Source organism: Carassius carassius, chromosome 47, assembly GCF_963082965.1.
Source record: "Carassius carassius chromosome 47, fCarCar2.1, whole genome shotgun sequence".
NCBI classification, from domain to species: domain Eukaryota; kingdom Metazoa; phylum Chordata; class Actinopteri; order Cypriniformes; family Cyprinidae; genus Carassius; species Carassius carassius.
Window position 1 is genome coordinate 21,397,469 of NC_081801.1, and position 144,179 is coordinate 21,541,647.

Below are 144,179 nucleotides of genomic sequence, written 5' to 3' on the forward strand. Positions count from 1 at the left end.
TCATGGCAGGTAAACTGCACTCAGAGCATCAGTTTACATCAGAGTTTCAGGCCAAAATCGGTTTGTATCAGGGACAGATGATGTGAAGCTCAATAATGCAGTGTGGATGATGGTATCAATAATGAACTAAAATACATCTTCAATAAAATATTTAACACCAGCAACCATGATATATTTATAGCGTACATTTGAATGTGATGACACAAAACAGAAGTTATGCCAAATAAAAAAGACAGACAGCATACAAATAGACATCTCAAATACAAGGTTTGAAGATTTGAAGTAGCAACCTCTTGCCAAAATAAGAGTCATCTGAATAACTCTAGAATATACCGTATGATAGGCACCATGCTAAACTGAATACATTTAAAAAAAATAAAAACATGTAAAAAAAAGTAAATACATTAACACCTTACTGTAACAAAATAAATCATGCATATTGTAATGTGTGAAAATGCAAAAGAAAGGCACACAAAATGTATAAAAAAGGGTTGATGAACATAACAGGGTTTTGAGACACATTTGCCCACTTTTTGGATTCCATATGCTCAGTGATTGTGGAGAAATGAACAAGCGTCTCTAAAGGGGTTATTCTTCAGAGGGTGGGGTCGTTTTCGACAGTGCCTGCTGGGTAACACTGTCCATCTCTGCGGGTTCAGAGCTCTCTGTCGATGGACTCTTCTCATGGGAGGCACCTTCTTCCTCTGCCTGGCTTTTATCTGCTTCTGAATTAGTACTCTCGTCAAAGCCGGGCCCTTCGGCCTGCGGACCATCGCCGTCATAGATAATGTCCTCTGGGTTGGGCGCGGGCGGACAGAACTCTTCATCAGGGAGGATATGATGAAACACGGATTCAGCCTGGAAATAAACACAGAAACTATATTTTGCCTAAACCAACAAGAAAAATACTAACACATCCCATAATTGAGGCAGCAAGCAATATCTGATCCAAGTGAACACAGTGTCTGCCTCCCTCTGCTGGACTCACCAGTTTAATGGAGTAGTCACTGCACAGACTGCTGTCGGGACCGGTGCACACGTGAAAGTTGCTCGGCAGGCTGTAGCTGCTGCTGTCCAGGGCTGATGTGTCCCTCATGTTGAAGTACATGACCCACAGCACTGCAGGCTTGCTTCTCTCCTCCGCACCTACATGTGATGTTTAAACAATCATTTCTTTTCTTTCTTTAATGTCTTGACATTAGAAGGCTTTGCATTTCAGATGTCTTACTCTTGACAAGTCCTACAAATATTAAGCCAGCTGTCTACATTAAAGGTCATGACCGTTTTCCCACTTTTCTACTGCTTTTGCTGAAGGTTTAATTTTGAGGAAAATCTATCAGAGTTTTATAGTGGTAATGTATTTTTATTATTTCATTACTAATATAAACCAGCCAAATGTTGGGTAATTACTATGATTTTTTTTAATGATGACAATTTAATGTTTTCTAATCACCAAGGCTGCACCAAATAATGTTGTGAAATATTATTACAATTAAAAAAGCTGATTTCTATTTGAATACATTTTAAAATTTAATTTATTCCTGTGGTTCAAAGCTGAATTTTCAGCATTATTACTCCAGTCTTCAGTGTCACGTGATCCTTCAGACATCATTCTAATATGCTGACTGAAACACTGAAATACAACATCAAATACTGAACTTTATATTCAGCAAAGACTGTTGTTCAGAACCATGATTGATGAATGAGAAAATTAAATTAAATTAAAATTAAATTCATGCATTTAGCAGACGCTTTTATCCAAAGCGACTTACAGTAGATTCAGGCTATCAATTTTTACCTATCATGTGTTCCCGGGGAATCGAACCCCCAACTTTGCGCTTGATATTGCTGTGCTCTACCAATTGAGCTACAGGAACACAGAACCAAAAGTAATGATAATAACGCAGCAAATCATCTTACTACAATGATTTCTGAAGGATCATGTGACACTGAAGACTGGAGTAATAATGCTGAAAATTCAGCTTTGCTCACAGGAATAAATAAAAAAAAGAACCTATTTTAAACGGCAATAATAAATCATAATAGTTTTTTTTTTTAATATAGAGTTTTTTCGATCAAATAAATGCACCTATGGTGAGTAGAAGAGACTTCAGCACCAAGGACAGCAGAGAGCATGAGTTGATTCAAAGACCATAGACTGACTTTTTGATTTATGGCATACAATCTTGACCACTTTGCAGATTATTCTGGCTAAAAAACGTGCACTTAACAGACCGACTGTAGAATGGCTGTTTATTTCTGCTTTAGTTAGGCCATCCAGACAAAAGAGGAATTAACACTTAAACTACACTTTTCTTATAAACACCACGGTAAAACTTAAGGTTAGGCTATTCACTATTAACTAGCTTCTTATTAGCGTGCATATTACTAGTATGTTGGCTGTTTATGAGTACTTACTACCAGTACTTGAGCACATAATAATGCCTTATTCTGCATGACCATATTCTGTCCCTTGACCCAATACTAAAACAAAACTACTACAAAAACGACCTTTCTTACTATCAGTAAAGCAGCAAATTAGGACTTTATTGGGGCAAAACTCTTGGTTAACAGTAAATGTGTCCTAATCTAAAGTGTTACCAACCCCACTTATGAACGTTTCAATAGATCTATGTTGATTTATCATGAGATAAGTCACTGTTAACATTTTGTTAGCAGCTGCATGGTCATCTAATCTCTTTTTCTCCTTTGATGACATCTTAGGCGAGAAGGGCTCTATAGTCCAACAGCAGAGAAGAATCTCAAGTGTGTGTGTGTGTGTGTGTGTGTGTGTCACTGGTTCGTTTAAAGCGTAAAGCTGTCAGTCTGTATCATTACCCTTTAAATACATGAGCCTCTGCTGCAAAAAGGTGGGAAAAGAAAGGCTAGAAAAAGCGAGAGGGAGAAGGTGTCAGTCTGAAATGTCAGAACGGTCATTACCCAAATGTCACACAATTATGACGCGTGTTCCTTTTTCTGCCCGGAGTGGCCCGGTGATTTGCTTAATTTAGAGAGGGGGAGAGGTGTGGCGGCATCAATGTTTAACGCCGCTTTAAATACACCACCCATCCTTCCCTCCGAAAGCAGCCAGGTCACTGATTAACAAAACACTCAAGCCTTTAACTGAACACACACCGCCAAAGAATCTCTTCTCTTATAAGAAAGCCATGAACATACATGACTAGATAATAAATGGACACAGAGAAACACCGTTTTGGGGGAACAAATATTGTTATTTTCTGTATAATACGTTTATGTTATTTAATTAATAGTGTTATATATTTATATAATGTTAATTATATTTATGCTGAAAATTCAACTTTAATGTATACAGTATATACAGTACAGACCAAAAGTTTGGACACACCTTCTCATTCAAAGAGTTGTCTTTATTTTCATGACTATGAAAATTGTAGAGTCACACTGAAGGCATCAAGGGCTATTTGACCAAGAAGGAGAGTGATGGGGTGCTGCGCCAGATGACCTGGCCTCCAAAGTCACCGGACCTGAACCCAATCGAGATGGTTTAGGGGTGAGCTGGACCGCAGACAGAAGGCAAAAGGGCCAACAAGTGCTAAGCATCTCTCGGGGAACTCCTTCAAGACTGTTGGAAGACCATTTCAGGTGACTACCTCTTGAAGCTCATCAAGAGAATGCCAAGAGTGTGCAAAGCAGTAATCAAAGCAAAAGGTGGCTACTTTGAAGAACCTACAATATGACATATTTTCAGTTGTTTCACACTTTTCTGTTATGTATATAATTCCATATGTAATTCCACATGTGTTAATTCATAGTTTTGATGCCTTCAGTGTGAATCTACAGTTTTCATAGTCATGAAAATAAAGAAAACTCTTTGAATGAGAAGGTGTGTCCAAACTTTTGGTCTGTACTGTAAAAGAAAACCGTTAAAATAACTGCATATTTGTAATACTATTGTAGCAATGTTTATATTACAATACTTTCAGAACAATAATATACTTTCAGAATATTAATGTTTCTACTGTATTTTTGGTCAAATAAATGCAGCCTTGGTGAGCAGAATTATTTAAAAATTCTTACGGACGTCAATGTTTGAATGGAAGTGTATACATTATAATACAATAAAAGATGATATAATACTTCCTCTGTTTTTGTGCTGCTAGCAAAAATAATTCTAAATTAGGCCAAATCAGAACCAAGCGTTGCATGTCTCCAAGCAACACACAGTGGTGTTTTGTTTCTTGGCTTAATGCATCATATGATTCAATGTCTCAAAGTGTGTGAAATTCAAAGACTACTATACTACTTTTATATTTCATCTTATATCTTAAGTGTGAAAGAAAATTCTATTGAAGTATGTGTAAGTTTTCATGTGTTTGGGTTCGGTCACACACACACACCAACCCTACACCTAACCCTAACCCTCACAGGAAACTTTGTGCATTTTTACTTTCTCAAAAAAACTCATTCTGTATGATTTATAAGCGTTTTGAAAAATGGGGACATTGGTTATGTCCTCAAAAGTCACCCTCTCCTTGTAATACCTGTGTCATACCCATGTCATTATACAAAGTTGTGTCCTGATATGTCACAAAAACAAGAGCACACACACACACGCTCCCAGATGTGACAAATGTCAGATTAGCATACAGCAGCACTCCTTATGGCAGCTAACACATGCCTGCAGCTGCAAACCTCCCAAACCACAATCACCCTCTAACACACACTGGCACACTGCCTCAGCGCACACACACACACACACACACACACACACACACACACACACACACACACACACACACACACACACACACACACAGTTTTATATTCAGATATAGATTTTAAAAGCATATCCTAACCCTACCCCTCACAAAAAACGTTCTGCAGTTTTACAATTACTTTGTTTACTTTATTTTTATACCTTAAATAAATAATATAATTAGGCTTGAGGGCTAATTTACATTTTTGGGTGAACTATCACCAATGTTACAGTGAGCAAAGCATGCCCAAAAGAGCTCCGCCGTGTGTCACTAAGGGGTTCTGAGATGTGTTCTGAGAGTTATGGGTTGTTCAAGTCACTAACACTGAATATGAGCAGTAATAGTAATGGCAATCCATTTCCTTTAATACAGTCTACATGCGATCATAACTTTTTGAAGGGTTTAAAATCCTCTAGGAAATCTGCACTAGTTGTTTTTTATTTGCTCCATTTGGATCAATCATGATCAAAACAGACGCTCTCTCTCACACACACATACACACACACACTGCTTTGACCATGGGGATGAATGAAGATCTACCCAGGTGACTTTGTCTCTCTGACCTGTTCTGGCCCACTGCTCTTCTTATCTAGCGATTCATCCTCAAGACCTCTGCCAGTATTTGTTCTGACATTTTAATTAAAATAGTACTAGCTCATTCCTGTGATAAAAAGGCTGTGTGTCGCCCAGCGGGGCCCTGCATCCCACACCCTCCACTGAGAAAAAAAACAAAAAAAAACCCCTCAGCTTTAAAATGTTATCAAAACCTAAAAAATGTACAATTTCACCATGTGTTGGGGTTTCCTAGAACACATCCCATATTAATATGATTTAGAAACTAGAGATTTTTGGCCATTTGCTATTCTGGCCATTTAAATCAGAAAAAAAACACTTGTTTTTTACTAATATTTTAAATCTGTTTTTATTTTTATATTATTATATTAATTATATTTTTGTAATTTTTCAAAATTTAAGTGCCTACAGATTTTTTTATTAATTTTGATTTTAGTTTAAGTTGTATTAGGACATTAAATTAAAGTAAATGAAAACGAGAAATTACCTTTGCAACAAACTGAAATTAGTTTTTTTATGTTTATTTAATTTAATTTAATATATGCATATACATATACATACATACACAAACAATACAAATCCTGGAAAACCTACTGCTTTGCTGATACTGAGTTACTACACTGACATTTTACCAGCAAGTACAACTAAAATCAAATTTGAAATTGAATCTCTGAAATCCAAACTCACTATGTGATTCCACCCTTATGATCTGAAGAGAAGGTGAGGTCATATGTGACAGGTCGTGCTCAGATTCACGCTGAAGGAGCCAAGCAGACCCTGACAGAGCATAATGGGAATCAATGGGAGCAGCTCCTGGCCCCTGCCTGCCACACCACCATCAATATCAATCACTGTTATCGTCAGTAACGTCTCTGTGTAAGCCCTTCGCTGAATGTCACAGCAATACCAGATCTTTCTTCTTTAAAGAGAGGAAGAGATGATCTCTCTTTGACACGAGTGGCAAGGATAGTTAAGTAGTGTTAGCAGGATGTATAGTGGATCTGGATGTGCTATCGGAGGTCGATGCACAGAAGGCCTGAAGATGTTAATGGGTTTTAAATGATGGGGAGTTTAAATCAGAAGTGAAGGAGCTGGGTCAGGTTTTACCTTCTGAAGGTTCCTCTCCAGGAATGGTGGAAACGTGAAACAACTGAGATACAACTGGAGCAAGATCTTCCTGGGCTGTGCCAGATGATGAACAGGTCAAGTGGACCAGATCTGATAAAAAAAAAAAGATCACAACAGATCATTTAGAGCAAATAAAGGTTTGTTTTTTTGTGCCATATGGTAATTTTTTATTATTAATTATTTATTAAAAAATTAATAATTATACCATTTCTAAAAAAAAAAAAAGTTGAAAATCTTTAAAATGTCTAATAATGCTTTGTGGTAAAAAGCAATGACAACACTGTAATCATGATTAATTAAATAAATGTACAAATAAAGAAATAGTATACACAAATAAACTAATACAAAATTGAAAATAAATATCATGGATTATAAATAAAAATAAAAAGATTATAGTTTTTACAACCTAGGAGTCTCCAGGGTTTCTCTGTATGATATAATTTTCAGTGTGTTTTTTTTTCTTTCTCTGCATGTTAGCTGAACCACATGACTTGAAAGAACAAATGTTTTCGAATACTAATAAAGCTGTTTTGTTACAATATTATTTTGTTTCTAAGAAATAATAATATTGGATTATAGCAAGCTACTTTTTTCTTTTCAAGAATTTCATTATTTTTTTCTGCATTGTAGTATCAGTAATAATATTTTTTGTATTCATGTTCATCATAAAAAATGTGTATGCAAGTCAGTAAAAGGATCATATGGAAGCCCATTTCCACCAAGGAATTAAAAAGGTATATGTAACTTTTTATCTCACAATTCAGACCTTTTGTCTCTTAAGTACACATCTCACAATTTTCCTTCAGAATTGTGAGAAAAAAAAGGTCTGAATTACGAGATATTTTTTTTTATTTCTTTATTCCAGAAACAAGCTTCCATATGATCTTGTGTACCTGAATAAATACTAGATATAAACTTGTGATTCAAGTACAAAATGTTTACATCTCGTAATTAAGTTGAGAGAGTTTTCTTCTCAACTTAAAAAAAAAAAAAGTCAGTATTGTGAGGGGGAAAAATCTGAATTTTGAAAAGTCACAATAACCTTCTTAAAAAAAAGTTATCCCATGGTGGAAACTATCTTCCATAGGATCAGAACTCAAGCTGCTTTCTATAAGCTGCACCAGGGAACATGTCAGAGCATGCTTTACTAGCAAAACCTTCACAAGTATAACAAACTTGGCTAACAATCTGACAAGAACTACTACTAAAGGCTCTGGCTTTCTATAAAAGTAGCCCTAAGAGTGATGGAGAGGAGCAAAGAACAATCAGGCACCAGAAATCAAACAAACAAATCTCAATCCTCATAAAGGTCTGAGAAGTTCTGAGAAATGGGCTCCGTGGAAATGTCCCAAGTGTTTACACACCACTTCCAGGCTTATCATTACTTCTCCATTGTTTCTTCCTCTGGTCTGTGGTACAACATTGTGTGCGTGAGGATCAAAGAGAACAATTCCAGTGAAGGAATCTCAGGGAGGTGCAGCTTCACTAAAGGCTCTGAAGACACAAGAGACACTGCAGAGATTCTCACCACAGCCAGAGACACATCGGGGGCTGATATTAAAAGTCCTGGATAGTTAAAGTGAACACTGTGGCACTACAGGTGGATTCGTATTATAGCCAGTTATGGACATAAAATGCTCTGTACAGAATCTTGAGGAAAAAATATATTTTTTCTGTTCTATTTGAGGGGACACTTTTATAGGAATATACATCCCCCTACAGAATACATGAAATTCATGGAAGAACTCAAAACTTATGAAAATGCATAATTTGAAGTGGCACAAACAAGTAGTACAAAGAATAAAATAATAATAAAAATGATATTTAATTTGCATAATCAGCTGAAAAATTCATAATCCATTTTACTTCCATAACGTGATATATTTTAAAGTGAAGTTAATGGGCATTATGGCTGAAAATATAATGACTAGGAGTCCCACTTAAAAATATTATAAAATCAATTAATCAATCAAAATAAATCAATTATTAAAGTATTCACCCAGAAATCAAAATGGAAATAACTTACTTTCCAAATTGACAAATAAATACAGATATTTAAAAAATGCATTTACATTCAAGCTTTAAAGTGTAGTAAAATGTAACATTGCACTTTTATAATGCATTTTAAATTTGCTTTACATCATTAAACAATCATAACTTTTGGAATAATACACTTCTCACAATACCAACTACATTTTAATTTGATTATTGCCCTTTATTATGTTAAATTATTATGTTAATATTTAACTACATTAAGAATAAATTCTATATACAGTTGTAAATGTCTATGCTCAATTTGAAAAGTGATTTCTTGTTTAGCAGATACATAGTTAAACTTTTAGGGTTAGGGTTAGGGTTAGGATTACTTTAATAACTTTAATTTCTTTCATTTTTAAATCATTTTCAAGGATTATTATCACTAGATATCAATAAATTGATTCTTTATATTTTAAGTAAAACTCCAAGCCCTCCATATATCCATTGGTTCAAACTTAGTAATGTCAGGAGAAATGCTTTGTGATATAAGTATATAAATTCTGAAAGTAATGAATACTGATTTCATATAGATTTTAAAGGTGAAATATGCATTTTTTCCCTAATACTTTAAATACTTCAAACGTGCTCCCAGTGTAATGAGATTAGTTCAAATCTGAGGCAGAGTTTGGAGCATGACGACCAATAGCGGATATAATTTTGGCAATTCTGTTTGGTCCTGCTAGTAACCCAAAATCACACACTTTACCTTCAAAATCTATAATCAATAGTTGTGGTGTTGCTTGGAGCCCTTGAGAGCACATCTAACATCCCCAGCAGCATAACTAAAAGAGTCTTGTCATAAGTGGTTAATGATAAATAAAGAGCATCTTCTCCTGTGAACGCATGTCTGTCACGGTCATCATCATCCTCTGATTGCGAGGGATGCTCTCAGGTAGAAGTGCATTACTTAAAGAGGAACGACTACGATCCATCTCCCTGTGGGACCGGGCTATAGCAAAGCAAAGCTTCCTATCATTTCCCCTGAACTCAATTCCCAGAGAGAGGAAGAGGAGTTCCGCTGATTAAGCTTTTCATTCCCCGTGAGGACGGAGTCAGTCACTGGGACCTGCGCCAAAACCACTCCACCATCCCCACCTGATCTACCCCTTCACGATGATTGATAGCAAAATAGGGCCAGTGTAACAAACAGAATAACTTTCATAAATAACAATGGAGTTAATGATGGAGTCATAGCTGAGGTGGGCGATGAACTGAGTGTTTTGAAGGACAGTTTGAACACTTGGCTGTGTTCTAAGACTATCAGTGTGTATCAGTGTTGTTATTTTTGAAAGATCATGGATAGTTCAAACTCTACATTTTGGAAATTAATACACAACAGTAATATTTATACACACTACTGGTCAAAAGTGTGTCAATGTTTTGAAAGAAGTCTTTTATGGTCACCAAGGCTGCATTTACTTGATCAAAATACAGTAAGAACAGTAATATTGTGAAACATTACTGCAATTTTAAATAATTGTTTTCTGTTGCAATATGTATTTAAAATGTAATTAATTCCTGTGATGCGAAGCTGAATTTTCAGCATCATTACTCCAGTCTTCAGTGTCTCATGATATTTTAATAAGCTGATTTACTACTCAAGAAACATTTCTGATTATTAGCAACATTGAAACATCTTTGATGAACAGAAAAAAAGAACAGCATTTATTTGAAATAGAAACCTTTGTATCATTATAAATGCTCTCTGTCACTTTTGTTCAATTTAATGCGCCCCTGCTGAATAAAAGTATTAATTACTTTTTTTTTTTATCTTACCCAAACTTTTGAAAGGTAGTGTATCAAGGTTTTCAAAAAATAATAATTAGCGATAAACGGAACGATAAACAAACACAGACCAGAAGTTAACTTCAGGCCAGGCGTAAAGGTCTATATATCTTGTCTATCTATATTGGCCTTGTAGACTTTGATTTACTACAAAAATGGTAGTGATTGTATCTCTTAACTGGGTTGTTGGTACATTTTGGAACTGGCAACAGGAAGAATTGCAAATTGTTTGGAAATCATTGTAATGCTTGGCAAAGCGTGGTGCAACATGCACTTACCATATGATTATGGTAACTGTATAACTGATGTGTGATCATGGGATGTATACATTGTGTGATTGTGGTGCATGTGTTACTCACAGGTGCCAGGCATGCAGGTCATGGAGGAGGAACAGAGCTCAACCATCCTCACAGCTGGGGCAGAAGATTCCAGAGGAGGAATCGTCACCAATGAGATCTGCCATTAGAACAGGAAACATACTTGCATCTTATAGTTTACATAAAACATAATACATAAAACATATGACTGACAAGCCAATTCTCCCTGACACTACAAACACAGTGCAGAATCTATGGCGAAATGACAAACACATTTAATTTTACCCATGATGTGAGTTTAAATAAATACTGCCATAGATGATAATGGAAACAAGACGTATCTAAAATATATTACCTGAATTTTGTAACTATAACAGTATCTATATAATCTGGTTATTTCAATCCAGACAACATTTTCATTTTTTTAAGTCTTTTGGATAAAGTATGTTAAAACTGCTCTTTAATCAAGTCCAAGTATGCCAACAATAAAAGTGTGGTAGAGTAAGAGAGAGCATTGACCGAATGCTCGTTTGGCGAGTGTCATTCCAAAGGACGAACGGCTAATTAAAACCAGCCTAAATATTTAATTACGTTTTGTCAAACACATTCATGTAATATTCCATTTCCACACCGTGTCAAGACACTGATATTAATTTCTGTTCGCTGAGGCTAATGAGCATAAATTACACCCACTTTTCCTTCCTCTCCTGATCTGCTTTGAATATTCAAGCATGAAATCCTGATGGAGAGCAAATTGGGCTGGAATTCAGAAGGCATGCTGACTACTTCACTTCTTTTCCTGTACTCTGGTGGACAGCACTCAAATTAGCCTAAGAGGATGCTTGCGTGTCACCATCCACTCTCGCATCAGAAAGATTTATTTATCCAATTCTAAATCCGTAACAGCAAACAGAATTACTGTCCTTTCATTGAACTGGTTATTTTTTCCTCTCATAATTCACTTTGGAATGTTACGCTCAAGAACGGGACGTCAAAACTATTGTAACGATCCCACAAATCGGCTCTGATGTTTTGTTGCATCTATACCTGCTGAATATTGGACGTGTCCCAAGAATCCATCCAAATGTAATATGCAGCATAAAAAAAGATGTAATGCAATTCAAGTTGAAAAGCAAAAGTGCAAGGCAGGCAAGAAACACGCTACACGAACACACACACACACACACACACACGCACGCACGCACGCACGCACGCACGCACAGCAGAGATGGGTCAATGCCCTTTAAATGTGCATGTGAATATGCAAAAATTAAAAAAATTTAAAATAAAAGAAAGAAATATGAGGCCATATATACAAACAAAAGAAAGGAAGAACAAATGAACAAGCAAAAGGAACAAACAAAAGAATGAGCACAAAATTAAAATTACTGGAGATTTACATTTACATTTAGCAGACGATTTTATCCAAAGCGATTTTATGTTCCTGTAGCTCAATTGGTAGAGCATTGCACTATCAACATCATCGATGGAATTGCACTACAAGGTTGGGGGTTCGATTCCCCGGGAACACATAGGTAAAAATGTATAGCCTGAATGCACTGTAAGTCGCTTTGGATAAAAGCGTCTGCAAAATGCATACATTTAATTTAATTTAATTTAAATGAGGACAATGGAAGCAATCAAAAACAACAAAAGAGCAATGAACAAACAGAAGAACAAACAGAAGAAAGGAGAAAAACAGAATAACAAATGAAAGTATGAATGAATGAATAAACAAATGAATAAAAAGAAACAAAAACAAAACCCAAAGAAAAATAAAATAAATAAAGAACAAAAAGAAGAACAAAGAAAAGTATAAACTGGAAGAATAAACAAAAAACACCAACAAATGAATACATCGGAAAAATAAAAAAAGAACATACAAAAATAACAAATGCAGTACAAACAACTGAAAAAAAAAAAAAAATTCAAGAGAGTAAGCTTTATACCTGCTGATCAGATTCGGAAGGCAGCACAGATCTGTCAGTGATGAGCACTGCTCGAGATATCTGCCTGAGAAGATGGAGAAAGAAAATTAAAATCCTTAAGGTGAATAGGAAAAAGAATCATTAGAGACAAAGAACATTTTATGGAGGTTATCCAAAAAGAAAAAAATTAAATATGACCCTAAACCACATTTTGCTTTCTCAATTTAGAGTAATTGCAATGAATAGTTCACCCTAAAAAATGACAAATCTGTCATCATTTACTCAGCTTTATGTCATTTACAAACACATACTACTTTCCTTCTTTTGTGTAACAATTAAAGATGTTTTGAGAAATGGTGTCACTGCTCTTTCAATAAAATGAATGCACAGAATGACCAGGGGATATTAAGCTCTTAAATCTCGTTTTTTTGCTTCAGTATATACAAACTTGGCACAATTTGGATGGTATGGGAAACTTACAACCCAGTGGGGATTGGCATCACTAAGTTTTATTGTAGTAGTATAATAATATATAAGTTTTATAAACTTTTATATTTGGGTGAAATGCAAGTAAAATCTCAACACTGTAGAGCCCCGCTCTTCATTATAACAGCACTACGTGCAGTTGGATGGGATTATCAATACCTGTTTTTCATGATGGTAGGAGTGGCAGTTCATCATAAATTACAGAATACTAATTTCAGACAATTTTATGGGGTATTATGTGCTTACCTGTAAGCTGTGCTCTGTCTTTGTTCATCTCTGATGTACGAATCTTCAACCACAAAATGACTGCAGCTGATCCTCTGACCACGTGTATCAATCACAGCTTTAACTCTATATGAAGTATAAATACAGAAAATGCATCAGGACGTGAAAAAAAAATTTCTTTACCAAAAAAAAAAAAGGGTCAAAAGATGGTCAGGTTATGATTTGAAGATAAAATATTAAATGACTAGACTAGAGCATCATATATTAGCCGTCTCATCCTTCATGGGTCAAGTGGTTACTTCCCAAAGCTCTTATAAAGAGAAGTGGTCTGTCTTTTCACATATATGACTATAGTAATAGGATTTATTTTTGCAAAAAGTCAAAATGAGATGTCAAACATTCCATCTTAGATTTTACGCTATTTTCATTCATGTTTGAATATCAAATAATTCGGGTACTATGTCAGTTTGCCACTTGAAATTTGGGTCTAGAAACAAAACCAGTCGTGAACCACTGATTTAGGGCACAGGTTTGATCTTTTGTCCTTTAATCTCTGCAGCGGAGAAGGAAAAGAGAGATTGAGAGAGAAAGGGGAGGAATAGAGGAGAATCTGTAGGCTTGTTATGTCAAGAGTTATAAATGTGCTTTATAGGGCTCATTATCCAAACTAATGGGCTAGGGGTGACATCCTTGAAATGGACTTTCACAACACAATAAAGTGGAAAGAGAGCGTCTCCCTCCCCTGACAAAAAGTCAGCTCTCAGAATACACCCCCCCAAGCCCAGATTGACTGCAGGACAGATCTGTTTATGTAAATGAAGATTTATTTACTCAGAGGAACTAGCAGAGGAAGCGGAGGGCTTCCAATCAATCATCAGCCAATGGGGTGAAAGAACGCAATATGGGATACAAAGTTTAGCCAGTCTAAGAGTGTTGTAGGCCAACTGACAAAACAGTCAGGTCAATCTTACATTGTATGACGTACATATATTTTTGTGCTTTAACCGGAATATTCGTTTTAGTGTGTATTGAAAATTGATAGTTAATTTAGTGATTTCAGCTTTAACTATATAATTTTCATTTATTAAAGCAAATTAAAAACCTAATGGAATTTTTTATATAACTACTAGCATATCAAAACACGGCACGGGTGTTTTTATATGAATGTATATTTTTTGAAGGGAAATAATTGTCTTCAGAAAAGTTTTGATGTCATTTTCATTTTATGTTTCCTATGATTACAACCGTTACCAGGGAAATTCTGCCTCAAAAGCGCCTCCTGCTGGCAGAGAATTATTTTGCATTTTCAATAAGCTAACCTGCCGTTTCATATTTACATTATTTACATATATATTTCCCCCAGGGGACGTGCCGCCACACATAGAAAGTCTTAGCGAAACACTGCAAGTGCATAAGTTTCTTCTATCAGGGTGCATAAAACACTGAAATAGTGCTAATGATTCCATTTCACTTGCAACCAAGGCCAGCGTTGGCTTTGTAGATAATAAGCATTCTTAAATTGCCTTCATAAACCACGTCAGTGGTTTCTGAACCAATCAGTGTGATAACCTTGCACCCAATGATGTATGCGTTCAAACTCATTTGAATTTTATATACTTATCTGCAAATGTGGCCATTCTGAAATGCGTTGATTTCTACAAAGAACATTGTTCTAAAAACCTAGGTGTATGCTGATTGGCCAGCTATCCAGTGTGTTGTGATTGGCTTAATACCTTAAGCGTGTTAACCATACTGTGATGCCCGTCCCGGCGCGACAAGACAAAAACAATAAAACCCATTATAAACGAGGCATGTGTTGCATCTAGTGGGGACATAATTAGTGATTATAATGACTTGTACTGTTTTTTTGACACGTTGTGTTTCGTATCCCGCCGCGTAAACATAAAACCAAGTCTGCATTTGTGATCAGAGAAACGACAAACAACAAGCGCTATTCTACACTGTTCAAAACTCGCGTTTGAATCATCAGTGGAATATTTGGTTTGAACTGTTCTGGAACAGTGTTGTAAATACAACTTAACCACTGATTTCTAGTTGTGTCCTCTTTTGGAAGGCCAAACAAAGTAGTTTCGCTTTCACAATGAAACACACAGAGTCTCCACATCATGGCCGCAGGGACAATGAACATTTTCCCACGTTGTGATGTAGACATGTCGGGGCATGTTAGAATGCGCCATTTTAGGAGGGCGTGGTTGACTCTTAACTTTTATAAAGAATATCTCTTTGAATTTGAGACTTTAGCCTTTGCAACTTCTTAATGCACCAAGAGCTTGTAACATTCCAAAGAGAAAGGAAATTTTTCAATCGCATCATATGACCCCTTTAAATAACTGAAAATAAATCTGTGTACACATTAAATCATGTATGGACAAAAGAGAATATACTAATTATTAAATATAAATATTTTAATCAATTTTTTTATACATTTTGCATGCTTCAAATGGAAACAATTTTTTTTTTTCCTTTTAGTACTGGTTGCTCATGCAAAACAAAGTTATTCAAAAATAGCTTATGCAATATCTTTTGCATAGAATTTCCAACTTGGATAGTCAACATAGCATAAGGGTTGGGTGGTCTCTTCAGTGTAACCCCGAAAAAGGTATTTTATTTCTAAGCAGAAGAAAGCACAAGTGACAGAAGAGATCATCACAGGCCACTCAACATGTTTTGTTGACGTGTGAAATTAATTTGGACAAATTAATACGGACATGTGATTGAGTTGCCTGTCAAGGTGGCAACAAAGCAGACAGCGCTGGACCGTTCAGGTGGGATTTGAGGGTCTGTAATCCTCTGCTGCATTATTAATCTGGCTCTACCCTTTTCAGCTTTATGTATGTAATAAGAGCAGACATAGGGCGGTAATTTATGATGCCAGGGAAATTAAAATCATTGTTCAGCCTGCCAGACACCTTGCCAGCTTTTTTTCTTCACCTTCATGAAACTTTTTCCATCGATGATGTATGGCGCTAACCTCCAGCGCAGAGCTGACTCCACACGGGGCATTGATGGTCCACACTACACTTTAGGCGATGCTTTATAGACTGAGCTCAGGGTCTGACGGACACATTGGTTTGGAGCCGAGTCTGGCTCCAATCCAATATGGATGAATGAATTTGCCTTGAAACCTCTAAGTGCTCCAGTTATATTGGGGTTCTTTTATTCCATGGCATTGGTGGCGATCAGAAAGAACTTACAGTAAATTATCAATTAAGGTCATCTTGGTTGTTTTTTTGTATGCTACGTTAAGTTTTGAGGAACACTTTTTTGCTGGGCTGCTCAAGTAGAACTGACCGTAGGGATGTCTGTGCCTGGATGCCATCAGCTGTTACATATCAAATCTGACCTCTGTCAAATGACCTACTAAAATAATGAATAAAGTATGTTGGGAGAACAGTCTTTTTATGTTTTCTTCTTGGTTCAAGAATAAATATGTTACATTTTAATATGTTAATATGTCAACTACCTGATTTTTTTAGAAAAGTTAGATGTTGGTAAGTGCTAGTCATAGAAGGATTGCTATTTACAATATTTTTTTTTGTGCACAGCAGCAAACAACCTCTTAAAATATTTATTTCTCAAAAAGTTGGTAGAGTTTATGAATCGGTATGAATACACTTTTTTGCGAATATATTTTATTCTGATTCACAAACTTTAGTTTTGATTCAATTCCGTTTGATTCATTTTTTATTTGGTTTTATGTGATTTTCATACGGTCTTATTTCAATTATAATGTTGAAATATGAAACAAATCTATCAGGGGTACTTCTGTAAATTAAACAGTGACTCTTCTAGAAAATACCATTCAATATTAACTATAATATACGTATAATTACTATTAGATTATAATAGTATATTAAACATTAACAACAGGGCCCACACTATACAGTTCAGTTGCTATTTATTTACCAGATATAATAAAAAACCAAAATCCAAAATTTTAAATAGGTTTTAAATAGCATTTTATGTAAAACTGTTATTATAATATTATTTAATAATTTTTAATTATTATACATTGTTCTTTGGTTCAGTCTATACTGGGGGCGCTATAGGGCTGTCATTTTTGAGAAAAATCTAATTCGAACGATTATCGAATATCATGCAATGTATTCAAATATATTCGAATATCTAGGTGCCCGCCCCCGCACATAAAAAAAATAAAATAAAAAAACACCGTAGCCTAATGGAGATTCAATCACAAATGTATTAACAGTGAGTCATAAACAGGACTATCAGGATTTTTTTTTTTTTACTTAATGTTTGAAACAGCAGGTTATCCACTTAGAATATCAACTTATATGAAGTGCCACTATGCATATCCCACAACATTAAGCTAAATGAAAAAAGAAAAAAAAAAAACGATTCAGAACAGGCACAAACAATAATGTGACAACTTAAACAGCAGCAGGAGTAAGGCATATAGCCTAGCCTAATTCATTTCTTAATACTGTTTGCAAGAAACACCAGTCTATCAACTTGATCTGGATTAAGTGCGGCTCTCTTTTTATTTACAATGTTCCCCGCGGTGGAGAACACACGTTCGGAGCGCACAGACGTGCCTGGCTCTACTTGCTCTTATTCGCTTGATTTGGTCATGGGCCTACACTACAATACGTCTAGAGTGCCCTCTATTGGATAAGATGGCAAAGAATAAAATAAAAAACAAACAGTCTAATCATAGACCTTAAAAAATGCGCTACACATGGCATTTTAAAAACCGGATATTTTATTTATCGTTCGATTACAGATATTTCACCTCATGTTCGAATGCATATTCGAATATCGAATAAAAAGTGACAGCCCTAGTGTGCCATGATTTTTTTTTTTCCACTAAAAAGAATTGGTTCGTGAGAGTTGCTTGTTCATGAATCGAAATACACGGTTTACTCTTTATGTTATAACTCAATAGAAATTCACACAATACCATTAAAATTCAATTTGGACTCAATTTGGAAAAATACATATTTTGTCATGGTGCTGTAGATTCAGCTAACAGATGTGCTGCTGATGAGTATAAGAGTGATTTTGTTACTTCAAGAATTGATATTGCTATCGCAATTAATCAGAGAAGCAATATTTTTACCCAGCCCTAATGAGTTTGACAAGCCCGATTAATAGCTTAAGAGCAATTTATGATTTTCTGATAAACAACAGGGAAAATACATCTAATTTGAACGTTACTGCACCGCCATGATCTTTAACACTAGTAAGCTAATGCTATCTCATGTGTAAGTGTTCATGGGCTACATCCAGAGGAATCAGAGCCCCCTGGGTCATTCACCAGCAAGATGAAAGAAACTCAATATATTGCCAAAGAGAAGGACAAAGAATGAGAGAGGAATAAAGAGAGGGGATAAACCCCAATCTAACCTAGTTTATGACAACAATCCACCTTTGAAACTCATTAAAGGCCTTTCTGGTGAGGCCTGACGCACATTATCAGCACAGATTAATCAAGGGAGACGGGAGATGAACTCTCATTTTTTAAGAGGCAGCAACAGAGGGCTTTTTTGTCTTCAGATAAAAATCAATTAGTGGAGGTAAGGCCACGAGGAAAAAGCGGCATCACTCATCGCCGGCCCAAGTGGCAGAGTCTGTGATTTGTCTTCCGAGCTTGGCTGCTTAAGGGGGGCTGGTACCACTGTCTCCCTGAAAATTAATTTCATATCTATATTCCAAATATCCCCCCCATTCACTCACGTGCGCCATCTTTTGGCCTTGTTTTTGAGTGACCTGTACACAAACGAGCTCTGATCAGCCTTGGGATACTGAAGTGGCATGAATCAACCAGAGGAGATAGTAAATCTACTTACCTAAATGAATTGCAGTGTCTTATGAGTTTTTTTTAAATGTGTCTTAATGTGTGAGAACTGCATCAGTGGTGAGCTACTTACTTGTTAGACGCCTTGTCCACAACCAGGCACTCCACTGAGTGTCGCAGACAATAAATTCCTCCGAATACGGCACACATTCTGCAGGAAGACAAAAAAGTAGCACCTTACAAACTTCAATTCATTTATATGACATCCAATCTGAATGGATCCGCTAAACAGCTGTAATTGCAGCTGATGGCATGACATTAAAAGGGCTGATCACACCTTGTCCACACAAAAAGGACAAAATCCAATTCATTTGACAAGGCAAAAATGTCACCAAGATTTTAAAATGTGTTAACTTCACAAGTAAAGCTTTTTGTCATATAGATTTTTGTCTTGCAGATTTGTGGTGATAAAGCCTAGCAGGTTAATTAAACTATAAACAAGGACAAAGTTATTCAAATGTTCTTAAAAATCTTGGAGACAAACTTAGACAGACGAAGAGGAACAGACCGACAGAAGCTGTGATGTAATAAACAACATACTTTTTGTGAGTGCACATTCGTTAAATTATTTATAATGATAAGAATAACACTTTTATAATAAAAGTAACGGTTTAGATATTGGTGTCCTTTAACATACTGACATTTCTGCAGTTTTACAAAGGCAACAAGCCATTAGTGGCTGTGAGCTAGTGACAGTTTACATGATTACAATCTAAAACCATAGTAAAAAATTAGTGTAATGCATATTCTCTCATGGGTTATTCCAGAAAAATATATCTAATTAAAATAATTTTTAAGTAAAAGGCCATATGATTTTTAAAGGTTTTTAAAAGAAGTCGTCTCTTTTGCTCACCAAGGTTGCGTTTATTTGATAAAAAAGAAAAAGTAAAAACATACAGTAAAAATTTGTGTAAAATATTATTACAATTATAAATAAATATTTTATGTTTTGATACATTTGAAGTATATTTTAAAGAAATATTTCTTATTATTACCAATGTTGAAAACAATTATGCTGCTTAATATTTTTGTGTAAAAATATATATTGTCATTCAAGATTCTTTGATGAATTGAAATGTCAGAAACACCATATATTTAAAGTAGAAATCTTTTGTCAAACTGTAAATGTCTTTATTATCTCTTTTGATCAGTTCATTCATTGCTGAATTATTTACTTATTTCAAAAAAATACTAAAAATCATACTGATCCCAATATTTTGAGTACCACAACTACTGTATATCAGCTGATTAGAATGGTTTCTGAAGTGTCATGAAGACCAGATTAAAGGCTGCTGAAAATTTGCCATTACAAGGATAAATTATATTTTTTTATTAATAGAAATAATTCTATAATTGTTTGCTACTGTAATATTATTTCACAATATTACTGTTTTACTGTATTTCTGACTAAATATAAACAGCCTCCACCTTGTTAGCCTCCACCTAAATATTACACAGCCACCACCTTGTATGTAATGGGCAAGAAGGCCAGAGGTTAGTTATTAGGCCGCGTAAGCATGTCTACAAACACAGATGGTGAAACTTTGCAGTTCACTACAAGCTAAAGAAACAGAAAAAAAAAAAAAAACACTTCTGGCCTTGTCTGCCCGGATTAATATAGAGACATGGTATCTTAATAAAGTGCAAAGATAATAAAAAAACAGAGAGGCTAAATCTGCCAGCAATCGTCTGGGCCTGTCTCCTGTCCTCCACAGAACCCCACAGAGGCAGCGGGGAAGCCCTTTGATGTCATTAACCCTAACTGACAGACGTTTAAGCTGATATTACTCTAATTAACTGCCCACTGTCAGCCGCAATGATGCAGTCGGGCAGAGAGCGTGGGCACTGCCTTTCCCTCTCCAGGCCCCAGCACTCGCCCTAGCAACATCACTCGCCATCACGGCTAAATTAACAGTTGTGAAAATCCCCTGCTCTTTATAGCCTCTAAATGGCATTTCAGTTCCTATCAAGACGGGAATCAGGGGACGTGATTTTTTAATACGGTACCAAAACAATGGAGGCCATTAATAGCTCAACGCCATGACAGCGCGCTCACCGATGATTTATGAGTTTGTGTATAATTTGATTATGCTATTAATTCCACTGATTACAGCTGCAGCGAGTGTAGAGAAGGTCACATCCAAAATAAATCTTCAACAACTCCCTCTTTCTCGTCACCTAACACCCTGCCCCCCCTTCACCCCACCGACATCCCCACAAAACAACTGCCTCCAACTAGTTATTTCTGTAATTAAAAAGTAATGTAACAAGAAGCACAAACAAGCTTCGGGCTCTGATGGCAACATCATGGCGGAGCTTCAAATAAATTGAACAGAGCCTTGTATGGACGGAGGCTTTTTTCATGCTGCAGGAAACGCAATGGTATGATATCCTTGTGTGTTCAGAGATAACAGGTTGAGATAGCTGAAGGCTGCAATCAATAACACATTTCACTTGGTGAGTTAAGATGCTCTACTTTGTGTTATTGATATTGACCTATAAAAAGGAAATTAAGGTAAATAAAAAAGGACATTCTTAAAGCTACCTAGTACTCTCAATTTGTGCAAAAATATTGAACGTATACTAGTGTTCAAAAGTTTGGAGACACTAATATTTAATATTTTTGTAAGTAAAAATTCAGTTTTTAGTGTCACATAATCCTTCAGAAATCAAATCAAACATGCTTATATGGTGCACAAAAAAACATTATAACTGTTGAAAACAGCTAGGTGCCTTATATTTTTGTGGAAACAATGATACATTTTTTTCCCAGGATTCCTTGAGAAAAAGAAATGAATGGAATTCATTTGAAACATATCTTTTTGTAACAATGTAAAAGTCTTTACTTTTACTTTTTGATCGATTTTTAATTCAAACTTGCAGAATAAAAATGTTTTCAAAGATATTATAAGTATATAAATATAGAAGAAAAATATTACATTTAAAAATTTAATTAAAGATAAATTAATCACTGATGAATTTAATTCCATTTTAAGCACAATGCACACACCAGCTAACTCCTTCAGGTTAATTAGCCTAAGCCTTTAAATTAGTACTATGTCTAAATCTTAAAATAGGCAGAAACTATTCAATTATTCAATGTATTCACACTATGTGTTGTGTACGATTCCCTCACTAGTTCACAGTGTGAAAAAATGGATCTCAAAGATAGATATAGGTTTAGATATGAAGAATATGCTGGAAAACCAAAGCATGCACAGGACCTGGAGGAATTTTCTGAAGAACAGTGCACTGCTCTGTTTAACTGTTTAACTGCTCAGGATAAACAAGGGACTCGTGAACAACTTGTGAAACTCATTATAAAACAAAACATTTTGTGGATCAGTAACAGCAACAAGATTAAGTTCACTTACTGTTCCCATAGCATTTTGAATGTCTGATGAGATGAATGATTATAATTGTTGTTTGTCTATACATGATAAAAGTATGACATGACGGGAAGTCGTGGCCTAATGGTTAGAGAGTCGGGCTCCCAATCGAAAGGTTGTGAGTTCGAGTCCCGGGCTGGCAGGAATTGTGGGTGGGGGGAGTGCATGTACAGTTCTCTCTCCCCCTTCAATACCACGACTTAGGTGCCCTTGAGCAAGGCATCGAACCCCCAACTGCTCCCCGGGCGCCGCAGCATAAATGGCTGCCCACTGCTCCGGGTGTGTGCTCACAGTGTGTGTGTGTGTTCACTGCTCTGTGTGTGTGCATTTCGGATGGGTTAAATGCAGAGCACAAATTCTGAGTATGGGTCACCATACTTGGCTGAATGTCACTTCACTCACTCACTCACTCACATTTTATGACCAATTATTGCAAAAATAAAATAAAAATAAATTCCAATGGGTTCACACATACAGTACATGCCATTGTTAAAAAAAATAAAAAGTCATTAAAATGACCTTTAAAAAAACTAAAACAAATAAAAGGACCTTTTTATTATTTTTGTTTGTTTGATAAGAACCCAAAAATTACAGCTCACCCTCTTTAAACAAAGGAGCAAAGCATTTTGCACAATTTCCCAGCAGATAGTCAATAATGGGCGGGATTGAAACCATTAATCTAAAAAATCTTGAATGCATCCCTTGTGACTTGTTAGATTTCAGTCTATTAAACAAAAGGAAGAAAAGCGTGACTCATTTGATTAAAGCAACACAACACAACAACAACAACAACAACAACAACAACAACAAAAAAACAGATGCCACGTTTGGACAACCAGGTTTGCGTAGACAAAAAAAAAAAAAAAAAAGGAAAAGTGTCCATGGGAGGCCCCCGAACATTTTATAAGCGTTCTGTGTGCGTCAACAATAAATCCCCTTACCGTGCAGGAGATGCTAAACAAACAAAATTACCCCACACAGCAAAGACCACTTACCTGTCAGGTTCATTGGCTGCAAATTCGCTTGTAATCTAGGGTGCTGGAAGCTGAGTGGGGGACTAATGGTTGGCCAATAATTAAAAGAAAACAAAGCGCCATGCTGACTGGCAGGCCTTTCTCTGCGAAAATTAAATCCTGTTTGGATCGGAATAAATTAAATGTTTATGGCTCCCCGAGAACACACGGTAAAGGGGGAGGAAAACGAATGACAGAGAGGAAACGCGACGTATGAGGGAATGCTGTGAAGACAATCATCGGCTCTAATTAATGCATTTCCCAGTCCTCTCAATCTGTTTGTGTTTGACTGTTGTCTGATTGGAGCTCCGAGATCGCAGGTGCAAATCATAACCTGTCATGGCCAAATGTGTTTCCCGGGCTGAATGGATCACGCTGGCTCCAAAAAACAACTCTGCAACTGCGATGGGGGAACCAGAACGGAGCACAGAAGACGGAAGATGGCAGTCAGAGTGCCAAAGGTTATTTAGAAATTAAAAAGTCTCTGCTGTCAAAACTTGAGGGATAATGCGGGTGAGGCCGGTTAAGCATTTCATCACTATATTAGCGGAGCTGCTCGCTGATCTGTGAATAACTGAGAGAGTGAGCATTATTGAGTTGCACCTCCATCTATCCATCTATCACCTGCAAGCAGGTATCAACGTGATGAATGAACCCGCCTCCCTCACTTGCTCTCGCCTTCTGACTTTTGTCTCTCAATCCCTCGCTTTTGTCTTCTCTGAGGTCCATCTCTTTCCTCTTCTCCCCCACGCACTGATCTCTTTTTCCTCCTGTCACTTCTCTCTGAAGTGCTTCATTTAAGCCTTTTAATTGTGTAGTAGTCTCACATGTCTGCTCTGATATTCTGTAACTGTGTTACTCACGTTGGCAAATGGCACGGTGTATAGGTCGGTACAAATTTGTGAAATTTCTGAGTGAAAATTGTTTGTACACCAATTTCTTTTCTTTTTTTCAGCATACTTCAGTTTCGTAGTGACTTTAAAGGAATAGTTCACACAAAAACTAATTTTGTCAATATTTATTCATCCTATTCTTGTTCCAAACCCGCTGGACTTTCCTTCTTCTGTGGAACATAAATGGAGATATTTTGAAGAATTCCAAGCTACTCTTTTCCATTTAAAGAAGCTTTTTTTTTTAATGTAATTATTTATTTTTAAAAGAGGTCCCAGAGTTTTTGAAATCAAATGTAAAACTTAACTCCTACAGTAATAAAACCAATGCTGTAAATCCATACAGAACCTATATAAATCTCAAAATAAATCATGTAACTCAGTTTAAACAGGCAGCAAAACAGGGTAACTGCAAATTTAAAATACTCATTTCTTGTTTTATTCAGTATATACATAAATAATGAAACTGGTTTGTGTACTATATACAAGTATATTTGAATTAGAGGTAAACTAATATTGGATTTTGGTGATAATGTGTTTAAAGAAAAGCAATAACTATATTATTGTGCCAGTACTAGTAAAATCTATTTCCTGAGCTGAATTAAAAGCCAAACAGTATATTGTGTGACAAATATACCAAAAAATGAAAAGATGAATCTGTAACACATTTATAAGGTATTTTAACGATCACATTAGACCACATCATGATTTCTGTATATCCCTCCCCATATTTAAGCCGTCTTAAGACGTTAATTAACATTTGATCAAACTGAATTTAAGATATTTTAAGACTTTTAAGACCCACGGGGTCAATATAGCACACTGTAAGTCTTCTGAAGACATGCAAATAGCTTTGTAGTTATTTGTTATGTTTTCTAGGCTACTTTTATGTTTTCATGTCCTTTGAGCTTGATGACCTGAATAACATTTTTCTATATGGAAAAGAGCAACCAGGACAATCTTCAAAATATCTCCTTTTGTGTTATATGCAAGAAAGTCATACAGGTTTAGAATGACATGAGGACGATTACATTGGCATCTGTGGGTGAACTATTTTGTTCTTTATTTAGCAAACAATGATCTTTCCCTTTTTTTTGAGATGCATTTAAAAAAAATCAATTTTGTAAACCATCACTGACGATTAAAAATAAATTCTCAGAGCTCAAATTTAAAATGAAGTTAGAGAGAAAAATAAAGTCAGCTGCAACAATTGTTTCTTGCGTTCTCTCCACAGATGATGGAGAGCTTGCAGGTGGGTTCATGCCTCAGTGCGCAAGCATGCTTATCTGAATGTCAGCAAGGGTGATTAGTGGAAAACTATGGAAATCAAAAATGATAGTTAATCTGCCTCACAGACGTGGAAGCACATTAAAATTCGCAGATCTCTCAGAAATTGTCTTTATGTGGAATTATGATAAAATCGTATCACAGAACATGATTACATAACAGCAAAAACTGTTCAGAAACTTAAGACGACACAGTCAAATGCAAATTTAATAGACTAATATAAAATATTGATGTCCTATCTGAAACGTTTATATTTTAAGCGACATTTGGCAATTGCTCTGATATTACTGGCCTGATCTATTTCAGCACATCAGCCATACAACCTTACTGACGTAAACAGACTTTTCTCTAAGAGCAGAGCTCAGAGCCATATGTGCATTTTAGATAAACACTTGACTGCTCTGCACGTCTTTGGGGAGATGTTCTTTGTAACCTGGCCTGATGCTAGCTCATGGTTTCTGTTATGATGATTCCTCTCAGCGGCACATGGCTGAAGACTGCTCATCTCCAAGTGCCACCGTTTCACAGCACTGCTCCCAGCAGACTCGTAGTGCTAAAAGCAAACACTCACAGTCCTGCAGAGCTCTGACCCTCCTCCTAATGGCCTGCTTCCTCACTTCCCCCTCAAAGCTGAGAGTGTGCCAGTTGTAAAGACCATAGAGTTGAATATTAAGCAGTATATATATCATATTTTCTGTCTGTGTTCCACATTTGTTTTTGCCCAAATATCATTATTTTTTGTTATCACCATCAGAATTAACAGCCATGTTTTGTTGCTTGACCATTAACTCTTTCCCTGCCCGTGTTTAAAAACAGAAATATTCCAAGAATATGTAGTTGCATGAATTTCTGAACATGCAAAATGTCAAAAGAAAGAACAGTGGCAGGGTAAGAGTTTAAATGACCTGACTGAATGTGAAATGGTGAGATACCATTACATTTTACTGATATTTAGAATGTTTTTATTTTATATATTTATATATAAAGTTTTTATTTTAAATCATTTTGTTGATTTGTGTGATTGTCTTTAAAAATACATTTAAAAGAGAATTTTTTTTAATATATATTTTATTGAATTTCAAGTAAAAAGTAGTTATATAGTTATAATATCCCTAATGTGAAATGACCTGACAAAGTCATTGCTCTATTCTGTCAGTATCCTGTATAGTTTACCTGCAAAAGCATTGTGGGATTTCTCCCAGGCCGTACAGAGTGAACAGGAAGGGAGTGTTGCCGTAGCGACCCAAGCATCGCAGGAAGTGCTGCGTGGCCTTCAGTCCTTCCTCTGTAAGGGTGAGCTGCGTCACCAGAGCGATGGAGTGCAGGATGAAGTCTTGCAGGTTCTCTGTAAGCTTCTTGTTTTTCAGGAACTCTCTAAATGGTTTCTCGGTATAGTCTACAATAAGGACAATTTCAAATCTGTTAGTGTGTAAAAGGATAATGAGACCTCCCACTAGGCATGTCATTACTGAATGAAAGGCTTGTTTATTTTCAAAATGGTTATTATTGCATATTGAATTAAAATTAAATTAAATTCATGCATTTAGCAGACGCTTTTATCCAAAGTGACTTAAAGCGCATTCAGGCTATCAATTTTTACATATCATGTGTTCCCGGGGAATCGAACCCCCAACCTTGCGCTTGATAACGCAGTGCTCTACCAATTGAGCTAAAGGAACACTACACTGTAATAACATAAAAGCAGCAATTTGCTTTACGTCATTGTGTCCTAAATTCAACAGAGCTACAGTTTTAAAGGCAACATGAAAGCAATCAATTCAATGGGCAATATCCACCTAATTTTGCAATTCGGAAGTCAGCTGTTTTCTTTGAATATGCAAAACTTCTGATTCATTTACTGAATTAGGTAAAGAACTATAAGAATAACAAAGAGCAGTAAACGGTATAATTACTTGTGCTATAAAGCAATGTGTTCATGATTACCATAATAAATCAAAATAATATAAGAATTACCAGTTTACAATATCAAGCATAGCACACTGTTTTTGTACAATTAAAATAATGAAGCGAATGAGACCAGAGCCCTCACACATTCAAGTTACAAATGTCTGCACCTGCTCGTAACGTTAAAAATAGAGTTAACATGGATTGAAAAACTAGACATTTTCATTTACTGTTTCTGTTGTGGTTGTGAAAAACAATCGAATGGGAATTGGCTTTTTTTTTAGATTTATTGATGATTATACATACTAGGCAAAAAGAATAAGCCATGATAGGCCACCCAAAATAGATCAGAGAAAACTCTTATTTACACAACCTAATGTTTACTTGGATTAAAAATTATTTTTTTATTATTTAGTTTCAATTTATATGTCATTTAAATCCTTTTATTTTATTAAAATGTTTAGGTGAAAAGGGACTTTCAGTGTTTCTTTTTTTTTTTAAGTAGTTTTCTAAATCTTTTTGAAAATGTGGATGTATATTAGCTTAAATTTTTCATTCAAATTTGTCTGACATTGTAATGAATATTTGTAAGGAAATAATGTAAGATGGGGCTTGATTTAATGCACTGCCATTTGATTGGATCATGGATGTTAGGCTATGATATTATTGGTTAGTAATATTTCCCTTGCACACACAGCCTTGCTTGGGTAGAAGGCAGATAAAGTTATTACATTTTGCTGAAAATATTTGAAATAGTTTTGTAAATAGCATGTACTGATTAATTGTACATAATAAGGCAAAGAACATTCATTAAGAAAGTGAAAAATGTTCCATTTTGATTTCATGTTGACTTTAAGAACAAAATTCTCTACTTGGCAGAGATTTCTTATCTGACCTGAAAACTACAGTAAATGTCTGTGATAGATCTCTGAAGTTCCATGTACATCAGAGAGCTGCAGGGAAACAAACACATGGGGTCATACCCTGGTACTCCTCTGGGTGCTGCTCAAAGTCCAGACAGAAGGTAAGAAACTTCATCAGCATGCGTTTCTCCACCACAGACAGCTGCTTACTGGCAAACACATCCGCCCGTGAACACGGTACCTTCAGGGGAGAAAGAAACAGGACAGAGCAGGTTAAAGTAGTGACATGCATGCACAAATACACGTATTACACACAATCAGTAAAGAGGAAGATGTAACAAATGTGAGAAAACAGCTTAGCTTTAGCCCTGAATTACTCACACAGATGGATTGTGCATTACAATACTGCATTTAATATTTTTAGTGAAATGAGAAACACCTTTTGCGTCAATGCTCTTATCAAGTACATTAGCAAATAGAAATGGATAAATCAAGCAGCAAACCTGTTTAATCATTTTATCTTAGCTGAACTGCTCTTATAATTTTAAATCAGGATGCTTCATATTAGACCTAAAATATAATGCAGTCATGAGGAAAACGTGAAGTACTCAGAATTTTGGATTGGGAAGGAAAAATCTAATAAAATATAATAATCATTGCAACCCTAAATATGACAAGCAGTTTGGAAAAAACAGTTGCATGCCAAAAATGTCAGTTAATGCTAAATATCAATTGTCCTTTTGAGCATTCTTACATTTCTTTGATTCTTTTTTAATTTGATTCATTGAAAAAGATCAGCTCCATACCTGCTCCACTTTTCCATTTCTATAGGTGAGGATGCGGCCGATGTTCTTGAACTCGGCGTAACGGCTCACATTAGATTTGATGAGCAGATCCACCAGTGCACCACGTGAATACATCAACTTTGAAGGGGGTCAAAGAGAACACTATAAATTTCATTTCATTGCCTTCTAAGTTCATTTAAAGCTAGAAGCCAGACTGCAATCGCTACGGGATGGTGTTTTAGAAAGTGTTTGAAGCTAGGGATGCAACGGTGAGGAAGTTTTCCCACCGATTAATAAACTTGTGACAACATCGATATTACAGATTACACCACACATTTTACAAGAGAACATATCTTTCCCTTTCTTTAAGCAAAACAAATGCTTGGAAATGGAGGATTCATTATTATTCTTAAAAACACAAAAACAATACAATAGTACACTGTAAACCCTAATACTCACAATAATTAATAAGTTTGAGTAGGGCAAACTTAAATTAAACAAATTAACATTATTTATAAAACTACATGATTATTTCGGACTTTTTCTTCATGAATCAACCCAAACTGGGCTAGGGATTTGAGCAAGATTAAAAGTGAGAGATTTTAGTTCTTGCTATGATAATTTAGAAGCATGAGCTTAGTTTGACAACAGGTATACAGGTGCTGGTCATACAATTAGAATATCATCAAGAAGTTGATTTATTTCACTAATTCCAAAAAGTGAAACTTGTATATTATATTCATTCATTACACACAGACTGATATATTTCAAATGTTTATTTTAATTTTGATGATTATAACTGACAGCAAAATCCCAAATTCAGTATCTCAGAAAATCCCAAATTCAGTGTCTCAGAAAATTAGAATATAACTTAAGACCAAATACAAAGAAAGGATTTTTAGAAATCTTGGCCAACTAAAAAGTATGAAAATGAAAAGTATGAGCATGTACAACACTCAATACTTAGTTGGGGCTCCTTTTGGAATCGATCAGTCTGTGGCACTGCTCAGGTGTTATGAGAGCCCAGGTAACTCTGATAGTGGCCTTTAGCTCTTCTGTATTCTTGGGTCTGGCATATCGCATCTTCCTCTTCCCAGTATCCCATAGATTTTCTATGGGGTTAAGGTCAGGCGAGTTTGCCAATTAAGAACAGGAATACCATGGTCCTTAAACTAGGTACTGGTAGCTTTGGCACTGTGTGCAGGTGCCAAGTCCTGTTAGAAAAATGAAATCTGCATCTCCATAAAGTTGGTCAGCAGCAGGAAGCATGAAGTGCTCTAAAACTTCCTGGTACACGGCTGTGTGACCTTGGACCTCAGAAAACGCAGTGGACCAACACCAGCAGATGACATGGCACCGCAAGTCATCACTGGACCTCAAGCAACATGGATTGTGTGCCTCTCCTCTCTTCCTCCAGACTCTGGGAATCTGACTTCCAAAGGAAATGCAAAATTTACTTTCATCAGAGAACATAACTGTGGACCACTCAGCTGCAGTCCAGTCCTTTTTGAAGCGAGACGCTTCTGACGCTGTCTGTTGTTCAAGAATGGCTTGACACAAGGAATCCGACAGCTGAAACCCATGTCTTGCATACGTCTGTGCGTAGTGGTTCTTGAAGCACTGACTCCAGCTGCAGTCCACTCTTTGTGAATCTCCCCCACATTTTTGAATGGTTTTTGTTTCACAATCCTCTCCAGGGTGCAGTTATCCCTATTACTTGTACACTTTTTTTCTACCACATATTTTCCTTCCCTTCGCCTCTTTATTAATGTGCTCGGACACAGAGCTCTGTAAACAGCCAGCCTCTTTTGCAATGACCTTTTGTGTCTTGCCCTCCTTGTGCAAGGTGTCAATGGTCGTCTTATGGACAACTGTCAAGTCAGCAGTCTTCCCCATGATTGTGTAGCCTACAGAACTAGACTGAGAGACCATTTAAAGGCTTTGCAGTTGTTTTGAGTTAATTAGCTGATTAGAGTGTGGCACCAGGTTTCTTCAATATTGAACCTTTTCACAATATTCTAATTTTCTGAGATACTGAATTTGGGATTTTCCTTAGTTGTTAGTTATAAACATCAAAATTAAAAGTAATAAACATTTGAAATATATCAGTCTGTGTGTAATGAATGAATATAATATACAAGTTTCACTCTTTTTTAATGGAATTCGTGAAATAAAACTTTTTGATGATATTCTAATTATATGACCGGCACCTGTAAAATTTTCTATGTTGCCTTATTCATTCAGCAATTGCTACGCTAATTAAAACATTGTTACCAAGTAGCATGTAACTTCGGCAAGCAATTATTCACACACACAGGTGTAAACGTGAAGGTAATGACAAAGCTTTTACTATTTCTATACCTTTAGGCATCAGAATGCTTGATTTTTGGTAAATAAAGCAGTTATTGGTTTCCTATTATTTTATTTTGATCTAATATTCTGATTATCATATTTATTTAGGTAATACAAACCTTGGAGACAAGGTCGATGTTGAATCTGCGTCCCTCTTTTACTAACTTTTGATACGTTATCTTCTTTTCCACCTCTACAGGCGGATCTGCTGGGCTGCTGATCAGCTGCGACTCTTTCTCTTCCTGTGATTGGCTGGGTTCTGAAATGTCAGATGTATGCTGCTCCTCCTTTGGCTCAGAGACTTCGTGCTCCTCGTTCGGTGTCTGAGCATCGGATGCTGTGGTGTCATCACCTGTAACCGTGTCTTGAGCTTCTGTAGAGTCACTGTTGGTCTCTTCTGATACAGTCTCAGCATTCACTGACTGAAAGCTTGTTAACGGGGCCTTTGTTTCCTCTTCTTTCTCTTCTTCCTCACTTTAAAGGACACACAATAAATAGCATTTTGACGCTCTCTGATGTTGTGTGACAGATCACTTTAGCCACCTCAGTACAAGCAGCACATAAACCATTCTTCTCCTCCTCTTTACTACTTGTTATAGCACCAAATAAGCATAAATGAACACTAGAAGCTATGTTGAAGAAAATGAAAGAATTACTGAAATGTATCATGTGTCTCAATTAATCTCTCAGTTGATGTTTTAACCGCAACAAAACAGCTTGGAAAAATCATGCCACAATACGTTGCATTTACCTCATGAAAGACATTCAAAGCCCTTAGCAGAGTGGTTGGCCAGAAAAAGGACCTCAAGAGAGGAGCGATTTCCTAAATGAATGATATTACATATACATAATATTTTTACTTAACCTGTTCTTCCATATTTAATGCATGTCTGAATAATCTGTCAAGACAACAAGTTTTTTATTACAGCCATGATTTAAATGGTTAGATTTCCTGAAAACAGCTGGAGTAGAAAGACAATTGAATCATGAAAAAGTTATTATTATTATAAAAAGAGCAGTATGTGCAAATTAAATGTTTGTATACAAATCATTTGTTAATTTTGACATTTAATATTATAGTAATGTTCCAACTTATAGAGATCTTATAGTTTACAGCATTAACAGTGATATTTCTTGTCCTTGAGAATAATTATGAATGTACTGTACATGATTCATATCTAAATGAATCAAACTGAATCAAGTTCGGAATCATCTGAATCAAATCGTAAGCTTGCAAAAATAATCGAATCATTGCACATTGTGTCAATAACCATGTCTAATTTTTAATCCTCAATTGTATTGCATGTCACATTAAGGGAACAAATGTATTTTTCTCTTGGTCTATGTCCTGACAGTCATTTAAAAATGTATTTCTGGCACTGTACACCTTGTTGAGGACTTACATTTTTTATCTTAAAGTTCTGCCACATTAATATTATTATTATTATATTCAGTCATCAAAAATATAATTCACAATTGTTAGTGAGAAAACCTCATATTAAAACATCTAGAATTTAAATGATTAGGATTTTATGAAGAATTGCATAGATGTGCAACATTGGGTTTATTATTGATTCTATTTATTATTATTATTAACTATCTGTCTTTTTAGTGGTCTTTGCTTTAATATTGAAGTGAAATTTAAATTATCCAAGAAGTCCATTCAGGTTGTTTGTTATGCAGCATGTTTATTATTCTGGCATGTCGCACAATATATCAAATATCCCCCAAACTTTATTTTAAAATGCAATGAAATTAAAAGCAAATGTGCATTTAAGAGATGAAACACACAAGATCTGCCATCATAAATTTGTATAGGACCAATTTTAGATTGTGTGAGTTGTAAGTGAAGAACAATTGATACTAACCTGGCATAACAGAAAACTTCCAAGTTGGAAACAGAGGAATCCAGGGCGCTGAGAGGCACCGCATCCTCTCCCTCATCAATCAGGCTCCTCCAAACTTGCTCCGACTCTGTGATCTGTACCTCCTGCTGATTCTGAGAACACACATTAAAAACCAAAATCAACCACTGGCTTCAAAACCACAAGGTGACCCACTACGTAAAACTGCAAAAAAACCAGTATCACTTAAAAAAAAAATTATTCGGTTGATACAATTTAAATAAACTTGTAACTGAGTGAAAATAATAAAATAAATGACCTTATATTCCTCGATCAATGACAGCAGGCCATTGAATGTGAAGCTTGCCCAGTTTCCAGCGTAGTAGTTCCTCCTGTAAAAAAATCATCATTTAACATTTCATTGTTGTTGCTCCTCTTTTGTACTGTAAGTCACTTTGGATAAAAGCATCTGCTAAATGCATAAACTTAAATGTTTACGTAAATCATATTTTATAGACACTGAGCATCAAACTACACTTCACTTGAAGGTACAAAAACACAAAAATGCAAAACTGCCAAGCAATACTTTTGAGTTTTAAGGAATCTTCCGGTCTAATTATGTAGTACCTGTCCAAATGCAGAACGCTCTGTCCAACTCTGGAGCAAGCTGCTGCAATGACAGACTCCGTGAGGCCTGGGAAATGAACACAGACAGAAAGCATCGTCACCGACCACCATTGTGATCTCTCTCTGAATTGAAAGTTTCCTTCAATTTGCAAAATGCGTGCCATTTTCAAGCACACATCGCTGAAATAGAAAAGCAATCTGACTGCTTTTACAATTACAGTGATGCAAAAAGTATTAAAGCTCACTGAAGGCTTATTCACTTTAACTGCTGTGGATACTTCCAGTGATAAACAGCAACTCAGCACAAGGACAACAACACAGCTAACGATATTGTATTTAATTCAATCTTTCATCTCCCAATTCTTATAAAGTCACTAGATTTTAACATTGCACTGCAAAGTCAATTATGTTGGCACAAGTATGCTGTCGGTAAACCAATGGTGCAGTTTATATAAGGACACGAATGACACTCAAAAATTATTTCAGAAATATATATATATATATATATATATATATATATATATATACACACACACACACACACACACACACACACGCACGCACACACACACACACACACACACACACACACATATATATTTATATATAAAAAAACTGTATTTTTCACACAATTCACCTATCTGTTTTCACTGTAATAAAAACCTGCTGATGCCTTCCTTGTTCTATAAAGTCCCTCCTTCAGAAATATGTAACGAGTTCTGATTGTGCCAGCGGTTTCTGCGTTGTGATTCGACACCAGCTTAGCGCACGCTGCCCTACTGGAAACGCCATTGGGCTAGTTTTAGACAAGTTTTGAGAAGCAAGTGGCCAGGATTTGTTTTGAAAACCTGGCAATCCTGATCTGAACGCACGTGCTGGAGATGTACTTATAATCACAGGAGCGTTTTTTTTTACAAGATGCGCATGAAAATCGCATTCGATTTAACATCATCTAATTAACAAAGCTAAACAGCATTACCCTTTGTGTAATAAGTTACAGAAACTGTTAAACGCACCAACTTAAATAATAAAATACACTTACCGGGTGTGGTCCATAAACAACGCCTTCTACAGACAAAGAGGGAACTGCTCCATCTTTCAAGAATAATCTTTGTGCGAATCCGGCATCAAACTGATTGAGATTGAGGAAGCTGTCCTCAGCAAAATGTGCTGCACATAGTTTTACATGTGGATTATAATTTTCGGGAACCGAGTTAAACATAAATTGTAACCATTAATCTCCAAGTACAGCGTCCCTGGGAAGCCCAAACAAAGGTGATTGGACTCCGAGATGAAAATAACAGCGTTTCGACAACATGGCGACAAACACAAACGCAACTCTTCCTCTTCTCCGTCGGAGCGCAACAAGACCACGTCCCCCTTTTTGTGTGTTCATGTGGGCGGAGGTTAGTCAAAAAACTGTTTTAGTGACGTCATTACTGCAGGAAGTAGAGGGATGTAGTCCAAATGGGTCATTTTTGTAGGCGAATTCTGTTAAATAAAATATCTCGCTTGGCATTGAACTTTGAGCTTTAGAATTTTACAGATTACAGATTAAGATACATTACACACTAACTAAAGTTTAAAACATGGGATCACGAAGAACGGGAGCTTTAAAACACTTATGACCAACACTACAAAATTAACTTTACCAATTACTATTATATAAATAATGATATATCAATGAAAATATATTAAAAAAAAATTATATATTTTAAAGCTTTAAAGTTATGTTAGACTACACAACCAAAAAAGGTAACTAACATAGAATAACAAAATACAATTACACAAAATTATTTTAATTTCTGATTTAAAAAAAATATATATTTGTATATTAATATATGCTAAATTGTATTTTCAGTTTGTTTATCTATCTTCTTTACATTTGATTATTTTAGATGATTGAATTCCATTTATTTATCCACATTTATCCAACAATCAGTGGTTGATTTGATAGATTTTTCAAAACATTGATTGATTTACATTGAAACTAAAACAATATTTAAGTTACTTGAAATAAAGCTGCTAACTGAAATACATCTGTTGATTGAAATAACGCTGAAATAAAAATAAACGTTAAAATATAAAAAGAAACAATGTTGCCTTATATTTATTTTTATCCAAGTTTAAGTAATAAACATTAAATGTAAATCAAAAACTGAAATCAATATAAATCAAAAACCTAGGTAATATAAAAATTCAAATAAAAAAGATCAATGCCAAATGGATAAATGACTAAAAAACCTAAACACTTACAACAAATCTGATTTGATTTATGGTTTTATTTAGCAATTTCTCATTTGGACAATAAATCTGGAGCATTCACATACAAACCAAATAACTTGAGTACCGCCAAGAAAAACAAGAACATGTGGTATAAGCAAGTGGCATATGACGGCTTTTGCACAGTTTATGAAACTGCAAGCAACATGAATCTGGCAATTGTAAAGGCTGCTGATGCTTCACAGCATTTGGACAGTCATTTACATAAGGTAAACACAACTTGCTGACTATTAAAATTAAGTGATCGTACAAGCTCTAGCTCAAGCCAAAGTTCCAATGGATCCAACTGGTATATTTACTAGCATACACACTGCTTGAGCTGAGCTTTACATACTTCTGAAAGCTGCACGCGTGGGGTCCCTGAGAGCAAGATTGAGCAGCACCGGGGCTGAAAACAACTCCATTAAGCCGCTCAAGCGTTCCTGTCCCTCCATCTTTCTTCTTCTTCATCTGGCCTTGCACAGCCCCATCTCACACACAATGGAAAAGTGATTTATTCTGAACATGCCCGTCGTATCTTTCCTAACACTGGCTATTTCACTGATGGAGAATCCTGGGAATCCAACACCCACATGTTCTCCTACAATGTGACCAAAAACCTTTGTTCAAATTTAACATCAACTCTGTTGACTTTCATAATTCCTGATTTATCATTGCATGTTATTGTAAAATAATAATAATAATAATAAGTTTATCTTCATAATCTTTTATTAAAATTTCCCTGTCTCAATTTCACTTCGCAGATTCAATGTTGCATATTGTGAAATATAACAAATGTTAGAATGTCCTCTGAAATCTTTTATCAAAATCTTTTATCATTCCTGATCGATAAAAGAGAAGCCCACAATCCTGTTCTAAACAAAATGTCAAATTAGAGCCTGAAACATTTACTATGTAATTACTAGTGAAAGTGCCTCTTATAATGCATCCTTATGTGAAATTCAGTGACATCATTTCAAAACGTCACCTGAACTGAAAAAATCTAATTATATTTATGGAAAAGTATTACATTAATTCATTTCGTTGATTATAACAGATGCATTTCAATTACACTCCTACCAGATCAGCGACGGTGCGAGGAGCCTCAATATATCTGTCTAAATAAAACTGAAGATGTTTTTTTAAAAGTGTAAATAACCTCTGGCCGCCATCTTTTAACGCCATTTATCCTATCCAGTATTGATTTTTCCACATCATGTTTGCTAAAGACAAACATTACCTGCCATAAAGTTCTCATGCCACATAGACATGCTGGGCGATAAATAATAGATTTGAGCTGGCAGGACTTTGATGACCAGGCAAAGCCCGAAATGCTTTCAGCAGGAATTGTATGAAATCATAAATCACTCGTCATTTTAGTGAACATTCCAAATGGATTCTATCTCTGCACCTTGAAAGTCATTTTTCGGTTATTTATAGTCGAGGCTGAGGGAGTGAGGGAAGGACTGTGGAAGGAGAGAGAGAGACAGAAAGGGAGAGGCCAGGTTAATTCTCTTACACTCCAACCATTTTTGTCACCCATCCCTCTATCTATCTCTCTCTCTCACACACACAAACCATGCTATTGTGTATTTTCCTTCACATCTGTGGGAAATGTTCTGCCATCATTTACTCACCCTCCTCGTTCTGAATCTGTATGACTTTCTTCCGAGAGAAAAACACAAAAGGAGAAACTCGGAACTGCCTTTCCTTTTAATAAATAAGGGAACAAGCATCATAAAAGTGCATACAGCTATTGCTCTATATTATATATATTCAAGTCTTCTGAAGTCGTATGATGCTCTGTGTGAGGAATAAAGCAAAATGTAAGATGTCACTAACTGAAAATCACTTCGTATGCAATACATCTCAAATCTCATTGGTATTTCAGCATATTCAAACTCAGTATAACATGACTGGTTATAAGACCCACAGCAAACCAGAGGTGTTTGGCATCGCTGATGTATCTGGACTACATGGAGGTTTTATGTTTACACCATGTTGACAACGTCATGTGTGCTTTAACCAGATGGTTAACAAAGAGAATGTTACTATAATCAAGTTGTTGTTACATTTGAAGACTAAAACATAAAAAAAGACTAGAAAAAAAGAAAGAAAAAAAAGTAAACATTAATCTGTCAAATGTTCAGAAAAAATAAAAATAAAAAATGTATTAGATTTTTTTGCCACATCACCCAGCCCTAACTATATCGCTTCAAAAAGTTTTTTAAAATACTACTTTTTATGGTTCTTTTCTGTCCTTTTGAAGCTTAAAGGGGATCATGCACTCTGACATTAGTCTGAGTCAAATTAAACATGGCCAAAGTGTCAAAAAATTAGTATGACACATTCCTTCAGGGTTCGTGTAAGTGTTGGAACATTTTGTTGGAGCATGGCCCTGCATGATGTCATAAAGACGGTATCGGGACGTAGTAACATTGCTGGGTTCAGTCCCGGAATGAGCTCTGTGTGAACAAAAACCAGAACTAATGCCGTAAAGGGTGTTGTAGTGATGACGCACGTTATCATGTGACTCTTTTAGTTTTGAAGGCAGATCAGCGGTCGCGACAAAAAAAATATGTGCAAACTGTAATGAAGCAGAGATCAGTTAGTTCCTCACTATCTGCACTGAAGCTGAGATCGTTCGCCAGCTTCAGTGAAAGTTGATGTGCCTAGCGTTTTCGACTCATACATTACATGTAACATCCTGATGTCACATGTCTTTACGGGACCTTTACGGGTTGTGTGTGAAAGGGTATTCTGGGTAATTACTGGCAGTGTGAAAGGGGCAAAATCTAGCGACCCGGGAACAATTGTCAGGACACATTACCCGTGATGTTGCTTCAATGGTCGAACTGGTGTTAAAGGGACCCATTAAAGATCAATATAATAATAATAATAATAAAAATTATTATTATTATTATTATTGTTATTATGGGTAACTAGGTGAACATTACTTTCCCAAATGCTTGTTAAAAATCACAGCACATGTAGAAATGACATTCACAGTCTTTACTCTGAACCATTTTCAATTTTGTCTGACTAAACCAAATCCATATCAAAACCATATAGAAAAGAAAAAGAAAACAAATAAAATTATATTAATACATAAATATCATGACCTTTTTGGAGGGGTTGTATTATATAAAACTTTACAATCTAAAGTAGCAATGCCATTTGTTAGATAATCTTATTAATTGAATCTTTTATGATTTTTTTTTTCAACATTTTCAACAGATTTTAATTCAGAAATTAAAAACCATGTTAATCATAGAAGAGGTATATTCAAGTCATTCTATATACTTCGAATTGCATTTTTTTTATGAATTATTTAATATGAGTGTCATGTCAATGAACCACAAACATATCTGCAAAATTAAGCAGCAATGAAAAAATCAGTATAAACTCACACCTCCTTAAAATGAAGCAAGTTTCAGCACTGGCCTAAATGAAATCTAGAGACAGATGTCTAACAGATAAACATCAAGTTTCAAAGTCATAAACCCAGTTACAACCATCACTGACAATCTACAAGCAGTCTGTGACTATGATGCCCATCGGAGGTCCTACTAACAATCAATTCCACACTAATGCTCAAGGGTCAAGAGAAATCAATCACCTGAAAAGAGCACAGGGATATCTGTGAAGGTGTTCTGTAATCACATGACTGCTAATAGAGGCTATTTAAGCTAAAGGCACACAGGGTCCAACCAAGATGAATAGTTACATTAACCCAGGCTCAAAGAGCGGGCCGGTGAAATGGCTGGCTTGTTTTCTTCATTGCTACTCCATTAGTGGCAGGTGAGGGAACAGCTCTGATTTGAGATGAACTGAATGTGCATCTCAGTCAGTCCTGTCAGCCAATGATTGCTGAGCCTGTGATGTTCTTCAGTAAAGAGTCTTGTACCTTCTCACTGTCTGCATCCTTTAACCTCTACAGCTGCTGTGCTTCAGTATACATTCATACTGTTATATACAGTTAGCGTTTGAACTATTACCAGTTGGCAGAATAGCTGTCAGTGCATTAGTGCAGCAGCTCCAGACGGAACTTATATCTTTTTGGTTGGTGTTTCATTGTGGTGTGAAGTAAAACCTTTTTAACACACTCACTGAAACATGCGTTTCGAAAAAGTCTGTGTGAATAACTTCATAGGAATATATTGTTTTGATTCATTATGTTATGATTCATTTAACAAATGATGCTTGGTGTGTGAACTAAATATATATGTGATATATGTGTGAACTAAATCAAAGAGATAATTAAACCTCATAAATGTAATATATTTTGTTTATAATTTATTGTTTATTGTTAATATTTTTAAAAGCATTATATAATTTAAACATTTTTTATTTTATTTTAAAATATGTTACCATGCATTTTTTTTTTTATTGCAGTACAAATAATTTTTGTATTACAATAATACAAATTACAGGAGGAAAATGTGCTTATTGTAATGTCATCACAGTGCAAAAAAATCAGAATGATCCTAAACAGGCTTTATTTTCTTTGTGCAAATTATCATTTCATTTAAGAAATTGTGGAGAAATATGATGAGAGGTTCTGCATTTGTTTCATGAGATTTACTAAAAAAAAAAAAAAAGGTTTATGGCTAGGAAGAAATATTTACAAATGGTAAATTCTCATCTCAAACCATTGCTACATGTGGAAAAAAGTTCATTTTAGACCCAAGAGTAAGAGACAGGTATGGCCCTTTTTGGGCTGCAGCAGGTCTTTTGCATTATAGCTGAGAACTCGAATGTCCCAAAATGTGCTTTCCAAAATTCCAAAAATATTCTTCATTTTGGCAGAAAAACTAAAATTTGGAAATACTGTAGGAAACTATAAATCATAAGCCAAAAACCAGCTTAACTAGTTACCAACAGTCAAACAATTTCAGACAGCCACATATATTTTTTCTGATAATGATTCCTACAAGCTCAGCAATGCAATACTGGTTTTCCATTTCAGAGGAAGCCAGACGTGATACAAGGTTCACACCTGTGCTCCTTCCCTATAAAATTACAATTGTACACATAGGGCCCTATGATTTTCGCGATGCAGAAAACGCGTAAAACTAGCGTCATATCATATACACAGAACTGTGAAGGTATTCACAGCAACCCATCAAAATAAAAGTCTGGTTTAATTTAAAGACAAGTATTAGCCAGGAATGTATTACTATTCTTCAGCAGAATGTACATACCCTACAACTACTACTACTAAAAAGAAACATAATTTTTTTTAAGGAATAATCACACAACATATTTTCTCTGTTTTATTTCTATTAGTAAATCCCCTTTGTTTACCAAAAGATAAAGTTTGCTTAATTTTCAATAATTAAAAGATAAATTAAATGAATGTTTATGTAGGGATGGGCGTTTTCTGCAAATATCACATTCGAATATTTGAGCTCACAAAAAACGAATATTCGAATATTCGTTTATTTAAATTTATTTATTTAAATAAGTTTAATGAGACACACGTTATTTTTTCAGCAACATTTATTGTTTCCGTCATTTTGAACAAGCTTACACACAATAAGCTTGAACATCACACATCGTGTTTTGTAGCTGAAAACCTTTAACAATGTGTGCAAACAAACAAAAGTACAGATTAAAAGCAAAATAAAATAAAAAAAGTGAACAAAGAAAAAAAGTAAAGCAGCGAATACGTTTTGTGAAGCGCTTCGTGTTTTCGTTTCACCACTGAATGGGATCCTCATCTGGTGGAATACATGGCTCCAGCAAGAACTGTTCCCACTCGTCTCGGCTGGACTCTCTGTAATCATCGCTGAAGAACTGGCATTGAGTGAGTGAGCATTGCATACTCTTCATCGTTGGTGACAACGGCTGCATCCGCACCACTCGCATCAAGGAAAATGTTCTGATAATATTCAAAAAAGTGTTTTTTTCTTACTTCTCTCATGTTTTCATCGAGGAAACTGAGATGTTTGTGCCAAGTGTCTAGGGCAGACGTGAGAAGAGGAGTTTTCACTGTATTCTCCAAGTTAGCAGTGTTTATTCGTGGCTTGAGAGATGCCGCAACAATGTTCCTGAATTCGGTCACTTTCTTTCTTTTCGCGGTCGCGATGCGCATGCGCATTTTTTTAGTTTACTTGCCAGCCTGATAGATACTGACAAAAATACTGATAAGATAATAATGATACGAATTCTACTAATAAGAACAATATAAAACACACTAAGGATTAATTCATGAATATTAATCATGTTGTGTGCATTCGCTCGAACTGATTTGCTGAAATCAATACAGGGATGATAATAGGTGAGCGCCAGCCAATGAGATTGCCGTTTGCGCATTAGTTCTGTCTCTCTTCTATCTCTCTCTCTCTGCGTGTGTGTGTGAGACAAAGCAACGGCGAGTTGTGCGCCTTTACAGTAGAGTTTACGGTACGTCAAATACAGGCGTGTTGCACATCCATTCATAAAAAAACTGAATATCACAGATCGCTTGACGGAGAGTGAAACTCTGAAGCGCTCAGTCAGACAGTGTTTGGTGAGTGAAAATATATCTGTGCTAAACTTTCACTTAGCCTCCAACTCACACACTGGCGAGTAAAATCTGATAATTTATTGGCCGTTGGCTAATATTTGACATCATTTAGTCGCCCAGGTAAAGATTTAGTCGCATATGCGAGTGATTTACTCACAATGTAGAGGGTTTGCTTCATTTGATAACCAAAAAAGGTAAATACACAACAGAATTTCAGAGGGGAAAAAAACATAAGGCTATTTAAAAATTTTTTTTTATGCATTTAAATATAGGGGTGCTCCGATTGATCGTCTACCGTTCACAATCGGCCAATAATTGCTTTGGGATGATTGATCGGTGGTCTCTAAAATGGCCGATGGATCTCAAACTGATGACGCGCCTGCCGTCAGAGGATTGGCTCGACATGCAGTGGCACCGTCGCAGTCTCTTTCTGGCGCAGGTGAAATAATTATAATGCTTTAGGTGAGGTGCAATTCATATTCCTTCATTAAATAACTGATAAAGTAATTTGAGACATAATTTCACAAACAACGTGATTGAATCACCGCGCGCTCTCTCTTTCTATCTCAAAAAGCAAATGGCTTCAAATCACATCGCGTCTGCACAGTAAGCAAGCTGCACAGTTGACACGGGAAGTGTCACTTGCACTATCAAGACAGTGTTGCGTCATCACTAAAGTTTATAAACTGTATTTTTTCTTTTCAATTTTTACCAGTTTTTAAACCATTCAACGCTCGAGCGCTTTCCTGAAGACCGTGCATTCATGCACACTTGCATCGCGCACATAATGGCAGGTTCACATTACTCTGTTTACAGCGAGTGAGTGATGAGTATTTTTTGCGCGGTCTTGTTAATGGATTAAAGCGGTCACACTGCATACACGGTTGCGCACTTTAGGAGCGGTGCGTCAAAGGTGAGCGTGATTTCACCAAGTACAACATGTTCCTGGATCAACATTCTGGTTGATCTTGGAACAATATTCCAATCAACCAATCAGAATTGAGATCAAACTTTCGAGGAAATATCTGTTTTAGGCTTAAAATCAGGGTTAGGTGCTTCTACACCCTTGTTAATCAGCTATCATTTTCCAACTGATTTAAGGAATAAATTATGGGTATGGTTAGGTTTAGCGGTATGGATTGGGTTAAGTATATATTTTTAGACAATAATGTTGATCCAGGATCATCAAAAGATGTTGATCCAGGAACATGTCTTACTTGGCAAAATCATGGTGCTTTACGTCAGCAGCAGTGCAGCGATTGTTTCCGCACCAATCTATTTTTTGCTGTGCTGCATGCGCTGAATTAAAGTAACAGCACTTTGTTTGCGGTAAATATGAACATGCATTGACAAAAATGTAGTAATTACACCATAAATGCATATAATTATAGTCTGCTGTGTTGTACAGCCAACACATAGGCTATGGCTTTTTAGGCTAGGTTTAAAGAAAAAGAGCACTTTTTAAATAAACAAGGCAATAATTTTAATGTTCTTAATTAAAGTTCTATATGAACCGCAGGATTGTTTGTAATAATTAAATGCGGCAGTAGAGCTGACGGTTTCGGTCAATGGTAAGTTTTAATTCAGAATGATTGAGATAATGTAAGAAAGGTAGTTTAAATGTTTTGCTTCAGCAATTTAATATATAAATCTAGAAGTAAATGCAAAAAGCATAAAATAATTGATGAAAGATTGTATTACTGCACAGTGCAAAAAATAATCACAAAGTTGAAAAAGCTTTTAGTAACAATGTTTGGATTTAAAATCAAAATAATGGATAATGTTGTGTTTGTGGTAAACAGCCATGGATCAGGAGCAGACTCCTGTGTGAAATCACAGTCCGTGCCGCTTCTGTACCACACATGGACTACCTTCACACTGCATAGAGAGTATGTGAGAACCTCACATACTGTACAGCTCACAGAATTAGGCTTGCACTGCTATTGTGCAACAATTAAGCTATTGTAAAAACAAAAATACAGTGCATGATCATGAATTTAGGTGAGATAAATATATATTTTTTTTAAAAATCTTCTCACAAGAGTCACCTAAGAGAGGAATTAATTTTCAAAAATGAAATTCATGCCCTAAATAAATATCTAAAAATCTTGATTGGATCATCACTATAATTCTACAGGATAAAAAGAAGGCTTTAAAAAGATCGGTATCAGTGATCGAAACGGCAGATACTGCTTTCTGTGATCAGCGATCGGCCTCAAAAATCCTGATCGGAACACCCCTATTTAAATAATTAGACAGAATTAGGTAACCATAAAACACATGGTGAAGAAAAAATAAAACATTTCATAAGGCCTTAAACATGTCATTTTTGTTCATTTTTGTTAAACTTTTATTAAATTGTTGTGAAAATGTATAAGTTTTATGATTTTAATAAATTAGACATGATTTTTGATTAATAAAATTTAATTGAACCATTAAAAAGGAGTTAAGAAAAATTAAAAAAATAAAATAAAAATGGAATCCAGGAAAATTAAAACAGAAAAAATGGAATTTGGAAAAAAATTAAACAGAAATTTGGACGGATTTCGTAAGGCCCTATATTAATTAGTACACTGTAAAACTGAAAAGTGAAATTAATCAAATGAAATTAGTTTTTTAGCCATTTATCCATGTTTGAATTTGTTGTTCTGTAGCATATGCAGCAAAAATATCGAAGATAAATTGGTGGTTTATTCTTAAACCAATCAGCGAGCTCGAATAGTGGAAGCATAGTAACAGTTTAATATTTATTTTTTGTTATTTAATTATATATATGAAATGATGTTATTATGTTATGACTTAGACATTTTTACACATATACTCAGTTATATATATATATATATATTATATATATATATATATATATATATATATAAAACAATATTATTATTTCGCGGCCCACAGGTTGAAAACCACTGATTTAAGGCAACTAGAAATGTAATTTTACATTTTATGTAAATTAATTCACTCAAAATGTTCTCATATTTTTTCCCTAATATATACACACATACACACACAACCACACACATATACACACACACACACACACATAATATATATATATATATATATATATATATACAAAATCTCCTAAGTGAACTGCTTTTTAAAATATGCAAATATATATATATATTTGCGAGACTTGTATTTTGTGGATATCAGACATTAAAAGTCTTAACATATGTTCTAGCTTTCTACAGGAGTAGAACATTCTGGAAATCACCCATTGAACCCGATTAGCTCCATACACCGCACTATACCGACTGCAAGAAAATAACCTGAAGCCTGAGGGAATTTCAGTTTGCTGTTTTGTTCTTGATTATTCTATTTCACTAAAAGCCTCTGTGCCAAACAATAAATTAAAAAAATGAAAACACAGGCATCTGCTCCCACCACAGCAGACCCTGAGCATGGGCTCTCCGGGGACAGCCGGGTCAGGTGTGAGTTCACCAGCTGACGGGGCGCGACCAACGGGAACACAGTCCTTCACACAGTCAGAGGGTGCTGCAGGTGACATGGGGGCTGCAGTATTCATTAACAACTGCTCCCTGTCCATATCCTCATTTGTGCCCGTATCCAGCAGCAAAAATGGGGGTAACTAACTGCTTGTCTGATCAACCTTGACACGGAACGGAGTCTGAGCAGAAATAGTCCAAGCTGCGAGTGTCCCCGTGTCACCGGTTGCCTTGGGACCAACTTGCTCTGGTGGTTTTGCATGAGTGGATCCAGAAGTGGGCCAGATATATTCATTTGCACACCATCAATCACAGCACAAGAACGTTGCTATTAGCCATCGCACTAACCCCTATCTTCTTTCTTTTTTTTATTACACACTACCTCTTCTCCCTGCTGTGAAGAACAATGCTCTGCATCAGGGAGTAACTTCATCTCCTGCTGGCTTCAGCACTGTCCCGAGGATCTGGCCTGCATATAAACACACTTCTGTGCTTTGAATGAGGACACTAGAGAGAGAACGAGGACAGTATCGTTCCAGGAGTCTCGCTCTGCACCACACAGTCCAGTAAAGTATCCACCCTCCAGAGGGATTGCAGCACAAACCTACAATTCAGTCCTGGGTTTGAAGCAGGTCACAGAGTCAGGGTCAGCTCCAGTTCTGGTAAACGACAAACTGGTTTATGTGCACTACTTTAGAGCACTGCTGCACTCAATAAAGTAGGGCTAAACTCTAGACCAGAACAGGAAATGTTTAACTAGAACTGTCCACTTTACAACTCACTGTCCATTCTTGGTTGGTAGTCAGAAGATTCTGGTTTCAGTTCAATCTCTGTTGTGCCCTAGACTCCTAACCCCAAATTACAGCAAGCTAGATGTTTCTGTAATAAGTGTACTGCAGGTTGCTTTGGAAAAATTTATATATTAAATATTTCTTAGAAAAACTGACTTTGACCTTAGTTATCAGTAATTATTAAGATCTGTTTTAGCGGCTTGTAGCAATATTCTATTAAATTATCAAATTATTATTATTAACAAAACTAATATTAGACTAAAATATTACTATTTATATTATTATTAGTAGTAAAGACAATAAAGTTGTAATGTATATGTTAATTATTGTAAAAAATTATTGTTATTAATTGATTGTAAATATATTATAACTGTTGTTGTTATTAGCCATATAACTTAGATCTGTTTAATACAGACAACAAACAATTAATCAGAACAAAAAAAAAGAATAATTGTAAATTGTTGTCAATAATAAGTGTTAGTAATAATATTTATTATTATTAGCAATACGCTTTAGATTTGTTTTATACAAACAATAAACAAGATAATTATTTTTGTAAAAAAAATATTATATATATTATTATTATTATTATTAACTGTTTTACATAGGAGTTGTTAATAATTATTATTTGCCAGATGCATCTGATTTGAAGAATTTTATGTTTTTAAAGAGCAAGGAAGGACGATAGACAGTAATTAATACAAATAATAGACATTAAATGTGTTATTCATGTTAGTAACGGTTCCAAATAATTCATGTTTATAATAACAATAAAATAGATTATTATCCATTTGAGTTCCCACAGAACCAGTGAGTCAGTGTTCCTCCATCACTGTCTCCAGCTCATCTGTGATTCAGCATCGGAGTCATGACCAGTCTATGTCACACATTTTTCTTATATTTATTTTGCTCTGTCTTACAGTTTCGCGCCTATTACACAATCCAGCAGTCAAATAACTGTCAAAACAATAATATAAATGCCATTTTTCATCATACATGTCAAAAACACAGCACATTAGCTTTAGCGTTCGTATGTCGTTGAGTCTGTTTCACGTGTCTGTGGCAAAACACATCGCAATACCAGTCACAGAAAACAACTCTGTGGCGCAAACCACTAATAACGCTCACACAAATGTTGATATTTCATACCTGTTCCGAGAATAACAACATCAAATTGAGATGGGAGCTCCTCCGCGGCCATCTTGAAACTATTCCTTTCACGTGATACGCTATCGCGTGACGTACACTTTTTTTTCATAACCGAAAACATACAGATTTAAACACACAGTAGCCAAAATGCACGCAATATCATTTCAGCACTGAAATGCTCCATATATTCGAAGAAATTTTGTTTTTAAAATAAGCATTAAGATTCAAAGTTATTCAGGCTTTTTGTTGACATCTCCTCACATCTCATATTCTTTGATTTCCTGTATAGCCTAAATTAGACAAAACCCTGTCTGTTTTTCTTCTTATGGATATTAAAGAGAAATACAGTTTAATGCACCACTCACGAATATTAAGTCGTTATAGCTATATAAACATAAACATATAACAACTGTGAAAAAAATTGCAAGTGTTAACATTTTTTTTTTTTTAAATTTCAGACAGTATGACTTGATGTACACCAAGATCTTTGTTTTTTCGTAAGTGTAAGGTATTTCCAGAATGGTTAGCAGGTAGATTTATTAATATTTCATGAGGCAGGCCTTCATAGCTTACAAATGCAAGGTGATGCCATGAAAAGGGATCAGAATACTGATTTTATTTATTTATTCATTTATTATCACTGATGGTTTATGTTCCTAGCTGCTGAATATTGTTTTTTTCAAATAGCAGGTTCTTCAAATAGAGTTGAGAAGATAATGTGTTAATGATGAGCTGACAAAATACTCTCCTGACGCTCACAGCCACTGACAGCCAGCTATCAAGATGTATTTAAAAAATAAAATGCACACACACATCTAAAGACATCTAACTGTTCATTATTAGAAATATTCATAAAAAAATATACAATGACAAAAATATATGAGTACATTTAATGACTGAAATGAAATTAAACAATCTAAGTCAAATTTTTCTTCTGGCAGCTTTTAATTGAATTTATTTTTAATACAAATGTCAATTTAGGACCTTGTAAAAATGCCTTTTTGTAATTAACGACCCCTGTTTGATTTATTATGAGTTGTTATTATTTATTACAGTATATCACACAAATGCTTAAAATGCCGTACAAAATATGAGAACAATTCAATAAAACCAATCATTATTCCTGTATTATAATGCATTACAGTTTGGCAAATCACTAGTAAAAACAAACAAAATCACATTTTATAGTAATGTTCTTACAACAGAAGTATGGGACAAGACATACCATTACAGAAATGTGAAGCTTGTACTTTTTGGTGACTACAAAACAAACAAACAACAAAATATTATATAATATGGGACAAGCAATTGTACGTCTCATGTTAAGGCATGATGTTCTGGATATATATGTTCAAAACAGTGTGTATTTTAACATTCATCCTGCTGTAATGTCCTCTGATGCCGATTGTACATGATTTACTGTACATGCTTGTTTGTACAAACTAAAGGGACCAATCTAGTTTTATTTATTTATTATTTTGTGTGTATGGCTTTGAATCTCAGTTGTTTTTAAAAGAACATCTGATTGATATAATTTGACAGAAATGTTTTTTTTCTCTCGCTCAAACCATTACACGTATCTCCAAATTAAGCTTCTGAACCATTTGCTCCTGAATCAAAACAAGGGCTTTTTTAGAAGCCCACTTATAATTCATATATTTCAAGAACATTCTCCTTATCTCGAGATATGCCAGAATGCACCGGAGAACATATTTCAGAGCAGCTTTGTCTATTCTCTGAATATTCCTATCTGCACGTTCCAGATGTTTCTGCAGCTTTTTTCATCGGCAGTCAAGGGTTTTGAAAAATCATCTTGTATTAGTGTGCTGTGAGGAACTTGCTTTCTGCTTTCTGCATACCGTAGATCTCCAGAACCCTTTTTTTTGTGCTGTCTAGTTCATTGGTAAACAAAGAGAGATGACCATATCTCCTGAAACAGAAAGAAGCAGCACGGATAACCCTTAAGACCTTTCTTTTCCATTGGTTTCTTGACTTCAACAACACAGGCTTTGTCACTGATACTTATTTCTTAAGCTGGAAAAGGGACAGGTGTTTATAGCTTCAAATAAGATAGATTGGTGACACTTGATCTTCTTTTTTTTTTTTTTTTTTTTTTTTTTTTTTTTTTTATTTCTTTTTATCAGAACAAGGTACATTGAAAGTATTCCGTGACAAACACTATTAAAGGCTTTGCTTTTTCAAAATTTTCACCAACAGATTCCCATCCCAACACAACACCCCAGATACTAGAAAAAAAAAAAAAAAAAAAAAAAAAAAAAAAAAAAAAAAATATATATATATATATAAAAAAAAAAAAAAAAAAAAAAGAAAAAAAAAAAAGAAAGAGTAAAATAAAGAAAGGAGAGGAGGGGGGTCCTCAAATTACTTTAAAGACTGAGGAGTATATTCTTCTCAAAATAGTTTATTAAAGGGTCCCATGTTTTGTAAAATGTTCTGGTTGAACCCCTGAGAAAATATTTAATTTTTTCAGTTTTTAGAAACATCATTAGATCACTAAGCCATGATGACATATTAGGTGGATTGTGTGATTTCCACTCTAGGAGAATTCTTCTTCTAGCTATTAATGTGGCAAAAGCCAGGGCATTCTCTTTATTTTTATCTATTTGGAAGTCGTCACCTCTGACTCCAAACAGAGCCATTATTGGGTTAGGGTGAATTTTTATTTTAAAAGCTGAGTATAAAACCTCAAAGACTGAAAACCAAAATTGTCTCAGTTTAGGACATGACCAAAACATATGGGTTAGATCTCCCTTCGATGCCTTGCAGCGGTCACACGTTTCATCTATATTTGGGTACAGTTTAGCCAATTTTGTTTTACTGTAATGAATACGGTAGAGAACTTTCATCTGAATCAGATTGAGTCTTGCACAAGATGAAGTCCCATTTACTCGATCAACAGCTCTATCCCAGGTGTCTTTAGATATGTCTATTCCTAACTCTCCTATCCATTCTGTTTTGATCTTTTCTATTGATACATTTTGGAACGACATGATCAGGTTATAAATTTTTGAAATAAATCCCTTAAGGTGTGAAGGGACCCTCAGAACTAAATCTAAACGTGACTCAGAGGGTAATTGTGGAAACACAGAGCAGTGGGCTTGGATAAAGTGACGAACCTGAAGAAATCGAAAAAAATCTGAGTTTTGAAGGCTAAATTTTTTAACAAGATCATTGTAACTAGCAAAAGTATTATCAATAAAAAAGTCACTACATTTAACTAGGCCTAGGTGTTGCCATTGCTTGAAAGTAGAGTCTAGCTTGGCAGCCGGGAAAAGATGATTATTACATATGGGGTTTTCCAAGAGAAAATCTGTGAGTTGAAATGCTTGTCTGAATTGGTTATATATTTTGAGAGTCGAAATTACAACTGGACTTGAGGAAAACTGCGATGGTGAGAATGGTGACTTCATTGTAATTAGCACGGCAAGTGATGTTGACTGGCATGTTTTAGCTTCCGCTGCACACCAGTCCGTATGTGGAGACTGAAACCAATAAATGACTTTTTGTAAATTTGCTGCCCAATAGTAATGTAACAAATTCGGGAGAGCCAATCCTCCATCTTTTTTTGGTCTCTCAAGAAGCTCTCTACGTATTCTTGGTTTTTTGCCACCCCAAATAAAGGAAGACAGCAACCTATCAGTTGACTGAAAAAAGGACTTTGGCAGAAAAATTGGAAGACTCTGAAACAAATACAATAATCTGGGTAACACATTCATTTTAACACAATTGATTTTACCAGCTAGAGACAAATATATAACACTCCATCGTTGGAAGTCAGATTCAAGTTTTTTAAGTATGAGACTGTAATTTGCTTTAAACAGACCAGTGTATGAACGAGTAATATTAATTCCTAAGTATTTAAATCCTGATTTTGATATGCAAAAGGGCAAGTCTGTATCCATAATCTGATCTGCCATATGGTTTATAGGGAAGCATATACTTTTAGAAAAATTTAGTTTATAACCTGAAAAGAACCCGAAGTCTTTAAATATTTTCACAATCTGAGAGGCACATGACAGCGGGTTAGTTATAAATAATAATAAATCGTCAGCATATAAAGAAACTTTATACTCGACATTCATTCTTTTAATACCACAAATAGACTGTGAGGTTCTGAGTACTGATGATAGTGGCTCTATAGCCAAAATAAATAGCAAAGGGCTAAGGGGACAACCTTGCCGTGTACCTCTAGACAGAGAGAAATATTGTGAGCATATTTTATTTGTGATTACGGCTGCCTTTGGTTGATGATAAAGCAGGCGAATCCAGGAAGTGAATTTTGAGCCGAATCCAAATTTGTCTAACACAGCAAATAGATAGTTCCACTCAACTCTATCAAATGCTTTCTCTGCGTCCAGAGAAATAATCACTTCAGGACTACTCTCCGACGCAGAGGAATGCACAACATTAAGAAGTTTACGAATATTAATGAAGGAGTGGCGCCCCTTAATGAAGCCCGTCTGGTCTTGTGAAATAACATCTGGAATTATATGCTCTACTCTAGAGGCTAATACTTTAGATAAAATTTTTACATCTACATTTAATAAGGAAATCGGTCTATAGGAACTACAATCCAGGGGGTCTTTATCTGGCTTCAGGAGAACTGTGATATGGGCCTGTGTAAGACTTGATGGCAATGTCGACTGTTCAAGAGAATTATTGAACATACTGAGAAGTAAGGGAGACAATTTTGAAGAAAATTTCTTATAGAACTCGACGGGAAATCCGTCTGGTCCCGGGGCTTTACCGCTCTGCATAGCTTTGATTGAATCTTCTATCTCTTGAAGTTGTAAAGGTTTATCCAGATTACTCTTTTGATCTTGTTTAACTGAGGGTAAGTTTACATTAGCTAGGAATGTTGACATAAGAGTGTCATCGTGTGGAAATTCGGAAGTATACAAATCTGAATAGAATTTTTGAAAAGTAGAATTAATTTCTTGAGGATCCACTGTAATTTCTTGACATGTTTTCCTAATCTTGGGAATATGCTGGGATGCTGATTTAATCTTTAACTGTTGGGCGAGAAGACGACCTGCCTTTTCTCCATGTTCATAAAACCTAGTACGGGCAAAAACCAGATCACGCTCTGTTTTTTCTGTCGATAATAAATCATATCTGGTCTTAAGGCTCAGTTTTTCTCTATGTAGTTCTGGTGTTGGAGCAATAGCATATTGGTGATCAATTTTCTGTATAGATTCAATAAGTTTTTCCTGTGTTTGTTTCTTTACTTTATTACGTGAGGCAGAATACGATATTATTTCACCCCTTATTACAACCTTGAATGTCTCCCATAATAATGATGGTGATATAGAGTCTGTTTTATTCGTTAGTAGAAAGTTGTCAATCGCGCTAGATATGAATTGGCAAAAGGTTGCATCTGAAATTAAAGTAGTGTTCAGTCTCCACACAGGCTGCGATGAGTAATTATAAGAAAAACAAATATCAAGAATGACGGGGGCATGGTCTGATTCAACAATAGCAGAGTATTCTACCTTTTTTATTGAGGGGATAAGCCTTTTATCAGTAAAGAAATAATCTATCCTTGAATAAGTCTGGTGGACATGTGAAAAGCAAGAGAATTCTTTTTTATCAGGAAATAAAAACCTCCATGGATCCACACAACCAATTTGCGTCATATAACCAGCGAGAGTCTGAGACATTTTTAAAAGGGGTACCGTTTTAGGGTTGGAACGATCCATAGTTGTATCCATCACACAATTCATATCTCCACCGAATATAAGATGGTAAGTGTTTAAATCCGGTAACAAGGAAAATATTTTTTTAACAAAGTTAACATCATCCCAATTGGGTGCGTAAACACTGACCAAGACTACTGGAATATTGAAGAGATGACCTGATACAATAATGAACCGACCTTGGGGATCTGAAATCGTTCCAGATGCAGTAAACTGTATTCTTTTGTGAATAATAATTGCTGCACCCCTAGCCCTATGGCTAAAACTGGAGTGGTAGACCTGGCCGACCCAAGTTTTCCTCAGTCGATTATGATCCTCAGTACGTAGGTGTGTTTCCTGTAAAAAGGCTATTTCTGTATTTAATCTCTTCAAATGCGTAAATATGCGAGTTCTTTTTACTGGTCCGTTTAAGCCTCTAACGTTCCAACTAACAAACCGCACAGCTGACCCTCCAGTACTTGTAACTTTATTACCAGTGTCTACCATTATTTATCGATAGTTGTCTGTGTGCCCAAATATCGTATACCCCCATAAGATGTATCTTCTGTCTGTGACTGACGTCCCATAGAAAATGCAGAGAGAAAGAAAAAGAAAAAAAAAAAAAAAAAAAAAAAAAAAAAAAGGACCCCCCCCCACCCCCCAGCAAATGGTACATTTTGACAAACCCAACCAAACTATAATACATTCTAGATTTGTCTGTTGAACAAAGACAAACCGCAGCTCACAACTATCTTTCAACTTCCGATGATCCAAGTCCATATCCTTTTCCGTTATATCCCAGAGCTCCCGACATAATGTAGCAAACCAGAAAAACGTAAGCATAAAATGTAAAATCAAGCCTACCAATAAATGTATTTGCAGACCACAGGTACCATTACCAGACACAGTGCCGTAATGATTAACAAAAAATGTGAATGTAACCAAAAATAAATAAATAAATGCTATATAAATAAAACTTATTCTTCAAAAATAAATAAAAATAAACAAATGAATAATAATATATACAATTTACTACATTCCGGGCCAATCAACGGTAAAGTTGTTCGTCATCATTACTACTAGGCTATTGAATAATCTGTTAACTAGCACAGCTAAATAAAGTGCATTATGTAATAGACCTAAAACAGACCTATCACCTGATATCAAATGTAGGATCTATGACCTAGGCCTAATAAATGAATTGTAAAAATAGGGCATTGCAATTGTCAACGCAGAACATAGACCACCCTAAAACAAAAAGTGCACTTAAAGATTGTGCTGAGATGTAAGTTTTCCAGTCTTTGTAGTGTTTTTAGGCCTACCTAGTCAAAATGTCTCTTCTGTAATTCTTAATATTGCAGCCATAATATCAAGGTTTATTCACGTCTGGCAATCCGCTGTTCGTAGAACTGTTGAGCTTCTTCAGGCGTATTGAAAAGCAGGGTTTCGTCCTCAAAACGAACTCGTAGTCGTGCTGGATGAAGCAACTGGAATCGTACATCGTTCTGATACAGCAACTGTTTGACGTTTTTAAAAGCGGCGCGTTTTCTGACGAGATCGGCGGAGATGTCAGGGTAGATCCTCAAAGTAGAGTCCTTATACTTTGCCTCATGTTGTCTGGCCCATCTTAGCGCTTTTTCCTTCTCCTGAAATCTGTGAAAACACACAACCAGTGGGCGAGGATGCCGACCTTCCTGTGGTTTTGGCCCCAAAGATCGATGTGCTCGTTCCAATTCAGGAGGTTTTTCAAAAACTTCGGGACCCATGACTTCCATTAACATCTCGGACACGAACTTGATTGTGGATTGGCCTTTCTCGCTGTTCTCTGGGACGTTTAAGATCCTGAGATTTGCTCTCCGCGACCGGTTTTCCAAGTCGTCGACTCGATCCAGAAGTGTCGCGTTTTGCTCTTTCAGAGTTTTGATAGTCGTTTCGGCCGTAGCCAGCGCAGCGAAGTTATCGCCCGCGAGTGTCTCTGTAGCACACAAGCGGGACTGGAAACTTGCCAAAGTCTCCGTTAAAGCATTCACCGATGCCTGAAGCGGCGCCATCGACTCTTGGATCAGAGCGGAGATGTCCTCTTTTATCGAAGCTCGCTGCTTTGTTAGCTCTGTTACTAGCTGGCTCATGGAGACACCGTCATTATCTGGAAGAGCTTCTTCAGACTTCCCTGCGCTAGCCATCGTGGCTAACTTGCTAGCTAAACTGGTTCTCGTTATTGGTGGGGCATTTGCTGCCGCTTTGTTCTTACTCATCTTGCTGTATCAGTACGATTGTCGTAAGCACCACTTCAACGTTTATAAAAACGATTTAGACTGCTTAAATTGCGCTATTAAAGTGTAATTTATCTGAAACTGTCGGGAGCTCTGCCGACACGTGTCTGCACCTCACATTGCCAAACCGGAAGTCCGATCTTCTTTAGTCTGCTTTTTTAAGCACGTCTTGTCCATGTCCAAAAAACATTGGAAAACAAGACAGATGGCTTACAACAGGAGAACCCTTTTTTCTTCTCCTGCTCGCTCTCCCTCTCTCTCATATCTGACGCACCAGGGATGCTTTTAACAAGAGAGATTGTGGCAGTGTTTGTGATGGAGGGGTGTCTGCATGTCAACGGCTTGTTCTCCGGGGGATATGGCTCTTTTTTTTAATATGAGGGAGAAATGAAAAGCAAAACCTGTGTGGATTGAAATCATTCCGTGTGGTGTTTCATCTTGTGCCATTACCCAGTATGTTCAGAGGCATTTAGTTCTGGCTGGTTTTGAAAGCAAAATCAAGGCGACGAGCGCTACAATGCTTTCCGCAAGAATCAAGCGCTCTTTATCTTGCGAGAGTCTGCACCTTTAGCCACAGTCTTCTGTGAGTTCCTCTGGCTTTGATGCTCTCTTCTAAGAGTCCTCATTCACAGCTTCTGTGTTTGGAGAGTACATCTACTTTGCTGTTTTGTTGCCTGTTATTCCTTTCAGACCGGGTAAAATGTCTCCAAGGATGGGTCCTAAAATCTCCTGCTAAACTGTGGTATCGTACAAGCACTTTGGAGAGCCAGTGTTGATTAAGAAGGATTTAGATTACCATTCAGACAAGGAAAGAACACACAATTCGTTGGAGCCACCACAATGAAAACTAGACTATGTGTGGAAAAGTTGCAGCCTTTGCCGCCAGTGATAGATCTGGCGTTTGTTCAATCTGTGATTTCGAAATACAGTGTCATACTTAATTGCAACTTTGAAATGGAACTCAAGGAGACTTCACTGTTCACTTAATTTCTCTCTCAGTTCTTTTTAAGGGTGCACTCTTAAAAAAAAGGTACTTCACAATGCCATAGAAGAACCTTTTTGTCTAATGGTTTCCATAAAAACCCTTCAACATCTGAAGAACCTTTCTTTTCCACAAAGGTTTCTTTGTGGTGAAAGAATGTTCTACAGATTATAAAAAGGTAAGAAAGAGATGGTGTATCTTGAGTAGATAGAGGTGAGCAGTGGCATCTGTCCTCGTAAACTCTCCAAATGAAACATCCACGAGAACATTATTGCACTGTAAATCTCACCATAAATATGAATTAAATTAGAGATCGGTTATCAGAGTGTCACACAGTGAATGCATGGGTGATGCATAAATCCTGTGATGAATACATATGAGCGCTAACAAATGTGTGTAGAAATCGTAGGTTAATTGTCATGCCACAATTATTGAGGTATTATTTTTTATCATTGTATCATTAAATCTTTTTAAGCTTATTAACCTTATTAAGAATATATCTTGGTCTTATTTTACAAAAGCATGCATAAAACCCACCATGCAAACATGTACAATCAATCAATCAATCAATCAATCAACCAATTAACCAGTCAATCAATCAATCAATCAATCAATCAATCAATCAATATTTTGTTTAAAATATTGTGCATTGCATTGCTGTCACCGAACTGCTGCTATGTAGGAGCACAGAGCTAAATAAGGAGATGTAGGAGAAATTAAAAAAAATAATAGTCAAAAAAAATATATATAATAAATCAAGCTTGACATGAACAATTCCAGACCCACAAAAAGTGAACAGCGCCTTTCCTCCCCAAGTTTTTTTTATTTTCAGTGTATTTTTTTTTTTTTTTTTTTCCCAGTTTCTCACCATGATTATGAACATTGCTGATTATTTCACAGCCCTAGCCCGTAAAGATCTCCCTTTTGTGGAATATGTGGGGGATTACTCCAGTGTCGGCTCCAGCCCCAGAGCTCCAGTTTCTGAGTATAGCCCACGGAGGCCTCCTGTTCCCGAGTACAGTCCACGGAGGGTTTTCTGTCCCAGAGTTTAGCACAGAGAGGGCTTCTGTCCCCGATTTCCCAGAGTTTAGCCCAGAGAGGGTTCCAGTTCCCAAGTTTGGCCTAGTGAAGGCTCCTGTTCCCGAGTTTAGCCCAGTGAGGTTTCCAGTCCCTGAATTTCCTCCAGAGCGCCCTCGAGTGCTCGCTCCTCCAGAGCACCCCCCAAAATTCAAAATTTCCCTCCGAGAAAATGTAATATGCCCGTGGCCGTGGTGGCCGAGCCAGCTAAGATGACAGAGGACCTCCATGTCCCTGTTCTGCCATGGCTCCCTGAGTCCCCCGCTCTGCCATGGCTCCCTGAGTCCCCTGCTCTGCCATGGCTCCCTGAGCTCCCTGCTCCGCCATGGCTCCCTAAACTGTCTGCTCTGCCATGGCTCTCTGAGCTCCCTGCTCCGCCATGGCTCCCTAAACTGTCTGCTCTGCCATGGCTCTCTGAGCTCCCTGCTCCGCCATGGCTCCCTAAACTGTCTGCTCTGCCATGCCTCCCTGAGCTCCCTGCTCTGCCATGGCTCCCTAAGTTCCCTGCTCCGACATGGCTCCCTGAGCTCCCTGCTCTGCCATGGCTCCCTGAGCTCCCTGCTCCGCCATGGCTCCCTGAGCTCCCTGCTCTGTCATGGCTCCCTAAGTTCCCTGCTCTGCCATGGCTCCCTGCTCCGCCATGGCTCCCTGAGCTCCCTGCTCTGCCATGGCTCCCTAAGTTCCCTGCTCTACCATGGCTCCCTGAACTGTCTGCTCCGCCATGGCTCCCTGAACTGTCTGCTCCGCAATGGCTCCCTAAGTTCCCTACTCTGCCATGGCTTCCTGATCTGCCCGGCCCCTCGGTGGTAGGATGCGCCATTCCGGAGGGGGCCGATCTGTCACGTGTATGTTTCTGTTTTCCCTTATTTGGTCCTTCCTGTTCCTGTCTGCATTTTGTGTATTTGTCTCCAGTAGTGTTGGATTAATTAGTATATTTTATTAATTTATAAAATAATTAATTTATAAAATAATTAATTAATTTTCTCCCAGGTGTTTCCCAATTGGTGCCTTTGTATTTAAAATGTTCTCAGTTACCAGTTCTTTGTCTGCTGTTAAATGTCATCCCAGAGTTCCTGTGTGTGTAAACCTATGTGTAATGATAAAAGACTTCCTAGTCATCGGGAGGAAGGAGGCGGGAACCGGCGGACAATCAAATGAAACTTTAATTACAAAAATAAACACAAAACAGCGCACCAGCCCCTCACGGACGACTGATGCGCACAAAATAAAAATCAACACACAACTAAAAGCCCAGGCCTGGTCCTCTCTTGTCCTTCACTGTCGTCGCTCCAGTTTTATATCCTTCCATCTCCTCTGTGGGACTCAAGACCGGTGGTGGGTCGCAGGTGTAGCGGATTTCCCAATCACTCCACCGGCCTCACTCGTGTTCCCACATCCCTCGGCCCCGCCCCACTCGTCACACTATGCTTATTGAATTAAAGACTTACTCGAAGTATTCTCCTGCTTCTCCTCATTCCTTCCCCAAGCATATAGTGACAATTGTGACATTACATAACAAATCTTCTGAATTTATTACATTGTATTTATATGCTGTGAGTGTATTTGTTATTCTGTTATGCTGATTTAAAGGGATAATTCACACACACACAAATGAAAATTCTGTCATTATTTGCTTACCTTCATGTCTTTACAAACCTGCAAGACTTCTTTCTTCTACAAAACACAAAATAAGACATTTTGAGAAATGTTGGAAAGTTGCTATTCACTTCCATTGTGTGGATGAAAAAACGCAAAAGTAATGTCAAAATTATAATAAAAACATCAATACAAATACTACAAATCTTATTATACAATGTGACTATTTTTGTGAGCTTTATTCAAGAAGCATTTTTTTTAATTAAATAAATCAGGTCACCTTGAGAATCAAGCACTTTACAGCACAACAGGACCTTTCTACGTAACGTTGTCCATTATCATAAATCCACATCACTCATTCAAAGCGCTGAAGGCAGCACTACCCATGAGTTGAAAAATGAAATAACACATTTCAGTCTGATGTGACTGAAACAGTTAACCTCCTTTGGCTACTTTTCTCCCAGAGTAATTTTTGTTGATATACAGTGCCATACACACAACCGCTGTGTCTTCGAAAACACGAGGCTCTCACAAAAAGGTCCAGTCACCCGTGATTTGGCAGCAAGTGTGAGAAGAGTGTCCTTAAATCATCAGTGGCAGCGTTCTCTGAAAAATTAAGTACGTTGAGCATATTCAAGCGACAGCTTGTCTAATCTTAAGTAGTATTAAAGGGTGATATTTTACCCTAAATTAAGAGTCAGGCAACTTTTTGGCACGTGTCACAGTGCAAATGGATTAATGAACTGCTGATGTATGTAGCAATCCATTGAGTGAAGATGATGTGGGAGTGTAATGAATTTAAAATGCTGTAATAGACATAAATATTTATCACGAGTGACAGTAAAATTAGAAACAACATTCAATTAAAATCAGTTGTAATTTATTGTTGTTATTGATTTGCGTAAGGTGGAAATGAATTCAGAAACATTTCATTAAACCGAGAGGGGCTGCTGATCTGCTTTTGGCCTCAGTGTAATATTTTATATGAGAGAGACAGACTGATGCTATTAAAACACAACCAGTCATTCCCTCTGTCTCAAACATGAACTCTCTTTCTCTATCTCACGTTGTCTCATATTCTTCTCTTCTCTTCTATGCTCAGCTTGTCTCACCTTGACTTGTCTTCTCTCATTTCGCCTTATCTCAATGAACTCTTCTATCATCAACTTTTCTTGTCTCTACTATTCTCCTCTTTTCTTTACTGGTCTCTTCTTATTTCATCTACTGTAGGTTCTGTTTACTGTCTTTGTATCTCATTATATGACATCATATGATGGGGTGGTGTTGGCACAGTGGATAAGTCACATGCCTTTGGTGTGAGAGACCTGGATTCGAAACCAGTAAATGTGAGCAAGACACTTAACCCCTAGTTGCTCCAGAGGCGCGCAACCTCTGACAAATATAGCAATTGTAAGTTGCTTTGGATAGAAGCATCAGTTAAATATGTAAATGTAAAGACTCATGTTTACCCATAATGACTCATCTCGTTGCCTCGTCTGTTCTCTTCTATCTGCTCAACTTGTCTCACCTGCTCTCATCTGTTCTCTTTATGTTCAGCTTGACCTTTCATGTTGTGTCCCATCTTTTCACTTTTTTGCTTGTCTCGTCTTGTTTTGTCTCTTATATGATCTTCCCTCAGAGTATGACTCCTCCCCTTTCAATTTATGTCACCTCAATCTATAGTTTTTAGTTTTAAGATCACCATTTTGTCAACTCTTCTCCACTTTTCTATGCTCAATTTGTCTCTTCTTGTCTCATCTCTTCTCGACTGGTCTCACCTGGCCTTATCTTGTCTTGCCTCATCTTCTCTCTTCTATGCTCAGCTTGTCTTATCTGGTCTTGTATCAACCCTTTCTCATCAATCTGCGAATAAATAACACGACTTTACTCTTCTTGTTTTGTTTCTTTTCTTCAAGTAGCCTATAGCATCTTCTCTCGTTGTTTGACTCCTCCCCTCTCACTGTCTCTTCGCTATCCATTGTTACTGCTTCATGTCTTGTGTCATCATTTCTTTCACTTTTCTATACTCAACATGTGGTTTCTCGTCTCATCTATGTTCAGCTTGTCCCTTCTCTTGTCTCATCTTGTTCTGTCTTGTCTCTAGTATTCTCAGCGCTTTGTCTTTTTAATTTCAGTGTGTCTTTTATTATCTCATCTTTTCTCAAACTGTCTAACTTACCTTATCTTGTCTCTTCTATGGTCACCTTCTCTTTTCTTGTTTTGTCCCATCTCCTCTCTGCTCCTGTCTTCTTGCTTTGTCTTTTCGCTTCAAGTATATCATCTTCTCTCATTGTATGACTCTTCCCCTCTTGCTTTGTCTCTTCGCTATCAATTGTTATCGCTTCACATGTCTTGTGTCATCATATCGTTTCCTCTTTCCTATGCTCAACTTGTCATTCTTGTGTCTTCTAGGCTAGGTTTGTCTCTTCTTGTCTTGTCTCACATCTCTTCTTGATTTTTTTCTCCCCTGGCCTCATCTAGTCTCCTATATGCTCATCTTGTCTTTTTTTGTCTCGTCTCGTCTCTGCTGGTCTCTTCTTCTCTTTGCTTAGCTTGTATCTTCTTGGCTCATCTCTTCTCATCTTGTCTAACCTCTTCCCTTCCAGTATTCATCTCCCTCCCAGATCTCAGTGCCTCTCATTCTCCATCTTACTTTGTCTTTTCTCTATGTATTGTAATCGTTTCTCTTCTCTTATTTGATACTATTCATTATTTGAATAGTATTCCTATCAGATTTCTCAGGTGATAAAATACTTACATTCCTTAAAATTGAAATCCGTGTTTATATGTAATGCTGCTGCTATTTACATATGCCAGTGTAGGTATGTAGATCCATTACGTATGTGTAGTCGTGAATATGCATACAGAGCATTGGGGCGGCGCTGGAGGGGTGGGTGGAGGGGGTGGTGCATGTGTGCCTGCAGGGCCAGGTATGTTAATCAGGTATTCAAGATTAAATATAAAACAAAGGTTTTAGGTGTGATTGAAAGCTAGGTAAAATATGTATCTAATTTTCCAGATTGCCACCTAGCCTTTTAATTTCAGCAGGTACTTGTTAGAAATTTGCATGGCATTTAGGCACTCATTACAATATTAATCTTCCCACAAAAGTTGCAAGGGCTCAAAGGTTAAGCATGATTCCTATATTAATTTTACAACTACTTTTTTTGACCTGTATAAAGATTCTCATTTACAAAGGTCCTCATTTGCCTCACTAAGTGGTTCATAAAGTGAGCTAAGATAAAGTATTGAAAGAAAAAAATGTGAGTCAGATGTGTTGCTGTTAAAAAACTATAGTATTAGAGAGACTGGCATTTTTAAGACATGTTGTATAACTTTGTTAACATACTGTTTTATACAGATCATTGTTCTTTATTGAAGTCAACCTTGCCTATATCTTTTCAGGGGGTCTGTTCTTCTGATAATATCAATGAATTCATTTTTAAATATGTTTAAGAAAAAAAAGAGGTGTTTATACAAAAGTGATATACAAATGATAATCAGTGCTGTCAGGTTTATGACATGAATGGTACAATAACTCCACATGACAAATAACAATTATAATCTACTAGAAATTCTAAGCAAAATTCACATGCCACTTCAAATTAGGCCAAATGTTTAAAATCCAGAGCTCTATCATTTATAAGTTACATAAAAGGCAGAACAACAGATGTTCATCACTCAATGGCTGGATGTCTAAGTGGTGCCCACAGAATAACATAGGTTTCATAGACAATTGGACGAGCTTTTGGGGCAGACCTGACCTGTTTAAAAGAGATGGTCTTCATCCCTCCTGGGGTGGCGCCACTCTTCTCTCTAGAAATATGGCAAATAGTCTTAGTGTTTATACTTGATTAACTGGGGCCCAGGTCAGGAAGCAGACAGACTGGCTAAACCGACCGTCTGCTAGCTGCCTCCCGTCACAGAGGTCAGTTAATTCTCAGCACATAGAGACTCTTTCACCTAGATATCACACTATAGAGACTGTGTCTGTTCCCCAAACTAGAAAAAACAAAAAACGTCCAAACCAAGTTAAGATTAACAATTTAATTGAGGTTCAACAAATAAAAAACAGAAGCAATATGGATAAACAAATGATAAAGCTTGGCTTATTGAATATCAGATCCCTTTCTACGAAAACACTTTTTGTAAATAATATGATCACTGATCATAATATAGGTGTACTCTGTTTGACAGAAACCTGGCTAAAACCTGATGATTACATTATTTTAAATGAGTCCACCCCCCAAGATTACTGTTATAAACATGAGCCGCGTCTAAAAGGCAAAGGTGGAGGTGTTGCTTCAATTTATAACAACGTTTTCAGGATTTCTCAGAGGGCAGGCTTCAAGTATAACTCGTTTGAAGTAATGGTGCTTCATATAACATTATCCAGAGAAACAAATGTTAATGATAAATCCCCTGTTATGTTTGTACTGGCTACTGTATACAGGCCACCAGGGCACCATACAGACTTTATTAAAGAGTTTGGTGATTTTACATCCGAGTTAGTTCTGGCTGCAGATAAAGTTTTAATAGTTGGTGATTTTAATATCCATGTTGATAATGAAAACGATGCATTGGGATCAGCATTTATAGACATTCTGAACTCTATTGGTGTTAGACAACACGTTTCAGGACCTACTCATTGTCGAAATCATACTTTAGATTTAATACTGTCACATGGAATTGATGTTGATGGTGTTGAAATTATTCAGCCAAGTGATGATATCTCAGATCATTATTTAGTTCTTTGCAAAATTCATATAGCCAAAATTGTAAATTCTACTTCTTGTTACAAGTATGGAAGAACCATCACTTCTAACACAAAAGACTGCTTTTTAAGTTATCTTCCTGATGTATCCAAATTCCTTAGCATATCCAAAACCTCAGAACAACTTGATGATGTAACAGAAACTATGGACTCTCTCTTTTCTAGCACTTTAAATAAAGTAGCTCCTTTACGCTTAAGGAAGGTGAAGGAAAACAGTTTGACACCATGGTATAATGAGCATACTCGCATCCTAAAGAGAGCAGCCCGAAAAATGGAGCGCAGCTGGAGGAAAACAAAACTAGAGGTATTTCGTATTGCTTGGCGGGAAAGTAACATATCCTACAGAAAAGCTTTAAAAACTGCTAGATCCGATTACTTTTCTTCTCTTTTAGAAGAAAACAAACATAACCCCAGGTATTTAATCAATACAGTGGCTAAATTAACGAAAAATAAAGCCTCAACAAGTGTTGACATTTCCCAACACCACAGCAGTAATGACTTTATGAACTACTTTACTTCTAAAATCGATACTATTATAAAATTGCAACCATTCAGCCGTCAGCTACAGTATCACATCAGACAGTGCACTATAGACCCCCTGAGGAACAGTTCCACTCATTCTCTACTATAGGAGAGGAAGAATTGTATAAACTTGTTAAATCATCTAAACCAACAACATGTATGTTAGACCCTGTACCATCTAAGCTCCTGAAAGAGGTGCTTCCAGAAGTCATAGATCCTCTTCTGACTACTATTAATTCCTTCAAACTGGCTGTTATTAAGCCTCTCATCAAAAAACCACAACTTGACCCCAAAGAACTAGTTAATTATAGACCAATCTCGAATCTCCCTTTTCTGTCCAAGATACTAGAAAAGGTGGTATCCACACAATTATATTCCTTCTTAGAGAAAAATGGTATATGTGAGGATTTCCAGTCAGGATTTAGAGCGTATCATAGTACTGAGACTATCTCTCTATTAGTTTTATTGGATCTTAGTGCTGCGTTTGACACAATTGACGACAACATTCTTTTGCATAGACTTGAACACTTTGTTGGCATCAGTGGAAGTGCATTAGCATGGTTTAAATCGTACTTATATGACCGCCATCAGTTCGTAGCAGTGAATGAAGATGTATCCTATCGATCACAAGTGCAGTATGGAGTACCTCAAGGCTCAGTACTAGGGCCGCTACTCTTCACGCTTTATATGTTACCCTTGGGAGATATCATCAAGAAACATGGTGTTAGCTTTCACTGTTATGCTGATGATACTCAGCTCTATATTTCTTCGCAGCCCGGTGAAACACACCAATTTGAAAAACTAATGGATTGCATAGTCGATATAAAAAACTGGATGACGAGTAATTTCTTACTGCTAAATTCTGAAAAAAAACAGAGGTGTTAATTATAGGACCTAAAAACTCTGCTTGTAATAACCTAGAACACTGTCTAAGACTTGATGGTTGCTCTGTCAATTCTTCGTCATCAGTTAGGAACCTAGGTGTGCTATTTGATCGCAATCTTTCCTTAGAAAGCCACGTTTCTAGCATTTGTAAAACTGCATTTTTCCATCTCAAAAATATATCTAAATTACGGCCTATGCTCTCAATGTCAAATGCAGAAATGTTAATCCATGCATTTATGACCTCAAGGTTAGATTATTGTAATGCTTTATTGGGTGGTTGTTCTGCACGCTTAGTAAACAAACTACAGCTAGTCCAAAATGCAGCAGCAAGAGTTCTTACTAGAAACAGGAAGTATGACCATATTAGCCCGGTCCTGTCAACACTGCACTGGCTCCCTATCAAGCATCGCATAGATTTTAAAATATTGCTTATTACTTATAGAGCCCTGAATGGTTTAGCACCTCAGTATTTGAATGAGCTCCTTTTACGTTATAATCCTCTACGTCCACTACGTTCTCAAAACTCAGGCAATTTGATAATACCTAGAATATCAAAATCAACTGCAGGCGGCAGATCCTTTTCCTATTTGGCGCCCAAACTCTGGAATAACCTACCTAACATTGTTCGGGAGGCAGACACACTCTTGCAGTTTAAATCTAGATTAAAGACCCATCTCTTTAACCTGGCATACACATAACATACTAATATGCTTTTATTATCCAAATCCGTTAAAGGATTTTTAGGCTGCATTAATTAGGTAAACCGGAACCGGAAACACTTCCCATAACACCCTATGTACTTGCTACATCATTAGAAGAATGGCATCTACACTAATATTTGTCTGTTTCTCTCTTGTTCCGAGGTCACCGTGGCCACCAGATCCAGTCTGTGTCCAGATCAGAGGGTCACTGCAGTCACCCGGATCCAGTACGTATCCAGACCAGATGCTGGATCAGCACCTAGAAAAGACCTCTACATCCCTGAAAGACAGCAGAGACCAGGACAACTAGAGCCCCAGATACAGATCCCCTGTAAAGACCTTGTCTCAGAGGAGCACCAGGACAAGATCACAGGAAACAGATGATTCTTCTGCACAATCTGACTTTGCTGCAGCCTGGAATTGAACTACTGGTTTCGTCTGGTCAGAGGAGAACTGACCCCCCAACTGAGCCTGGTTTCTCCCAAGGTTTTTTTCTCCATTCTGTCACCGATGGAGTTTCGGTTCCTTGCCGCTGTCGCCTCTGGCTTGCTTAGTTGGGGACACTTCATCTACAGCGATATCGTTGACTTGATTGCAAATAAATGCACAGACACTATTTAACTGAACAGAGATGACATAACTGAATCCAATGATGAACTGCCTTTAACTATCATTTTTGCATTATTGACACTGTTTTCTTAATGAATGTTGTTCAGTTGCTTTGACGCAATGTATTTTGTTTAAAGCGCTATATAAATAAAGGTGACATTGACATTGACAGAAGTGCTTACTCAAAGCTTCGACAGTAAAGTTAGTTCACCTTAGTTTACCTTTATGTGTTACATGTTATACATTTAATAGCAATGATGTTCTGGATCTATAAAAAACCTGTTTTATCAAAAATACGCAGCATGATATTTCCCATCTTTAGTGTCTACTTAAAGATAATCTTGTGCTTGTTGATGTACAGCAATTTTAAGACTGAAATGAAGAATGTGGGTTGAATTAAAAGGTGATGCTGCAGGTTGGAGTGGGTTGTCACTGTTATGGAAAGACAGACTGTGATGAACAGCTGTCATATTTAATATTTGTCAATATTATAGTATTAAATATAAGTTTTTGAAAAAGTCTAATAATGTGAAATAAGTACTACAAATGTCATTATTGACATGCACAATTATAGGCCTATAATCCCACAATAATATAAGATTCAATTCAAGATTCAAGATTTTATTTGTCACGTATAAGTTATATGACATACAACAAGCAGTGCAATGTAGGTCATATAAGTGTTATTATGGTATTTTTAAAATAACTTTTATGACAATGTTTTTCATTTCATTCATATAAGTGTTATTATGGTAATTTTGTATAACTTTTATGACAATTATTTGAATAACTTTTATGACATTATTAACAGACATAAAAATATCATATCAAGGAAAATGTGTTGTTTAATTACACTTACATTCATTTAGCAGATATTACGCACTATTCTTATGTTTAGTAATAACACTGATTTAGTGATAAAGGTCATGGAAGAAACAGTGGTAGATATATGGTAGATTAAAAGCTAAAGACACCAACGAAATATATTATTATCTGTCTGTGCGCGCAGTCTAAAAAGTTGTATTCGCTTTTATGAGTGAGAACACAAGTCCCCACCCAGCACTGGCAAATGGCCAATAATATTTAAAGGCGTGTGCCATCGCGTTCCTTATTGGCTGAGAGAGCTGTCACTCCAGCCTTTAGTGGGCTGGCTACTTGAATCGCTGAGTGCGATACACTTCTATCCTTCTCACTCGCGAGGAAGGTAGTTGCACATTACCGACTATCAGCAGTCGCTACCCGAGCCGCATGAGAAACACCGAGTGAAAGCCGCGAAACAGTACGAGGAGCCAGCAAAGTGTGCTTGACTCAAAAGTACGGAAAGGAGGAAACTTCGCATAAACTATGGCCGTATCAGCAACTCCTCCGTTGCTTTCACCGACCTCCACTCCCGGGGGCGCGAGCAGCCTGTTCCGTCCCGACTCTCTGTACTCCAGCCCGGCCGAGTCCCCGCGACTGACCAGCAGCATGATCAACGCTTTCATCACCGGCACCGGCGGCGGCGGCTGCGGCAGCACTAACGGGAACGGGCCCGGGGGTGTCCATAATAACGAGTGTAAGATGGTGGAGGTGCACGGCGTGAAAGTGGCCTCGTTCACCGTGGAAGGGCAGGAGCTCATCTGCCTCCCGCAGGTGTTTGACCTGTTCCTGAAGCACCTGGTCGGCGGACTGCACACCGTCTACACCAAGCTGAAGCGGCTGGATATATGTCCGGTGGTGTGCACGGTGGAGCAGGTGCGGATCCTGCGCGGACTTGGGGCCATTCAGCCGGGCGTGAACCGGTGCAAACTCATCACCCGAAAAGACTTCGAGGCGCTTTATAACGACTGCACCAACGCCAGGCAAGTCTTACATCACATACACGGCTCACACATCTGATGTGCTTTTCAAGTTCATTCAGAACTAGCAGAGTTGTCGCACTTGGAAAAGTTTCTAACACTTTATGATAACTTGAATAAAAATGATTCCATGCATGCATAAGTATGAATAGTTATGGAAATGTATGAATTACTCGTTTATTGATATTTCTATTTTAACGCACGTGATCTAAACAAGTTAATTAATTAATTTTGATATAAAAGAATAATGTTTTAAGTTCATTTACCTATTAAAAAGTTATTATAAAGTGCTATTTGTGCGCTTGTCAAAACGCAGTAAATGTCCACGATTAAACTTTTGTCTAAAATTGGTTGCAATCAGTTCTTCTTTCCGCCAAACCACCTGCGGGTTTGACCTCTTTTCCGTTTCGAATCAAATCATTGTACAGAGAAAAATGCAGTAATAATAAAAGTAAAAACAACAACAACAACAACAAAAAACTTAAATTAATTACTGCTTTCTCCAGATTCAAACAAATAACTTTATTTGGATTTTTTTTGGCTCATTTGTCTCACTGACCACTTGACCTGCTTTTTACATAACAGCGCAGACATGGTCATTTTACATGATTTAAATGAACTAGAAACAATAATATGATATTTATATACACTTGCAAGGATATATGTAGCTATATATATATTGCCTTGTATTAAAACCTGTTTGGAAGGCAGATTTTTATACTCTCAAATTCTGTTTAAGCTAATTGAGCTTGGAGTAGCCTATTTTTTAAACTTATGTCATAAAACAATCTGTACAGCAAAGATAGCAAAGTTTATTATTATTATTTTTTTTTTTTAACTAGCATGCATTTTTACTTTTTGTCTTTATAATCTTTGTAAGTTAACCTTTCCTGGATCTATTAGATTTATAACTTTAATTGGGACGTTTTTATTTTTTATATGAGTAAACTGACTCATCATGATTTATTGATCATTCTACACTGTGTTATGGGTTTTCAATGCAGTTATATTTCATGTCATTTATTCTTGCTATACAATGACAGCTCTTTGGACTAGGGGTCATACTTCGGTTGTATTTCACTTTATTTTGTTATTTGCTTACATAAATAGACATCAGTATCATTTATGCACCTTTGTGCACGCTTGTCATATCCAGGGCCAGATCTGGAGTTCTTGTTTGGTACTCCATTTGACTGGATGATATCCCACGTCTCATTTGGATAAGGTGTTGGGCAATGTTGCATAAATCAATGAATCACCTTTCCTGGATATGTGGCTGTGTTTGGCGTAGAGATGTTATTCTTAGCTCGCTATCATGACAGATGCATTAGTGTTCTCAGGCAGCTGCAGTAATATCAGCTTATGTGTGTGTGATTGGTGTGGTGGGCCTCAAGGGAGCAGTGCACCTTTATCATCCAAGAAAAAAAATTGTCTAATTATATGTTAGTATGAAAACTGCAGCATCTTTGCTTTTAGTGGAATAACAATCAAAACATTGTACATAAACATTCTCTGTCCGGAACTACACTTAAATTGACTTTTTAAAAGACACTTAACAAATCATTTTGAAATCATTTGTGTTAATTTTATAAATAAAAAAAAATTAATAACAAAATAATTAAACATATATAATGTTATTACACAATATAAATTATTAATTAATATATAATTATATAATATAATATTACATATATTGTTTTTTTATTTATTTTTATTTTTATTAATTTATAAAACATTTATTTTTTTAGTAAATCCTGTCCATACTCCATGAAGAAGTTTGCATTAGGTCTAGTATTTCCAATTCTCTATTTCCATTTTGTTACTTTCTAACAGGTAAATTGTCAGGTATTGAAGATATGTTTGGGTTGAGAAGGTTCATGAACGTGGTCTTAAAGTGGCTTTTGCACAGAGGATGTGTGTGTGTGTGTAGATGCACATATGTGCGTTTTAAGGATTAAGGAGAGAGAAGAGAGAGAGAGAGAGAGAGAGAGAGAGAGAGAGAGAAAGAGAGAGAGAGAAAGAGTGCATATCCAGATGGCCATTCTGGGCAAGGTTCGGTAATTAACCTTTTAACATCCCCAGCACAACCTCCAGAAGAATCCCTCGTCACTTTATTGGGCTTTGCGTAGTTCTGAATCAATCTGCCGTGCACATCTAATTAGAAATGAGACCGAGGAAAGAGTGAGCGGAGGAGAGACCGTTTTACAACATTATTTTGTTTAATTTTGAGTCCAGGCAAAATGGACAATAAGAGAATGAGGTGCGGAACGCTGCGCTTTTCACTCTTCTGTCAGATTGCAGCATACGGACGGATAATGAAATTGCCTGAGCAATGGGCTCCCCTGAAATTGAATTTGCTCCTCGGCGTCGTTGCTTTACAGTTCACCTTCGCAAGCATCGCTTTTATAGTCAGATTTAAACATCATCCACCGTCCCGCTACCAGATGGCTGAAACTAATGTGCGTGCTGCCCCCTCGCCTCCGCTCCCTCCCTCTCTCTCTCTCCTCCTTCAGCACAGACTCACTGGGAGAAGGGCTAAGCTGAGACAAATGGGTGTCTTTTGCATCGGTTTGTATGGGACAGCCATGGCGAAGCAAGTGAGGAGTGTGTCTCATTTAAAGAATGAATATTATTATATTATATTAAAAAAGATATTGCAATTCTTATTGCATTCAATGACCTTAATCATTCAAATAGTCAGATCGTATCACATTTCTCAGAACAGATAATATGAAACAATTGTTGCAAAAGGTAGCTATATTACAAAGACAGTTAAGCTAGTAGGCAAACTATAGCCTATTTTAAATACGCCTAAATAATTCTCTCTCTCTCTCTCTCTCTCTCTCTCTCTCTCTCTCTCTCTCTCTCTCTATATATATATATATATATATATATATTCCTTTTGTGTGTATTTCTGGTTCACAAAACACAATTTAAAGTCATACTCTGGTTGAACTCTGTGTTTTGATGCACTAAAACGAACCGACTCATAAGAGTCATTCCTTCAGGAATACATATTATACAATATATTACACTGATTGCGCTCTACGTTTTTGATTCACTAAAAAGAACCGTTTGATAAGAATCATTCGATCGGAAAATTTGACTATTCTGTCATATACCTATACTGCACGTTTCGTCCATATTTTACAGCACTTTAGGGAATCGAAAGTCATATAGATATTTATTTATTTATTTAAAATGAAACCGACTTTGAAAAAGAGTTGGTTCTGAGTTCTTCATACAGAAATAAACGCAGTGGGCGCGTTCCGAGTCAGCAGCTGAATATGCTGTCTAGGTCGGACGCTCAATAGGGTCTAAGATAGAGCCTAAAATATGCAAAAGGGCTCTTTAAAACTTCCAGACTGAAACACACAGAAAGTATATAAATCAGCAAACGCACGCGGCACTTACTGCTCGCTTTTTGTGATTTCTCAGCTCGCAATTGATCTCCAGGTTTTAATGCATTCATTATTTATTAAAACGAAATTTGCAAGCTAAACATAACACTAAACTAGTTTGCACTTGGGGACTGCACTTAGGAAATTGAATGGGAATTACATTAGAGATGAACATCTGCTTGCGCTCCTGCCTTTTCGCAAAGGTGGATAGGATTAGTTTAACTGTTTTTTTTTCTCTCTCCATCAAGTAGTACAAGAACATCCAGGAATAAAAAAAAGTGCAGAAAGCTCTTGTCCACTAATATTTATTTCATCACTGACCACAGAGTTACTTCATGCGGTAACATCATAAAAATGACAGCAACATCCCTGTTTGCGTTCATGCCAATCGCACTTTATAGCAGGAGTTACAGGAAATGTCAAGTTAAATCATAAACGCATTACTTGTTCGAAAGCCTGTCATGTTTTTTTTCGTCTCTTGAAGCGACTTGCTTTTTTTAGTCATTAATTTAAAATGTGCCTAATTCCCATCGTTGCCCCAGGCGCGAGCTACCATCACACTGCGTGTCAAAGTGCTCCGTTTCAGATTCCCTAAAATGCACAATTTGACACCTTTAAGAAGAATGTTCTTTAGATTAATTTGAATTAGGCTAGTATCTCACTTTTGTTTGATTCGGTCTGATTTTGAGTCACACATGAAGTTTGAACACTAAATGAAGCTAAACTTCAAATCAAAACTTTAAATCAAAGACACAATGACGGACGCGCGCTCCAGAGCGTGACCGCGAGCCTCCACATTTCTTCGTTTCGCCGCGCGTGCACGTGTGCGCGCTCGGTCCATATGGACAGCAGCTCAGCGCCTGTGGCTTCGCCCGAGGCTGCGACGCTCGGCCCGGCCCAGGCACCCGAGACACCCCGCTGTCTCATCAAATCTTCTCGGATTGTCGCTCTTCCTTCGGCACACCTTAATGTCAGCCATTAATTATACATCCACCTTTTTTGAGGATGTGTTTTTTTTTTGCACATTCACTTTTTCATTTACCCTTTTTGCACAGTAAATTATAAATTAATACAGTTTGAAGCATCAAAAGGGGCTTCAGTGCATCTGTAGTATATGGATGGCAGTCATATCTCATATTCAGTGGCCAATCATTGAACAGTCAGGCCACACATTTTTATCATCTTTTTAAATAGTATGTCATGATTTGTGACCTAACAACCTTCTTTTGTATTATTATTTATACTGTGTTTAAATTTAAAAGCAAACACAACATCAATAAAGAAGAGACAAACAAGAAAAATATCCTGTAATATATATATACACACACACACACACACACACACACACACACTTTATATATACACACTTTTTTTCTTTTTGGATTAAGAGTCCAATAACTTTTTGTGCCACCATGTAAGATTGATAGAGATTTTTAGAGCGCTGTATTTACAGGTAGCTGAACATATTTTTTGAAGGCAAGCTGGCAGTTGGTCTAACAGACCGGCTATTCTGTCCATCTCTGTCTTATTGCGAACATGTTTGAGACATGCAAGTGCTTAACTGCTGACTGGCTCTTATAAAACAACTTGTGGCCATGTGAGTTCTCATTAATGTTGGCGGGTGCCTGTTCCAAGCCACAGCGCTTCAATAACTAGTCCCATGCGTAACCAATGAATTAGAGGCAAAGCAAAGACACATGTGGTCAATTAGTGATGGAAAGGCGCTACTTGAATCTTCTAGGCACGGAAATCATGAAAACAAATTAAGAACGCCACTACGTATGTGAATCTGCACAAATTACATATTGACATCCGCGATCATTAAGCGATGTTTGAGGAGCTGCAATTATGAAGTTAGCTCTTAATATACACCGTCTCGATGGGGATGAGGAATAGCAGGTGTTCGCTGATGTGGGAGAGAGATATAAGAGGTTAAAACAGACAGATGGATATGGCCTGTCAAGAATCTCACAAGAGGAAAAATGATACTTTCCGTTCACCGTCCGCAGTTACGGCGGGAGAGAAAGAGACTAGTGTCATTTTGACTTTGGGAAAGTCTCCTCCTGAGCTTAATGACACATCTGCAGCCGGGCTATATTTATTACAGTCATGTAGAATAAAATTGATTGTCTCCTAAAATTAATTTTTGCTTTGCCTCTAGCAGTGCTTTAATGGAGGACACTAGGCCCCGTGCAAGAGTATTGTTTAATCACATTAGTATCACAGCCCCCAGGACAGCGGAGATAATTGTACAAACGAACATCGAAATATGTATCTCTAACTCTTATGATTGAATTATGCAAATGACTTATCTTCTGCCCTTCCAAGCACTAATCATCTAATTAGGACTGATGTTTTAAATGCTTGTTTTTGGATGGGGATCTGGGGAGAAGCAGGAAGCATAAAATTGAATGTGACACTGAAATCGGCAAAGTAGTTTGTACCGGAAGAGCTGGTGTTTTCTCACCCCCCCCCCCCTCCACCAATTGTCTTTCGTGGCAGAGTTGGCGGCGAGAAGATGATTAGAGCGCTTTAGTGAGTAGATTTTAAAGGCCCTGAAACATAAGCCCCATCTAATCCATTTTCAGGAGTTAATCATTTTTTCTGCCACTTTACTAGTTTAGTTTGACACTAAGCTAAGCGCTGTGCTGGAGGGGACTAAAGCTGGTCAAAGAAGCTCTAACTAGCATCCCAATTATGCTGATTAATATTTCATGACATGTTCCGCTGCACTTCACCGTTCCTGCGAGCTAGCAGCTGTTGATCTGCTCGCACAAAAGTGTCTTGCGCAGAGGTTATGGTAATGCAGGCGAGCTCAAGTGAGCGTTTGACACTCTGTCTGAAAGCGCTCTGACTCTTGGAATTCTGTTTTGAAGAACTTGAAAGATGTGAAGATCTGAGGAAATGACAAAGTCATGCTTTGCCCTGCTTGGAAGAGTAGTTAAACTTGTCTCTCACATCTGGAGGCCATAATTCGCCGCATTACCCCCTCTCTGTCTAGCTTGGACATATGGGTTCACCTGAAGAGCACAATGCCGCTCAACTTCGTGTCTTGTTAATGACCTCAAGGGAGGCTTGCTCGGAATTGAAGAGCTCAGTCTTAAAACAACCCTAGTTTTGAAATGTAATGACATTTTGCATGCCATGCAAATTTAAACATTTGGTTTAGTGTGATGTATTTGATGTTGATGTTGAATTCTGCAGATTTAAGTTCCACTGACTAGCCACAAGGTTTTGTAGAAATTGTGAGAATGGCAGTGACAGTCTCTGAAGCATCAAACTGCAAAAGTGTCTCTATGAATGTTTGTGTCCATATTGCAAATGTATTTTCTATCTATTATTGCAAATGAAAAACCTAAGTAACCATATTGTGGAAAATAGCTGTGTGTAGTGTGTACAGAAAAATATTAATTATTTCGTTATTAAATATTTATTTATTTATTTAGAGGCCAGCCATTAGAATTATTTAGTACTTTTTCTCTCACTCTCTATATATTGTATTTAATGAATAACAATTAAAATATTATTAAAAAACTTTTATTCTTCTCTCTAGCATAATTATTATATATGCATTAAAATTTATTTTTATATGCATAAAAATGTATTTATAATACACACAGAAGGACAGGCATTTGGATTTTATAGAAATTTGATAGAATGTAAATTTAATAATTAATAAAATTATTCAAGTATACATTGTAAACACAAAATTATGTCTTTGACTGAAGGTATACTGATGTCACGTTGCAGTCAAACATAGAAACATCTGCTTGCTCTGGATTATTAAAAGAAGAAGGAAAGATGAAAGCAAGGTGGAATGTGAGGAGAGATAGGGTCGTGGAGGGTGGGGGTGAGTGTTTGTATATGAGTCTCTTTCTGCGCCTGGGTTAAATCAAGAAAAGCCCTGGGTATGTAGTGACTTCATGGCCGGCATGGTGCTCTTGTTGGATCTGTAAGGGATTCATTCCGTCTTTATCTGCCCCGGGCGCCCCAGCTCCAATTATATATATATATATATATATATATATATATATATATATATATATATATATATATATATATATATATATACACACACACACACAGTACAGACCAAAAGTTTGGACACACCTTCTCATTCAAAGAGTTTTCTTTATTTTCATGACTATGAAAATTGTAGAGTCACACTGAAGGCATCAAGGGCTATTTGACCAAGAAGGAGAGTGATGGGGTGCTGCACCAGATGACCTGGCCTCCACAGTCACCGGACCTGAACCCAATCGAGATGGTTTAGGGGTGAGCTGGACCGCAGACTGAAGGAAAAAGGGCCAACAAGTGCTAAGCATCTCTCGGGGAACTCCTTCAAGACTGTTGGAAGACCATTTCAGGTGACTACCTCTTGAAGCTCATCAAGAGAATGCCAAGAGTGTGCAAAGCAGTAATCAAAGCAAAAGGTGGCTAATTTGAAGAACCTAGAATATGACATATTTTCAGTTTTTCACACTTTTCTGTTATGTATATAATTCCATATATAATTCCACATGTGTTAATTCATAGTTTTAATGCCTTCAGTGTGAATCTACAATTTTCATAGTCATGAAAATAAAGAAAACTCTTTGAATGAGAAGGTGTGTCCAAACTTTTGGTCTGTACTGTATATATATATAATATATAATATTTAAATTGATGCATTTAGCAGACGCTTTTATCCAAAGCGATTTACAGTGCATTCAGGCTATAAATCTTTACCTATCATGTGTAAACATATATATATACTGTATGCATACATAAAATGGGATTATTACATTAACATACATTTACATTTATTCATTTAGCAGACCCTTTTATCCAAAGCGACTTACAGATGAGGACAGTGGAAGCAATCAAAAACAACAAAAAGAGCAATGATATATAAGTGCTATAACAAGTCTCAGTTAGGTTAACACAGTACACCTAGCATGGGATTTTAAATAATATAATATAAAGAAAACAGATAGAATAAAAAAAGAAGAGAGCAAGCTAGTGTTAGAGGTCTTTACATATACACACACACACACACACACACATACAATTGCATAATTAATGAAAAGAAAATAGAATATAAAAAGATTAGAAAGGTAGTTAGATTTTTTTAAAGAATAGAATTAGAATAGTGAGTGTTAAAGTTATAGGGTCAAATTAAGATGGAAGCCGATTCTTGAAGATGGCTAAGGACTCAGCTGTCCGGATTGAGTTGGGGAGGTCATTCCACCAGGAGGGAACATTTAATTTAAAAGTCCGTAAAAGTGACTTTGTGCTTCTTTGGGATGGCACAATCAAGCGCCGTTCACTTGCAGAACGCAAGCTTCTAGAGGGCACATAAGTCTGAAGTTACAAATTTAGGTAAATGGGTGCAGAGCCATTGGTAGTTTTGTAGGCAAACATCAATGCCTTGAATTTTATACGAGCAGCTATTGGAAGCCAGTGCAAATTGATAAACAGAGGTGTGACATGTACCCTCTTTGGCTCATTAAAAATTAATCTTGCTGCCGCGTTCTGAATTAATTGTAAAGGTTTGATAGAATTGGCTGGAAGACCTGCCAAGAGGGCATTGCAATAGTCCAACCTGGACAGAACAAGAGCTTGAACAAGGAGTTGTGCAGCATGTTAAAAAAAGGGCTTGATCTTCTTTGTTGAATAAAGCAAATCTGCAGGATCGTTTTAGCAATGTGGTCTGAGAAAGTCAGCTGATCATCAATCATAACTCCAAGGCTTCTAGCTGTTTTTGAAGGAGTTATGGTTGATGTGCCTAACTTGATGGTGAAATTGTGATGAAACGATGGGTTAGATGGGCAGTTCTGTCTTGGCAAGGTTGAGTTGAAGGTGATGTTCCATCATCCAGGAAGAAATGTCTGTTAGACAAGCTGAGATGCGAATAGCTACCGTTGGATCATCAGGATGGAATGAGAGGTAGAGTTGAGTGTCATCAGCATAGCAGTGGTATGAAAAGCCATGTTTCTGAATGACAGAACCTAATGATGTCATCAAGACAGAGAAGTGGACCAGGAACTGAGCCCTGAGGCACCCCAGTAGTTAGATGTTGTGACTTGGACACCTCATCTCTTCAAGATACTTTGAAGGACCTATCTGATAGGTAAGACTCAAACCATTGAAGTGTGGTTCCTGAGATGCCTTTTGCCAGTAGGGTTGATAGGAGGATCTGGTGGTTAACCGTGTCAAAAGCAGTGGACAGATCAAGCAGGATAAGTTCTGAAGATTTGGATTCCGCTCTTGCCAGTCTTAGAGCTTCAACAACTGAGAGCAAGGCAGTCTCAGTTGAATGTCCACTTCTGAAGCCAGATTGGTTGCTGTCAAGGAGGTTGTTGTGTGTGCGAAATGTAGAGACTTGGTTGAACACAGCTCGTTCAAGTGTTTTTGCAATGAAAGGAAGAAGGGAAACTTGTCTGTAGTTCTCTAAAAGAGAAGGATTGAGGTTGGGTTTTTTAAGTAGTGGAGTTATACATGCCTGTCTAAATGATGAGGGAAAAACACCAGTGTGGAGGGATGTGTTGATGATGTGAGTGAGTGCAGGTACAACTGCAGGAGAAATGGCTTGAAGGAGATGAGATGGAATAGGATCAAGCGGGCAAGTTGCAGGGTGATTAGAAAGGATGAGTTTTAAGACTTCTGCCTCAGAGAGTGAAGAGAAGGATGTAAATGAGTGTAAGTTTGCTGGTGATATGAGCTTGACTGATTGTGGTGTGGAAAATTGTGCACTAATGTGTTTAATTTTATTGATGAAAAACGTTGCAAAGTCATCAGCTATTAGAGATGAAACAGGAGGGGGAGGAGGAGGACAAAGAAGTGAGGAAAATGTTTTAAAAAGCATGCGAGAGTTAGACGAATTGTTAATTTTGTTATGGTAGTATGTCATTTTAGCAGTGGAGACATTAGCAGAGAAAGAAGATAGGAGTGACTGATACATATTAAGGTCAGTAGTATTTCTGGATTTGCTCCAAACCCTTTCAGCAGCTCTAAGCTTAGAACGGTGTTCACGTAGAACATCAGATAACCAAGGGGCAGAAGGGGTGTTACGGGCTGGCCTGGAAGATAAGGGGCAAACAGTGTCTAAACAAGATTTAACAGTGGAGCAGAAAGAATCAGTAGCACTGTTAGCATCCAAAGATGCAAACAGTTTAGGGGAAGGAAGTGAAGATGAAACCATTGCAGATAGCCGGGAGGGTGAAAGTGTGCATAGGTTACGTCGAAAGATGACATGTGGAGGGGTAAGTGAAGTGTCAGGGACCATGTTGAGGTTAAGAGTGAGGAGGAAGTGATCCGACGTGTGCAGTGGAGTAACCAGAACATGATCAGTAGAGCAGTGTCGTGTATAAATAAGGTCCAGTTGGTTGCCTGATTTGTGAGTAGCAGTAGTTGACACTCGGTTGAGATCAAAAGAGGCAAGCAGAGTGTTGAATCAGCATACAGAGGTTTATCTAGATGAATGTTGAAATCTCCAAGCATAACTAGGGGAGTACCATCCTCAGAAAAGGTTGAGAGCAACACATCTAATTCATCCAAAAAGTTGCCCAGTGGTCCTGGGGGTCGATAGACAACTACAAAATGTATTTTAAAAGGGTAGGTAACAGTAACTGAATGAGATTCAAAGGAGCTGTTGATACCCAAAGATGGTAAAGGATTAAATTTCCAATCATTAGAGATGAGCAGACCAGTACCACCTCTTCCAGTCAAACGGGGGGAGTGGGAAAATTAGAAATTATTGGAGAGTGCTGCAGGTGTAGCAGTGTCCTCTGGTTTGATCCAGGTCTCTGTTAGGGCCATGAGATTAAGCTTTGAATGACTAATAATAGAAGTAATGAAATCGGCTTTGTTTACAGCAGACTGGCAATTCCAGAGACCAATAGAAAAAGAAAGTAGTGTATTAGCAGATATAGGCAAAGTGTGCAGGTTGTTAAGATTGCGCTGTCTACATTGTGTGATGTGTGGTTTGCGAGTGGTTGTGATAGTAGGGATCTGGAAACACATAGTAAGATTTGGTAATAAAAAAAACAAACAAAGAAACAAACAACTGAAACAGAAATGAAACAAGAAGGACAAAGATTAATCGAAACAATACTTATATTCCCTGCCGATGTCCCTGCCCCGTGGAGTTGGACGGTAGAGTCGATGGTCTTTACACTCTTAGGTCTTTACACGAGGAGGGCTTTTAACTGGAGGGCTGCCGCGGTAGCTATACTAATCTTTTTTAAACCCGACAAAACAGAAATTGAATTCAGCTGAACGTACTTTACTGTTTATCACAACAAAGGTCTAAGCAAGCGCATAACAATGACAACGTATGCGATAGAAAAATGACAGTTTAACTTTAGTTAAAACAGATAAGCATAATAATAAATATAGCTGCAAGCAGCAATAACGGGGCCAAGCACTACAGAAGCAAGCTTCAGACGAACGGGAGGAATGAGTTATTAAAACCGTTTTAAGATTATTTTAGTCAAAATGGCTTGAAAACAATAAACACAACAACTAGTAATAGGATTTATTGGCTTATCATGTGTAACCAATAGGTGGCGCTGTTACCAAATTAATGTGGAATGGTCAGTGTGAGGTGACAATGACACATACAATGTTTGGTGCAAAAATGTCAAAGCGTTGCTGAGATACAGCCTCAAATGCATTTTGGCATCCTTCCAGCATATTTGTTGATGCGCTAAATGAGAACCGTTTCGTATATCGACACGAAATCCATTTCCTTCAGTTTTCTCAGTCTGAAGATGATATGATTCGATTTTGGTGAAAATAGGACAAACGGTCTAGGAGGAGTTCGAAAATGTAGGTTTTGACTGAAAATCAAGATGGTGGACAGGACGTTAAGCCAAATAAGGAAAACTTCGTTTCTATGTTCTCGGCTTGACCCAAGGAATCTATTAAGACCAGAGGCATTTCAATAGCCAGATATATTCAAAAGTTATTAGCCTTTATGTAAATTGAGTTATAACTTTTGACCACTGTGTGGCGCTGTTTCGAAATATTTTGAGTAACTTCAGGGGATGGTGTTGTTGGCACATTCTGAGTTTCGTAATATTACACCAATGCATTTGTTTAGTATAGCATTTTATTGCACAAAACTGTATTGAAGTCAATGGGAATTTCATGTTTTTTTCTATTATAGCGCCACCAAGAGGCTCAGTCCCACCATTTTTTTTAAGTGTCCTCAGAGTGAGCCCATACATATGTGGGTCAATTTTGGTGAAAATATCTCAATTCACTTCAGAGTTATAGACATTTATATGAAAAAAACACGTAAAAAATGACTGACACATGACTTTGATTGAATTGTACTACCCCTTACTATCAATATTTTCGAATTTGGACAAACGTGTTTTGCTATCGACCTATGTTTCCAAACTTCTGACAGTGGTTTCGTGTCGATCGGACAAGCGGTTTCGAAGATATAGCCAAATTTTTTTTAAGCACTAAATCACAACGTTACACAAACCGTAAGGTGAAATCTAGCATGTTTGGTATCGTAGGACTCGTTAAGGATTCAGGAGTCTAATTTGATGAGTCTCGTGAAAATAAGTCGACCACACCCAAAGTTATAAGCATTTGAAAAAAACAATTCACCACTAGGTGGAAAACTAGGTCGAAACTTCTCATGCTCCTTCAGGACATTGTTCTGATGACCCATACCAAGTTTCTAAACAATCCTTTGATGCGTTCTTAAAATACGGCATTTTAGCACAAAATTCAAAATGGCTGGCAGTCGAAATGGTAAAATTGGATATCAGTTGACTCGGCATGTTGCCCTGAATCTAACATGACCAATTTTATGACTTTTGGACAAACTGTTCAGAATTTATAAGCAAAAATAGCAATTTTTCATATCTCCGGACCAGTAGGTGGCGCTGCGCCGAAACGCAGCATGTAGCCTCAGGTCATGCTTATTATGACATGTACCAAGTTTGGGCTGAATACAATCAATCGTTTGCAGAGATACAGCCTTACGACTGTTTTTGTAAGCTCTACGTAAAATGTGTTCAAGCATTTATCGAAAATGGTTTGACGAATCAATTTGAATTCCATAACTTTTGGTCAGCACTGACTGAAGATGATCTGGTCAAAATTTCGTGTAAATCGGACAAACCGTCTAGGACGAGTTAAAAAAAGTAGGTTTTTCAAAATATTCTAAATGGCGGCCATATTTCTATGACGGAAAATGACTTCATAGGGTGCAATCGAATCGACATGAGCTCAGGAATCAGAGGAAAAAATATAATAATTTTGTTGATTGGCCTTACGGTTAAAAAGTTATTAACAAAATATAAGTGAAATTTTGGACAGTTGGTGGCGCTAGAGGGAATGACTTAGACACACCAAAATTGGTGAATAATAAGAATAATAAGAACAGGAACAAATACAATACGCACCTTCGGTGCTTGGCCCCTAATAAAAAAAATCACCCTGCTCAGGTTTGCATTGCACTTAATTTGTTTCTTAGTTTGAAAGAGATTCAAACAGTCCTAAATGCAAATCATGGACATGCTCAATAACAGTTGCTTTTATGTGTTTTCCATTCTTATGTGTTTTTTCCCCATGCCCTCATAAGTATGAAGATAGTTTCCGTTAATAGCAGCCCTAGGCCTGTTTGGAAACATGTTAAGCATGTGCACAGACTGTAAATTGGAACCACACTATAAAGCAGGTTATGTGCTTGTTTATTCACCGTTATGTCGGTGTCTTAAAAATGCCTTACAGAGACTCTTCATCCAATCAGAAAGATGGCTAAAGACCACGCCCACACTCACCCTAATAATAACAACTTTTACAATCCCATAGATTAGTAATAAAATAATTTAGCTTTTTTAATTCATAACACATGAAACAGATTGAATTAAAGTTATTAATGATGGATGGTTAAATTAAACCACAAACCACTTTGTAAGTTCTTCTCCTGGTCTGTGTGTGCATATGTATGTGTGGGCTGATGCTGTGCATGTGTGTATGTCTGAACCCGTGTAAATATTGTGTTTATCAGTAGCAATGGGTGTCATTTGTGTATGTGAGATGGGGGGGGGGGGGGGGGGTTCTCTGATGAAAACAATCAGACCCTGTGTGGTTTCATTACAGGGTAATGTCTCGCCAGATTGTTACAGATAGTTAAAATGAAATGAAGTGAATTAGGGAAACAAGGGTGAGAGCAAGCACAACGCTTTATTGCTTTCTTTTGAAGACACACTGACAATGATCTGCCTTCAGTTTAGTGCATGTATCAGATAACATATCAGAAACTACCTCAGTGTGTGTGAGAGTGGCCCTTCTTGCTCTGCATTCTTGTCAAATGTAGGATAGATTGCCTTTCACCTTCCTGTCTCTGAACACTTTTGTGTGTGAGAGAGACGTGTATGTGTTTTTAAAGTCATTTTTAGATTTTGACTTAATATTTAAAAAAAATACTGAAATATACCCACTTTATATAACATAATGGGTCGCTTTATAGTTTTGCCAATTATCCATAATGTTTAGTCCTTGAAAGCTGTTATTATCAGAACATGTGAGCATAACATAGTGGTTAGCAGATCAATGAATGAGAGGGCAGCGTTACCAGAGTTGCCCATATGTTACAGCACAGTAGGGCTACTGCAAACAGAAATACTGTACTACATAGATGTTTCCTGTCGGCTCTTCCAATGGGCATGAACAGTATATCAGTGGAGCACACACACACACACACACACACACACACACACACACACACACACACACACACATATATATATTTAAAAGGGCTGGTAATTTAATGCGTTAATTCGATTAATTAATTATGGAGAAAAATAACACGTTAAAATTATTAACAAATTTGACGCACTCGCCCCGCTCCAATGTGATACTCAGCAGTTCATTAAGAAGTTAATATTGTGTTATTTTAGACAAAATGTTGTCTGTTTTGCTCAGTTTTGCCAACCAGAAGATAAAGACAAAGCAGAACTGTTAATCTCAGAGCAACCCACAGTGACATTTCATTTCTTAATCAACGTTTTGAACGAATTTGGTGAACCATTTGGCACGTTGAACCTCTGGCCATAGTTGCATTGGCTTTGAAGTGGCGCTGCACAGATCGATCGGTGTTTGACATCAAAGTACCGCGAGAGCGATTCAAAAGCACAAGGATTCGTCTGCTCTCTAAGCTCTTGCGGTTCTTTGATGTCACACACCGATCGATCTGATGATGATGACACGCTTCAAGTCGCACAAGCCTAATGATTCAATGAACCATTCATAAAGAACCATTTACTTCACTCCTAAATGAATCAGCCATTTGAACGAATCAAATGAATGAATAAATGATTCGATGACTTAATAATTAAGACATTACCACCACCTACTAGCAGTTTTAGTTTATTATTTAGAGTATCATTTCATTAAAAAAATAATTTAATATTTTCATAGTAATAATAATAAAATTAAGAAAATAAATTATAAAAGTTATAGTTCACCCAACCAAAAATGACAATTCTGTCATCATTTACTCACATGGGCCAAAAGAGCTATATGTTATACATTTTATCAAACAAAATATTTCTTGCAGAACCCACTTTTTGTAATCTCTGTTTTATGCTTTACACAACAGTTACTTTAAATTATCTTTTGGGAGTATTTTCTACAAATTTGATGTGCAATTAATTTGATTAATTAGTCACCACATCATGTAATCAATTATATAAAAAAATGTAATTGCTTATCAGCCCTAATATATATATATATATATATATATGAAAAAAAATTAACATACAAATTTGTTCTGCTTGTATTTTATGAACAAGGTCCAATGAGTGTAGAAAAGTTTCAAATAAAATGTAATATCTGAGCACGGTCCCAATTATGAATAATGACTTTTGCTTTACAGTTTATTAGCTATTTGTAACAATTTGATCAAGTAGAGTTAAAATAGTGCTAATATTTACAACTGAAGGAACTTAGTATCTTTTTTTTTCTGTGCTGTAATTCAGCAGTACACACTCACAGTACACACTTTCTTGACTTTTCCCATGGTGCCTCAGTGTGAGGGATGGCAAGCACACCTGACCTGTCTGTTCCACAGGGGCTTGTGGCTAATGGATGGGTCAGAGCTTTTTTTGATGTTTTATTGAAAGATCACCACGGCTGTCCTGGCTTTCGCCTGACTATAAATCAGGGTCCTCTGTGGCCTGCTGGACTGTCCAGAGTGTGGTTTATGTCAGCCGGGGCAGGGAGGACCTCCGATCCCATCACTCCACCTCAGCTATATCACACACACACACACACACACACACACACACACACACACACACACACACACACACACACACACACACACACACACAGCACTATCGTCTCTAGAATGGCCAATGGGATCCATAAACTTTGTATCTGTCACACAGGCATCAGTCGGCTTTGATACTTACATAATATATAGCAGCGTTAGCATATCTGCAGTATTTTTGAGGTTTTTTTTCTGTTGTGTTTTAGCACCTGTTTAAGATGCTGTCAGGTGTTCATAAGATATATATCAAACTGCAACAGTTAATCAATGAGATCAATATAAATCGATAATGAAAATAGTGGACCAGATGTTTAAACCTGATTTATTGGGTCTGTGCTTTTTATGTTAAACATGTTTTTGCATACACTTTATAGCCTACATACTTTTTTTTGTTATATAATCTTCTTGTTACTTGTTACTGTTTTTTAAATCCAACAAATAATAAACAGATTAATAAGAAAAAGTTGTTGCACTTGTTGAATTTTTAAACAAAAACTAAACATTGCTTTTTTTAAAATTTATAATAAATGAATTGACAAATATTTAGTTATTTATATATCCATTAATGTAAACTCTTAAAAAATTATATAAATTAAATTAATAAAATACATTAAATTAGTTTTAAATAGTAATTAAATATAATTGAAATAGTAATATAGTAATTAAATGATTTGTGTGTTAAGTTATTAAATGCAGGTTTTTTTTTATTTTGATTAAACTGAAAATAATTAGCAGGTTACAAATAATCAGCAGATTAAATGAGATTTTATTTGAGAAAACAGCACGCTTTTCATTAAATTGCTAAAAATATTTTTTTTGCCCCTATTAATCAATGAATCGAACAAGTAATGAGTAGTGATTATCAAAATAGATGTTCAGTGAAGTGCTTGTTGCTCATTGTTTTTAGGAGAACACTAGAAAACATGTGAAATAAAATACTTTTAGTAATTGCTTTTGAACTTTTTTGTACTTCTCAAATAATCAAACCAACAATTGGCAATCTTATTATCAAAACAGCTGTTAGTTGCAGCCCTTTATCAAATATGTTTAGTTACAAATTGTATGGATTATACAGCATTAATATAATTGGCTCTTGTAGATGTCAGACAACCATAAATTGCTCTTTTTCCCCTCAATTTACTGGCGTCTTTCTGGGCCTAAAGAATCTCTCTTACGTTTGTTACACTCAGAGAGCTGATGTAGCACAAACAGTGTGGTTTTCTCACCACTCTCCCTTAATATTGCCGTTAATGAGTAAGTTGATGTAGTTGAACATTTAGTTAATAAATATGTCAGACTTTTACCTCTCTCTTCCTCCCTCTTTCCACTCCTTGTCTCTCTCTCGCAGTTTCCCAGGCTCGCTGAGAAATCGCAATTAGTTTTAGATTTACGCTACGATGACAGTCAGTGGTATATAAATAGAGGTTAAACACACAATTTACATATTAATTTCATGATTCATTTAATCAATGATTTATGTGGATATAGATTGCTTTTAATCCGCCACTCAGCAGCAGCGTTTGCTCTCTCACTCCCGCTCTTCTCTGCTCTTCACCAAGCATGACAGAATAGAGTGCTGAACTCTTTCTTTTCCCCCCTCTATCTCTCTCTCCCTCGGTCTCTCTTTCCTCGGAGCTGTTCAGTGGCTCGGAGAGGAATGCGAACGGAGGGGCTCCTAACGGCACTCCTAATTGGTTTAATTTTTCAGTGCGTGCACCGAACCTGACACTCATTTACTGCACTCTGCTGTATCTCTTTTCTCTCTCTCTCTCTCTCCATTAATAAAAGGGTAATAATCGCTCTGGTTAAAGCGATGGTAATGAGAGCAGTGGTTATGGTGATTGGTGGCGGCGGTTGTGTATTCATAACAGATCTCTCATACTGAGGCAAGAAGGCTGTAATTGAGCCATGATTGAGACACATATGCTCCCCTCCACTGCAGAGCAAAAAAGGAACGAAAAGGAACCAAGCAAGGCTAAAGTTTTAGATTATTCTGCTCTAAAAGTATGTATATAAAGCTTTGAATCAAGTTGGCAAGTAGGATGGTTTTAATGTTTTTCTTTTTCAACGTTGACGGCTTTGTCATTTCTTTCTTTATTTTTGTTTGTAGTAGTACCCAAAGCTCAATATAGGATGTGGAGGGAACAAGATTGGGAAATTAGTGAGCTCCAATTCACTTGACCTTTGGGCTCTGACTCTGTGATTATTACCGATGACCCACACTGATTAATCAGCTGATATTTCCAATATCTAGCAATAGCCAGTTTCTCAATATATGTTTCTGCTGGCACAATATTGTAGCAATTAGTGTTCATTTCGACATCAAAGCATTTCCATTGGCTGAAAGAACTTGTTTTGAGTGTCCTACTCAGTGCCTGATTGGAAATCTCAACTGCTTGGTAATTTATCTAGTCTTTTTAACCATGTGTTATTTTTAGTAAATATGACATATCCCACAATAGAACTGAAGCAACAAACAATCAAAGTAAGCATTTCACACGTTTTTCACACGCTATAGCATACTAACCTGTTAAGCTATCATTGGGTCATACCCTCTGTTAACGTGCAAGATGTTCGGTCAGAATGTTTTAGCAAATAAAAAGAGCTTTTTAAGTCAAGTCAAGTCACCTTTATTTATATATCGCTTTAAACAAAAAAGATTGTGTCAAAGCAACTGAACAACATTCATTAGGAAAACAGTGTCAATAATGCAAAAGGACAGTTAAAGGCAGTTCATCATTGGATTCAGTGATGTCATCTCTGTTCAGTTTAAATAGTGTCTGTGCAATCATTTGAAATCAAGTCAACAATATCGCTGTAAATGAAATGTCCCCAACTAAGCAAGCCAGAGGCGACAGCGGCAAGGAACCAAAACTCCACTGGTGACAGAATGGAGAAAAAAACTCCAGACCAGGCTTTTTAAAAAAAACAAATAACACTGTTACAAAAGTAGGATAAAATGTTAGCTTATTAACCAAAGGCTAATTGAAAAAAACAAAGGCTTCAGCTTTTATATATAATATGTGAATTAAAAAAATATTGATTTACATATTACTAATAAAATGATTTATCATTTCCAGTCAGGTACAGAGTACCAATGAAAGTTGTTTTAGTCAGTGGAATGGCTTTGGGTCATAGGATTCTGTCGGCCATTAACACTCATGTTTTATAAATGTACAGTAATGACAGTATATTCTCTAACCGAGAAGTCTGTGAATTCAGTTTAATTTTCAGATTGATTGTTACAATAACACACCACTTTGTATTCACCACGATTGGACATCTGTCCCCCCGCATACTGTTCATACTTTATTCTCTTATCATATTCCACATTTGGCTGAAAAATATATGCGGTACATCCAAATGACAATCACTAGGAAAAAAACTTGTTACTTAAGTGTTTTATCAGAGGATTCAGACAAACAGACCTAAACAGAGTCGTAAATGAAGATTAAAGCTCATGTAGGCGGAGAAGGAACAAATTGGGATGATTTATTGGCGCTGACATGAACGTGTCACTGCAGGGGGAGAGCGGAATAAGAGAGAAAGCGAACGGGAGAGAAAGTGGGGGAGGAAAGGTGGAATACAGAAAGGCGCGATATAGCCGTTCATCTTGCAGAAGGTAAATAATGGTCTTTAATTATTTGCTGGCGGAGCTGTTGAAAGCTCGGGCTGATACTGTCATTGGGACGATGCTGCTGGTGTGACGTGTGGTTAGGAATGTTAAAGGTGATAAGTGTGTGTGTGTGTGTGTGTGTGTGCGCGTGAGAGAGCATGGTGGAAATGTATCTCTAGACGCGTAATATGTGCGTGAATTATGGCTTTGCATGTAGTAAAAACACACTGGAATCAAGCGGGAGGTAATAGGGATGTGTTAACCTCCATACATTTAAGAAGAGCCCCAGGTCCATTGATTGGATGCCCATCAGCCACATATAAATCCATCAGTTAAATCAATAAATGACTCATGATTGAATTGCATCATGATTAGTGTTATGAAACACCATCTCTCCTCATTTGGCCTGAACAAAAGCGCTGGAAATGGATGTTTTCAATTGTGACGTCAAGACAGTCGGCCAAAATCTGTTGCATGCTTCTTGCTTGCTTTAACTTAATTTTTGAAATAGGCCATCACCTGTTTGATTTTTGTTTATGTATTATTATTTGCAAAGCCAGTATGAGTAAATTCACTGCACAATACATTTCATACATTGCGCAATGCTAAATGTGGTGGTTTCACTTTGCATCCTTATCATGTGAAATATCTCTCTGCAGATAAGAAAAAAAAATGATTTTGAGTCACAAGTTTAAAATGTCAAGTTGAGGTCAGCTTTCCGTAGATATAAACCAAGGGTTTCCAGACCTGTTCCTGGAGGGCCACTAACCTGCAGAGTTTAGCTCCAACCCTAATTAAACACATGTGAACCAGCTAATCATGGTTTTAAGGATTATTAGAAACTGTGTTGGAGCCATTTAAAATATTTCTCTGTTTGTTGAAATAGTATATGTGAACTTCTGGCTGAAATAGTGGCCGGAGTTTGTGGTGGTACTAGAGAAGACGGGGCAAAAGGCGTGGTTGGAGTGTTTAGGAAACCTGTTTGGAAACAAATGTTTTTTTCACTTGTGATGCACAAATTACATTTAAAGTCAACATGAAACAACATTCCCAAGCCATTTTACTTCCATAATGTGATTTATTTCAGAGTGAAACAGGAAAAAATGGGTAGTACAAGACTTTTTGGATCCTGAGAATTTGCCGTTTCATAACAAAATTGAGTCAAACCTGAATGCGAATTCGCTAAAACAATACCTAAATGGCTATTTGGTTATTAATTGAACATTGAAGTGACTTCAGTCAAAAAGAAACAGAATTTCAGAGACAAAGCAAGTCATTTTATTTTGGTTTAAAGAGTATGAAGATATTTTTTGGGGGAATAATGTGTGATGATTTGAAATCAGGAATTTATTTGTGGATTACTAAATATGAGTACTTAGATTCTACATGCTGTGAGTGTATGTTTTATAAATGTACCTATCTGCAGAAAGAAGTACCCTCAATGCCAGTGATTTGCTAGACTGGTACCAGGCATGCTGGCATGGGCACAGACTGCGAGTCAGAGGAGAGCTGTTCGCACACCCTTACCTACCATTAAACCCAGCCCAAAAACCCAACCGCAGGCACGATCCACCTTTTATGAGCCCCGTGCAGCTCATAACACACACCAGCTACACATGGGAAAGTGTGAGTGTGTGCATTTTTGGCAAGTGCATATCCCGGGATGGTTGCACAGCCGTGCTAATATCTCTCGTAACTATTTCAGCTCATTAATTTTCCCCTCAAAGTTTCCTTCAGTCGCCCCTGCGCAGGGTGGACGATGCCTCTTTGATATTCAGAGTGTGTCGAGCCGTTTGGTCTCTGAATAGACCGTTTGCTCTCTGAATAGACACAGCTCAGAGTTTAATAACTCTAAAAGAGAACTGATGCATTTGGTACAGCTGTACAGCGAAACATATGAAGTGGAGTTATCTGGTGTTAACTTTATCTGATCTGACGTACAAACCGTTATCTCGGTGTCCAAGTCAGCAGTGTAGGAGACACCAGACTACGCAAGCTTGCTGTAAACACACTGTTAAACGCATACACACATCTTTCACTGCATCAAAAACATTCAGAGATGCATCTAGGAATGTGAATCAGAATGAAAAGGCTTATGCACACACACATTTTTTTTTGTCTTAAACACCCATATTTCGCAGCATGTTATGAACACCCAGAGTAGTCAAGTAATGCGAATCATCTGGAATCTTTCATGCAGATACATGCATTTTTTGTAGTGCAGGTTGCAAAAATCCAGTGACACAAAATAATCGGTCTGAAATGTCTTGCGTGCATCTATAAATACTGTGAATGTGTCTGAAATATTTTCCACCAGCACGCATTTATTAGCATAACACAAACATTCACAGATGCATCAAGTACGATGAATCGGTCTGAAATATTTATCACATACAGTACACGTTTTTTTTTTTCACCACATCACCAAACACTATCAAGTAAAGCAAATCATCTGAAATCTCTTGCATGCTTCCACATAGATTTTTTTTTACTGCATGTTCATGTTGCAAACATCAAGTGATTCGTAATGTGAATCAATCTGAAATATCTTCCATTAACATGCATTTATCAGCATGTTACAGACACACACAGATGCATCAAGGACTGTGAATCAGTCTGAAATATCTTACTGAAATGCATGTTTCAGCACATCACAAGCACTCTGAGATGCATCAAGTCATGAATCATCTAAAATCGCTTATGTTGGAAACATCCAGTGATTCATAAAGTAATGTGAATCCGTCTAAAATGTCTTGCACATCACAAACACTCTGAGATGCATCAAGCAACATATGAATTAGATCTTTAGAGCTAATGCATGAAGAAGACACAGTGAATATAAATGCACGCACATTGTGTTCACCTCAGACCTTCTCGTCCAACTCTAGCGCTCACATCCTCAGCATCTGAAGGACACCAGAGTCATAAACATATACATACATGGCATCACACACTGACAAGTCTCTATGCACAGCATTGCATGGGAATGAAAGCATGTGTATTTGAGCAGAAGCGCATGGTAAAATGGGCCTGTGAAGAACCGGGTCAGGGTTGGTGTATACGCAAGGTCACGTTTAAAACACAGGGGTTGGAAGGGCCCATAAATCAGCCTGCACATACGGCTGCCCTCCGCACTGCCTGATTTAACACCTGCGCCCAGACCTTCCTTGTCAGGCCCGGCATTCTTTATTACCCGCCTCTGCTCACTATACCAGTAGCGCAGACAGAGTTCACCTTTGAAAGAGCCGCAGTAACTCTCTCTCTTTCTCTCGCTGGTGTGCTATCTATCTCCTTTCTCTTTTCCTCTCTGCCCTATGGTCACAGTTCAGGGAGTGGTCAGATATGTGAAGGTAGAAGCGGAGACGGTCATGTACAGGAAATTGTCAATTTAATGCTTTCTTTTTGTAAAACCGAAGCAGAATGCTACAGTGTTCACTCATAAACTACATGTGTGGTTGGTGGTCTTACAGGGGTCATCAACTGCCTTTTTTATTTTGTTTTACTGTTCTCTGAGGTCCACTTATAATGTTATAAAAATGCGTACATCAAAAATATAATAATTTAGAAGTAATAGGCTATTTTCTGTCCTGTTTTGACCCCCTTTCATCAGAACGCTCTGTTTGAATAGGCATGGCAGATTGTAGACGCACGCCCACTGCTGTGATTGGCTAACAGTTGTGTATGTTTGACAAGCCTACATCCTTCATCCTTCATAGACGAACGTTGCTGTGAATTAGGTTAAAAATGCATAAATACATATCAAACAATCTAATAACAAAGCATGAGTGACCATGTAATACAAACAGTTACTCACACTTATGTGAAGTAATGAAGTGAACGAACTTACAAGTTTTTAAAGACATGGTCAGGATCTTTATTAAAATTAAAGTGCATCCACTCTTTCCTAATGTTGGGATCAGAAGGAAGACGATGCAAAGACTGTGTTTTTCCACAACTTGTCACTGCACAGCGTCTTGTTGTCTTCGGAGCATCTTTAACATTTGGTTTCTGTGTTTCTGTGCCGTTTTCAGTAACCACCGATTCATTCAACTACACTGAGGGCATACTGGAAACTGACCAATTAATGCTTCCTTTTTAAAAAGCAGAATGCGAGTGTGTCTGTGCATGGCATCCATGTGCAGGTGTGTGGTCTTGAACTGTTATTGGAAAGTTGCTGTTGCTGTTAACTGTTTAGCATGTTGGGAGAGTTGCTTTAAGCTCTCTAGAAGAAAAGTTCAACATGGATTTGTGGAATTTATATTCCTTCTGAAAATCTAACAAGGGTATAACTACAAATAAAACCAAAAATACATGGTTAATATAGTTAAACCATGGAAACCACAAATTAACCATGGTTTTGCTAAACTAACCATAGTTTAACCATGGTGTTTGTTGTAAAACTGTGGTTTTACAAATGTGACCCTGGAGCACAAAACTTAAGTCTTAAGTCTCTGGGTTATATTTGTAGCAAGAGTAAAAAAATTGTATGAGTAAAAATTATAAAGTTTTCTTCTATGCCAAAAATCATTAAGATATTGAGTGAAGATCATGTTCCATTAAGATATTTTGTAAATCTCCTACCTTAAATATACCAAATCAAAAATTAAGTTTAGTAATATGCATTGCTAAGAACTTCATTTGGACAATTTTAAAGGCGATTTTTTCAGTATTTCGATTTTTTTACCCTCGGCCAAATATTGTCCTATCCTAACAAACCAATCAATGGAAAGCTTATTTATCAATGTTTTGTGGTCCATGTTAATCAGTCCGACAAACATGGTTTACACTTTCACTATAATAAAACCATGGTTAATTTTTGTAAGGGATATGAGCTGCAGTAAGACATGCAAAACTTTTTAAACAATTTGCTGGTTATTTATAATTATCATGCATGTAGTTTTAATGGCCCCATACCAATATAGACTATTAAAAAGGGCATGTGCTGGAAATAGACAATGTAATGCTTCCATTTTGTCAAATAGAAGGCAGAATGCAACTGTCACGTTGGCATGCTTGGTCCTGCAGTGTGACTTAAAAAACTGTCTGTAAAAGTCCATCAAAAGTCAATTTTGCTAATTATTTGCAATTTAGACCCTGGAGTCTGGAAAAAGCAAAAATAGATTGCAATAGTGAAAGCTTTTAGCTATATTGTATTATTATTATTATTTTTTTATAGTGCAGAAATTTATCAAGCTGACCTTTGAGGCATAATTCACAGAGAACAAATACCAAAAGTTTCCAGCATGTCTAGACATACATTTTTCAGGTCACCTCTCCTAGCAGTCGCAAATATCTTCCGTCTTCTTTGACAAATCAGGATCTGGGTTATAATGCATGTTAAATAATAGAGCTCACCGGAGGTCGGGCTTTGCTCTTTTGTCATCTGTAATACAATCTTCTTTTCCATCATTTCTTCTGCTGTCGCCAGGCCGGAGGGGCCCAAGGGGGTCTCAGGGGGACAGCCTGTAAGAGATGGACTCTTTTGCCAGGGGCCCAGAGTACTAAAATGCAAATGTAGTTTTTGATTGATGATAAAGTTGGCCATAGGATGATGGATCGTAAGAATTCGAATAATGAGAATTTAACATATTGCAACTACACAGGGTAAGTAGAAAAACTGTGTGAAGTGGCAGTTTGGAATTAATTTATGTCATTATTCCTATTTATTTCTATCAAAGTTACAATTTTCAACCAAAGCAATCACTGTAATTTAAACATACATAGCAGACAATACATGAAGTCAAAAATTTGAAGCCTGTTTTCAACTTTTTAATGCAGCATTGAAATATTTCCTGCTACAGCAAGCGCATGCCGCCCAGTACGCCCACAAAGTGCTTTTGTGTGTGTGTGTGTGTGTGTGTGTGTTCCTCGCTCGACTTGTCAGGTCCTCCCTAATAGCAGCTTTGCGAATAAATCTCAAACATCTGACCACTTTGTCATAATGCGAACGTGCTTGTCAGCAGGTCTATGAATGTCTTACAGGATAGTTTAATTATAACGTCAGGCCGCGATACGCATTCTCCGTCGACTGACTGGCAGGTAGTCGCTCCGCCCGCCGTTCCGAGACTGGGAAGAAAAAGAGAAAGTCACTACTGTTTGATTACCGTACCTCTACGGTCCGTGGGCTACAATTGTTCTCGACGAAGCAAAATACGAACGCTACCGTTAAAAGAACTTCGGCAAAATTCCGGCAGTTTCACGCCTCTCCTGTCAAGAGCCTCTCGCTTCAGTGCCGTTTCCGTCCAAAATGTAGTCCTTAGCATTGTTCGCCATTTCTTCCTCAACAATAGTTCTCAAAATGATGAGTGCTATTATTTGCCTGCTAACACTGACACATAATTGGATGGTGTCTCCCTTAATCTGAGCTGTTAGGCAACAGCGTTGTCAAAACGCTGAACAAGTTATGAGATTAATTTCCTATAGAGCATTGTGAGCTTGTCACTCACAAAGTGCTCATGAATTATTTTAGGGGCGCGCAGAAAGTTTTCACGTCACCTCGAGACGAGTTCAGAAAGATTCGGCTTTCAAATAAAGTCGCTCAGTGAGGGCAGTGCCAAGCAGATTACAGTGTGAGCTTGGCAAATTGATTATTATAAGGTTACAACAACGAGAATGTTCATATTTACCACAAAACGATGCTTAAATACTAATGTGAAATGATGCCATTATAAAGTCAGTACATTGTCTCAAGCTTATAATGTAATTATCAGTCCAGCTCAGTAATGGTAAAGTTGCGTAAACTATGGAACGAGTAAGAAGATGTGAAGGGGTGTTTTAGGCAAAACCCAAAACAGCAGAAGAAATAGGATATACAGTAGTAGACCGATGCTCAGTAAGTAATTACGGTTATTAATATTTATAAACAATTAAATTAAGAGTAAGAGAGAGCAAAAAACAAAAACTAAATGTATATTTATATATATATATCAATCAAAACGGGCCCTTTAAGCTTTCTTACATATACCTTACTTTTTTTGGTGCACATATTCTCAAGGGAAAAGAAAAAATGCATCAGATTACGATAGTTAAAAAGGCTTTTAGTGCCGACTTTAAGCTGTATATGTCACTCTTGAACTCTAGAGACATCATAAATCTCTAATTTATAACATTTAATTGACTGACGCTTGTGCAGTAAATCAAAATAGCCTATTAAATATTAAACCAGTTACACACATTATGAAACCACAGTTGATCCTGAATAGTGTACAACCCCTAAAGTCAATGCCAGAACTTCACATTTAATAAAGTACAATAATGCATTCAATTTGTATTTTCTGCATTCTCATCTTGCCGTTTCTCTCTCTCTCTCTCTCTTTTTTTATTTTTTTTCTCATGTGGCGATCCATCCTCGATGTTCCCGGGCTCCTCACGTCAGGTAAGTGCATAGAAGCACACTCACACATCACAGGCATCTGATCTGGCACCTTTAGAAACACGTGGAAAGAGAGACTCGCAGAAAGAGACATGGGAAGGTCATGATGTCACATCCTGAAAAATGTGCCATTGATAGGGTTTAAGAGAAATGTCCACTTCACACACACGCTCGCTCCTGAGAGGGCCGCGAACAGCGCTCCTTTTTTTAGAAACAGGTGTTGTATTGCATTTCTTCCCTCAGGCCTCCTGCAGCAGATAATGCACGCCATGACATTTGGTCTGGTTTAATACACCTCTTTGTCACAATCACCGGTGTAATTGTCTTCTATAGAGCGGCATGCTTTTAATTAAAGTGAGTGGTAGGCTCTGACAGAAATGATTTATTTCATGCACTCTTCTATCGGGTCGCGCTCAAGCACACATACGCGCACAGCCACAAACAGTGTCTTGACACACGGGGCAAATTAATTACAGCAAATCAAATTAAACAACGTCACCAAATCACACTGTCTATCTGTGTGTGCCGTGGCAGCCCCAACAAGAAGTTTATTAAAACGAAGGCAGCGGTTGGATGGAGAGGGCGACTCGTTTAGGGAATTAATTCATGGTGTTGGAAGCATGGATGTGGAAATATCACAGACTGTTTGTGGTGTGTGAGAGCGTGTCCTTTTTCTCCTCTCTTCAAGGTTGGGTTCAGAGGTTAAAAAGGCTTATTCAAAACTCTTGAACTTTATTTAGAGTCCTTTTCTGAAGTAGCATTAACACGATTGATTAGAAGGCTGTATGAGAAGCAGTCCAACTGAATGCACACCAAATGTTTAATTCTCTTAAGGGACCTAAATTAGCACAGTTCCTTCCCTAAGCTTTGTCTCTGATCGATCTCAGGGAAAAGAAGAACTCGCTAGATGCATTTATTCCTGACATTTCTTGTCATCTGTGCTCGGTGGCTGAACAATCGCGCTCTTAAACAATAGCCTTTCTTTGCTCCAACAGCACTGTGTTTGAAAACATCCTGTTATTCGTTTCAATGTTATAAAAGTTAATTAATTGTCCCATCCTGTCTGCTAGGGAGGTACAAATGCACAACTCGGAAAAATTGATTAAAGTGCTGGAGAACGGCATGAAAAACAAACAGCTATCTGTCATTTGAGGTTGAGCTCTTTGTGTGGCAGGATTGGAGGAAATAATTTGATTAAAAGAGAAAAAGTAATCAAAGTCTTTGTTTCTTTGTTGGTCATGTTTTTAGTTATTTTAAGTCCTTAATAGTTTTCAATATATTATGTTTGGTTAGTTACATCATTGCAATAATGGAGGAATAAATATGTAAATGTGTAATAATAATAAAATAACACGATAAACTGTCCATCATTCATATCAAGCATGGCTATGTAAGTTTAAATGTGTTTTTCAAATAGAGGAGAGCAAGATTTTTTTTTTTTCACTCCTCTCATGGTGAATTTCTCCCTTGTTTCTTGTAGCTGTACTGTGTGCATGAAATGAAAGATTCTCTCTTTTGGGCCACTCCTGTGATTTTTAATTAAATAAGGGTCATGTGTATAGTCCACCTCCCAGGTTTAAAGGAATTTAATCTGGAGTCAGGACACAAGAGTGTGTATGTGTGCGAGTGTGTGTCCCTCAGTCTCAGCCATGTCACTCATAGCCGTGACCCGCCGAACCCCAGGGCTGTGCAGGTCAGTGTGAATGGAGCTGTGTGTGTGTGTGTGTGTGTGTGTGAAATTGAAAGTGAGACAGACTTGCACCTGCACCCTTAATAAATGTAGTCAAGCAGCCGGGACATCTCTCTTATTCCCCCTGTGTGTGTGTGTGTGTGTGTGTGTATTCTTTTTTTATGATTTATTTATATACTTTAAACAATTATAAAAACAAATAATAATTAAAAATAAAAAAATTAACATTTACAGAACCAGGGGAAAATTAAAATAAACAAAACATTACAGAAAGAAGATGCACTGAGAATTATTTTCCCCTCAAAACAAATAGAATAAAATAAATAACTTAGAGTACAGTACAATCACATACAGTAACATTAAACATAGCAGTGTACTGGCCAGGCAATACAAAATTAGTATCAACATCTAGACTGGTGATAGATGTGGGGAGAGACAAGGGGATCACACACAAAGAGCAGGGTCAAGCTGGAGAGTTTTGATATGTTCACAAAGGGGTTGCCAAAGCTTGATGAAAATGGTGCTAGGTCGGTGAAGAGAGTACCTAATTTTCTCCAGTTTCATAAAATAATGAACATCTCTTATCCAGCGAGTGTAAGATGGAGGGTGAGGGCTTTTCCAATTCAATAGAATTAAACGCCTAGCTAAAAGAGTCAGAAAGGCTACGAAATCTGAAAAGTGACAAGGCAAAGAATGGCCAGGCAAGAGAACCCCGAATAAAGCTCTGACTGGACAGAGTGGGATATCTGCCGAGGTAATGGCTGACAATGAGACAAAAATTTGTCTCCGAAAGGAAGACAGGGCAGGGCAGGACCAGAACATGTGAATTAAAGTGGCTGAACCAGAATGACACCTGTCACACTCTTAATGCGTGCTGTGTGTGTGTATTCTGTACACATATGACTTTCCCACTGTAACAGCTTATATCAGACAAAATAATACACTTTAAAGAGTCTTTATTAATTATAATATTATTTCATTATTTGGTTCATTATTTGTTTGGTTGTTTGTTTTCTGTAGAACACAAAATGAGAGATTTGTTAAGAATGTTATCGCCGCTCTTTTCCATGCAGTGGTTGTCGCTGAGCTCCAATAGTCCATCCAAATTGTGAGCTGTATTCCATGTGTTTGAATTTAGATGATCAGACCAAAATTTAAGATGATTTAAAATGATTCTGAAAGTATCTTCCCACAATTAGTTTCATAAAAGTTTTTATATAAACACTTAAATGCTGAGATGTGCACTAGAAATCTTGTAGCTTTGTGCAGATGCCATTAAATTGCAGCTTTTAAAGATTTATGTTCATCATGTTGGTGTGAAGATTTAATTAAAAGCAAAGACTATGAGATGCATGTGATTCAAACAAGGCAATTATTTCAATTTTATGCTGACGGCATTTACCATAGAGACCCGCGTCATGTCAACCGCCCCTCCCCTCCGTACACGAATACACTTCATTTAGCCCATAGTTTATGCTGATCAATGGCTGGCAATTACAGCTCAAACATTTTGAAAACCTTTCTAGTGAGAGAGAGACACAGAGAGAGAGAGGCAGAGAGAGTATTAATGAAAACTCCTGAACAAATACTGTGTAATTGGCTCGGGCCAGCAGGGTAATTGGCTTGTTCAAAGTTGGGGAAAAAAAGGAAAGCGGAACCCAAAGAGGAGAAAGTCAGGGGAAATGTTAATATTGCAATATTGCTAAAAAATTATGATGACATCAGCAGCGAGTGGTGCTAAGGTGAGATTGGATGGTGTGTCGACTTTAGACAGCAGCAGGTAAATAAGCATATTATTAACAAAGGATTGTTAGCGAGTATTTTTCTCGGGGGCTAATGAATTCGAAGAGGTGAGCGGAGTTGGAGGAAGAAAGGCAGTTTTGCACTGAAGCGTCACAACTGGAGTGGAGGAATAAAGGACTAATGCTGAAAAAGGGCTTCTCCTCTCTCCAGAGGTCAGGGCCTCCCTGGTGGCCGGGTATGAGTTGGTGTGAGGGGGGTGCTGATATCAGGCTGTGCCACGAAATAATTACTTAACACTAGATAAATAAAGAGAGGCTCATGCATAAATACACACAAACTTTGTACTCAGACGAAAAAAAAAAACAATGCTTACACAGCCAGTGATACGACAAACTACCGCACAACTTTGTAGACACAATGTAACACTGTTCAAATATATCTAGATGCATATTTTCTTTACTACATTGCAAAAGGTCATGTTCTTGATCAGATTTTTTTAGTTATTTTTCCAGTAAAAAATTCTAAATAGCAAAACAAGAGAAGCAAAATTTTGTAGGATCATATTCAGAAAATTTATCTTTAATAAAAAGAAATTTATATTTGCAGCATAATAATAATGTGCATATTGTAGACTGTGAACATACTCTACCCTAAGACAGTGTATGTATATATATATATATATATATATATAGATAGATAGATAGATAGATAGATAGATAGATAGATAGATAGATAGATAGATAGATGCTGTGTGTGTATATGTATGTATATATGTGTGTGTGTGTGTGTGTGTGTGTATATATATATATGTATATATATATATATATATATATATATATATATTGCTTGACATATATTGTCCCAAATGCAAAAAATTTATTATATGTATATATATATATAGACACACACACACACGCACACACACACGCACACACACACAATAATATAAGTATTCAAAGCCGGCTACACGTATTAAACGGAAAGAGAGAGAGAGGGAAAAAAAGGGAGACAGGGGAGGCTGTATTAGTTTTGACCTCGTCTGGGTGAACTGAGAAAAAGAGAGATTTGATTAAATGGATGCCCAGGGGTCGTGACCCTGTCTAAACACACTGCAGCCCTCAGCATTAATCAAATAATCCTCCAGAAATGTTGACCAGCGCGACACTTTCCACCCCATGCATATACACAACCTGGGGATTTAAGAGTGTCAGTGTGTGTGTGTCATTGTGTGTGTGTGTGTGTGTGTGTGTGCAAGTGTAAACAGCAGCCTTGGTCTAAAAAAATACCACTGAATTTATGCCACCTATTTTTAACACAGTCACATTTTTTTTAAAGGTGAAAGACTCCATCTTTATATTATATAAGGGGAAAAATTAAGAAACTTGAGCATAAGAAGTAGTGGGTTTGTAGTTATCTTTGTAGAAACACAAATTTCACCTCATATCTTATCTCAAGAAGGTGGAAAAAGAAAAGGCGATATACAGATGTAACCAGAAATGGAACCAAATATTAAAGATTAACGAGAACCAGTCATTAAAAAAAGTTATTTTGTCTTAGCTTGTTCTGTGCTAAAAAGATGCTGGTCCTAACAGCCATGCCACCAGCAGAACTTAAAATTGATTATCCAGGTTAGTCTTGCTGGTCTTGATAGTTAACCCCTCAACTCAACTTTGCTTTTAAAGCACTTTCCAAACTACAGTGTGAACCAAAGTGCTGTACAAAATAAGATAAAAGAAAATCAGCATCCTACCCTGCTGTATAGCACCAGAAAACCCCCAAAATGCTGTTTTTTAGCAGGGTTTGTAAGCGGCAACATCTCAAGATAAAAGAGACAACGTTTGACTACATATTCTGAAAAGGACATGGACATAGGTCATCATGTGCTAGTCACACAATAGGAATTAGCCAGGCCAAAAATGTGGCCCGATTCTTTTTGCCACTGAGTGGCTTCTGACAATGGATGCTGTCTGCCTGCCGCAGGCCAACAGAAATTAGAGCAAAGACCAGCACTGTCAAGTGTCATGTTTCCAGTGAGATTAGGGAAAGTGCGCTTCATTGAGACCTTAGATTTACCAGTAATTATCACGCCGCTGCTTCCACACAAACCTAAGCTTTCTGGGGGCGAACGGGGATGGCGACTCGCTCCCCATTGCATTTTATTTTCATTAATCATAGACAGAGCTCTACTCCCTCTACACACATGACTGCGTGTCTTCGCACAGCTCCACATCTATAATCAAATTTGCTGATGATACTGTGGTTCTGGGTCTCATTCACAAAAATAATGAGACCGCATACTTGGATGAGGTAGAGAAATTAACATCATGGTGCCAGGACAACTGTTTCTCTCTGAATGTGAGCAAAACTAAAGAACTGATTGTGGACTTCAGGAAGAGACAGCAGCAGCCCTATACTCCTCTTATGATCTGCGGGACCCCTGTGGGGAGGGTGAGCAGCTTCAAGTACCTTGGTGTAAACATCTCCGAGGACCTGACTTGGACTACTCACATTCAAACACAGGTTAATAAAGCCAGGCAAAGACTGTACCATCTGCGGTTTAGCAAATTCAGGGTCTCACCAGCAATCCTGAAAACTTTATATTCTGGGGCTATAGAAAGTGTATTGACTCAGTGTATCTCAGTGTGGTATGGGAACAGCTCCAGTCAAGACTGCAAAGCCCTGCAGAGAGTTGTGCGCTTAGGTGAGCGCATTTCAGGGTCTGCTCTCCCCTCTCTGCAAGACATCTACCTCAAACGCTGCAGAAGTAGAGCTGCTAAAATCATCAAAGACTCCACCCACCCCAGTAACCATCTTTTCACTTTGCTGCCATCTGGTAAGCGCTTCCGTAGCCTGATGGCAAAAACCGAGAGACTTAGGAGGAGTTTCTTCCCCCAGGCCATCAGGCTCCTAAACTCAAAACTCTTAACATCCTCATGCCTCCACTTAATGTACACTCTATCAGTAAGATATTCATCATTCACTGCCTCACATTGACATACTGACAGTGTCACCCTGTTTGCACATTTGCTTCTTGTACATTCCTGTATATCTTAATATTTAAGACTACAGTATAATGCACATTGTACATCCCTGTATATCTTAATTTTTAAGACTACAGTTTACTTTCATGCACATTATTTTGCGTTCTATATTTAATTCTACAATATACATCTTTTTTATATTTTATTCTTATATTTTTATTGTTTACTTTTATTTCATTCTTACATAGCTATATTTATGTATATTTTCATCTTTGTTGTTTTCTATAATAATTGCACTGTCCATGGAGCGGACCTGACTCACATTTCAGTGCTGGTTATATATGCTCTATATAATTGTGTATGTGACGAATAAAAATCTTGAATCTTGAACATGTGAAGTCTTAACTAAGCCCCCCCGATGCTGGCGGACTATGGGCATTCTCACTGACTGGATCCAAGTATGCGACACAAAAAAACGGCGGGGCGGTATGCATGAGAATATTGTCTGCCCAAATAGCCACCCCACTGGTGTGCATTCATTCTTCTTTTATTTGGGCGCAGGAGCTGAGGGAGGGGGGTTGTAGTTAGAAGGGCTAATGTGGGTAAATTACGAGGGAAAACCTCTGCAGCTGAAGGCCTGAGAGTGAATGGAAGTCAACGGGAGAATAATGGCTGGTGTGACAGTCATGCCTTGGGCAATTCGTCTGTCCTCTGTGCATGCCGCTCACTAAACAGTTAAAGATTCACGAGAGGAAGGTGAGCATGTGAGTGTGTAACAGCTCCCTGGGTAATAGGGCTACGGAGCAATCGCTGGAACAACAAGGTTATTCTTCAGGACGTTATTATGACATCTGTGTTAGATGTGATTTAATCTGTGTTAGTTAAACAGCTTGCGAATATGCTGATAAAACTGGGAGCTAAGTTATAGTGTCATAAAGCCAACTTCACCTTCAGTTATTATCTGAAAATATTTATTATCGACTGTTAAAAAGTCTGAAATTAAATGCTTTATGACCATTTATTCACAAACGTAAAGCAAGCAGTGGCCCCAGCGGTTATTACGAGTCTGCTGTTTGTTAAAAACAAACTGGAATAATATAGATAAGAGCATGGTGCGAGGGAAGGGAAATCTCTGCACTCTTGGGTAAACACGGCTACAGAATCAATTCACTAATCTGTCCATTCTCTCTGATTAAGGCCCGGTGCAGGAAACACAACGTGTTCACCCTTTTCCTGTCTAACCTTTTCTACTTTCCAACACTCTGTTTTGAAATTTATATATAGAGCGAAGGCGGTTGTGAAAGTCTGAGGTCATTTATGTTTTCCTCAGCACTTGTGATCCCTTAGCAGAGGGTTGAGTATCAACTAAGAACTCTTATTCGTGAAGCAATGGTACATTTCACTGTAGGCCAACCTGTAGGTGCATTACCTACATCGAGGGCTGCTCTTCCCACGTAAATTCCACTCTCATTTTATCTTTTTAGGAACCGACTACTCCACGTTTTGGACGACTACTGCACGTTATCGTCAAGCTATACAAAGTACTCTACTGAATTGGATATTCCACCGAAGATACAGCTTAAAATGCTAATTAAAAATGAAAGTGGTGCAAATTCAAAGCGATATGAGAGATACCCCTTTGATATTTGCAGATATCGGTTAGTTCTGCTTACATAAGCTCGCATAAACAGTATGCCGACTTCTATCTCTGCCCGACAGAGTTTCCTACGAAAAAACATAGTTTCCCTGAACGTGTGAGAGGGGGAGAGTGAGACTTCTGTGAAAGACAAGAGAGATTATGCTAATCAGAGCACTTTTTGATTCTACATCCCCGGGGGTTATCCCGCAATGGTTATTTACTTATCGCACCATCCAGATAACTGGGCAAGATAATGGCCCCAACTACATATCACTGGCTTCATTTCACCACTAATCCTCTTCCCCTCCAGAGTCGATTCCTTTTTTGTCCAAGTAATGAGCTGTAAAATTTAATAATTCACTTTTTCTTCCTTGTGTGGAGTGACTCCCTAGTATGGTTTGCTCGGAGAAGTTAGTCTTAAACTTGCACAAATAGCAACTGAAAACTGTATAGGCTTTCCCCCTTTGTGAGCATTCTAACTTCTCTTGGATCTCAATAAAAGACCATGGTCCCTATTTTAACGATCTAAACGCAAAGTATAAAGCGCACGGCGCAGGTGCACTCAGGTTGTATCCAAATCCACTTTTGCTATTTTAACAATGGAAAAACGGTTGGCGCGCCCGGGTGCATGGTCTAAACGTGTTGTCTCTATTCTCTTAATGAGTAATGGGTGATTTTTGGACGTAATGTGCAATAAACCAATCAGAGTCTCATCTTCCATTCCCTTTAAGAGCCAGTTGCGCTCATGCCATGACTGATTTGCTATTTATATGGCGGAATTTGGCAAGTGCAAAGACAGAATGAGCCTCCGAGATTATATATATATATATATGTATATACACTACAGACCAAAAGTTTGGACACACCTTCTCATTCAAAGAGTTTTCTTTATTTTCATGACTAAGAGACCTAATAATGTTTGCTTTCATTATTTTACAAAAGCACACCGCTTTGCTGTTGTTGTGACTACACGCAATTAAAAGTAGACCTTTTACAGATTCAAAAGTTGCATTACTTTGGATGAGCAAAAATGACTATTTAAGTATTAAGTATTTTAAGTTAAATGTAAATGTACAAACCGGCGTCATGCAGTGAGCGCGCTATATTCCGCTGCCGCGCCAACAGTATAATACCGCACATTTATCTAGGTTAACGTTAAAACGAGCGGCCATGTAATGTTGCTGCTACTTACATGTTTCAGATGATAAGCCACATTTGAGGTCGATGAACAAAACTAATGTTTGGATGTCCAATGTACTGTAATTACAACATAGTTAATAATCTGTCCGCCACAGACTTCACCCCTTCCCGTGGAACTTTTTTACGTCGACTAATGGTTATTCGACAATCGGGGGCAGCCCTAGTATGTTGGATACAAGAATTCTTACTTTCTTAGTTTTATGTGTAAAAATTTTTTACAGGCATTTTTGTTTGATCCTGTGGTCTTGGAACAAGCAAAACTTTTATGGTCCAATCTGAAAGTGCGATATCTGGTCTGTGATATGTAGTTGATGTTTCTTTGAACAGTTCCTCCTGAGTTCTTGTTTGTTAGCTGGTGTGATTCAGATCCTCTTTCCGGGCTCATGAACTGATTCTCACTGAGTTGTTCAAGGCAAGAAGGAATCATACCATATGAGATTGGATTATAAAAAACTGATGTTTTACCCTTCTATCTCTCCTCTTTTTTCCTTGAGTACTTCCTCTATTGCCCTTCCCCCCTCACCTCAGCTGTTTAGGCTAAATGGATACCTGTAATTCATCTTTGCACTCCGTGTCAAGAGTGTTTATGTGGATTCTGAGTGTTTTTCCTTTCTCTCTCGCTCTACCCCCCTATTCTCAGCTCTCATTCCAGCTTCTGATCCCAGACAATGAAAACAATAGATGGGAGCCTCTTTTTTGCTCGTCTCTTTTCCCACACTCCACCATTCCCATTTCATGCTCTGCCTGTCGGGAGTCTTTTGTGGACGGCATTAATTCCGGCCACGCTGGATAAACTTTCAGCAATAACAATACAGTCTTGTATTTGTTTATTTATTCGTTTAGTCATCCTCCGCTCTACGACCATCTGCCAAGTGTATTAAAACACACAAAAAAGATTCTTTTTAACTTTCATCCCCATTAATACAGTATTTACATATAATTCTCTCATTTTATGACCAAGGCCTACTTCTGGTGTTTAGAATCACACGGTCATTTTTGAAGGGTTGCGTAGGAAGGAGTGACATCAGTAGCTTTTGTGGTGCTCACCATCGCCACATAGCCATAAATTCCACCCAGTGGTCCACCCTTGTGTTCAGATCGCCCAGAGCTGAGGGAAATAGGCTGAAAAAAAAGTCTGTTATCCCAGCACTGCCAGCATAGTTACAAAAGGATGTTTATATGGCTGGCCCTGTTGATATTAGATTAAAATAATAGAATTTGAGAAGAATCTTATGGAGAATCTTATGGAGCCATTTCTGGATTGCATTAGGAACAGACCAGATTGCAGCACAGAATACATTCTTTTTTGTTGAATGTTAAAATGCACGTTTTCTTTCTGTTAAAATACCTTCTCCTGTCCCAGAAATGAAAATTCTGTCATTATTTACTTGCTTTTAAGATGTTCCAAACCTGTATGATTTTCTTTTTTCTGTTGAAAACACAAGGAGATATTTTGAAGTACGTGAGTAATCAAAGATTTACTGTTGACTTCTATAGTATGGAAAAAAATACTATGCAAGTCTATGGCTACCAGCAACTGCTTGGTTACTTAAATTCTTCAAAATATATTTTGTGTTCAGCAGAAAAAAAAAATTATAATAATTCAAACAAGCTTTGAACAACATGAGTTATAACAACATAGTCATGAGTTATGACTAAATTATAACTTTTTTACAATTTGTTGGTTATTTGCCCTAAAAAGAGTAAACACAGTTTAACCATCCATTTATTATATAGTATACAAAAAATAAATACTTCACTTTTGTTAGATTGTGTTGCATACAGCTTTACAAACAAAGAAGTTGAGCAAAAAAAAAGATTCAATGATTCCAGTCATCACTCAGAAATTTTATGACTTTTTCAATGTTTTTTTTTAGGTACAAATGTTGGTGTTTAATAAAGTGTTGGTGTGAAATAAAGTGTTTAGTTGCATTAGTAAATAATTTACTGGTAATACAATTAAATATCTTCATTGTAGTTTGTTTTTTTTGTGTAGCTAAGTAACTGCTTTTCCAAAAGATTTGCTTTCAACATTATTAGAAGCTTGTAGCATAATAATAATAAAAAAAAATCAGCTCCTAACCTTTTAAAAACTTTGCAAAGCATTCTGGGTCATCCCTTTACGCAGCCCTTTACGCTGCTAAAACGCTGCTGATGGCCGCCTCAATAATTCACGACTCTTTCCATGTTTCGTCATCATTTTCATAGGTGCCTGTCTTCTGATCATGTTAGTATGAATAATACATGTAGTATTATTTTACATAGGTGTTAAGTTACAGAGGGGCCGTGCTGATGTCCTTGGGCTATAATAGGGTGGGACACATACAAAACAGTGGTGTGCACCAGAGGACAGGGCAATTGTCATTAATATGAGGCACACAGGTGGACATGTTTTCAAGCTACTTGAGCATTGGATAATGCCTATGAGGCAACAGTATGTATGCATTTAATTTGAAAAAATCAGGCGCATAATGACAACATCAGTTCTGTTGTTGTTGCTATTTATATAGATGCACCGATACAGTTGTTGTTAATTGTTTTAGCATTTTAACTCTCCAAAGACTCTGTGACAGGGAGAGATTATTATTAGGGCTGATTTTAAATTGAATAGAGCAATATGCAAACATAATAAAAAATATATATTTTTTTTTCAACTGATCATTTTTCTTCAAATAATCAATCAATTAAATATTAAAGTCCTAACATTCTATATTTTTTAATAGAGAAAAAGATATGAAATAACAAGAGAGAAGCAGTCTCAGGCATTTGTGCAGCAGGTGTACAGTTGATCTATATCAACATCCCCTGCCTGCTCGTCCATCTGTCTGTCTGTCCTGTCCTGTTCTGTCTGCTCTCTTTCTTCCCTGCACCACTGTGTCCTGCTGACCTCTCCATGGCCCTTTTCATTACTGGTATTCCAACAATGTATTTGTGTAAAAAGGAATCAATTAAATTCAAATCTCTCTGAAAGCAGGCTTTGCAAGAAAAACACAGGCCAGTCAATGTTTAGATTGTGCAGCCACTGCATCTTTTTTGTTCTTCCCTTCAGCTCTCTCCCTAAGTGTGCACGTTGTTCTTATTTATGTATTTTTAATAAATGCAAAATAAAAAGCTCACAGACTTAATTGCTTAAGCACAACACATTTAGACAACAATACGCTCTTTTCTTTGCACTATTTTCTTTTCATATTGCATCCTTGTTTTTCTTTTCCTCCTTGGCCTCGTGTTCAGGGATGACCCCGGGTCGTACTTGATGAGTAAGCCATGCATGTTTGCAGACCGAAATCATTTTGTAATAAGGACAAAATCCCAGAAAACAGAGATGTAAAAGTTTGGCCAGGCAAGGGAGTCAGGAAATCTCGAGGCTTTTGATTTCTTGGAGGTTTTTTTTTTGCTAGCAGGACGAGGGTTAGCAGAGGGGTTTGGAGGCATGGAGGAAAAAGGAGGGGGGTGTTGTTTTCCTAATCCATTTGTCCCATTCCTTTGGAAGTGCTTGTAGAGAAAACCTTCTTTGAGTTTTTGACATGCTGAGTTTCAAAGTAAATGGAACCACATGCTTGTTGTAGGATCATCAGCAGAGCACCAGATCAGAATAAAAAGTTCCCCGCAGTCACCAAAATTTAAAAAGGTGAAGTTTGATCTTAAAATCTGTTCAGATACTTGCTCCTGTCTCAGTTGAACTGTATCTGTTTGTCCAAACAAGGAAGTCAGAGTGGGTTTGAGACGATTTGTTGTTTTTACTGTTAGTTTGGTGATGCTAGTAGCGCAGAAGTGATAAACTTCACCTTTAATTCCAAAGTAGATACTGTTGTTGAAATTTGCTTCACGATGAAATAATACCTAAAAGAGTGACAGTGCGGAACATGTCAAATTACCAGGTCGTTGACTTGACACCTTAGAAACATCTCTCATATGCTCGGTGGCTGTCACTGTAATTGAGAACAAAGGTGTATGAATGTTAATTGATTTTCTATTTATGGCAGATGTCAGGTACTATTTATAATGCAATTTCACAAGCTAAAACTTGCGAAAGAAGCCAAGTCGAGAGCCTCGTTCTCTCCTGCAGGACCGAAGCAGTGGATTTCATTAACAGCCTCTCACCGCTGCGTTTTTGATTCTTCACAGGCTCAAAGAAGTTAACAGAGTCAAGAGAGCGAATGACCGGACTGCATTTCCCAGATATCCACAGTCCAAATCCCTCTCCCTGTGTGTCCTTTCAACCACCCATCTTAACATTTTTCCTTCTATCTATCTCTCATTCCCTCTCTCTATCTCTCCTGTGGCTCGTGCAGATAATGAGACAATGGCACTCCAGTGTTCTTGTAAGCCCCTGTAAACATGGAGCTGCGAGGAGTTCAAAGGATTTGTTAAATTATTGACATTTAATTGGAGGTGCTTTTGTGCCGGGCCACAGCTCAAATGCTATTCGCCAGCCTGGGCATCGCCATGGCAGCTAATGAGCACAACAGCCATTCAGGCAGTCAGGGGCCGAGGTAGGGGCCTCCAGGGTCTCAAATACTTTCGTTGTGTCACACAAGTGCTCCTGGACACGGATGAAACGGGGAGGCTTGTTCCCTGTTTTTCTGAAGGGAAAAAGGAAGAATGGAAGTGGTATTAGCAAAATGTTGTGACCTGAAGGTAAAAGAAAAATACAATTTAATCGGCCGATACCTAGAGGAAGATTTTATTGCTCTGGGGTTATTGCTCTTTAATTTCTCACATCATCAGCTGGCGTAGATGTTAATTCTTGCATGCCACTAAAATAGACATAAATGAGACATTTGACCACAAACAGAAATCAAATTAAATAATTTGGTCATTCTCTGAGAGAAATTTAGTTCATTTAAGTTTTTTTCTCTTTATTTTATTTTCCCACTGTATATTACTGTACGTGTCTTTAACTACTATGTACTAACATGTAAATTAATCTTATGATACAATGCACTTATTGTATACATACCTGTTTTTTCATTGTACTTGTATTTAAAAAATACCTGCATGTAATTACATCTATAATTAATTTATCAGACAGCCTCTTAAAGCACCCTACAACCTGACCATGAACCTGTTTCCAATCTTACTCATATCACACCTCAACAGTAGCAAATGTGTTTAGCAGTACAAGATGAACACAATAATTACATAATACTACGGTAAACAATTATTTGTCCATTTGTGCTTTTCTGTACTGCAACATCTTAAGGCGAAAGTCCCAAAAGACTGCATACTTGAATACACTCAGCATCTGTCTTCAGATGCAGAACAAGCATTACACCGGTCCCACTCTGCACACACACACCACCCCCCGCCCCTCTGCACCCCTGCTGGCCCACCCTGACCTTGCGGCGAGCGCTCGGGGGTCGCGGCGCGTCGTGCAAACGTGCCGATAATGCTGTTTACATAGTCTTTAAGTGGGATGACATTACACTGGGGCACAGGGCTTGGCAACCCTCAGAGGCAGAGAAGAGCTCATTTACATAAGCCCTGTCTATGCTAAAAAAGGAAAGAGGGATGAAAGAATGAAAAGAAGAAAACGTGAGCTTGTTTGTGTGGGGAATGGTAATTGAATTGAGCCGAGGTAGAGGACAGGAGCGTTAGGGGGCAAAGATGTCGTTCTCTGCTCACCTCCACTGTGGCGACACGCTCAACCATCTGAGTGTTATAATATGAAAATTTTTATTGTTTCAATTAGTATATCCAAATCTATAGATTTAGATAAATTAGCATTTTTTTTTCTGTTTATAATGCAATATTACATAGCAATACACTGTGTCTAGATATTTAACAATACGTTTGAGTCCACCTTTCACCATTTTGTTTTCCAGTAAGAGTTTTACTATGTGTGCTGCTTTTTTTTACTAGCCATAGAGCTCTGATCCAAAGGTTTAACAGTGCTGTTTGCATGGAAGGGCTTGTATAATTCTACTGTAAAGTTAAAGAGCAGATTACGGTATATGTTCTCTGCTTCATCCTCTAGGAAAGAAATGATAAAAGAGCCCCACTGATAAAGCTTTACTGCCAAGGTTAGAATCGACACTGTTATAATATTGCTTGATCAGGATGGGATATGTCACCGCTAACTGGCGAGTCACCAGCGGGGGTGAATTAGTAACAGCCTGAGGTTTTTTGAGCAGTCTTGATGCAGAGCTTTCTAGTTGTTTGCCACATGTGGAATCACTCTAGTGCATGTAAGACTCTTGCTCTGCTTCCAATTTATGCCCTTCCTCAATGATTGATAGTTTTGATTTGGACCAAATATGTTTTAATGCATTAAAGAATTCTGGGGTTAGAGGAAGTGACAAAATGGGGCCTCGGGTGTCATCACTTACGAGACAAAAGCGTGCCGCTGTTTGCGGGTTTTACAAGTTTTTTTTCCCTTACCCCTTTCAGGCTTTTAGATGGTGTAAATATATAACAGTATGCTGTTTTATATGAATGTAATTCTAAATTATAAATGCATAATTAGATTTATTATTTCTAATAATATCGACTATATCCAATAATGTAGTCGGTTGGTCATTTTTGCAGTAATGACTGTACATCATCTCACTCATGTCTATCTACTTACTAGATAAATATATTGACATGAAATATTGATTTGAGTTTAAATGATTTGATTAAGTGAGAGAAAAAATCCACAAAGTGCTCTGAGAGACATAAATCTAGCATAAGGTAGAAGACTGCTTGGCACGGACAGCAGACAGATATACAGTCGTGGCCAAATGTTTTGAGAATTACATAAATATTGGAAATTGGAAAAGTTGCTGCTTAAGTTTTTATAATAGCAATTTGCATATACTCCAGAATGTTATGAAGAGTGATCAGATGAATTGCATAGTCCTTCTTTGCCATGAAAATTAATCCCTCTTAATCCCAAAAAAACCGTTCCACTGCATTTCATTGCTGTCATTAAAGGACGTGCTGAGATCATTTCAGTAATCGTCTTGTTAACTCAGGTGAGAATGTTGACGAGCACAAGGCTGGAGATCATTATGTCAGGCTGATTGGGTTAGAAATGGCAGGCTTGACATGTTAAAAGGAGGGTGATGCTTGAAATCATTGTTCTTCCATTGTTAACCATGGTGACCTGCAAAGAAACGCGTGCAGCCATCATTGCGTTGCATAAAAATGGCTTCACAGGCAAGGATATTGTGGCTACTAAGATTGCACCTAAATCAACAATTTATAGGATCATCAAGAACTTCAAGAGGTTCAATTCTTGTAAAGAAGGCTTCAGTGCGTCTAAGAAAGTCCAGCAAGCGCCAGGATCGTCTCCTAAAGAGGATTCATCTGCGGGATCGGAGTGCCACCAGTGCAGAGCTTGCTCAGGAATGGCAGCAGGCAGGTGTGAGCGCATCTGCACGCACAGAGAGGCGAAGACTTTTGGAAGATGGCCTGGTGTCAAGAAGGGCAGCAAAGAAGCCACTTCTCTCCAAAAAAAAAACATCAGGGACAGATTGATCTTCTGCAGAAAGTATAGTGAATGGACTGCTGAGGACTGGGGCAAAGTCATATTCTCCGATGAAGCCCCTTTCCGATTGTTTGGGGCATCTGGAAAAAGGCTTGTCCGGAGAAGAAAAGGTGAGCGCTACCATCAGTCCTGTGTCATGACAACAGTAAAGCATCCTGACACCATTCATGTGTGGGGTTGCTTCTCATCCAAGGGAGTGGGCTCGCTCACAATTCTGCCCAAAAACACAGCCATGAATAAAGGATGGTACCAAAACACCCTCCAACAGCAACTTCGTCCATCAATCCAGCAACAGTTTGGTTAAGAACAATGCATTTTCCAGCACGATGGAGCACCGTGCCATAAGGCAAAAGTGATAACTAAGTGGCTCGGGGACCAGAATGTTGAAATTTTGGGTCCATTGCCTGGAAACTCCCCAGATCTTAATCCCATTGAGAACTTGTTGTCAATCCTCAAGAGGCGGGTGGACAAACAAAAACCCACTAATTCTGACAAACTCCAAGAAGTGATTATGAAAGAATGGGTTGCTATCAGTCAGGATTTGGCCCAGAAGTTGATTGAGAGCATGCCCAGTCAAATTGCAGAGGTCCTGAAAAAGAAGGGCCAACACTGCAAATACTGACTCTTTGCATAAATGTCATGTAATTGTTGATAAAAGCCTTTGAAACGTATGAAGTGCTTGTAATTATATTTCAGTACATCACAGAAACAACTGAAACAAAGATCTAAAAGCAGTTTAGCAGCAAACTTTTTGAAAACTAATATTTATGTAATTCTTTTGGCTTTTGGCCACGACTGTAAAGTACAACGGCCATTATGCAAAAATATTTGACCACAAAATGAAATAAGTAATCAAGTTTTCTAGAGAGCTGTGTAATGAAGAGATATAATGTAACTGCTTAAAGGACATTTGAAGACATGAACACATAACATGATTCAATGTTTTCTTGGCCGTCCTGCCATATGGAGATCTGAGGACTTCAAAGGAAATAATTAAATTATTATTATTATGAAAAAAAGTCAGGTTGCATTTTTAAACAATTTTTAACAGGACAATAAGATGCTAGCTGTCAACACATTTTTAAACTCTTCAACACCCGCTTCATCACGTCTCATTGTTTTTCAGCATATCACTCATTTTCAGCATTTTAACAACGATGTGCTGAAGTCTGTTCCATTATGTTTTGTCCTGTGTGTACGCCCCCTCATTCCTTCACACATATGCTTGCTCAACAGCAGCTCTAAGCTGAATTGACAGTGAAAATGCTGCACTGGTCCGACTGAACAGACATGAAACAGCGTTGAACCTCTCATGTGAATTTGTGTGTATTTAGCGCTACAACACCAAGCAAGTGTTCTGAGGACACCAGCTCCGTTCCTCTCGTTCCTATCTAGTTCTGCTCAGCGTGATAAGTTCTGACGCATTTGAGGCGCAGAAGATCTGCCCTTTCGTGATATAATCTGTCATTGATTGATGCCGTTCTAAACGTTGTGTCTTAAGAGATGGGTGCTTCTTATTTTTAGTGATCCACTGTGAAGATCGCGCTGAAGATAAGTCATTCCACTAATTGCTATGAAATTAGACTTTGCCATCTAAGCTGTAATTACTTCAAACGTGCTTTATATTCCTCTCAAGTTTGCACCGCTTGCCCACTCAGCCTCCTACATCTGCATCTCCTCACCTCCCTGTACACCACTGAAAGCCTGACATCTCTCTCTCTCGCTGCTGCGTTCGTGCAGCTGGCCGTAGTGCTGAAGCGGCACTTTGAAAACCCAGTGCACACGGCAGTCGTTGTAGCCGGGACATTTATCGGGTTGCGAGGGAGTGCCCTTGCAGGGACAGCGGCAGCGGTGCAGGCGAGATTCTGTCGATCAATGCAGCCCTGCATTTGCATTACAGTGCACGGTTAACTACAGATCTGAGCATCGATCCCATGTGCTAAAATGCACTCTACTGAGCCAGGCGTGGGGAGCAGCGAGAGCAGGATGAGAGGAGATGGAGTGGACCTGAGAAGAGAGATGCTAGATGATTTCGTGACTTCGACTAAAAGCCAGTTGGGGTTTCAGAATCCTTGGAGATCTGATGTTAGAAATGTGGAACACTAAAATTACTGGCCCCATTTACATCTCAGTGATGCCTACTGGGTATTCCTAAAGAACTAAAGCTCAACGTATACTTAAGGTTTAAAAGGGGTCATATGACGTTGCTAAAAATAACATTATTTTATGTATTTTGTGTAATTCAATGTGTTTATGCAGTTAAAGTAAAAAAAAAATATTTTCCACATAATGTACATGATTGTTTCTCCTCTATTCCCCGCCTTTTTGAAACCAAAGCTCATCAGTCGGAAAAGCGAGGTGTATGCTGATTGGCCAGCTATCCAGTGCATTGTGATTGGCTGAATTCCTCAAGCGTGTGACAGAAATGTTACACCCCTTACCATACTATGATGGCGTGCCCTGCATGATGATACAAAACCAATAAAACCCATTATAAACAAGGTATTTGTTGCATCCAGTGGGGACAAAATTACTGATTACAAAGACTTATACTGTCTTTTTACGTGTTGTGTTGTGTATCGTGCTGCATAAACATAAAACCATGTCTGCATTTGTGAAACAACAAAAAACAAGCGCTACTCTACACTGCTCAAAGCTCGCGTTTGAATCATCAGTAGCAAATTCTTTAAATATGAAACCATACTTACAGACTGTGAGTCAGTTCACAACGAAACACACAGTCTCCAAAACATGGCCCGGCGAGACACGATTCTTTGCGTGAACATTTCGGTGGCATTATGCAAATCTTCCCACATCGTGACGTAGACATGTGGAGGGGTGTTAGAATGAGCTGTTTTAGGAAGTTGTGGATGACTCTTAATTTTATAAAGAATATTTCTTTGGATTTGAGACTTAAGTCTTTGCAACTTTATAGATCTTCTTAATGCACCAAGAGCTTGTAACACTCCAAAGAGAAAAGAAAATTTTATATCGCATCATATGTCCCCTTTAAGCAAACATGTGCATACAAAGCGTGTAACGTAAATTTCATCATCAGCATAGGATGCATACAGCCACATTTTTTAACCATGTTTACTCTTTATGCTCAGCTCGTATATGTCATAATTTGTTTTTGCATTTATTTGGTGGCTCTGTCTATAGTTTCGCAGTACAAAAAGAAACAGAGGAGGCAGAACAGCTATAAGCAACTGAATATCACAACAAAAATAGATGCCCGCATTGACGAGCATTTGTGTGAATGTGTGTTTAGCGATACATGCAACTTTAGTTTAAACTCAATTTTAAGTATCGCTCAAAAAGTTCTGGATAGAAATAGTGACAAAATAGAAAATAAATGTTACTTTTAATAATACTTTTTAGTGAGATATGTTTGCAGTATTACCGTTACAATCAGCTGCAAAAAATAATGACTGTTTTCAAACGTGTTTCCAGAAAAATCTGCCCATCTGCCGTCCGTTGCCATTGATTTGCTCAGCACATGTTTATGACAACAAACAGATTATGAGATCACTTCCAAAAAGGTCTTAACGGTACATTAGGACAAAGCAAATGCAATATTTAAAAAAATGCAATAAAATGTATTAAATAAAATAAAGAATATTAAAATTTTATACAGTAGTTTGTAGAATACCAGCCTTTACAGTATCATACAATATTTAATATATATTTTGTGGCTGCAATTTACTTTTACATGATTTCAAAAAACATTCTGGATAGAGCACTATTTTTTTTTTATCTTGATGAAAGAAAACAGGAAAAGTTGCCATTAACACTGTGCAGAATGTTAATGGATGGGAATTTGTGACTGATTTGTGGGGTGAGAATTTGTTATTTATGATGTGTATGTGTGTGTGCGTTTAATTGTTTATGTAAGGGCGTGGCCTTCGATGCTGTTATATGTGCATATATGTGTGTGCATTTAAATAGTTCAAATGCCACCAGAGAGGCATAGATACATTTAAATAAAGTCACAAGTGACATTTTAACGTAAACCAATCAATCATGCCTCTGTTAGCAAGTGTCAATAATATTGCTGCAAGATTGAAATTCACCTCCACTAATACCACTGAACCAACAAGCAGTAAAAAATCAATTATCCAGTGAACTTAACATTCTGGATATCATATTTCACAGTTACATTTAGGCCTGTTAGATTTTTTGGGAGTTCACCAAAAAAATGATACTGATGTACTTATAAAAATATCCATGTCTTGTGTCTTTTTTTCGAAACCTGTATGACTGATTTATTTCTGTGTAGAAATTTAGATCGGAACGTTCAAGCTGTTGTTTTCCATACAGTGAAAGTGAATAGGGACTTGAGCTCTCAAGTAATATTGTCAGTGAATAACAACTTAAAATTCAGTGTTTTCATCCCAAAACTATTGTATGGCTTTTGAGGCCTTGGGATGTACTATGTTAGTTTTATGGATGACTTACGGTTCTTGTATGGTGCTTTTATGTTCTTTTTAGAGCATGACAGCACCAGTCTCCATCCAGTTTCATTGTAAGATATCATAGCAAACATTCTTGTATCTTTTTGTGTTCTGCGGAAGAAAGATATGGAATTATATGAAAGAAGGTTAATTTTTCATTTAACTATTTCCTTTATATGATTAGGAGTGTGTATAGGACATATTGGCTTCCTCTGTTCCTCCATAGCGGATAATGCACTCCTGATTAAAGCAAATTTGCTCAGTTACCTGCACAAAAATAGACCTGCTCTCACCATGAGGGCCATCCTGTGTGTGTGTGTGTGTGTGAGAGAGAGAGAGAGAGAGAGAGAGAGAGTTTGTCTACAAGAGATAAAGCCAGTGAGATTAAAACCCTGAGTTTTAATCACCCAGGGTGTTATATTTGTCTGAAAACTGCATATATATAGTGTATGCATAGTGCATGTGATTAGCTAAACCGCATAAAACATCTTCTGAAAGTGGCTTACACACACACACATACGCTGTTGTCTTGTGATCTCTGGCTTAATGGGGCCTGGAGTCTTTTTCATGTTTCATTGTGTGTTACTTTTACCCACAGGCTTGCTAAGTGTGTCCCCCTCTCCGCTCCGTTTCCCCCCGCGCTCCACATTCCTGCCTCATGCACACAGCTTGTTTCCTGATATTGCACATTGTTTGGCAACTTCAAAAGGATCCATTTTAAACATGTGTCCATTTAAGACTGTACAGGAATCCATAGCGTCTGGTCCACATTACGTCGGCCTGCTTAACCGTTCACATGTGGCAGCACTAATCAGAACATACATGTATTTACATTGCAGACAGAGCACATACCTGCGGGGTGCGTAAATAAAGACACAAGCTGCTTTTGATAATCTGAGCATAAATGCTTCACTGTGTCAAACAGCAGTGCCGGCGATTGAATGAGTATTGTGTGTTCATTTCACAATGTAAGAATAGTATTATAAATGGATTGTTGTAGTTATTATTCCTTGATTTGACTTTTGTAATTAAAAGCAAAAACAATATGAAGTGTATTAAACTGTAAAGTGACTGTAAAGACATTTGTAATGCTAAAACAGATTTTTATATAGAATAAATGTTGAAAAAATGAATTCTGACAGAATGTACCATGGTTTCAACAAAAAGTATTTTGCCATTTTCAACGCTGAAAATAATAAATGTTTCTTGAGAATCGAGTCAACATATATTGATTTCTAAATGATTTTATTGGATATTTTACCACTGTTTTGACAAAAAGCATAGTTTCGAAAAATAAAAATAATTAAATTATCAAATAATTGTAAAAAATAATATTACTATACTACTATCCTACTACTAATAATTATTTCATCAAAAACTGAATTTAATTAATTAAAATTAATAGAAAAATGTATTAAAGTAAATCAGATTTATCATACTATAAGATTTTGCACTAAAATTATCAGTTCCTTTCTGTTCATACAAATCTACATATTTTCAAAGGAAATGTATATTTATGATACAAAATGTATCTATGGTATCTTATGGTAGTTATTGTTAAATAAATAAATAAAGAAAATAAATATATATATATATATATATATATATATATATATATATATATATATATATATATATATGTGTGTGTGTGTGTGTAAATTTTAAGAGTTCACATTGTTTTCATAATGAATTTATATTTTTAGGGTAGAATAGCTGTAATATTTCAGTACAAATATACCAAAATAATTGTAAAGTATACAATTGCAGTGATCTGCTGTAGCCACGGTAGCTTGCTTAGTTAATGCAGTGAAAAAGAGGATGGTGGCCTGGTGTGTTTAACCTTAGCAGGAAGTTGACAGGGAGGCCAAACTCAGGGTCAGCGGTTAGCTCTGCTGACAGGAGACAAAATGAAGGGTCCAAGATAATAAAGAGTGTGTGAGACACAATGCAATTGTGCCTTGGTGCAATAATGCACTTTGAGCACTTGTGTGTTACACTCATGCATTTCAGTGAATCTGTTGTTCTTTAATTACAAGCCAAAAACATTAAGTAAAGACTGTTCTGCAATGTGGACAAAACCCATCTACCTCTTCATTAAATAGTGATATGTTCTTCAATACTCTGTTTTGGCTCAGAGCACCCAGTTTCACTCCAGCCAGTCATTCAACAGGCCAAACCATTAGTTTAATTGGAAATGCCTTCAAAAGAGGAATTTTTTTCTAGCAAAATGACGGCCATCCTTGGCATCTTTTGATAGGACAAAAATCCACTCTCATAGCCCATTATTGATTTTCCACGTTTGCCTCAGCCTACATCAAATTAGAGCGGATCCGGTAGGTGTTGCTCATGAGAGTGAAGTGAAACGCTCGTAATTCAGTCACTGTGTGATCTGTCCTTAGTCACATTTCAAGTGAATGACTATAGGGCCTGTGAGTGTCTACGTGTGTTTGCACTCAACATACAGTATAATGTAATTGTAACTGAAAGAGCAGATGTAAGACATTTCAAAGCATTGTTTATTCTCAACTTTATGTCTGTACCCAACATTAGATGTGCTCTTCAAACATTAGCGATCGCAGAGCAATGGTAATGAATGTTTATGGTCACTCAGGAAATTGATCAGATGGCCATTGCCATGGTGACCTGTTAGAGCATGAAGATTAGTGGCATATCATATCTAAACTTGATAGGGCTGAATTAAAAATGCATCTAGACAGCGCAGTGCAAAGTGTTAGCTATCACATTAAAAGGGATTTTATTCGCGAATTTACCACTTCTTTCAACAAAGCTCATCCAAATGTCCATCAAGGTCCAAAAAAAAGAAGAACATTATCTAAAGATAATTATATATTGTGCCTTACATTTATAAACTATTTAATTCACTACATTATCAAATAGTTGTAATAATAATAATAATAATAATAATAATAATAGTAATAATAATAATAATTTCAGCAAAAGCTAAATTAATTTAATTAAAATTTATTTAATTCAATTACTATATTAAAGTAAAATTTGTCATATGATGTAAGATTTTGGTCATGTCATAATGATTTTTTTTTACATTTATTTTTTTATGGATAGTTGCATAGAGTGGATCATTTAATGTTTCACCGCCATCTCCTCAGTACAATATAAATGGAACTGTACACTGCTAAAAGGATCAAATGCATTTAATCAAGTCAAGCTGCTACAATCTGCCTTAAGCAAAAGCAGGGTCAGGGTGACCCTCCTGAATGAGCAAAAAGCATTGCAATTCCAAATGTGTGCGAAGGGATTAATTTTGCAATTTATCAATTCGCTGCAGTGCTTTTTGGTATAAACAATGCACCATGTGGTATCGAATGCTTTGCAGCTGCCACTGGAAAAACTCAATAAGGTTACTGTGTTAATTGAACTTGTGTGTCTTAAGCCCCTGACCTGTGACCTTTCACCCCGGCCTTGTAAACAGTCCCTAATCCTGATCTTTTGCCCGACTCTGCACCCTAGCTTTCAGTGTGTTGAACATGAAGTCTTGTAATCTGGTAAAATCATTACAGCCAATTCACCATGCAGAACAGAGAGTTAAGAAAGAGTCACTTTAACTTTTCAGCTTTTTATTTTATAGGTTCCACAGGTAAAGAAAAAAAACTGAAATGTACAACAAAAACAGCAGCTGTGGTTGCCAGAACTTTATCGTAATGAATAAGTAGCAACAATTTAGATTTTACAGATTTAAACTTAAATTTACACTTAAACCTGTATTTCATTTACTGATATAATGTTAATATACTAACCTAGTACCTTTATAATACACTGAGAACCGCCACTAAAAACACAGATGGTAATCAAAAAGCCACTTGATGAATCAAAACTCATCACAAGCATTGCTTTACCACAATACGAGGTAAATACTATTATATAGAAGGTGCACAGTGTCTTTGAGACAAATACAAGACACCATCAGAACAAGATACTAGAATGAACTAATAAACATTGATTTAACATAAAACCCTAAAGCACATACTGTACCTAATAAGAAAAAACGAAGAGGAAAGAGTTATTTTGATGAAAAGCTATCAAAAGTGCCAAACAGCGAATTCTGGGTTTGTCAGTGTATGAGTTTTCATTGTAAATTATACGATGACTTGTTCTTTTTAAAAACTATCAATCTAACAGTACTTACTGTAAAATTGAATTAAATGTCCTGTTAGATTTACAGTAGAATTACAGTTTGTTCACTGTTTATAATAAGGGAACTTACCTTTAATCAATCAACAGTTCTCTTGAGGTCTTTTACTATTAAAATGACAATAATTTTTTACTGTATGCTGTTGTGGTGTTAGCAAACATCATTAGTTAGGATCATGGGTTTTATTCCCAGGGAACATGCAAAGTGATAAATGCAGTGCACTCTCAGTTGTTTTAGATAAAAGTGTTTGGCAATGCATTGGAATATAAGTTCAGGGTGCATTAAGAGGGGTGTTTTTGTTACTTCAGAAAGCCTTCCTCTGGAAAAATAGCTGCTATCTGCTATATTTTCTCATGAGAACTTCAGAGACATTTTAATCTGTTCCAATCGTGTGTGGAAAAAAGTACAGGGGTCATAATAAAATGCTTCAACCAAAACAGCCGGAGAAAGAAACATCCCCAGTCTTCACACAGATGAAGCAGAGGACTTGTTAAATTTAGAAAAGACTGTTTGTAGGTACAAGAGCCACTGGCTCTTAGTGTTTACATCTTCCCATGACATTTTCCCTCCCTCCTCTGTTTTGAAACAGATTAGGGTGTGGGTTATTAAATAAATGAGAGTAACCCACTCTCGCCTCCTCTCTCTCTTTCGGCGGTGAGTGACAGTAATCCGCGGTGAGATGTCGAGCATCAGTGATAGAAGGTTTGTTCTGCATCTTGCCGACCCCTGTTCCTCCCGCCTCCTGCACGGATTCAGCAGGCGGGTTGATAATGTCAGAGAATTTAATCTGCGTACAGCTAAGTGCCAACCCTCGCTATTGTCTGAAGGCAAACCCCCCACTCACACATCATCCCGTCCGCCGGGGTCCACAAAGTCCTCGTCGTCCACCAGTTGTGTCGGGTAGGAAGAAAGCCGATTGCTGTCAGCTTTGGCGCTGAGAGTGATAGAATTACGGGAAGCAGATCTAATTTAATTGAGTGGGATCCCAACCTGGCGACTTGAGAGAGCATAGGAGAAGTGTGTGTTTTGAGATCAAAAAGTGTGTGTGTTTGTCTGGGACAAGGTTCAATGCATTTTGCTATCTAAGCTGTTTGCTTTAAGTCGACTGTTAACGTAAAGTCATGTCATCCGCAACCATCCCATAATCAAGTGATAGTGAGCCACATTTTGTCCTAATCATTCAGTTCGTCTGAACACAAACAAGAGATTGCACTTGTTGTTCACTGAAAAATTACAATTCTGTCACCATTTACTCAATTTTATGCTTGTATGAATTTCTTTCTTTTGTCTAACACAAAAGAGGGTATTTTAAAGAATGTGGGTAACCAAACAGTTGACAGCCATTGAAAAATACAAATGTACAAATAATGTCAATGGCCAGGTTTTTTCTTTTTTTTTTTTTTTTTTGGGACAATCTTTTGCTTCTCTCATCTTGTGCATATAGATAAACTGATATATTTCTCATTGTAAATAAATAGATGTTTACAAGTAATTATTACATTTTCAGGACAATTTATATATACACTTTCTACCATTCATAAGTTTAAAAAAGTTTTTTTTTTTTTTTTAAGAAATTAATTATTTTATTCAGCAACAATGCATTAAAATACTCAAAAAGTAATAGTGAAAACATTTATAATGTTACAAAATATTTGTTTAAATGTTCTTTTTAACTTTCTATTTATCAAAGACTCCTGAAAGTATTAGTTCCCACAAAAAGAATCAGCACAGCTTTTTTGAACATTGGTAATAAACAAAAATGTTTCTTGAGCACAAATCAGCATATTAATGATTTCTGAAGGATCATGTGACACTGAAGACTGGAGTAATGATCCCTTCATGGGAATGTTTATATATATATATATATATATATATATATATATATATATATATATATATATATACCAAATGTTTATATATATACAGGCCAAAAGTTTGGAAACATTACTATTTTTAATGTTTTTGAAAGAAGTTTCTTCTGCTCATCAAGCCTGCATTTATTTAATCAAAAATACAGAAAAAATGTAATATTGTGATATATTATTACAATTTAAAATAATTGTTTTTATATTTATTATAATTTAAATTATCATTTATTTCTGTGATGCAAAGCTGAATTTTTAGGATCATTTAGAAATCATTCTAATATGATGATTCATTATCAAAGTTGGAAACAGTTCTGCTGCTTAATATTTTTTCAGAACATGTGATACTTTTTTAGGATACTTTGATGAATAAAAAGTAAAAAAAAAAGGCTATCTTTTTAAAATATAAATATTGTGTAATAACAATATACACTACTGGTCAGTAATTTGGGGTCAGTAATTTCTTTTCTTTCTTTTTTTAAAATAAAATCAATACTTTTATTCAGCAAGGATGTGTTAAATTGATAAAATGTGATAGTAAAGAAAATATATTATTAGAATATATATTATTAGATTTTTATTTTTATTTTGAATAAATGCAGTTCTTTTTACCCTTTTATTCATCAAATATATTAGACAGCAGAACTGTTTCCAACACTCATAATAAATCAGAATATTAGAATGATTTCTAAATGATCATGTGATAGACTGGATGTTACATGTGACACTGAAGGCTGGAGTAATGATGCTGAAAATTCAGCTTTGCATCACAGGAATAAATTATTTTTTAAAAGTATATTCAAATAGAAAACTATTATTTTAAGTTGTAATAATATTTCACAATATTAATGTTTTTTTCTGTATTTTTGATTAAATAAATGCAGGCTTGATGAGCAGAAGAAACTTCTTTCAAAAACATTAAAAATAGTAGTGTTTCCAAACTTTTGGTCTGTACTGTATATATATATATATATTATATATTATATAATGTATTATTTATTTATTTTTTTACTATTTAAAAATTGAAATTATTTAAAACATTAAAAATAGTAATGTTTCCAAACTTTTGGTCTGTACTGTATATATATATATATATATTATATATTATATAATGTATTATTTTTTATTTTTTTACTATTTAAAAATTGAAATTATTTAAAACATTAAAAATAGTAATGTTTCCAAACTTTTGGTCTGTACTGTATATATATATATTATATATTATATAATTTATTTATTTATTTATTTATTTTTTTACTATTTAAAAATTGTAATTATTAAAAATAGTAATAAAATGTCACAATAATACTGTATATTTGATCAATAGACTTTAATATGGCCCCAAACTTTTAACAGTTGTGCAATTATACACTAAATATATTTTAGAAATCTAATTTTGAGATTATGCATCTATATCTTGTTGTACTAATATTACCCACAACCCTCTGGGTTTTATTTGTTATGTTTAATTATTAAATGGGTTATTATAACACCAAACCTGTTAATAAGGAGTTCTGTTTTAATGTCTGAAGTTTTTGAAGACAATAAATGGTAAGGAATGTGAGACCATGTTTTTATATGTATAGAGACACTGTGAACAAAGTTGTTTCAGAGGCAGAGCAAGCCTGACTTCAGAATTCTGTGCTCTGATAAATCATATCACAGAAAAGTTAAAAGGGTCAGTAATGATTTCACATTGACTTCAAACATTCAAGTCTCGCTTTGACAGAATGAAATGCAACGCTTACAAGAGATGGATGGAGTGAGACTGATAAACAGGTGGAATGGAAAAAGAGATCAAACTTACTTAGACTGATACGAGTGTGTATTAAAGCAGCATGGGTAAAACATACCATCAATGTGTGTGTGTGTGTATGTGTGTGTATACATACAAAGATAAGGAATCTCTCTGTCTGTTTTGTCTCACACACCGTTAACAGTCTGTCAGAGCGAGTCTCATTGCTGGGATGCTTTGAATCTATCACGTCTTAACTTAAGCGCAGTCGGGCACATTGTGTCTCTGCTGAGGGTTAAAGGGAGAGTGTACTGTTTATCAGAGAGCTGCTATTTTTAAGAGCCGTGCATTGAGTCGTATCTCAGTGAACTGTCAAGTGACGACAACCTCTCCCTCCTCTTTCCCATCCCTCTCTCTCTCTCTCTGTCCATCCATTCCCCCCCGTGTGGTAAATCACCGGCTCATCATATGTTCAGTGAAGAGTCAATACAGAATCACAGAGATGCAGGGCTGAAAAAAAGAGGTGAGCGTGTGTTAAGAGAAAGGATTAAACAGTGAAGTCAGCTGGAACAGACATACTGATGGAGGATTTTGGAGGATGGATGATGTGTGTGTGTGTGTGGACTAATAAGTCATACATCAACTACTTTGTGTATTGGGTAGATGACTTCACTGACCCCTTTCACACACACACACACACACACACACACACACACTTTTAAATGTACTAGCTCACCGTTCTAAATCTTTCAGAAATGTAGTTGTGAGTCAGATTAAACCAAACATTCATTGTAAAACATATATATATATATATATATATATATATCATATTCAAAATCATTTCTTAGAGTAGTTTTCACTGTGTTTTTAAGTTACATAAATTGTGTCAAATGTTGCACAGGAAATTACACATGCAAGAACTAAATTTATTTGTATGTACAGTATGCTTGAAGTGAGTATATAGTATGCACTGTATGAGAGATAAAAGAAAGCATAGAATTAATATTCTTTTATACTTTAAATATATAGTTTACTGTTTGAAAAAAAATCATAAAAATACAGTAGGGATCTATGAGATGCTGGATAGATGTCTAATCTACCTAATTTAGGATGATAACTGATATAGTGCTGATATGACACAAATTTCTTTCTAATTCACTTCAACACATAAAAATGTATGAATGTAATCTTGAAAATGTGGGCCTGTTTTGTGCTCAGAAGGTTCACATCTACTGTAAGCTGTGCACTTTGATTGCATTTTCTGCATTAATTGTGTAATGGAGGTCCGTGGACGTGTAGAACTCTCTGAATGTCGTACATACTAATTCTGTGTAAATCCGCAGAGGTTTCCACGCAGGCCTGCTGTTTAGCAGCATGTGACAAGGCCTTGTGTGTCATTTAGAAATAAAGATCATCTCACTGGACGTTCATATTGTTATGGATATTCATACACACACAGGCTCCCATGTGCAATCAAATGATGTGCTCGTGTCATGCGTTCTTCGGAAGTGATTGATCGCTGAAGATAATGGCTCACAAACAAACTCTCCCTCCCCCACTCGCCCGCCCACCATGAATAAGGCAACACCTCTCTCTCGCTCCTCTCCCTCTCGCTCTCGGAGCAGACAGCAGGGGGGAAGACATCTGACATTTATTCAATACCATCAGTAGCTCTGTAGTGGCACTGCTGAGAGAAGGAGGGAACATTTTTTGATCGGTGGTTACTTAAGCTAAAAGCTACATGGTGTCAGACAGAGGCAGAATTGAAAGAAATCCACGAGAGGAGATTTTTCTTCAGGAGATGTGCTGTTTTTTTCTGGGCCTTTTCCCGGACCAGTTCCTTGCGCACAGCCGCACCGAGTTTTTTAATAAAAGCTTGAAGCGGAGGAATTCTCTCAGTTAATAACGCAGAACAAAAGCAACATTGTGAGGGCCGGACAGCATGTGTATTTGTGAGTATGCGTGCGAAAGAGACCATGCCACATAGAAGGGACTCTGTGGTTCTGAGCGTTTGACCTTTCTCTGGTGGCGTTCCAGGAGTCGGCATTTTAGAAAAGCACACCTTTGTTTACTGTCATTAGCTGATATAAGGTCATCTGTTAGGGGCGGCCCCCTCGACAAACACAATTCAGAATTTATTAATCCAAAAGACAGGCCTCTAATTTTCCTAAATTACCTTAATATACTTGAGGTGGATACTGTAGGCCTGCAAACATAGCAGCGAGCAATGTTAACTTACTGTACCAACACACAAACCTTTCTTATTCTCATTTATCGTTTTTTAAACGCGACTATGAGTACGTTTAACATGAAAAAAATCACCATGAAAACAAACGCTAAAAGGAAGCATGCCATATTTCTTTATTCTTATTTTGTTTAACGGCGATTTGCAGTCTTCATGAATATTGCCACCTACTGGCCTGTTGTGCAATCATTTAGTTTTTAAATGGTATCTTTTAATAGTTAATCTTTAATCTTTAATTAGTGCTTTGGGTACTAGAAAAGCGTATTATAAATAAAATGTTTTATTATTATTATTTAATCAGGTTTTATTATTGTGAACAAGAATTCTATTGTTTGTTTGATGCTATATATATATTTTTACTATATGTTTGTTTGATGCTATATATATACATTTTACTTCTACATTTATTGTAAGGTGAGATGTATCATATTTATACTTTTGTTATAAAAATACATTATATAGAAAATGTCCTGTATATATATATACAGTATATAATCGGCTTTCTGAAATATCCTTACATGCCTCAAGCAAAGTTCCTATAAGCTACAAGCGTTAATGCCAGTCTTTGTTTTTTGTTGGCCACAGATTATTAAACACTCCATCTACTTTGAAATTCAACTAGCCAACCGGTAGGTGGTTGGAGACGGTTGTCCTAATTTCTTGGCATCTACTCGGTTGCGCTGCCTTGCATTTGGCTTGCCACAACCCGACAGCGAAACTGCTAGTTATGGTTAACAATAGACTTCGTCTGACAATCGCAATCAAGATAATAGAACACAGTGTGAGACGAGCCTGTGGGGGAAAAAACAGCCCTACCATGGCCAAAGCCCTACCCAAATTAAAAGCATTGGCCTTTAATCGGAGAAATATTGGATGGCTTTATAAGAAAGAGCGATGACTGAACATACATACCTGAAAATATCAGGTGTGACCTTGACTGTACTGAAATGCAGTTCCATAGAAAGATAATACAAGCTTTATTGACAATATCTTTGGTGTGATATCACAGAAAATAGATGAAACTTTGAAGAAGTTTCCTACTTTAGTTTGTAAAATGTATTAATAGAAATGAAAGAAGTGAAGTTACAATTAATTTTTTTGAATAGAAGTTTTAATAATAAAAAAAAATCACACGTTTATTTATATATATATATATATATATATATATATATATATATATATATATATACACTACTATATTTAAATTGTAATAATATATCACAATATTACAGTATTCATTTTATTTTTGAGCAAATAAATGCAGTTTTGGTGAGCATGAGAGACTTTAAGTCACGAAATAACATATTGAAGATATATGAATGTTTCCCTATAAACTATTCTGTAAAGGGTAAATCATTTTGCTTGTGTCTGCCACATGTACTTGTGGTCCGCTTTAGTGTACGCTAATTAGTTTAGTTATACAACACTGAGAGCAAAGTGCAGAATGAAATCAGCTGCAGTTTTCTCGACTGTGAGAATAGAGCTTTACATGTGGCAGTCTGAGACGAGACAGCTTCACACACAGTGTGTGTGTGTGTGTGTGTGTGTGTGTACGTTTGCAAGAGAAAGGATTTGAGTAGTATTGGTTGAATGCATGGACATATGGAGACTGACTCCTCTTGGGCATCAGCGGGAACCAGGAGCCCCATCATCCTCTCTGTCTGTCTCTCTCCCTCACGCTGTCTCTCTCTCTCTTGCTGTCTCTCTCTCTCTTGCTGTCTGTCTCTCTGAGCTGGCACACTGGTAGCTCCTCTCCCTGGGATACTCAAGCCTTTCAAACATGAGTAATTGATGAATTGTATGCAATATGCAAATGTGAATGCATAAATCTCCTGACTGACAGCTTAATTTATGTGAGCCTTTAAGAATGCAGGATTAGATTTTAATTAAATATCTTCAAAGGCACCCTGACTCGTACATTTTTCTCTTGCCTCAGCTGCCGTCTTTGTTGTTGTTAAAACCGTTTTTCATTATAATTTTGGAAATCTGATTTTGTTTTCCCTCCCTGTCCTCCCGCACCCCCCTCCGGCCACGGTCCAACTCTTGGCCTTTCTTTCTTCTTGGGCTAAATATTATTTTACGAACAGTTCTCTCTAAATGAGAAGATTAAAACAAAGTTTGATCCTGTGAACAAACTATTAAGCCACGCCCACTCTGCAGAAATGGTTTGATTCACCTACCTCGGAGTATCCGTGTGGCCACGCCCTCATCTTTACAGCCACATTGTCTCAGCGAGACAAGCAGGTGTCACCTGTTCATGAATATTGAATAAGGCCATTTAAAAGATGACAAGGGCACATTTACGAATCTGGGAGAGAATAAAAAGTGCTTAGTAACCCAGTTTTCGCCAGTCCCCAGCAGAGCGCGATGCTGTCGCTGGGGATTTGAGCAGAGTGATTGGTTGCGACGAGCGCACCGACAGGGTTTTCTTCTCCGGCGTGTAGAACGTGCAGTAACGTGTGAATGACTTTTCACTGCCATCTGTTCCTCCACCCCGATGGGATACGGGAATGAGAGGAAAGTGTGTGCGTGTTTGTGTGTGTGATTTGTATACTCACTGCTCTGTCTGTCGTGGCTGTAGGGAATGCACATGGGCATCATGCCTGCGAGTGGGGAAAGGGAGATGAAAAATATTCCCATATCAGGGAATTCTCAGGGTGTAAGAGGCTCCATTAAAGTCAGATTGACTAAAGAACTGGGTGGTTCACAGTGTCCCGGTTCAATATACTGACAAGTAGCCTTCAATAGACCTGCAATACAACCGGTTAATGGAGACAAGGTCAGGGCACTCTGATTAGGAGGCTTTATACTGTTTCTGCCTTTCTTATATATCCTATTTTTACGGTAAGAACCCAAGAACTTGGATATTGTCACCTCCACATTGTTGGATGCTTAGCTTAATTATGGCAGCAGAAACTAGTCTATGAAATATATAAAACTGTTAACAATTGTCGTAAAACTGCTCAATTATCTTTTTCAGGAAATACACAATACTTGTACTGCATACCATTCATGCATCATCACCAAAATACCTTTAATAAAAAAATTTATTTATATTGGTGTCTGTTCAACTGGAGAATATTTCTTTCCAGATAATCACAGTTTTCATAATCAAAAATGATAATTATACAATACTAAAGTGTAATACCCAGTTAACTGCTAATTATCAACCTTTTCTCTGCAAGGCAAGTATTTGAGTTTTGTTTAGTGCATCAATAAATCAATTAAAAAATATCATAAAAGCCATATGATGCAAATATGAACTACTATAAATCCATGCAACATTACATTTTGAAATCATTGGATGTTTCCCTTTTTTAATGTCAAATCATGGGTAAGTGCAGCACAAAATCAAGTACACAAGTGGTCCAAAATGTGCTGATCAGGTTTTGCTCTAATCCTTTGTGACCTTTATACACTAAAAGAACCCGGTTTAATGCATGTTCATAACCATATAATATCATCTTATTAGGCATAATTATTGTAAGATTATGGAATAACTGTTTGCTTTTTTTATATATGGAAATAAACTTTGGCCAATTTAATCAAATAATCCTAACAAATATACTGAAGGTGTCATATGATGCGATTTCAACTTTTCCTTACTCTTTGGAGTGTTACAAGCTCTTGGTGCATAAAGAAGATCTTCAAAGTTGCAAAGACTAAAGTCTCAAATCCAAAGAGATATTCTTTAAAAAATTAAAGAGTCATCCACGCCAACCTAAAATGTCTCATTCTAACACACCCCCACATATCTACATCACGATGTGGGAAAATTTGCATAACGCCACCAAAATGTTCACGCAAAGAAAGAAGGTGTATTCGCAAAACTGCTTTGTTTGGCCTTCCAAAAGAGAACACAACTAAAAATCTGTGGTTAAGTTGTATTTACAACCCTTTTTCAGAACAGTTCAACCTAAATATTCAGATGTGTGCAGTGCATTTTATGGAGGATGAGAACTGTTTCCTGGGAGAGTAGCCTACAATGCTTCTGTGCAAAAAGGCTGTTTCTATAAAGTTGGGCAATTCCAGCTTTGCAAGGACAGTCTGGCGCTTCTGACTCACAGTCTGTACGTACGTTTACATATTTAAAGCAGTGTAGAGTAGCACTTGTTGTTTTTCCGATCACAAATGCAAACATGGTTTTATGTTTACACGGCGCAATATGCAATGCAATGCGTAAAAAGACAGTATAATCAGTAAGTATGTACCCACTGGATGCAACAAATGGCTCTTTTGTAATGCGTTGTATTGGTTTTGTTCTGTCGTGCCAATAGTTGCCATCACAGTATGGTAAGAGGCGTAACATTTCAGTCACAAGTTTGAGGCATTCAGCCAATCACAATGCACTGGATAGCTGGCCAATCAGCATACGCCTCGCTTTTCAGAACGATGAGCTTTGTAAAAATCAACGTGTTTCAGAAAGGCAGGGCATAAAGGAGCAACAATAATGTACTTTATTTAGAAAATAATGTGTTTTTGAACCTTAAACCGCATAAACAAATTGCATTACACCAAATACACAAAATAATGTTCTTTTGAGCAATGTCATATGACCCCTTTAATTATCTAAATAGTTCAATATTAAGTATCGTTATTTCAGTGCTATATCTATGTTCGTAGTAACCATTCTAAGTCCCATATGTCCACACAATTAGAATTCCAGTACTCTTTCTGGAACATTGTGTTGAGTACATGACGGCTATACCTTTCCGAAAGCGCTCTTGGAAATGAAAGGATGGGTTTTATATAAGGGAAGCACCTGTCACAAGTGAGGAAAGAACTGCTCAGCCTCTAACAATACCCAGTCAAAGTGGAGCTAAATAAGAAAATAGCTTTAAGAGTCCCGCGGGATTCAAGTGCCTGTTCACGCACAATCGCCTGACTGCAGACTTCTAACGACTCCAGCATGTTAGCTTTTTTTCTATTTCGTACTTGGGGCACGCCTCAATTAGGAATGCTCGAAAGGAGCAAGTGAGTCAGATGCTCCAAATGAGGAAAGAAGGAACTCTTCTTGTTCTTCAACACGTATACAGTATGTCTCTCCCGTGTAGAGCTTTACAGGAAATGGTTTTCCACCTCACTTTAAGCATGACCGGAAATGTCTGCTTAAGTTTTTTTCAACATTCAACGATGTGCGATTTCAAGTTAGTAGCTGACCGTCTTCAAAGGCGGGATCTTTTGACGTCAAGCTGATTTTTCTTTCTGCACCACAGTGACCCTACAGAATCATTTGCTGCCCCACCATGCTGTTTTCTAATTTGCTTTCCTCAAAGGAAATGGAGTTGTGTTATCGGAACACTGAGGTAATTGATTGTTTTCCAACGTGGCTTTTGTCAGAATGATATAAAAATCAACTCTGAAACAAACGCGGGCCTTTGCACACAAAGGTCTTTGTGGATTATTTTTAATAACAATAAATTATAAGAATTTTCTTTCTCCCCTGTGGCCTAGTAGTTAGATGTTCATGTGGGAAACAACAGTTCGAATCCGCCCGTCATGTCTCGATCACCCTCTACATTATGTCAATAAAATCTGTAAAATGTCATGTAAAGTGAGTTTTTCAATGAAACATTTTCTCAGAGTAAAAAGTCAAACGAAACAAGGCTTAAAAGTAGTTTGTCGAACTCTCCCTGACTCAAAGATTCATTTTATCCGCACTAGAGAGGAATTGTGGTCTGGCAAACTGTGCTGACGTTTTTGTTTTTTACAGTACGGTAAACTCGACTGCTCATTGACTGCTCTCCACTTACAGGCACTACAATGGCTAAAGTGAGTCATGTTGATTGCCTCTCTTTTCCACCATGCTATCTTGAGGCAGGAAAGGGAGGAAGGTCAGTACGGTGTCTTATGGACAAAACTGGACGCTGAAGGGGTCGTTTTAAGCTTACCATTGATCCTTTCGGCTTCTAGTAAATTTTCTGTTCATTGGAATTGTTTGACTGCAGTATAGCCTTAAACGTAATTACTTGAAAATATACATAAGTGCACTACTGAGGTCTTAGAGAATGAAGATCTGAGAGTGATGGAAGTACAATGTAGGCCAGGGGCTGAAATGTAATACATACACTGTACATACATTGTACTGTGTATATATATATATATATATATATATATATATATACACGGTACAGACCAAAAGTTTGGACACACCTTCTCATTCAAAGAGTTTTCTTTATTTTCATGACTATGAAAATTGTAGAGTCACACTGAAGGCATCAAAACAATAAATTAACACATGTGGAATTATATATGGAATTATATACATAACAAAAAAAACTGTGAAACAACTGAAAATATGTCATATTCTAGGTTCTTCAACTTGCCACCTTTTGCTTTGATTACTGCTTTGCACACTCTTGGCATTCTCTTGATGAGCTTCAAGAGGTAGTCACCTGAAATGGTCTTCCAACAGTCTTGAAGGAGTTCCCCGAGAGATGCTTAGCACTTGTTGGACCTTTTGCCTTCAGTCTGCGGTCCAGCTCACCCCTAAACCATCTCGATTGGGTTCAGGTCCGGTGACTGTGGAGGCCAGGTCATCTGGCGCAGCACCCCATCACTCTCCTTCTTGCTCAAATAGCCCTTACACAGCCTGGAGGTGTGTTTGGGGTCATTGTCCTGTTGAAAAATAAATGATGGTCCAACTAAATGCAAACCGGATGGAATAGCATGCCACTGCAAAATGCTGTGATAGCCATGCTGGTTCAGTATGCCTTTAATTTTGAATAAATCCCCAACAATGTCACCAGCAAAGCACCCCCACACCATCACACCTCCTCCATGCTTCTCGGTGGGAACCAGGCATGTAGAGTCCATCCATTCACCTTTTCTGCGTCGCACAAAGACACGGTGGTTGGAACCAAAGATATCAAATTTGGACTCATCAGACCAAAGCACAGATTTCCACTGGTCTAATGTCCATTCCTTGTGTTCTTTAGCCCAAACAAGTCTCTTCTGCTTGTTGCCTTTCTTTAGCAGTGGTTTCCTAGCAGATATTCTACCATGAAGGCCTGATTCACACAGTCTCCTCTTAACAGTTGTTCTAGAGATGTGTCTGCTGCTAGAACTCCGTGTGCCATTGACCTGGTCTCTAATCTGAGCTGCTGTTAACCTGCGATTTCTGAGGCTGGTGACTCGGATGAACTTATCTTCCGCAGCAGAGGTGACTCTTGGTCTTCCTTTCCTGGGGCGGTCTGCATGTGAGCCAGTTTCAAGTTTTCACTTTCAAAGTTTTCCCAATTTTTCGGACTGACTGACCTTCATTTCTTAAAGTAATGATGGCCACTCGTTTTCCTGTACTTAGCTGCTTTTTTCTTGCCATAATACAATTTCTAACAGTCTATTCAGTAGGACTATCAGCTGTGTATCCACCTGACTTCTGCACAACACAACTGATGGTCCCAACCCCATTTATAAGGCAAGAAATCACACTTATTAAACCTGACAGGGCACACCTGTGAAGTGAAAACCATTTCAGGTGACTACCTCTTGAAGCTCATCAAGAGAATGCCAAGAGTGTGCAAAGCAGTAATCAAAGCAAAAGGTGGCTACTTACCTAGAATATGACATATTTTCAGTTGTTTCACACTTTTTTTTGTTATGTATATAATTCCATATATAATTCCACATGTGTTAATTCATAGTTTTGATGCCTTCAGTGTGACTCTACAATTTTCATAGTCATTAAAATAAAGAAAACTCTTTTAATGAGAAGGTGTGTCCAAACTTTTGGCCTGTACTGTATATATATATATATATATATATATACATATTGTTTTAAAGAATTAAACTAAAATAAATTAAATAATAGTTTTATATAATGATAACTTTTTTATTTATGTATATGCATTTATGTTATCATAGCATTAAAGATTGTTAAAATATTATGTGGAAAATTACTTTTACGGTTAAATTTAAATAAATAATTATTATTAATTCATATATATATCTGTATAGAATGCTTTCATGTAATTGGGACTTTTTATTGGATTCAATTCATCCTTTTTTTCTCGCAATTTCAGAAAAAAAAATCTGAATTGTAAAATATAAACTCAAAAATTCAGATTACAAATTTGAGAAATAATTGAATAATAATTTTCTTGCAATTCTGCAACTGCGAGATGCAATTGTTAGAAAAAAAGTCAGAATTGTAATTTAAAAATTCTGAGATATATCTGTTTATTTTTTTATTTTATTTTTTTAATTATATGACAGAAACAGCCTTCTATGGCACTCTCCCAAAGTAACACTTAATTTTTTTTCAGAAATTTTCCCCGTATTTTTTAATGTTATGAACAAATGACATCACATTTTTTATGTTCATGGTAACAATAATGTAAGTACATTAATGTAAGTTGTAGAGCCCGACCGATATGGATTTTTGGGGGCCGATGCCGATGCCGATATTAACTCGAAAAGAGCCGATTTATAAGCCGATATTTTGATTTTAAAAATAATCTGGATATTAGACCCATTTCCTATAAACTGCATTTACACAACATTCAATAGCAAAATATCTGCCTGTTCTATGTATGTGGGCTGTATAAACCATTTTCCAGAATGGACTATATTAAAAAAAAAAGCCTTAGATTACAGTCTCAATGACTAAACAATTGCTCATCAAAAGTATATATTTTTTAATGATCAAAAAACAGTCTGGTTTTAAACATTTAACACTTTTACTTTCTTCCAGTTGAAGCTGGTTTTAACAGTCTGTGTGTTTACTGTAAATAAATTATAATACTAAAGTTAAAGTATTTGCAGAAGTAGTCCCACACTTTGCTGCTACAGCATTCACCCTTTTCAGCCATCTGTAGGCAGAAAGAGAGACGGAGAAAGAATAAGCATGTGTATTAATAATATCACCATGTATCATTACTCATGTCATCATTAGAATTATAATAATAATAAACTGGGATCTCCTACATAGGCAAAAATTAGAAATATATATATATTTTTTTATTTTTCAAGCAATAGGTATGACCTATTACCTACTTATATTTAACAATATTATTTCAACATTTTCCTGTTATGTCTGTAAAGCTGCTTTGAAACAATATGTAAAAAAAAAAAAGCGCTTGTTCAGCTCACATTTATTTACATGTCCCCTCTGGTTTAATCATTTCTGCCGCACCTACTGTAGTTACTGTAACTACACTATATTTGCTCTCACAGACACATTCACAACAGACCCGTATATCTTCTCCTCTTCTCTTTGTGCAGTCTGAATCAAAACATCGTCTTGCCTACTATTACCGGAAGATTACGGAATCAATTCGAAGTTGAATGGTTAACGTTAGTGTCATGAACACACCGCTGTCAATTTTGAGAAGAACCACCTTCAAACAAGTTAATAGCAAGCATTTAAGGGGCCTGCTAAAAAGGAAGCTATTAGCGTTAGAGTAACGTAACCAGCCTGAATTAATTCACCAAATTGTTCTCTGGACCTGAGGGTAGCCTCTTCTTCCTTGCTTCTCTCTTAATTCTCATCAGCAGGACTAGCGCTATCGCTCGCTTCTTACAACGGGACAGATACATGTTTGCTGGTGACCGAAAGGAGGAGGAACAGACTATGAAAGAGCTCCCGCTAAACGTTTTTAAAACTCCGCCTACGCCATAGCGCAGCGCAAATCGCGTTGTATCTGAAGGGCAACGCTGAACCCAGCGGCAAGCGCCGTGCATACCGCGTACTGTGTGAAAGGCCCAATTACGCGGTCATTATGTGGGAAACACACCGCAATAGAATAAGAATAAGTTAAATGCTAACGTTATAGTTTGACCTCCTATTAACGTTCGCGCTCTTCCATTGATAAACATGGTATTAGCTTTGTGGCTAATCTAATATAGCAATGCATTAGCCGCTGTAAGTGATGTTACAGAATATTTAGAAGTAATAATGATAGGACCGTTAGCACGACTGCCACACAGTTTTTATATACAGGGTATGAACTAAATCTACAATCATTTCACATGACGAACGACAGACTCACCGTCAAAACAGTTGATCGCTTTCTTCTGTAGTGGACTTCTGGCGCTGTTGTTAATTTGGAGCTGCAGAGCTCCCTCTGGTGGGCACACTATGCAACACTCATAACATGAGTGAAGCATGAGACTCTGTTTCTCATGTTTCATCGGCCGTTATAAATGCCGATGCCGATTTAAATGCAATTAGCTTATATCGGCCGATAATATCGGCCGGCCGATATATCGGTCGGGCTCTAGTAAGTTGGTATTGATATTTCATTTGTTCTCCACAATCAGTAGCAAACTTGCATTCAGGTTGGGCTTGAAAATACATCACATTATGGATATAAACTGGTTGCAAATGCTGCTTTGTGTTGACTTCAGTTGTCTACTTCGGCTGTGTGTGCATGCATTGTATGCTGCCATGAATTACTTGTGAGACTTCTATGTAATACTCTCTGAAACTGCAGTGTAATACTATTAAGAACAATTTGCCCATTGTGGCATTCTTCCTGTTTGCTTTACTACGATCTGTTTAGAGGTGATTCTTCTCTGGTTTGTGTTTGTTAACACTGCAGTATTAATAGAACGGCAAAAAACACTTGCTGCTTGATGTACTTGGACAAGATCCAATGATATGCAGCAGTAGAATTAGCATTTTGCTTCTCTGGCTTATTTTGCTCTGCCAGCACCCTTGCACAGGGTTCGAACTGTCATGTTCCTGTCTCTTTGATAGGCCGTCTCACAATGAAGTGCGGGAGATAAGTGTGCGTGATCGTGTTTTTTTGTTGAATAATTTGTCTGGCGTGTTGTACGTTAGCAGAACGGGATTCTAAAGCAGTGCTTGTTCATGTATCTATCATCATAGGGGATGATGGGTAACCTTATGTATGTTTGTTTGATGTGTGTGTAAAATAGAAACTTGCTTATGCTCTGAAACAGTTTACCTTTTCATTGGTCTGTCAGAAGAGACTCAAATTTCCATAAAACCACATTTGTAGCATTTACTGTAATGTTGGTGATTAAGAAAAGCGGAAAGAAGATATGTGCCAATTTCTTAGAAATGTACTCTTTTTATTCTTGTTGGTCTCATACAGGTAAAAATAAAAACAAATTAATTCAATTCAATTTAAATACTTTAAAAATGAAGATGAGATGACTCTAGAAAATAATCTATTGAAAAGTAATAACATATTTGTCTTGCACCTTGAAAACGTGTGTACGTATCTTAATCAAAAAATAAAAAAAGTTTTCAGGGCAAAAGTTTTGTTTTGTTTGGTTATGCAAATAGCATGCATTTCTGTTAATAAAAGTTATTAGGTTTTTAGGGAGACACACCACATGGAATTTTACAACCAGATCTAACCTTTCCTTCTCATGAAAAAATGTCAAATGATTATATTAGTTGTACCACAACCTTACAAAAACAACAAACAAACAAACAAAAAAAAATACTTCTTGACTTTTCTTGTCAAGAATTTCCTTTGAGGCTTTTTTCTTCTTTATCAAAAAAAAGAAAAAAAAAGAAAAAAGATTGTATTGTGAGTGATGTATCATACCGTGTCATCATGTGTATTCTGCATTGCCTTTCTAATTATAATTTCTTTTATGAATGAGAGTCATGTCATTGACCTGTATTTGGTGTTCACCAATCAAAACATATCTCTCAATCATGTGACCTACTGTACATGATCAAGTAAAAATGTAGATGTGAATGTATTTCATGACATATTAAACCCCTGTTGTCTGTTTTTTCTGTGCAGTTCTCGGCCCGGACGTCCTCCCAAGCGTTCTCTCGGTGTGGCGATGCAGGACAGCTCTCGTCTGCTTCCTCACAGCGTTCACGGGCTGCTCTCTCCCAGCCTGCTCTCCCCGACAGGTAAGACCTAAAAAGACCAGCCTCACCTGTCAATGAACGCCACGCTCTCAGACGGCCGCCAGTGTGTAAATCCACGTATATCAACATTTTGTCTCATTTCTGCTTGATTTTTCTTTCTTCTCTGAAATCTGGATTTTTCTTTATCAGTGCTGTCCCATCTCTCTCGCTCTCCCACTCTCAGCTCGTATTGATTCCCCCCCTCTGTCCTTCACTGGCCACCACTGCGCCTCAAACAGAGGTTAAACTATTGGATTTCTGTTGCCTCTTTGCTTTTTTCCTGTGTATGCATTTGCTTTCTCTCTTTCTCTCTCGTCATCCCTCTTTCATCTTTGCTTCCTTGAGAATACAATCTGTTTCAGAGGAGTTGTTTGATGGCTTTTAGACCAAATCCCTAACCACTGGACATTACGCGCGTGTTTGTTTGTGTGTTTATATTTATGAGTAAACCGCATGTGTCTTTTTGCGTCGTGCTCGGAGATGTTAACGTCATGTCCGCTTTCCTCTCCTCTTTTTGCCTTTTAGCTTTAGTTCTCTAAATTGCTGATGGTAGTGGCAATTTAGCTCTCACAATGGCCAGCGTGTGTATCGATCTGCGCAGCGCGGAGTAGCCCCGCTGATTGATTTTAGATGACTCTGTTGTTCTTTCTGCCGGCCACTCCGGGGGTGGGGGGTGGGGGGGGGTTGAGCTCTTTAAAATGTGCGTCCACATTTCTCTCAATCCCTCTGCTCATCTCGCCGTCCCCAACGCCAACAAATGTCTGACTCTGTAGGATGTGAGCATGAATTTCTGTGTGAATCATTCATAAAACCATTCTTACCTAACATGAAAAATAATACAACTCTTTTTTGTTGTTGTTATACAGGTCATTTATTTTTATTTTTTAATACTTTTTTTTAAGTGTTTTTAATTTAAGTTTGAATTTAGGTGGATTTACTGGGACATTTTTATAATAATATTTTTTTTTTTTTTAAGTATCTGTCTCTTATGCTTACCAAGGCTGCACATATTTGATTAAAATATCCAATAAAATAAGTAATATTGTGAAATATTATTACAATTTAACATTCTTGTTTTCAGTCTGAATATATTTTAAAATGCAATTTGTTCCTGTAATCAAAGCTGGACCCTCAGCATCATTACTCCAGTCTTCAGTGTCACATGATCGTCAGAAATAACTTTTTTTTTAAAGAAATAATTGGTTACATTATAAATGACTTTGATTGCTAAATAAAATTCATAATATATATATATATATATATATATATATATATATATATATATATATATATATAATATATATTATTAGAAGTCACAATTTCCACAAAACATTATAAAATAATACAAATGTTTCTTGTGCATATTAGAATGAATTTGCTGAAAATTCTATATTTCATCACAGGAATAAATTACATTGATCAAATAGATGCAGCCTTATGAATATAATATAATACTATATTACTATATATACTATATAATAGAATATAATAGACTACTTTTAAAAACAACAACAACAACAACTGAGTCGTGACCGATAGTGTAACTTTAAAGTATGTATTTCTTCTAGATGTTAGTAACTGGTATCATTTATCCTTTCAAACATTCTAAATGAACTAAAGTGTTAGTTTTGGACTCTGTTCGGTTGGGTTTTTCTGCTGTGATTCCATGCAGCACTAAAAGAAATGCCATCCACATGTATGTCAGGATGCCTCCGTCTATTCTCCCTGACAGCGTTATCAACATATTGTGAAACCTGAGGAGCTGAACTTACTCTGAATGTTTCAAGCGAACAAACACTCCTTTCCACTGGCATGTCTCCAGTTACTTGCATGTATTCCAGTAAGAATAGACAGCGCTCTTTAAAGTGATAAAGTCAAGCTGCTTCATCTAAAATGTAAATCATCTACACTTTTACAGAATCTCTCACCGAGATAGATACAGTTTTCATGGTAATATAATGCCGGAAAATATTAACTCGTAATGGGCCACAATTATCAAAGATGACTAAATTTGTGATCTTTCATAGCAAATTACTGGATTTGTGACTTTTTAATGAGGTAAAAATGAATTTAATTAGTATTGGTTGTAATATTAATCTATTATGAATTCTAATTACAGTTGTCCTTATTGTAGTCTGTAATTATAAAAGTGTGTATTTATAATGAATTCATGTTTTAATAAAATGAAATAACTATATATATATATATATATATATATATATATATATATATATATATATAGATCTGACTAATGTCACATTCTAGCAGCATTACTAACACATCAGGAGATTCTGATCAGACTTGTCATGTAATTATTAGCGGCAATTTGTGCTGTTATTTCCTGCTATTGCCATAATTAGGCAGAACAAAGTGGTGCTTGGCTGCTTCGGCGCTCAGTGGAGGATATCAGTGCTCATCCTCACCCTCAGAAAGAGAGAAAAAAGTGTTCTCTGGAGAAATGAAGTGTTTTTCCCTGTGTTTGCAGTCAGGACCGAGTGTCTGAATGCAGCAGGGGGTGCTGGGAAACCAGGTGTTGTTGTGGGGTTTGTTTTTGCGTCTGGTTTCCTGGATTGCTGTTGACAGAAACATTATCAGCCTGTGGCACTTGAGCGGAGGAGAGAGAGACATTAGAATATTGTTTGTGCTTTGGGCATGATACCTGAAACTGTGCGGCTTATTGAGAAGAGGTTTGCTGTTACTGGTGGACAATAAAAAACGTCAAAATCTTTTAAGGAGGGACCCTTGAAGAATCGACCCAGGCCATATCTAGAGAACAGAATAACTTTTTGCTAGTTCAGTACGAGTTAAGATCAATTCATTTCAACCTTTGTATAAAGAGCAAGGTTGCGGTGAAGCACTTCAGTGGAAGTAAATGGGGTTAGATTTGAAGGATTTAAAAGCAGAAATGCAAAGCTTACAATTTCATAAAAGCACACTCATTCTTCTATTAAAAGTTGTGTATTATTTGAGCTGTAAAGTTGTTATCATCACTTTTTTTGTCACTTTTGATCCCTTGTATTGTCATGGCAATGAATTTGCAAGACTGAATATAAATTCACTGAGAAATTGTTAGTGAGTGACTTTATCATGCTAAAATCATGTATACTGTTAATGTCTTGAGGCTATTTTATGGAAACAGTGAGTATTTTAGCATTTACAGACTGGCCCCATTCACTTCCACTGTAAACGCATCACATTGTTTTTTTGTTTGTTTGTATTTTAGAGAGACAGTCTGAAAATGATTTTTGGTTATCAACAATATCGACAAGTGCTGTCGACTGCTTGACTTGTATTGAACTGAAATATTCCTTTTAAAGCTGTGCTCTTTTGTTTTGAGCCGATAAGCCACAACCTAGCAATGCCATGGCAACCAAAAAATGTGAAAATAAAAAAATCGAATACTCTTCATGTAGTTGACCGAATGCAGGGTTATTTGACTTTCACAGACTTCTCAACTCGCTGCCTGTTCGGGGTTCGAGTCTGAGCCCACCACTGATAACAGATAACTGACGGACGGCACTGATACAAAAATGTCAGTGAAAGGACACTTGAACACTCTCTCAAACTCCCACATTCCCACACACACACGTCCCCGGCCTTCCATCTCATACATACACACTTGTAGAAGGCGACACAAACCTGTCTACACACACACACACACACACACACACTGTCTCTCTCTTTCTCTGTGGGTGAAAACAATTGCAGGCCTAGCTGGTGACTTTGATGAATGACATGTCCCTTTAGGGAGCAGTTTCTCCATCTGTTTATCCCCCCTTCTGTTGCCCCCCTCCCTAAACTCACTCATACACACACACACACACACATGTGCAGAAACACACAGCACACTCAATGCAGGAGTATTTAAGACTGCCGCTGGCTCCGTCATGCACCTGTAAGCACTCTCGCACGCACAAGACATCTTCTTTTTCAAGCACCTAGAGTCTCGTTGTTTTATGTTGTTTCTGTTAGAATTTTTGGGTTAGTCAGAGATTTTTTTTATATATATATATAAAACTGGTGGGTTGCTTTAAAAAGTAGTCGTCTGGTCAGACTTAAGGTCAATATGAATTAGCAGTTCGCTACCCATGCTACTTCTGTAATGTCATGTTTCTAAACAAAGATATGATGGCATAACTTGATTTTATCAATCGAGAATTGTATTGAAGCTGAAAAATGGTGGTTATATGTTTTATGGTGCAAACTACTAATTGGTAAGCTAATTCAAGCACTGCCACTCAAAATATTCTACATAAACCAGTCAAGTTTTACACTGTGGTCTCTTTCCTTGTCTCTATTAGAGCTGGTCTCTTGCATTGCACTCTGACTGGAGGGGTTAACT

At 37.0% G+C, this 144,179-nt stretch overlaps 2 protein-coding genes across 3 annotated transcripts in view; one reads left to right on the forward strand and one right to left on the reverse strand.

Annotated features, from left to right (window-relative positions):
• Positions 1-513: 513 nt before the first annotated feature.
• Positions 514-48,271, reverse strand: chm (CHM Rab escort protein). Of its 2 annotated transcripts, none has more exons than XM_059542178.1 (15): positions 48,181-48,271; positions 34,013-34,079; positions 33,705-33,777; positions 33,410-33,540; positions 31,661-32,015; positions 29,211-29,327; positions 28,525-28,645; positions 26,810-27,032; positions 19,131-19,208; positions 13,240-13,344; positions 12,529-12,592; positions 10,622-10,718; positions 6,420-6,530; positions 989-1,146; positions 514-858 (listed from the first exon to the last, which is right to left on the reverse strand). In XM_059542178.1, exons 1-15 carry the CDS (start codon positions 48,230-48,232, stop codon positions 589-591), a joined length of 2,022 nt encoding a protein of 673 aa, XP_059398161.1. In that variant the 5' UTR covers positions 48,233-48,271; the 3' UTR covers positions 514-588. The 2 variants fall into 2 exon arrangements, with proteins under 2 accessions (XP_059398161.1, XP_059398160.1); XM_059542177.1 differs by having other exon boundaries at positions 10,622-10,721.
• A 41,051-nt stretch (positions 48,272-89,322) lies between these two features.
• LOC132130859 (dachshund homolog 2-like) overlaps positions 89,323-144,179 on the forward strand; it is a 130,222-nt gene continuing 75,365 nt past the window's right edge. The window contains exons 1-2 of the mRNA XM_059542699.1: positions 89,323-89,438; positions 139,725-139,840. Of these exons, the coding sequence (XP_059398682.1) occupies positions 89,323-89,438; positions 139,725-139,840 (232 nt within the window). The remainder of the gene's footprint in view (positions 89,439-139,724; positions 139,841-144,179) is intronic.

Excerpts from the sequence above, each read along its gene's own strand:
- chm (XM_059542177.1), bottom strand. The coding sequence starts at position 48,232 with ATGGCCGCGGAGGAGCTCCCATCTCAATTTGATGTTGTTATTCTCGGA. Across the intron at positions 29,328-31,660 it reads ACATCGACCTTGTCTCCAAG|TTGATGTATTCACGTGGTGC; the intron begins GTTTGTATTACC and ends CCCCCTTCAAAG. Across the intron at positions 859-988 it reads GTGACTACTCCATTAAACTG|GCTGAATCCGTGTTTCATCA; the intron begins GTGAGTCCAGCA and ends GTTTATTTCCAG.